General features: G+C 35.9%; 2 protein-coding genes across 2 annotated transcripts; one reads left to right on the top strand and one right to left on the bottom strand.

The window, feature by feature from the left end:
- Positions 1-6436: 6436 nt before the first annotated feature.
- LOC141343157 (uncharacterized) lies at positions 6437-32620 on the top strand. Its single transcript, XM_073847759.1, has 12 exons — positions 6437-8019; positions 8251-8407; positions 8866-9058; positions 9162-9257; positions 14219-14314; positions 15639-15764; positions 15900-16034; positions 16156-16266; positions 18758-20852; positions 21213-21254; positions 25818-25916; positions 31354-32620. The coding sequence occupies exons 1-12, from the start codon at positions 7911-7913 to the stop codon at positions 31569-31571; spliced, it is 3477 nt and encodes a 1158-aa protein (XP_073703860.1). The 5' UTR covers positions 6437-7910; the 3' UTR covers positions 31572-32620.
- An 8786-nt stretch (positions 32621-41406) lies between these two features.
- tgfbr2b (transforming growth factor beta receptor 2b) lies at positions 41407-79632 on the bottom strand. Its single transcript, XM_073846818.1, has 7 exons — positions 79388-79632; positions 73105-73261; positions 72276-72466; positions 58407-59209; positions 53559-53700; positions 44340-44467; positions 41407-42303 (listed from the first exon to the last, which is right to left on the bottom strand). The coding sequence occupies exons 1-7, from the start codon at positions 79464-79466 to the stop codon at positions 42115-42117; spliced, it is 1689 nt and encodes a 562-aa protein (XP_073702919.1). The 5' UTR covers positions 79467-79632; the 3' UTR covers positions 41407-42114.
- Positions 79633-125352: the final 45720 nt, after the last annotated feature.

Genomic DNA, 125352 nt, shown 5'->3' with positions numbered 1-125352 from the left:
ATATATATATATATATATATATATATATATATATATATATATATATATATATATATATATATGAATATTTCGTGAATATTCTCTTAAAAATAAATGTAACACTCTCAACTCACTGCTAACATTGATTGAACCACTTCAGTGGTTATTTTAGTCTTTATTATTTAATCTTTATTACAATCCTCAGAGAGTACAGGACAACAGGAAAGTAGTAACACATAGACATCGACAAGACTGGACGACAAACACTGCACTGATAAAGGGTAGATAATGAGAGAGACAGGTAGATAAGGAAAATCCATATATGGCACATGAGGGAGGAACCAACACAAACAGTCCAGGGGTGTGACAGTAACTTTGGGTGTCCAATGAACTACCCATCTTTAATGTCAGGCCAACACAAGTATTTGTTTAGTTAATGTTTATGCTAAATAAAACTGCACTTGGGTTCTCACAATGCTTGTTTCTAGTGAACTTTTCTATAATTCTGCAATTATTTATTTAAAACAGATTATACTGGGGGGTGGTCACGTGACCTAGAACGAGATGGCTGCTTGAGTTCTCGGCTCCGCTCTAATGTTCACTTATTTTCCATTTTCTCCTCCGAATATTTTACTTAATTTAATTTGACTGACTTTCAATTATGTCTGACCCAATCACGGATAAAGATTTTCCGATTTTCGGATCAACGCGCTCGCAAAAAGCAAAAGAAAAGAAGAAGACCACGCACTCATCGCCACCTGAAGAAGCTAATGCTAATACAACAGAGGCCCAATCTGATATGGCGCTGGTTCTCTCTGAAATAAAAGCGAATGGTTCTCGTCTTGACGGGATAACTAATCGGCTAGAGGGAATAGCGGGGTCCGTCCCTCTCTACAAAACTCGTTCGCAGCCCTCACGGAGAGGATCGAGGGCATTGAGACCCGTTTAACGGAGGCTGAGGGGAGGATTTCATCCGCAGAAGACTCGGCGGCAGTGTCTGAGGGCCAGCTTGCCAATTTGTTGACCAAGGTAGACCAACTTCAGTCGAAAGTGGACGATCTGGAGAATAGGGGTCGACGAAAGAATTTGAGGATCGTTGGTCTACCGGAGGGAGCCGAAGGCTCTGGTTCACTTGTGTCGTTTCTTCGTTCCTCTATCCCCAAATGGTTGGACTTGCCGGAAGATTCTCTCGCCCTGGATATCGAAAGAGCACACAGGTCTCCTTCGTTTGCGCCTAGCAATCCGAACTCACCCCCGAGGAGTGTTCTCGTGCGTTTCTTGCGGTTTACAGAAAAGGAATCTATTTTGAGGGCGGCTCTGAAGAAAACGATCACCCACGAGAGCGCGGAGCTTCGGTTTTAGTCAGACTTATCTACCAGTGTTCTGCAGAAACGTCGTGAGTTCAGTTCAGTAGTGAAGAACATGACCTCCCGTGGCTTATATCGCGGATTCGCTTACCCTGCCCGACTCAGGTGCTTACACCTGGGAAAGATTCGCTTGTTGGATGATCCGAACTCGGCTAAAGTATTTCTGGACTCTTTGGACAGATAATTTTGTTCTTCATATGTAATCTCTCGGAGGATTACTTTTTTTTGAACCCACCAGACTTGTAAGAAACTTATGTATTTGTTTATCTTTATTTATGTATTATTTTGGAAGTTATTTATGTATGATCATAGTCCTTTGTTGGGGGGAGAGGTAGGACATACATTTCTCTTGGTTTGGCCTGTTTTTTTTTTTTTTTTGCTTTAAGTGTGGGTTCAGTCATTTCAATCATGGTTTCATCTTATAGTTTATATAGGAGCCATTCTTGAAGGAGCTATTTTTTTCTCAGTGGCATTTAGTATGCTGACAAGTTTACTTACTTTCGTTATTTCACTTTGTGACTTTTTGATGTTATTTGTGCCCTGTCGTTTGGGGGATGGGGCCTGGGGGGATGGGATTTGAGGTTATTCAGTGTTTAATTTGTGGTATGGTTCTGTTAAATTTTGGTGTCTTTTATGTGTCAGATTCACTTCTGTTGGTTCATCAGCATTTTAACATTTTGCTTTTGTTTTTTACATGCAAGGTATTGTCAAGCTAGTAACTTGGAATGTGAAGGGTATTGGCCATGTTATAAAGAGAAAGAAAATCTTGACATTTCTCAAAAAAGAACATGTTTCTATTGCTCTATTGCAGGAAACTCACCTATCGGACGCTGAGCATTGTAAACTGAAAAGAGACTGGGTGGGCCAGGTATACTATTCTTCCTTTACGTCGAATAGCAGGGGTGTAGCAATTTTAATTCACAAGGACATTTCATTCAGTTTGGAACATGTAGAGCCTGACTCTGAAGGGAGATTTGTACTAGTCTCAGGTTATATTTTTGGAGTGCATCTCACTATTGGAAATGTTTACGCCCCAAACACGGACTGCCCCTGTTTTATATCTCAGACAGTCTTGCAGTTTAACCAATTTTGTAGAAACCTGGGGTTCCTAGGTGGTGACTTTAATTGTATTATGGACAATAATTGGGACAAATCCACTCCACAGACTTTGACAGGACACAAATCCTCACATACCTTACGGAGTATTTGTAAAGATTTAGGCCTAGTAGATGTTTGGAGGGAATTGCATCCAAAAGTCAGAAATTGTACATTCTATTCTCACCCTCATAAATGCTATTCCAGGTTGGATTATTTTTCATACCATCTAATTGTATTTACCAAGTGAAATCTTGCCGTATTGGCCCTATCGTTTTATCCGATGATAGTCCTGTGTACTTAGACTTGGATGTTAATGTGTCTATTCCTAAATCTAATTACTGGAAGTTTAATGTTTCACATTTGAATAATAATGATTTTCGTATCTTCCTTAAGCAGAAAATAGCTCATTATTGGCAGGACAACCAGAATTCCCCTGTTTCTTCAGCGACAAAATGGGATGCTGCTAAAGCCGTGTTACGGGGCCACATCATTTCCTATGCTTCTTTAGTAAGTAAAGCCAAGACCCAAAAGAGGAGAGAATTAGAGGCTAAAGTAACTCATCTAGAAAATCAGCATAAACAAATGCCAAATCAGACCAATTGGATTCAGCTAAACAGAGCAAGAGCTAGATTAAATTTAGACCATACTGAGCATATTAAGAAATTACTGTTTTTTAGCAAGCAAAAATATTACGAATTTGGAAATAAACCTAGCCGTTTGCTTGCATATCAGTTAAAAAAGGCACAACAAGATAGAGTTATAAAAGCAATTAGGACTCCAGAAGGCAGTGTATCCTTTGATTCACAGGTAATTAATGATACTTTTTCCAGTTTCTATAGGACTTTATATAAAGCTGAAGGTTGTGGTTTGCAAGAGGACTTATCAAGCTATTTGAGTAAGATCTCCCTTCCTAGTGTCTCTGAGACAGACAGAACTTTTTTAAATGCTCCTTTCACCAAGGAGGAAATTTGGCTAGCTATCCAATCCATGCCCATAAACAAAGCTCCAGGCCCAGATGGGTTCCCTCTTGAATTTTATAAGCAATTTTGGCAGGACATCAGTCCAATATTAATGCCTGCAATTAATAATCTTTCAGATTTAAATGTAATGCCTGATTCTTGGGCATCTGCTGTTATCAGCCTCATTTTGAAAAAAGACAAAGACCCTTTGGACTGCTCTTCTTATCGCCCAATTAGTTTATTGAATGTAGATTATAAAATTGTTGCTAAAGCATTGGCCCGACGCCTTGAATCCATTCTTCCCTCTGTCGTTTCACCGGACCAGACTGGATTTGTAAAGTTTAGGTATGGCTCCAATAACATTCGTCGATTGCTAAATATTTTAGATTATATAAATGTGACTAAAGATCCCACTTTAATTGTTTCACTTGATGCTGAAAAAGCATTCGACAGGGTAGAATGGCCCTTTCTCTTTGCTATACTAGAGAAGTTAAATTTAGGTTTCACTTTTATTAATTTGATTAAACGTTTATACTCCCTGCCTATGGCGGCGGTTAATACGAATCGATTAATATCTAGTAAATTTCCTGTCGGTAGAGGCTGCCGCCAAGGCTGTCCACTCTCACCTCTTTTATTTTCTTTGGTCATTGAGCCCTTGGCTGCAGCGGTGAGGGCCAGTACAAACATACTGGGCATCAGAATTGGCTCAGAGGAGCATCGTATTTCCCTTTATGCAGATGATGTATTATTATATTTCAAATACCCTGAGACTTCTGTTGATGCAATTCTCTCCATTATTGGAGAATATAGTACATATTCAGGATATAAGATAAATTTAAATAAATCTCAGGCCTTATATTTGTATGCACCCCCTGAAGCCGCTGTTGGCTCTCCATTTTGTTTAGCTCCTTCTGGTTTCAGTTGAACAATTGTTTTCTTCTTTTTCTCTCAAAGGGAAGATTTCTGTTTTTTATACTATGTTATCTAATGTTGGCACCTCCTCTTTTGACTCCCTGAAAGCGGTATGGGAGAAAGACTTTGATACTTCTTTCAGTGATGAAGAATGGTTGTCGATCTGTTCTGGTGTCTTTTTCAGAAGTGCTTCGATACCAAACCATGAGCAAAATTTTAAATTCATTTATAGGACTTATTTAACACCAGTCCGTCTCCACAAGATTTTTCCTTCCGTTTCCCAGTTGTGTTTCAAATGTAAATCTATTATTGGCACTGTGATGCATGTATTCTGGGACTGTGACATGATTAAGGCGTACTGGAAAGAAGTACATAAAATGGTTCAGAAGATCATCTGTAAAACTTTTGATTTATCCCCAAGTATTTACTTATTAAACTGTAAAACCGAATTACGCCTTAGTCATAATCTAGAACTTGTGTTACATCTCAGTACTTATCTGGCGAGAAAATGTATACTGTTGTTGTGGTCCACTCCTCATGTTCCCTCGATTAATATGTGGCTGAATCAAATTGCTACTTTCTTACCTCTGGAAAAACTAACCTGTGACTTGCGTCAGAGGTCTGATGATTTCTGGCGTATCTGGTGTCCGCTATGGGATTTTCTTGAGAATGTATATTGAGTGTTTTCTTTTAATTTTCTTTTTTTACAAATCTTATTTATTTATTTTTATTAATATTATTATTTATTTATTTTATTTTTATTTTTTGTGTGTATGTGCTATTGCCCTTCACTGATTCTTTGAATATAAGCTGATGGATGGTTGTATATTCTGCTGTAAGACACCCATACCACTGTTTTGTTATTTCCAAATAATAAAAAAAAAAAAAAAAGATTATACTTCAATTACAATCCAGCTGAGAATATCCGCTATAATTATTGGAATTGATAAATGGCTGCTAATCAAACTACATATGAAAACTGTAGGAATTCGGTTAAGCAAGGCACCAAACAGAAATGTTCACATTCCAGAGAATCAAAAAGGACTCTCTTCCCAGCCATAAAATTTATCCATGACCATCACATGACGATCACCAGACGCCAGCTAGTCTACAAGTCTTCCCTAGTTTTGACCTGGCCTGCCCGTTAACATTAATTCACGTCAGGAGTGCAGGAAGATGGTAATTCACAGGATACTAAAACATTGGAGTTTAATCTATGCATTATATGCCTTTAGAAAAGGAAGTTGTCAAATGTATTAGCATGCAAGCAATATACCACTATTTCCTATGCATTGAAAGATCATGATGAATGCAGCTTGTACGAATGAATGAGAAAATGATATTGTGTATACTTTATGCATTGCAATAGTTTATTGAAGTTAATAACAAATGTGCAGAGATTTTATTATCTTAAGTTATGCACCAGAAGGTACAGCCCAGGGGGCGTGGCTCCGCCCCGCAGCAATATTCGATTGGATCACAGCACCATGAGGCGTGCTCAAGTGGCCTTGTTTAAAATCTCAGGACTCTAACAGTTTGTGGCTTTTTGCTATTGGCCCGTGCCATTGCTTTTAGCCACGGCCTTCCGCCGTCGCTTTTGGTCTTTCGCCTGCCGTGGTTTGAGTGCTTTTCACCTGCGCTCGCCCGCTTGACCAAGCAGGCGATTGTGCCCTCAAAACTCTACAGAACAAACTGAAAACTTCGCGACTGCAAAACTCTTCAAAGTCTCGCAACGCAGAAGAACTCTGAGTGCGTCAAACCGTGTAACCATGCAACCCGAAGACCGGCTCCAGCAACCCACTCCTCCACGTCGAAGGATCTCCCAAAGTACGTCATCGACCAGGAACCAACCAGAACTTTCGCTCAGACGAGCCCCCGGAACCCCCATTCCTGGCACAAACGCAAGTAACAAGATCTCTCTTTACTTCGCTGAAACTGGTGCAAAATACTCCCTAAGTAGTTAAAAGCCAAGTCTCTGATTTTGTGATTTTCTAAGGTTGCAATCTAAGAAGTAGTTAAGATACTAGAACATTTGGGGTTCTCTTCAACTCAGTAATTTCTCATCCCCGGAACTGTATGAGTGTGAATGTGTGTGTGTGTTTGTATGTGTGTGTGTGTGTGTGTGTGTGTGTGTGTGTGTGTGTGTGTGTGTACTTGTATTTCTTACTTTGTTGGGCCCGGTGACAAGGAGCCCACCAACAGTGTGGGGTCCAACAGCCTTGTGGGGCCCAAAATAGTGGGCCCCACACCGATTTTCATTTAAACAGCCTCATAAGCCTCTCCTGGTGTGTCTCATGCCTTTTTTTCACTTTCCCCACAAGGTGACAAAGTATGGTTCTGTGTGTATGTGTGTTTGCGCTCTCTATCGCCCCCATATCTCAAAGTGCGGTAGTGCCGCAGATACACACTACCGGAAGTGTGTGTTATTTTAGCTCACGGAAAGGGAGGAGCTGTTTAGTTTCTGTGATTGACAGTGTTAATTCCTTATTTTACATCTATAATTTAACGTGTTTCAACTCTGTACCAAGGGAAAAAATACTTAATGTGAGCAACAGGTAGGTTTATATTATTTTACTGCATTTGAGTTTCGTGTCAATTACTACCCATATCAACAGAACGATGCTTAATGAAAAACCTTTTTAATCACACGGCTAATTGCTAATAGTTCACGGAAAGGGAGGGGTCGTTTATATTCGGTTACGCGCGTTATCAACCGGAAGTTCAATGCGGTTTAACGTCGAACAGACGAACTTCACTCTTCTTGAGAGCAGCAGGTAAGTTAGGTTTATATTATTTGACTGTACATTTGATGTAGTTTTGTGTCAATTCCTACTCATATCAGTAGAATGGTGCTTAATGAAGTAAAGTGACCATTGTACTGAGATCGCTCGTTGTTAATAGCACATGGAAAGACGGACTTTTCTGGATTTCTGCATTTTCAAGTGGATGTAAACGGAAGAATCTCTTCAGGTGAATAACAGGTAGGTTTATGTTATTTGACTTTGTACATGATGTAGTTTCGTTCAAATGCTTTCTCCGTTTCGTAACGTATGAAATTGATGGTTAATAATAATGATGTGCTAGTTTATTCAGATCGCTAGCGTTAGCTTGCTAATCTTATCTCTAGACTAATAATGGTGTTGACAGCAGAAGAAAGAAGCATGTTTTATTGCAGTTGATAATTTGACTACGTATTTTTTGGTAACACTTTACAGTAAGTTTCATTAGTTAGTTACTTTTGTTAACATGAACTAAGAAGAACAATACTACTACAGCATTTATTAATCTTAATGTAAATTTCAATATCTACTAATGCATTATTAAAATCAAAAGTTGTGCTTGTTAACATTAAATAATGTTCTGTGAATTAACTTGACCTAACAATGAACGACTGTATTTTAATATAATTAACATTAGTTAAGATTAATTAATGCTTTAATATATGTATTGTTGATTATGTTAGTTGATACATTAATGCCAGTGACAGCTCCACTTGAATATTAATGACTTGAATTTGCTTGTTTTTTGTCTCTCATGCTAAATTCATACTTTTTCTTTGTGGATGTGTCTGTATTTTATTTTATAAAAAGCTATAATGTCCAAAAGAAGAAAGAGGATACGGCCTGCTGACGAAGCAAGGACCTATATTTTGTCTTCATGTGACAAACCAGAGTTTGTGGAAAGATATATAGATAGAAACAAAGGTATGTTGATGTGAATTTATCAGTACCTCTCATTTGCATACACTTACATAATAATGTATACCATTGTAGTTGGAAATGGTAAATTAGTAGAGTTTTCTTTCTTTCTTTCTTTCTTTCTTTCCTATTTGTTTACATTCGGTTAATACTCTGAATCCCTAGTTTCACCTCCAAAAGTGTCAAGGCAACAACTTTTTCCCCAAATTAAGTGTCTTTCTAATTATGTCTTTATAGGTAGAGGAGTATTTGCTAACCAGCCTGTTGAACCGGGAGCTTTTGTCTTGGAATACAAGGGGGAACTCGTTGCTGCAGAGGAATTCCAGGCGAGACACTACACAGAGTTACAGAGTACATTTCTATTTGATTTTGAGTGGCAGCAACGTCACTGGTGGTAAGTATGTACAGATGCATGTTTTGAGACATCTGGGAAACATGTATGCCATGCAACACACTTCTGAATAGTTAATGAGCAAAAGCATAATCAGCAGTTAATTCCGATAATACAGCCCCTGTGTACTCAATTCTATGGGTGATTTTAATGTTTTTCTGTCTGTTCTGTGGTCCTCGGCAGTTTTAAGTTAATATACTCCGCAATGGTATTTGGAGCAATATGCTGTACATTATCAACATTCAAAACTTGAGTTTCACTACAGGGCGACTTTAACATTTTAGGCTGATGATAAGCACTTTTGTTGATTAGGACTTTCTGCTTTGTATGTCTTACAGTTACAGTTGATGTGTAATTTAAATGTCTCTTTCGTGTAATCTGACCATTTGTGCACATGATATTTAAATATTTAAAGGGTTTTTCTTTAAATGAACTTACAAAGTTTTTTTTATACCTTTTAGTATTGATGCATCCAAAGAAGATGGCTCTCTGGGAAGACTATGCAATGACAATCACAAATCTCCCAACTGCTCTATGAAAAAAATCATAGTAAATAACAGGCCCCATTTGTGTCTATTTGCCATGAAAAGAATTGAAATCGGAAGTGAAATTGAATATAACTATGGTGATGCACAATGGCCATGGCGTAACAAGGTGAGTTAGACTAACACAACTACTTTTTTGTGTGTGTGTATATATATATATATATACACACACACACACACAGAAATTTACTTTTTTTTTGTCTGATTTGCAGGGTCCAAAGAAGCAGTCTTCTGCTCTACAGACCGACTCGTCCCCAACAGATCACCCATCCGATGATGACCCCAAAATGGATGATGAAATCACACAGGTAAAAGAGTAATGTAGACAATCATCTCAAACTATTGAGCTCTTAGATTTCATAGTTTCTATTAAAGAAACAGGTTCACACTATGTTTATCATCATTGGGTGATATGTTAGAGTTCTGATTGAGGAAACAGTTAGTGTGCAGCAGGACAGTAAAACTAGAAAGGTTTCTGTCAGGTTAAGCGTCACACACACATTTCTAGTCTTGGCCTTATGAGGCCCTCAACCCAAAGTAATGATTTTACAGTTAAGTTCACACACACACATTTCTAGTCTTGGCCTTATGGGGTCCTTATACACACAAATTTCTAGTCTTGGCCTTATGGGGCCCTCACGTATGGATCTCATTCAAAGTGATTTTAATTAATTGGAACAGCTCCTGTCATTATTTAAACTGAACTTATTGCAGGTAGAATTCAACACTTTACAAGCTGCTACATGTTCAGGTTGAGTATTTTAGATGTAATCCATTGCACGATATTAAATCTTGCTGTGACACTAGCTGTTAGCTCTAGGAAGGATCTGTAAATGGGTTTAGATTTCAACTATATGCTAGTTGAGAGACTGTTTTTACATGAGATAACATGTGTCTCTTGTAAATGCCTGAATACATTACACTTGTCAGTTCTTCACAGGTTCTTGTTCTGTTTTTGTCTGATTTGCAGGGTCCAAAGAAGCAGTCTTCTGCTCTACAGACCGACTCGTCCCCAACAGATCACCCATCCGATGATGACCCCAAAATGGATGATGAAATCACACAGGTAAAAGAGTAATGTAGACAATCATCTCAAACTATTGAGCTCTTAGATTTCATAGTTTCTATTAAAGAAACAGGTTCACACTATGTTTATCATCATTGGGTGATATGTTAGAGTTCTGATTGAGGAAACAGTTAGTGTGCAGCAGGACAGTAAAACTAGAAAGGTTTCTGTCAGGTTAAGCGTCACACACACATTTCTAGTCTTGACCTTATGGGGTCCTTATACACACACACACATTTCTAGTCTTGGCCTTATGGGGTCCTTATACACACACACATTTCTAGTCTTGGCCTTATGGGGCCCTCACGTATGGATCTCATTCAAAGTGATTTTAATTAATTGGAACAGCACCTGTCATTATTTAAACTGAACTTATTGCAGGTAGAATTCAACACTTTACAAGCTGCTACATGTTCAGGTTGAGTATTTTAGATGTAATCCATTGCACGATATTAAATGTTGCTGTGACACTAGCTGTTAGCTCTAGGAAGGATCTGTAAATGGGTTTAGATTTCAACTATATGCTAGTTGAGAGACTATGAGATAACATGTGTCTCTTGTAAATGCCTGAATACATTACACTTGTCAGTTCTTCACAGGTTCTTGTTCTGTTTTTGTCTGATTTGCAGGGTCCAAAGAAGCAGTCTTCTGCTCTACAGACCGACTCGTCCCCAACAGATCACCCATCCAATGATGACCCCAAAATGGATGATGAAATCACACAGGTAAAAGAGTAATGTAGACAATCATCTCAAACTATTGAGCTCTTAGATTTCATAGTTTCTATTAAAGAAACAGGTTCACACTATGTTTTTCATCATTGGGTGATATGTTAGAGTTCTGATTGAGGAAACAGTTAGTGTGCAGCAGGACAGTAAAACTAGAAAGGTTTCTGTCAGGTTAAGCGTCACACACACATTTCTAGTCTTGACCTTATGAGGCCCTCAACCCAAAGTAATGATTTTACAGTTAAGTTCACACACACACATTTCTAGTCTTGGCCTTATGGGGTCCTTATACACACAAATTTCTAGTCTTGGCCTTATGGGGCCCTCACGTATGGATCTCATTCAAAGTGATTTTAATTAATTGGAACAGCACCTGTCATTATTTAAACTGAACTTATTGCAGGTAGAATTCAACACTTTACAAGCTGCTACATGTTCAGGTTGAGTATTTTAGATGTAATCCATTGCACGATATTAAATCTTGCTGTGACACTAGCTGTTAGCTCTAGGAAGGATTTGTAAATGGGTTTAGATTTCAACTATATGCTAGTTGAGAGACTGTTTTTACATGAGATAACATGTGTCTCTTGTAAATGCCTGAATACACTACACTTGTCAGTTCTTCACAGGTTCTTGTTCTGTTTTTGTCTGATTTGCAGGGTCCAAAGAAGCAGTCTTCTGCTCTACAGACCGACTCGTCCCCAACAGATCACCCATCCGATGATGACCCCAAAATGGATGATGAAATCACACAGGTAAAAGAGTAATGTAGACAATAATCTCAAACTATTGAGCTCTTAGATTTCATAGTTTCTATTAAAGAAACAGGTTTACACTATGTTTATCATCATTGGGTGATATGTTAGAGTTCTGATTGAGGAAACAGTTAGTGTGCAGCAGGACAGTAAAACTAGAAAGGTTTCTGTCAGGTTAAGCGTCACACACACATTTCTAGTCTTGGCCTTATGAGGCCCTCAACCCAAAGTAATGATTTTACAGTTAAGTTCACACACACACATTTCTAGTCTTGGCCTTATGGGGTCCTTATACACACAAATTTCTAGTCTTGGCCTTATGGGGCCCTCACGTATGGATCTCATTCAAAGTGATTTTAATTAATTGGAACAGCTCCTGTCATTATTTAAAATGAACTTATTGCAGGTAGAATTCAACACTTTACAAGCTGCTACATGTTCAGGTTGAGTATTTTAGATGTAATCCATTGCACGATATTAAATCTTGCTGTGACACTAGCTGTTAGCTCTAGGAAGGATCTGTAAATGGGTTTAGATTTCAACTATATGCTAGTTGAGAGACTGTTTTTACATGAGATAACATGTGTCTCTTGTAAATGCCTGAATACACTACACTTGTCAGTTCTTCACAGGTTCTTGTTCTGTTTTTGTCTGATTTGCAGGGTCCAAAGAAGCAGTCTTCTGCTCTACAGACCGACTCGTCCCCAACAGATCACCCATCCGATGATGACCCCAAAATGGATGATGAAATCACACAGGTAAAATAGTAATGTAGACAATCATCTCAAACTATTGAGCTCTTAGATTTCATAGTTTCTATTAAAGAAACAGGTTCACACTATGTTTATCATCATTGGGTGATATGTTAGAGTTCTGATTGAGGAAACAGTTAGTGTGCAGCAGGACAGTAAAACTAGAAAGGTTTCTGTCAGGTTAAGCGTCACACACACATTTCTAGTCTTGACCTTATGGGGTCCTTATACACACACATTTCTAGTCTTGGCCTTATGGGGCCCTCACGTATGGATCTCATTCAAAGTGATTTTAATTAATTGGAACAGCTCCTGTCATTATTTAAAATGAACTTATTGCAGGTAGAATTCAACACTTTACAAGCTGCTACATGTTCAGGTTGAGTATTTTAGATGTAATCCATTGCACGATATTAAATGTTGCTGTGACACTAGCTGTTAGCTCTAGGAAGGATCTGTAAATGGGTTTAGATTTCAACTATATGCTAGTTGAGAGACTGTTTTTACATGAGCTAACATGTGTCTCTTGTAAATGCCTGAATACATTACACTTGTCAGTTCTTCACAGGTTCTTGTTCTGTTTTTGTCTGATTTGCAGGGTCCAAAGAAGCAGTCTTCTGCTCTACAGACCGACTCGTCCCCAACAGATCACCCATCCGATGATGACCCCAAAATGGATGATGAAATCACACAGGTAAAAGAGTAATGTAGACAATCATCTCAAACTATTGAGCTCTTAGATTTCATAGTTTCTATTAAAGAAACAGGTTCACACTATGTTTATCATCATTGGGTGATATGTTAGAGTTCTGATTGAGGAAACAGTTAGTGTGCAGCAGGACAGTAAAACTAGAAAGGTTTCTGTCAGGTTAAGCGTCACACACGCATTTCTAGTCTTGACCTTATGGGGTCCTTATACACACACACATTTCTAGTCTTGGCCTTATGGGGCCCTCACGTATGGATCTCATTCAAAGTGATTTTAATTAATTGGAACAGCACCTGTCATTATTTAAACTGAACTTATTGCAGGTAGAATTCAACACTTTACAAGCTGCTACATGTTCAGGTTGAGTATTTTAGATGTAATCCATTGCACGATATTAAATCTTGCTGTGACACTAGCTGTTAGCTCTAGGAAGGATCTGTAAATGGGTTTAGATTTCAACTATATGCTAGTTGAGAGACTGTTTTTACATGAGATAACATGTGTCTCTTGTAAATGCCTGAATACACTACACTTGTCAGTTCTTCACAGGTTCTTGTTCTGTTTTTGTCTGATTTGCAGGGTCCAAAGAAGCAGTCTTCTGCTCTACAGACCGACTCGTCCCCAACAGATCACCCATCCGATGATGACCCCAAAATGGATGATGAAATCACACAGGTAAAAGAGTAATGTAGACAATCATCTCAAACTATTGAGCTCTTAGATTTCATAGTTTCTATTAAAGAAACAGGTTCACACTATGTTTATCATCATTGGGTGATATGTTAGAGTTCTGATTGAGGAAACAGTTAGTGTGCAGCAGGACAGTAAAACTAGAAAGGTTTCTGTCAGGTTAAGCGTCACACACACATTTCTAGTCTTGACCTTATGGGGTCCTTATACACACACACATTTCTAGTCTTGGCCTTATGGGGCCCTCACGTATGGATCTCATTCAAAGTGATTTTAATTAATTGGAACAGCACCTGTCATTATTTAAAATGAACTTATTGCAGGTAGAATTCAACACTTTACAAGCTGCTACATGTTCAGGTTGAGTATTTTAGATGTAATCCATTGCACGATATTAAATGTTGCTGTGACACTAGCTGTTAGCTCTAGGAAGGATCTGTAAATGGGTTTAGATTTCAACTATATGCTAGTTGAGAGACTGAGATAACATGTGTCTCTTGTAAATGCCTGAATACATTACACTTGTCAGTTCTTCACAGGTTCTTGTTCTGTTTTTGTCTGATTTGCAGGGTCCAAAGAAGCAGTCTTCTGCTCTACAGACCGACTCGTCCCCAACAGATCACCCATCCAATGATGACCCCAAAATGGATGATGAAATCACACAGGTAAAAGAGTAATGTAGACAATCATCTCAAACTATTGAGCTCTTAGATTTCATAGTTTCTATTAAAGAAACAGGTTCACACTATGTTTATCATCATTGGGTGATATGTTAGAGTTCTGATTGAGGAAACAGTTAGTGCGCAGCAGGACAGTAAAACTAGAAAGGTTTCTGTCAGGTTAAGCGTCACACACACATTTCTAGTCTTGACCTTATGGGGTCCTTATACACACACATTTCTAGTCTTGGCCTTATGGGGCCCTCAACCCAAAGTAATGATTTTACAGTTAAGTTCACACACACACATTTCTAGTCTTGGCCTTATGGGGTCCTTATACACACACACATTTCTAGTCTTGGCCTTATGGGGTCCTTATACACACACACATTTCTAGTCTTGGCCTTATGGGGCCCTCACGTATGGATCTCATTCAAAGTGATTTTAATTAATTGGAACAGCACCTGTCATTATTTAAACTGAACTTATTGCAGGTAGAATTCAACACTTTACAAGCTGCTACATGTTCAGGTTGAGTATTTTAGATGTAATCCATTGCACGATATTAAATGTTGCTGTGACACTAGCTGTTAGCTCTAGGAAAGAACATTTAGCTATTTAATTGTAATTGTTGGCATTTTTGTGGCTTATCTGATTTAACATTGAACTTCTTTAGTACTTGGATGGTGTACTGTAGCTTCCACTTTCTATTCCAGTTGTTCTCAGTGGGAAATTAAAACACTTATACATTGCCTTTTCCCTGATCTGCATTTGTGTGACTTTTTCTCTAGCTTCTGTGGAATGCTGTTTGGCTCTGTTTTCTTTCAGATTCATAAACACCCCAATGTTGAAGTCTCATTTATTCATCATGTTTAAAGTATTTTCCGTTATATTGATATTTATACCGTTTTTAGGCAGAACTGAATCAAAAACTAAACAGCTGAACAGTGACAACTGACTGACAATTGTTCAACACTAAACAATGACAGTATTTTAGAAGAATTAAAATGATTTGATTTGACAAACTAAACAAATTTAATAATTATCTTCTCAATAGACAGAACTGAGAAGGAACTGACTTCAACAGGAAATATATAATTCCATGATTCAAGCTGATCAATGAAAAGCTGCTTCAAAACTATTTTTATTGTATAAAGCGCTATAGAAATGAAGCTAAACTGACTCAACTTTAGATGGCCGTTCACTCTGTCAAACTAGATAAATGTTGTTGTTATTAGGTTCTTGCCCAAGTGTTTGTGCTAAATTAGTACACTGCTTATACATATATGGTTCCAGTTAACTCTTAATACATATGTTTAATTATATTCAGGTGTTTACTGGAGGGTTTGGCCTAGTAAATTATTCAGAAAGTGATGAGACTGATGAGGATAAAGACAACCCTACCTCTCCACCCTCTGGTGTTGTTCAACAGAAGACAAGGAATGGAAACATTCAGGTATTCCTCCGATGCAGTACTTAAAATTCTTGTGTAAAGTTTATGTAAATGGCTCAAACATCATTTGCCTGTGGCTGATTTTAATAGTGTGAGCAAAAATGTATAACCATATATTAAAATCACTCTTTTTGGCAGATGGATGCGGTTCCTGATTATTCTGAGCCTCTGTTTGACTCGAGTGAAAGTATAGTAGATGAAACTGATGAGGATTCCAGTTCGCAATCAGACAGCGAAGTTGTTTCAAAGCTGAGGATGACAAAAAGCATTTTGGTATGCCTCTTAAGCTCTGGTACCAACTATTTGACAGTTAATTTCTACCAAAATATTTTTGTTGTAAATGATTTTGATAGAATGTGAACAATCCTAGCATGACCTAACTCCCTTTTGGCAGATGGACAAGGTACCAGATTTTTCTGTTCCAAGTGATGACAGCACAGATGAGATTGCCACTCCCAAGATGGAAATGGCTCTAGAAAGACCAAAGAGAAGCTTTCTCCGTCCTGTAAGTGATTTTTTTTTTCATGCTTTGTAGGGCTGGGCGATAAAACGATAACGATATATATCGCGATAGACAAGAGATCGATATCAATAAAAAATGTGTTCGATAAAACGTTCGATATTTTGTATTCTTCGTCAGCCCGCCCCGCCCCCCTTTAACGTTCAGTTCATAGCGCCAGATCACAATAGAAGTTAAGGTTATCTTTCCTACAGAACGGGCCCTTGTTGTTGTATTAAACAAACTAAATAGCCTTATGTTATTTATCTTATTTACACGACGGCATTTGATTTCTGTCTCTACATGATCGCGCGTTTACAATGTCTCCTCACAGACGGGATCGCGGACTCCATTCATAAAAACGGACTTTACTATAGGGCGGAATGCCGCGGAATTCGTCGATTTTTGGATCAATAAATCAAAAGTCGGTCTGTTAATTAATTCAGATCGCGATATGGACTAGTGTCTGTGAAAATTGAATTGCAAAAAGACCGTTTCAATAAGAATCCTGCATGTTCCGTTTGTCTCTATATGTATGAATGGAGGTTTTATTTTCACTACTCGCATACTGAAGCACACGTGACGCTCCCGCTAATGTTTGGCCTTTGCATCTCACATGAACAAACAAACTCCAATAAATACATCTCCAAAGCTGCTGTGAGTGTCACTTTTTGTCAATTTTACCGTTTCATTAGTGAAACTAGCATCATTCATACTGTATTACACACTGAAACTTCACGGCAACCTGTCAAAATAAAAGTACGGTTTAACATGTAACAGAACAATATTAGTCTTGTATTACTTTGTACAGTATAATGTAGGTGTTTATATGTTCACATTTAAATAATTTACATAAAACAATATATGATAAAAAAATAAATAAATAAAGAGTCACCACTTAATTGTTGAAAAAATACTATTATTATTAAACCTTTTTTTTAACTGAATATAATTTTTCTTCTATGTATTAATTTTAACAGTAAAGCTCCGTTTATTTCTATTTTTAAAAATAAATCAGTGATTTTGCTTTCATTTGATTATCAGAAAAATTAAAACAAGAATTTCTGAAAAAAAAAAAAAGATTGTAAGGCCCTATTGTTCAAAATGTTGAAAGTTTTGGACTTATTTTTTCACTTAAATAAATATTTTTGTTATTACACAAAGTATAGGCTAAAGTACCGGGAAAGAAGTAATGTTGGCTACTGGCAACCAGCAATCTGTGCAGAAATAAATATTATCAGCCAAGTACTTTGCAACAACCTCTGACCTGTGGTCAAGCCGTACTTCTGGGCCATACATTAGCTTGACCATTCACTTCATCGACAATGAATGGGGTTTGAATTGAGGATTAAGAGATAATTAAGTGTATATTGTGACTTTAGACTTATATTTACATTTTAATTATTTGAGTTTTCCATGGTTGTAGACATTTCTGTCTTAATAACTGACGGGATTATGATTAGAGGCAGGTTAAGTTTAAAATAAAAATGCTTGAGTGTAATATATTTTTCTCCTGGTCCTTATTTTAAATGGGTCATAAAAATATCAATAATTATCGATATCGACCGATATGAAACACTGATATCGTGATATAGTTTTCAGCCATATCGCCCAGCCCTAATGCTTTGTCACTTAATGGTTGGTGTTCTCAATGTTTTTAGTCCCTTGGTCTAATTTTTAATTACTAGTTTATTTCTTATTTAATTTACTTGTAATAAATTTTTACCTAGCTTCCTTAAAGAATGAATGTCATGCAGTTGACAGTTTTAGTCAGTTTATCGTACTAATGTATTAAAAGAACTCTCAAATAACTTTCATATATGCATAAATTTCATTGCTCGTAAATACAACTAAGAAAATAAACTTAGATGTTAAGAGACATGATGAATGGAAATTGATGGCAACCAACAGTTTTAACGCTTGTGTGTTTGTCCGTTATAAACTTTCATTACATAAAGAAAAAAGTTATTTGAAAAAAATATTTAAATCAATTATATTCCCTGCTGACTTTGTATGTTCACCCACTGGCAAATAAATGGTTGGTCTATAAATGTATTGGTTGATTTTAACAGTGAGAGACAGAATAACATAAGAAAAATGAATTTCAAAAAGTGGAGTCCTAATTTTTATGAGTTTTTTTTCTGAATTTTGTTTTGTCTCTCACTGTTCAAATTAGCCTACCGTTAACATTATACCACTGATCATTTCTTTGTTAGTGGGCAAACATGCAGAGGATTAAATATTGTTTTTCCTCACTGTATCAAGCTCATCAGATCACTCATGTTAAAATAACACATCATTGTTAAAATATTTCTAATATGGACTTTTATTATCTTGCCTAAATGACTTAAATGCTGTCCATTTCCATTCTGTCTCTTCACATCCAAAACTATTCATTTGTGCTCTGATGAACCGTAGTCATTTGTGTTGTAGGTGAGTCTTTTTTTTCCTTCATTTTGGAGAGACTAATCCTGTTAACTTTATTTATTTTTTAAAGATTCAAAGGCATCTTGTAGAATCAGATGACTCGTGTGGCGATAGCGAGGATGAGTATATCCCAGATCCCAGGGAAGAAAGCACAGGGGATAGCAGTGACTGCAGCTTGGAGTTATCACTGAAAAATAAACAAAAGTCAGCTATTACACAGAGCAGAAGCAAGTCAAGTCAGAGCCAATTTCAGTCTTCAAGTCAGAGCAGAAGTGAGTCATCCAGTCAGAGCAGGTGTGAGTCTTCAGGTCAGAGAAGATTTGAAACAAGTCAAGACTCAGTGCAAGATTGCAGATTTTCCAATAGCAGAGATGAAAGAAGCAGAGAGAAAACAACAGCGCGAACATATAGTAACAAAGAGATGAGCATTTCAGTTCCGCTTGAAGAAGAGCCATCCGTCTATGTTAATCCAGTTTTGAAAAAGGAGGATGGTTCTAGAAGATATAACAAGAAACATCATTGCTTGTATTGTGGCCAAGTAGTTCAAAAAATGTCAAGGCACTTGTCGCGTAGACACAGTGATGTGGTCGAGGTTGCGAAGGCATTGAGTTTGCCAAAGAACTCAAAAGAAAGGAGGCTGCAATTAGATTATATACGAAACAAGGGGAACTTTGAACATAATGTTGAAGTTTTGGAGAGCCGGCAAGGCAAACTCATCCCGTGGAAGCAACCCAAAAAAAAAACTGAAGGACAAGAATTTATGCACTGTGTTTACTGCTTTGGGCTCTTCAGAAAAAGAGTCATGTGGCGACATTTTCAAGTCTGCAATTTCAAGCCTCAGGGCAAGTCTTCCAAGCGAGGTAAAACAAGAGTTCAAGCGCTGTGTGCGTTTGCTGAACCTGCTCCAACTGGACTTAGCGACACATACTGGAAGTTCTTAAATGAAATGAATCAGGATGAGGTCGCCGTTGCAATTAAGGAAGACCGCTGCATTCTTGAATATGGATTCAGACTGTTCAACAAGAATGAAAATGTAATTAGCCAACACCAATATATTCGACAAAAACTGAGAGAGCTTGCCAGGCTGGTACTGGAAGCTAAAAAGATGACACACGTGAAGTCCATCAAAGAACTCATAAAACCTGAAAAATACAGTCATGTTGTTAGGGCTGCAAGATGCCTCGCTGGATTCAGTGACAAAACTGGAAAATATCAACGTCCATCGCTTGCTCGCAAAGTTGGGCATGGCTTACATGCATTGGCCATGTTTATCAAATCTGAAGGATTAAAGACGAAAGATCAACAGACAGCCAAAGACGCTGAAGAATTTGCACTGCTATATCAAGAGAGTTGGAAATTTGACATTGCGAGCCAAGCATTAACTCAGCTTAATCAGACCAAGTGGAATTCTCCTCAAATTCTACCGTTCACACAAGATGTCCAAAAACTTCATTCCCATTTGTCTGAGAAACAGCAGACACAACTTGATGCCCTGCGAGAAAATCCTTCTCCCTTAAACTGGAAGGACCTTGCTAAAGTGACCTTGGCACAAGTTATTCTCTTCAACCGCCGTAGAGCAGGAGAGGTATCCCGAATGCCCTTGTCTGTGTACCTGTCAAAGGACACATCAGAAACTCACCAAGATGTTAACCTGGCCCTTACAGCGCTCGAGCAGAAGCTTTGCAAACATTTTGTCCGGATTGCCATAGTAGGAAAGCGAGGAAGGAAAGTCCCTGTTCTCCTTACTCCAGTCATGAGGGAATCCCTTGATGCTTTGACTGAGAAGCGAGAAGAATGTGGAGTGCTGAAAGAAAACTGCTACTTGTTTGCATTGCCGCACTCTGTCCATTATTTGAGGGGTTCTGATTGCATTAGGCAGTTTGTGAACGAATGTGATGACATCAAACATCCAAAAGCGCTAACTTCGACAAAACTAAGGAAACACATTGCTACTCTGTCGACCGTTCTCAACCTGAAAACAACAGAACTCGACCAGTTGGCAGATTTCCTTGGCCACAACATTGAGGTCCACAGAAAGCACTACCGTCTTCCAGAAGGAACCCTCCAGCTTGCTAAAATTAGCAAAGTTCTTTTAGCTTTGGAAAAGGGACGGCTAGGAGAGTTCAAAGGGAAGAATCTGGATGAAATTCAGCTTGATGTGACTGGTATTAAGCCTTTTTTATTTAAAATTTCCTTAAAGGATAGGATTGTCCATCTGTAAATCATTCTCTTTTAGAGAAGTGTATAGAATTTGAATTGAGTAGCAAAATCAAGTTTAGTATAATCGAATTGAATAAGAGTACAAGCATTTGTAATTATATTTATATGTATTTGTCTATTGTTCTGGAAGTGTGCTTCTCCTTTAACATACTGATGGGGAGAGCAGGTTTTATAGTTATAATTGACTATAACTGGACCATTTAAGACCGTCTGTTTTGCTATTTATGTATTATTTTTGACTACTTTTGCAAAGTTGACCACAGTTTCAGCTTTCTGACTCATTCATATTCTATTACTTTTTTTAGAGACTGTTGACCTGGACATGGATGGGTGCTCTCAAGAAGAAGGTATGTTTGTATGATTTATTTTTTTATTATGAATCATCTTATTTAAATATATTTTTAATATTTGTTTAATGGCTTCTTTCACTGTTAGCAATACTAATGTCTCTATAAAAAATTCTCCTTAAAGGGATAGTTCACCCAGAAATGAAAATTTGATGTTTATCTGCTTCCCCTCAGGGTATCCAAGATGTAGGTGACTTTGTTTCCTCAGCAGAACACAAACAAAGATTTTTAACTCAAACCGGTGCAGTCTGTTAGTGATTTAATGGCAGTGGATGGCACCAAACCTTTGAAAGTAACAAAAAACATGCACAGACAAATCCACATTACACCCTGCGGCTCGTGTTGATACATTGATGTCCTAAGACACGAAACAATCGGTTTTTGTGAGAAACTTAACAGTATTTATATAATTTTTTTTTACCTTTGATGCACAGCCACGTCCATCTGTCATGAGCACGAGTTCATCATCCGGCTCGTTACTCGTATAGCGCTCTGGTGTAGAATACGCAAACGCCGGAAGCCATCTGTCGCGTGTATTTATCACTCATTGTTTACACAGTGCACAGAGATTTTGGGTATCGCGGCTATTCATTGGTAATTACTTTCTATATGCTGATTGTTCAAACCGATTTAAAGGTAAAAGATTACGTTTGCTTGCATGAACTGATCCGGAATTGTTTTTTATCGCTGATTTCCCCTTTTTGCGTATTCTACACCAGAGCGCGTTCACATGTAACAAGCCGGATGACAATCTCGTGGTCACGACAGATGGACGTGGCTGTGCATCAAAGGTAAAAAAGGATATAAATATTGTTCAGTTTCTCACAAAAGCCGATCGTTTCGTGTCTTAGGACATCAATGTATCGTCACAAGCCGCAGGGTGTAATTTGGAATTGTCTGTGCATGTTTTTTTCTTACTTTCAAAGGTCTGGTGCCCATCCACTGCCATTATGAGGCTGACCGACTGCACCGGTTTTCGTCAAAAATCGTCATTTGTGTTCTGCTGAAGAAACAAAGTCACCTACATCTTGGATGCCCTGAGGGGAAGCAGATAAACATCAAATTTTCATTTTTGGGTGAACTATTGCTTTAATGTTTTACCGTTGACTATAGGCATTCAACATTACAGTATAATTGAGCGCTATCAATTTTAATATTTATTAGACTTTAAAAAAATAACTTTCAAATAAACTAGGGGTGGGCATAGATTAATTTTTTTAATCTAGATTAAATCTTGGAATTAATCTAGATTAAAATGGCTAATTTGAATTCTGCTGAAGGCATTCAGAATATGTGTGTTTCCCAAATAATGACTTAAAGTCTTTGAGAATGGATCATAAAACTCATAAAGCTGTTCTATGATAATTTGTTGATGAAAATAAATTGTTCAATTAGATGTACTTGTTTTTACTAACTAACTAACAATGAAATTATTTTTTCTACCTATTAGATTGTGTTTTTTTAACGTCAACACCTACCCAGCCCATTACATGTTACACCGTACTTTTATTTTGACAGGTTGCCGTGAAGTTTCTGTGTCATACAGTTTGATATGATGCTAGTTTTCTCAAATGAAACGGTAAAAGTGACACTCACAGCAGTTTGGGAGATTGAGTTTATCTGTTCATGTGAGATGAAAATGCCAAACATTACCGGGAGCGTCACGTGTGTTTCAGTATGCGAGTACTCCGTGTAGTAAAAGCTCGTCTCCGCAATGCAAACACACAGCAAACGAACCTATCGGATTCATATTAAAACGGTCTTTTTGCATTTCAGTTTTCACAGACACTAGTCCATATCGCGATTTGAATTAAGTGACTGACCAACATTTGATTTATGAATCCAAAAAACGACGAATTTACGTGGCATTTCGCTATAGTAGATTCGGTTTTTATGAATGGAGGACGACGCGATCCCGTCTGTGTTTTGGCGGAGGAGACTTAAACGTACGGACGTGAAGGTGAAAGTCATCATAGCTTGCGTAGTTTAGACCCAGCTCCCAACCCAAATTTGAGAATAGATTAACGGCGATATTTTTTTTATCGCGCGATAAGAGTTTCACGTTAACGCAGCACGTTAACGCCGATAACGGCCCACCACTAAAATAAACCCATTATAATAAGTTAAATATTTAGCTACCTGTGCCCTTCAGCAGATATGTACAAAAATTTTATAAAGTTATCAAATACTAATTCTAAATACATTTTTAAAGAAATCCTTAAAGCTACATAAGTTAATGTCTTTTTTTTTTTGGATTAACACATCAAAACAGCTGTTGTTATTTAAATACGGCTGCTGTACATGACCTTTTAGTTTTTTTTTTTGTTTTTTTTTTTACTTAGTCTCTATGGAAGAGCTGAGAGTGTAATGGGGTGATTTAGATGAGGGAGATGATGCTGGGGAGCCTCAGGACAGTTTTTACAATTTCATAGATGTTTTTAATGTGATGCATATAGAACTTATGTCATGCACAGTTTTAAGGCAGCTTAATCCCCTTTTTTGGAACTTAATTCCTTAACCTATGACATTGCATGCACATAGTTTCTTTTGTAGTTTGATATGAAATGATACAGGCCGAGTCGAGCCTGGCGTGGAGGCGAAGTTAGTGTGTGTTTGAAACGCCTCTCGTTTGATGTGCTCGTAAAGACGTTCTGCATCTCATAAAATAAATAAAATAGACAGAGGCAAAAGTTGTAAATGGGGATGGCTAACCCTAGCCCTGCCCCTGTTTTTATTGCATTAAATATTTTTACTGTGGTAATCTAGAAAAAATGAACCACATGTTATTTTGCTAATTTTGACACTACTAAAATATACCATTTGCATCTCATCTTGCAGCTTTTTCAATGTCTTGTGCTCCATACCCAGCTTTTACATTCATCAGGGCTGTGACTCGACAGCTGGCTTTCCAAGTACCACCATAATGACCAACAATATTTATTATTGTCAGCCACTTTAAACATTGTAAATGCAGTTTAAGCATTAACACTGCACTGTGCTTACATCCAGGTAAACAAAAAAACTAAAATAATTGTATACAATATATTTACATGTAATCTTTAAGTACTAACATCTTGGATGCTAAGGTGGTGAAATATTACGGTTTCCCTAGTAATAGCTGTACACAAAGCAGCATTAAGGCAGTTTTACCAGGGATGGTAATTAAAATGGCAAAGACTACTGATCTATATAATGATGATATAATGTTCTTCATTATAGATCAGTGCCCACGACACGTTTCTGAGGACAGTTGGTTCTCTTCAGATATATTCATATAAAGACATCCGTGCCGCGTTTTGACTTTGAAGTGTGCATCATTGCCTTTTGAAGTTTTATCCAGCCCTATCGTGATTCTAGTCTTTCCATCCCCAAATGTAAGACCTCTTTAAATTATTATTAATTATAAATTAGTATTTTCATATTCTATTAAAATTAACAAACTTTTTATGCCCTTAAATTTGATACAACTAAATTAAGCAGTTAAGCCCTCTACTTTATGATAGCCTGTCGGGCAGTCCGGTCAAACATTTTGGTAGTTGACTAAAATAGCCCAGGGATGTCGGACTGGCGGTTTTTGTGAGCCCAGAGTTCTCATTTCAAACATAATTTGTATTTGTCATGCAACAACCTCCCGGCATGTCTTATCTCTCGCTCTGTTCCATCAGAGGCATTAAAGCATAAGCATAACAAAAAATAATTGTTTAGAATGAAAGCGAATTAATATGAAACCAATGCAACTGCACTTTCAAGCACTGTATCCAAAATCCAAGCATTTTTCAAACCTTGAAAACACTACATTTAAAATTCAAGCATTTTCAAGGAATTCAAGCACCAGTACGATCCCTGTGTGATTTTGTTAGCTGACTACAAATTGACAGTGATTAGCGTTGTGTTTTACCCAAAGTTGAACATTCTTCAACTCTCTGTGCCAGGGGAAAAAAAACAAAAAACAACACCTGAGTGCTCAGCATTAAAAAAAAAGTTACTCTATAAAACGTGGCTCTCATTTAAAAAAAATTGACAAAATGTGCTAACCTATCTTATTTTTTGTAAGCTGGTAATTTTTTTACTGTTAATACCATAATGTAACGAGGTTAAAACATTTCCTACCGTAAATTGCTTGTTCCGATGATATAACTTTACTTTAAATTATAGACACACACAAAAAATTTATGACACCTCTCTACTTCCACTATAGAAAAGTAAAACCAAAAGATCCCAATATGGCTGCTGTCATCTTGGACTGATTACGTCATTTGGCTGTTTGCACAGTAGTGATTTTTTTTTTTTGGAGCCCTAGTCTAAAGTAGTCAAAAGTCCTTAGTATCAAAGTCCTGCCTAAACTCCCACAGACTAAACTGGCAAGTTCATTGTCATGATGCCACACCTGTTTTTGTAACGTATCTCATGACTAACTAAAAACTTGTAAACAAACTTTAACATCTGAACATTTAATGGGACGTACCTAAATGACTGAAACTTATGCGTGATTGATCATAATCTTGTGTTGCTTGCAGCTAATGTATATGTTTTATTTCATTAAATACTTCTTCTTGCACTCAGATGAATTCATTCCAGAAGCTGAGGACAGTGTGACATCCATTCAGGAACCTACTTCCACAGTATATTTGCAACCGCAAACAAAGTCGGCCAAAAAGAGAGGTGAGCTTAGAAAAATAAAGTGGATTGATGGTACAGCTGATCTTTAACTGCGGTCCTGATGCGGGTTCCCGATCTGTGTCCGTTCTCAAACAGTTCCGTGTATTTCCATAAAGAAAAGGTTGTTCTGGACTGTAACTGACTTTTCTTTTATATTTATTGACCAATATGCACGAAATATGTCAGTAAATCATCATAAACAGAGTTTTTTGGTCTTAAGTAGGGCTGTCAACATTAACGCGTTAATGGCGCGTTAACGCAAATTAATTTTAACGGCACTAATTTTATTAACGCGCGATTAACGCAGCGCGCATTTCTGTTTGACCCACTATAGCCCATAGTTAAATGGATGCAGTGCTGCCAACCTAGCGAAAAGTGTCTAGCAACAATACACAAACACATAATTGGACAAACCCAATTTAGTTTCTGAGGCTCTCCGGTTTTGCTGAACGTGCGTGAGGTCTCCCAATGAATGCGCGCGCACCTCCCTCTCTTCATATCTGCGTCTGCTCTGTTCAGCGAGCGGCAGTGGAGCAGCGCTTTCGGTTAAAACAGATGTTATGTTCATTCCAGTGCTTGAAGTGGGCCGGTACGCAAGTACTTCTGTTTTTTATCATTTTGCGTACACCGGCACTTCTGCCATATTTAATGAATGCAAGCGGAGTCGGGCTACGTTAGGATTGTTGCTGTGTGGTTGATGCGTAAAGCCACATACGAGCGAAAATGGCGTATTAAATGCACGTCAAACACATGCATAATTGCATTTCATATGTACTCCAAAGTTAATTTCAGCTTGTTAATAGCACGCCAAATAGATACAGAAAGTCGTGCTAGTGCGCATTTGCATGAGACCAGGCTCTCCAATCAGTACAGGCCAAACTCCTAAAAAGTCAAAGGATCCTGAAGGCATTCAAACAGGAAGTTAAAAACAACGATAATAATGCAGGGAATAGTGACTTATGTCCAGATGCCGGTAAATGATTCTTTTCAGTGATTGAATCATGATCATAATTCAGGATTTTTTTTTTCAGTTATTATTTCATATTACTTTGGTTATCTGATAACAGAAATATTACATCAAAACAATGGAAACAGTTTTGTTGAGAACGTGGCTGCATCAAATGACAGTATGTGGGCACTGAGAGGCAAACAAATGTAATAATAAATGTAGATTTTGCATGTTCAGAAGAAGTGAGCTGCCCTGTCCTGCAAATAATGTAAACAGGCTTGTGTAAGTAAATTGCTCAGTGCAAAGAAAGAGAAGTAATGGGAACCTGGTGTTTCTATGTTCTTTTTTTCATGTGTCTAATAGACATGAACAAGTTATTTGAAAAACATCTATGACATTTGAAACAAGTTAGTCTAGTCAAGTATGGTTTCACTGATAATAAACACATATTTGCTTAAAGCATCCATGCCAATGTTGATTAGAGTACTAAAAACTTTAAAAAGTGTTAATTTAAGGTACATTTAGAACAGATAAAAATGTGCGATTAATCGCGAGTTAACACAAGACAACCATGCGATTAATCGCAATTAAAAATTTTAATCGATTGACAGCCCTAGTCTTAAGTGAACGTAAACAGGTGAGAAAGAAAACGCATGTTCAGTGTTAAAGAGACAGCCATCTAATAAACGTGCCGTCTGTCGTTAATGTTAATCAAAGAACAAAAGAAAATCATTAAAATTACGAAAGATATTCAGTCAGTTAATGTTTTATTAACAAAGTTCGGGAGGAGCGCGTCAGATACTTAGCCTAATTAACACAAGTGGAACGCACTCAAGTTAATCTACATCAGATATAAATACAGTTGACTTGCCTCTACCCATTTGATGGTTTATCAGCATCCCTCCACCACCTTATCTCCTCATTCCGAGTTCTTTTTAAACCTATACGGGAGGCTACTCTAGGTTCGGGCCATTCCCGAGCTCGGAGGCCTTCCCTAGACAGCCCGCCAAACATGCTTTACGTACTTCACCTAATTATATGCAAGTGTGAACTCATGAAATGAGGGCTAATCAATATTTTATTTATGAAAGAAAACCATTGCCTGGGTTGTACCTGGCATTTGATCAGTTTTGTTTATGCTATTGCTAATTGATTTGTTTGTTTCCATTTTATTACTAGTCTTTAACATTTTAAGGTTTTACATTTATATTATTCTAGTTGTTGTTTTTCTGAAGGAAAGGAATAAATACATTAAAAAGACAGAATATACATTTGACATCTAAATGTTTGACATAACTTTTTAATGGATTTTTATCTTATTGGAATCGTCGTTAGGAATAGATCAAATTCAAACGATACATTGCAGATAATGAGCTCAGACGGTAGCAACTACCTCGCCTTGGTTCCGTACGGATTATTTTATCAGAGAATATTTGTTTTTGACATGACTGACTAAATTTCAGACTACACACTTAAAATATTCTATACGAATATTTCTCATGTCTGTGTCAAGCATGTTCTAAGAATCTATACAGAGTAGTTTTATTTTTATTTTAGGGAGATCATGAACAAGGCCACCAATTCAAACACTGCATTGTTCTTTTGTAGACCCATGAATAATGTCAAATAATGCACCTTATTAAAGGGAAGTGTCGTTGTACAATGTTAAAGGAGAACTCCGGTGTGATTTTGACCTAAAGTGTATTGAATCATGATACCGAGTGTAAACGTACCTTGCATATCTCATCTCGTCTTGTCCACTGCTGTCCGAAATCTGGGGTCAGTTAGCCGATGCTCACAACAGCTTGTCAATGATATTCAATCGGGCATCGAAGGAGCCATGTAAATAAATCACTGTTTTACGCCATTTACGAGGCACAAAGTAGCTCCAGACTTCATTGGTAGACTTCCAAGGGCCCTGACATTTAAAACGAGACATTGAGAACTTAGAAAAAGCACCGGTAGTTTATTTACAAGTAGATTTATACAGACAGTAACCGCAAGAAGTTTAGCTGCCGCCGCCATCTTAAATGTAGTCACGATAAGTCGAGTGTCGAGCACCAAGGAAACTACAACCTGGTACGTTGATAAGCTGATAAATTCCTTGGTGATCGACACTCGACTTATCGTGACTACATTTAAGATGGCGGCGGCCGCTAAACTCCTTGCCGTTACTGTCTGTATAAATCTACTTGTAAATAAACTACCGGTGCTTTTTCTAAGTTCTCAATGTCTCGTTTTAAATGTCAGGGCCCTTGGAAGTCTACCAATGAAGTCTGGAGCTACTTTGTGCCTCGTAAATGGCGTAAAACAGTGATTTATTTACATGGCTCCTTCGATGCCCGATTGAATATCATTGACAAGCTGTTGTGAGCATCGGCTAACTGACCCCAGATTTCGGACAGCAGTGGACAAGACGAGATGAGATATGCAAGGTACGTTTACACTCGGTATCATGATTCAATACACTTTAGGTCAAAATCACACCGGAGTTCTCCTTTAACTCAATGGGTAAAAAAAAAGGTCAGTTTTTTTTTTGTATTGTTTTTTTTATTTTTATTGCAGTTCCGCACTCCCCTTAAACGGCATTCCTGATTTGTAAAACGTACAATACAAAAGAACCTGCACCAAATATGTTCATCTGTATATACAGGTGCATCCCAAAAAATTTGAATATCATCGTAGTTGGGTTTTTTTTTTTTCACTTTTTTTTTATTGTAACTTAAAAAAAAAATCTTTCATATGTTCTGGATTCATTACATGTAAAGTAAAACGATTTTTCTATTTTGATAATTAGAGCGTACAACTCATGAAAGTCAAATTCAGCGTCTCAAAATGTTGGAAAATTTACATTTGAGTTTCATTAAATGACCATACCTACAGTATAAATTCCCGGTATCTCTTGTTCTTTGAAACCACACTAATGGAGAAGACTGCTGACTTGGCATTGGTCCAGGAGACACCCATTGACACCCTCCACACAGAGGGTAAGTTACAGAAGGTCATTACTAAATGGGGTGGCTGTTTAGAGAGTGCTTTATCAAAGCATATTAAATGCAAAGTTGACTGGAAGAAAGAAATTGAGTAGGCAAAGGTGCACAAGCAGCAGGCATGACTGTTAGCTTGAGAATACTGTCAAACAAAGCCGATTCAAACACTTAGGAGAGCTTCAGTAGGAGTGGGCTGAAGCCGGAGTTAGCACATCAAGAGTCTCCACACTCAGACATCTTCAGGAAAAGCACTACCAAGCCACTTCTGAAACAGAAACAACATCAGAAGCATATTACCTGAGCTTAGAAGAAAATTAACTGGAATGTTGCTCAGTGGTCCAAAGTCCTCTTTTCAGATAAAAGTAATTTTTGCATTTCATGTTGAAATCATGATCCCAGAGTCTGGAGGAAGCCTGGAGAGGCACAGAAGTCCATTGAGAAGATTCTGAAGTCAGTAATACCATGGGGTGCCTTGACGTCTGCTGGTGTTGGTCCACTGTGTTTTACAGTATCAAGTGCAAAGTCAATGTAGCGTCTACCAAGAGATTTTGGAGCATTTTATGCTTTCATCTGCTGACAAGCTTTATGAAGATGCTGCTTTCCTTTTCCAGCAGGACTTTAGCACCTGCCCACAGTGCCAAAACCACTTCCAAGTTGTTTTGCTGACCATGATATTACCGTGCTTTATTGGCCAGCCAACATGCCTGACCGGAACCCCATTGAGAATCTGTTGGCTATTTTCAAGAGAAAGATGAGAAACAGTGGATCCAACAATATACAGGCGATCTGAAGGTTCAGTAGTGCCTCAGCAGTGCCACAGGCTGATCACTTACACGCCACACCTCACTGATGCTGTCATTTGTGTGCTGCTGAGCAAGAATTGAGTACATAAATGAACATACTCTAAAGAACTTGAACTTATGTTTTGCAAATCCTTTTTTGTTGATTGATCTTTGCAAGTATTGTAATATTTTGAGATACTGGATTTTTGACTTGAGCTGTACGTTCTAATCTTCAAAATTAAAACAAAAAAACTTAAGGAATGTTTAACTTTACATGTAATTAATCAATGAATCTAGAATATATTAAAGTTTCAGTTTTTGAAATAAGTTGCAAACAAAAACCTTTTAGGATATTCCAATTTGAGATGCACCTGTATTTTAACATGCATGTTCCCATCTGTGTCATGTTGCTGTGTTTATCAGTACATGACAAAATCATTGGTAATATTTTGAGGGTCCTTTTTGAACATTATGTTGACAATTAATGTTACACTTACATGTCAACTAACTTATTAGAAATCTGTCTACTTAATATCCTCTAACTCTTTGTGATGGTCTCCCAACAAAGTTAGTAGACATGTAGAGGCAATGTTACTTAATGTTGATTTTTTTTTTTTAAGTCCATTTCTCATATAGCTGTCTGTTTGTCTTTCAGATTTTTGTTTTCTTTCAGTTCTGATGATTTAACTATTCTTTTTTTTTTTTTCCTGTATACTTAGGCAAACAAACTGCAGTCAAAAGAAGCTGGACATCAGATGAATGTGCTGCAGTCGAAAGGCACCTAAGGAAATTCATTGTGAGAAACCAAGTTCCAGGGAAAATGGACTGTCAGCATTGCGTTGATGCAGAAGCTGAAGTTTTAGTAAATCGAGACTGGAAGGCAGTGAAATATTTCATCAAAAACCGCATTTCTTCCATAAGAAAAAAAGTACATTAAAATGCGGGTATTTCAGCCTTCCTACAAGCGTTCACCTCGGGGAAACAAGTTCTAATTGTTTTCAACTAAAGGTTAGTTCCCCAAATCAGCATTTTTAGGGAATGTGGTGGGAAGAGCAAATGACAGACACAGTGGGTGTAGAGTCAGGCCTTGGAGAGGCTTTTATTAAACATAAGAAAATTAAAGTGTCCAAAGGAGGGGAAAGTGTCCAAAATAAACAGGGAATTTGGTGTCCCCTTCGTGCAGGGGATTCCTTGAAGCGACAGTGTTCGATAGGGAAGGGTCCAGTAAGGGATGAAGTCCAGAGGCCGCACACGCTGCCCTCTCAGGACACTAGCGTGCAGGCACAGGGAAGAGACCGGTCTCTCAAGGAGAGGCATGCCTGGCATTTAAGCAGCGGCAGTGATGAGGCTTCATTAACATCAGGTGTGCCTCATCACATCAAGCTGTTTTGGTGCCACTCCCCACCGCCCCCACCCCCAAGCGACATCCAGCCTCCGCCCACACGGTGCGCTACCTTCCTCAACTAGGCTCCAGCGGTTGGAGTGGGTGGGGATACCTCTCTGAAGCAATGCTCCCTCTCGAAACGCACTGAAACAGGGACAGAAAAACTGGGATTTAGTCGACAGCCTCAACCAACCGCAGGATAAGTGATACTAAATTAAACGGCCTCCCAGCTGCAAAAGGGGCAAGTGCTATCTCCTTCAAAAAATCATCAGATGTTGCCCTACTGTGCTGTCTAAGCTCCGCCTTGCCTGCATTCTCCACCAGTGTGGCTTAGACAGCACAGTAGGGCAACATCTGATGATGTCATTCCCTCTCGCTCACAAAAGTTTGAAGATAGCACTTGCCCCTTTTGCAGCTGGGAGGACTAAATCCCAGTTTTTCTGTCCCTGTTTCAGTGCGTTTCGAGAGGGAGCATTGCTTCAGAGAGGTATCCCCACCCACTCCAACCGCTGGAGCCTAGTTGAGGAAGGTAGCGCACCGTGTGGGTGGAGGCTGGATGTCGCTTGGGGGTGGGGGCGGTGGGGAGTGGCACCAAAACAGCTTGATGTGATGAGGCACACCTGATGTGAATGAAGCCTCATCACCGCCGCTGCTTAAATGCCAGGCGTGCCTCTCCTCGAGAGACCGGTCTCTTCCCTGTGCCTGCACGCTAGTGTCCTGAGAGGGCAGCGTGTGCGGCCTCTGGACTTCATCCCTTACTGGACCCTTCCCTATCGAACACTGTCGCTTCTTCAAGGAATCCCCTGCACGAAGAGGACACCAAATTCCCTGTTTTTTGTTGGACACTTTCCCCTCCTTTGGACACTTTTCTTTTGTTTAATAAAAGCCTCTCCTAGGCCTGACTCTACACCCACTGTGTCTGTCATTTGCTCTTCCCACCACAGGAAAAAAGTTATGTATTCCAAAGGCAAAGTTCAGTTGGGTCAACTAACCCTTTAATGTTTTTTAAAATACGAAAGAAAAACATTGACGACCGAGGAAAATCTCTTTTTTTATGTTCAGTTTTTTATATCAAGGAAAAAGGCTGTTGTGAATCCTTATTAGTTAAAGCATGTTCTTCGACATCAAATTGACCAAAGATTTGACCAAAGTGTTTTTAGTATTCATTTGAAATGTAAAATGCAGTCTAACCTCTTTTTGTATGGAACTGTCCATTGTGTATTGTTACCAAATACATTTTCATTGAGGACATATGTTGTACTTTTTTATCTTTTTTCTTTTTTTTTTTTTACTGTGCGTCTAAAATATTACTCATGGCGTGTACAAAAGGAAAAACATGTTTTCAAGTCATTTTCTTTACAGTGCTTACATTGCCCCAAATCAGCTTTATAGGGAAAAATTATGTATTTCACATTCTCAATTCTTTGTTCCTTGGATGAATGGTGAGGTCTATGTTAACTTAATTGTCTTTAGGCACTGTTAAATAAAACAAAGGTTACTGGCTAGGAACACAATTTCAATAGAAATGGAGAAAAATACCCAGGGAGAAACCAAGATCCCTCTATCAACACTGCATTATAGGAGTCCATTCCATGACCAGTACTATGCAGGTAAAGTTCAGTTGGATCAAAATTTGAGTACTCAGATTTTAGAAGAAACTAGGATTTGAGATCTGTTAAGCTGGAAGTAATTTCTCTAAATGCCATTTTAGATGTTTTCTGCCTCATATGTAGCTCAGCCAATCATAGGAGTGACAAAGCTAATAGGTTTGTGAGCTAATTAATTTAAAAGATATAAATTCTAATCTATAAAATATGATAATCAAAGCCAAACTAATGTAAATTTCCAGATAGTACCTTTTGTTCCCCGTTAGGATATAAAAACTAGAAATATGTGTGTATCTGTAATAGCGGACCTCACAAGTTCTAAATGTTTAAACCCGAACCCCACAAGTGACTCAGAAACAGACATGGAGAAATTTTTGTTTGAATTTTGTTACATTTAAGTGATATTTATTATTAAAAACTGGTCATAATCTTGCTTGATTTTTTATACATGCATAGATCCACTGGAAATGGTGGACCCCATAATTTGGTAAAAAACGATGGACCCCCTTATGGGAGAAAAACAAGTATGTGTGTGTGTGTGTGTGTGTAAATATGCACACATACATTTTTTAAATACATTTACTTATGATACAGACACATATGTAAACACAAACTTTTATTTTGGATGTGATTAATTATGATTAATCGATTTGACTGACTGACTGACTGACTGACTGACTGACTGACTGATTGAATAAACAAATGAATAAATAAATAGTCATTTGTGTTTGATTCTCCTTTCAACCTTGCTTATATGCATATATGTAAACAAACTTTTATTTCGGATGCGATTAATCGTGATTAATCGAGTTGACTGAATAGATAGATAGATAGATAGATAGATAGATAAATAGATAGATAGATAGATAGATAGATATAGATAGATAGTCGTTTGTGTTTGATTCTCCTTTCAACTTGGCTTATAAGTATATTCATGTAAATTATGAGTAAAAATGATGCGTTATCCTGTTAAGCATGTCAAGGTCAGATTTTACCTTCAAAAATATAATAAATAAAACAAACAAACCAAACAAACAAACAAATGAGATAATACTCATTTGTATTTAATTCTTCTTTCAAGCTGGCTTGTATAAATACATATTTATGAAAATTATGAGTTAAAATTATGAATTATCTGCCAAGCACACAATGAAAAAAATAAAACAAATAAATGAATCACTGAATAAATTATTATTATTATTAATAATAATGCAATTTCTAAATTAAATTCTATGCAAAAATAAAACAAAGTCTAGTTTTTATTTATTTATTTAGAATTTTATGCATTGTAGCAGTATTTTAATGACAGTTTAAGCACTTGTATTCATTTCATTTGTCATTTCAGATGCTGAAAGTTGGCGTATTCTATTTCTATTTTTGGTATCATCTAATGCAGATAAATTCACATCTAAATGCCACATAAAAGGTCATTTTACATGTCAGTAAGCCATTTTTGGCTAGGATATACTGCGATATGGACTAGACCTTATGCTGTTTACAATTACTATGTTAAATGTGCATTAGGCCTGAAAATTATGTCACAACACCAAAAAGTCTTTAAGGCCATAAAATAGGCCAGTTGACACTCTGCCTCTTGGCTTTATATGTTCTTTTATGACCCAAAGATCATCTAAATACAATGGAGGCGCACTAGTGCTCCAACTGGCCAGCCTGTCATTATCCCTGCTGCTTCCACGTGTGTTTGTTTTAAAGCAAGTGTGATAGTCTATGGTGCATTTGGGCCGTGTGCACTGTGTTCCCCTTGCGGTGTCTATCTCTTATCTGTTGTTTGATCTCTGTACCCTCAGGTGGCGCCAGCGATCAAAGAGCATGATGAAATGCAGCCTGATGGTGGCTGGCTACCAGACATGCCGGAAAAAAGGTGAACGTCTTCAAACAGATACTTATCAGTCAGCCAGTAAGACGTCAACCTGTACATGGGCCAGAGTAGGCCTACTCCACTTCAACTGAACTGGTGGAAGAACTGGAGAAGACCCAAAGAGACCTTCACGACTTTAGGTACAAGTGTCTGGCCCAACTTTTGTGGTGGTGTATGTGGCAATCAAGCAAAATCTGATGCTTTGTAAGTTTATAAAAGAAGCCGACAGCATTGGGAATCACTAAGAATGAATGAATCAAAATAATCAAACCAGGCATCTGAATCAGGTATTTAGAGGTATGTAGCAAATATATATATATATAGAAATTATGTAGCAAAGATTGAATGATTGATTGTATTCATTTTTTAGTTTTTGAAGAAAGAAATTAATACTTTTATTCAGCAAGCATGCATTAAATTAGTCAAAATTAATAAATCGCATCCTAACTAAAAGGTTTTGTTTACATAATATGTGTGTACTGTGTATATTTATTATGCATATATACTATATGTGTGTATTTATATATACATAATAAATACACAGAGTATACACATATATTATTTACACAAACTTTATTTTAGATGTGATTAATCACGACTAATCGTTTGACAGCACTAAAATAAACAAATAAATACAAACCAAAAAAATCTAATTCCGCACAAAATAATTTACCATAGAAATATTACGTTTTTTAATGTTAATGATTGTTATAGCAGCAGCTGTGGTCAGCTGTGGTTTCAGGCTTGTTTTAAATCACACGTTGCATGCGCTCACCAGGTTTTGTTAAGTTTTGACTTTTCCTTCAGGATTTATAGGATTTTAGGTAAGTTCGGACAGGCCCCTTTTCTAAACGACCCCGTTATAGCTTCCCAAAGAGTAAATTTAAACTTTTTTTTTTTTTTTTTGATAATTATTGACCTAGAGAGTCCAAACAATTGTACTGCAGTGTTTTTTTCCAGACTGACCGAAAATCCTAGGACTAGTTTGCAAAAGTTTTTTTTTTTTTTTTTTTTACATCATCTCAATCATTTAACAAATGGTTTGATTGACAGCAGTGGTTCTAGAGGCAAAGTTGTAGAGGCAAACGAAGAGTTCTATCATCTGATATGAATATCGCACATTTGTGTTTGAACCGTGCGTCGCCACCTTTATGTTTTTTTACTCTTATAGTGTGACCAAGTGGCCAAGCTCTGCCATTTTTGTCCTGCGACCTCAGATTGAGCTCTTACATAAGTGTTGTGTGTTTGGGGAAGATTTTTGATAATTATTGATGTTTCCAGAGAATCTTTCTGCACTGGTTTGGTTCCGATCCGTTCTAGAAGCAAAGTTGTCTGGAACGAAGAGTTCTATCGTATTGATTTTTGTCCTGTGACCTCAAATTGAGCTCTTACATAAGTGTTCTGAGTTTGGCGAAGATGTCTCATTCTTTTCAGGAGTTATAGGCATTTTAATAAAAGTGGCCCTGCCCCTTTCGAACGTTGTGGCATCCCTTTGCGACTTTTCAACTTTTTTGATATTCACTCTCCAGAGAATCTTTCTGCACTGGCTTGGTTCAGATCAGGCGAAAAACCTAGGACTAGTTTGCAAAAGTATTTTTTTCAAGAAACGTGAAACACCCCAAAATTTAAAAATTTACATCGAATCTGAGGCGTCTTCCAAGGATTCCAATGACATAAGACACTTGAGCCTGCCACTGATGGATTAGGAGTTATGAGTGGTTTCATACTTTTGTTCTCTGTAGCGCCCCCATCAGGCCAATTAGGGCGAGCCTTGGTGGCGTTGTTGGCGGTGTGAGTACTACCATCCCTCCACGTTTCAAGTCTCTATGACTTACGGTTTTGGCTTGAACCCCTAATAAAATGTTTTAATGCATTTAGGGCTTGGCTAAGATGGATTGCGTCTGGTTCGTGAGTGTCTTGCATACCGCGGCACCATTTCAGTGATTTTATTTGTTGGCCTATTACGTTACTTCAGAATGATTAGCCTAACTAAACAACATAAGATCATCTTTAAAGGTGCCATAGAATGCATTGATACAATATTTTAATTTGTTCTCTGATATCTACATAGAAGGTATATGGCATAGGAAAGGGCAAAAATTCTCCAGAAACGGTTTTACAAGTCCATTTACAACCCTTGGATTTGTCACTAGAAATGAAATGGTCTGTTTTTACCTTATTTGGAAGGTTCATGAATAATAATGATGAGCTCTGCTCTGATTGGCTGTTTCACAGAGCGGCTCATTTCAGTAGCTCGCACGTGGAGGAAAATATATATTTAATCACGGAAATCCAGTCGCTATTATTATGCGGTTTATTGAAACTGCCGTTTTGAATGCACGATCATTTTACTTTCACTTTTGTGATCACATGTGCTCTGTGTAACCTTATACTGCAGCAGCAGTACTTACCACATAAGTTGCTTGTTAGTGATGCTCAGGATCTGTAAATCATTCGCCATCATCTGCTCAGTCATCTCTCCAGCTCTTCGTTTATGTGGTAAGTGAAATCTTATGTACTGCAATGTAACAGGCTACCGCTAGCATTAAGCTAACCATGTCTCTTCAGTGGCTTGCCTTATTTTATTAGATCGCCTTGTTTGTTTTCCTTGCCTTTCTGAGTAAGTTACAGACACCAACTATCCCTGCACTTAACATCTCCTGCACAACCTGGAACATAACATTTATTCCCATTTGATGATCTGCCATTTTCACTATTGTCCTCGCTTTGTTTTTTTCACAATAGCCTAGCTGCAGAACTTCTGATGATTCGGCTATGCAAATGTTGGGGGCGTAACTATTAACGATCGCGACTATTACGTAATAGTCGCTGCTATGTTAGGATTAGCCTATTTTTCAGTGGTCTTTTGCAAACACCGGATTTATACGATGGTGTTTGAGACTCACAGTATGTCATGTCCATGTACAGAACTGTTATTATTCAACTATGCCAAGGTAAATACAGTTTTCCATTCTACGGCACCTTCAATGATGAATTTTATTTACTTACTATGCTCAGTGAAGTTGTAGGATACGAAAATTGACCGTATATGCACTTGTTATGGATTCCTCACTTATGCCTTTTTAACAGCCACATATTTGAGGTCTCGTAAATCTTTTCTTTTAGCGTATTATATTTATACATTTTAGTGCTCACACTATTTACAGCCACCTCTGAAAACGGAGACTAGAGACTAAACTGTTTACTCCATCTCTCCCCGACAGAAAAATGTGGATGCACAACGGTTTCCTCTGGTCAGCTCTTCTCTCTCTAGAACACCACAACAACAACAAATGCCAAGACGGGAGAACGGGCCCATAAATCCTATTCTGAGATCAGTGCCACAGAGAGATATTTATAGCCATTCAGCCCCGCAGATACCGGTTTATTCCCCTGTCTGGTTCTTCCCCCCCAGACGTTCCAGCGGTTTAGGGGCTAAAATAGTAAAGAAACAATAGACACTAAGCAAAAGAGGGATGGTGAGAGAGCAACAGGGGTGTGTACGAATGTCTGCCTGGGATAAAAATGACCCGTCTGAGGGACTCGCGCAGTCTTCGTACTCTCTGTCATTATGGTCACGGTTGTTCCCGGTCAGGAATTTCAAAACTCTCACTCCTAAACAAAGCCCAGATGAACCGCTACTGACTCCAGCGTGAGAGCTCAATACAAACAGCCTCACGCCACAAAAGACCGTCAAAGAGAGACATTATTTCACTCAATTTGACAGCTGTCTGCCGCATCTCACGCTCATGAACGACTGAGCATGCTCACTACAAGACTTGATTTTATTAAAATAATTTAATTTACATAAATAAAGATGCACCAATATTCAAAATCTGTGAATAATTAATTAAATAATAGTTCATATATAATTATCTTTGTTAACATGAAACAAGTTTCATGTCGATAAATGTAAAATAAGATTTAAATTATTTCATCTGAATAAATTAAAACTACAACACTAGTTTAACATGAGTTTCATGCTGATAACCAATAAATAACAGACAGTAAAATGTTATATTATTTTGTCTGAATAAATTAAAAATACAAGTTTATTGCTGATAACCCAAACCCATAAATAACAGATATTAAAACTCTAAACTATTTGTCTGAATAAATTAAAACTACACCAGCACTAGTTTAACATGAGTTTCATGCTGATTACCGATAAATAACAGATAGTAAAATTTTATACTATTTTGTTTAAATAAATTAAATATACAAGTTTAACTCTGATAACCCAAAAATAACAGATATAAAAATCTATGCTTTTTTGTCTGAATAAATTAAAACTTCAACACTAGTTTAACATGAGTTTCATGCTGATAAACAATAAATAACACAGTAAAAAACATATATATATTTTTCTGAATAAATTAAACATACAAGTTTAGCACTAATAACCCATAAATAATGAATATTAAAATTCTATACTTTTTTGTCTAAATAAATTAAAACTACAACACTAGTTTAATGTGAGTTTCATGCCGATAACCGATAAATAACATATAGTTAAAATATATATTATTTGGTCTAAATAAATTGTAGAAACATTTTAACACTGGTAACCTATAAATAACAGATATTAAAATTCTATACTTTTTTGTCTGAATAAATTAAAACTACAACACTAGTTTAATGTGAGTTTCATGCCGATAACCGATAAATAACAGATAGTAAAATTTTATATTATTTTGTCTAAATAAATTGTAGAAACATTTTACCATGGATAACCCATAAATAACAGATATTAAAATTCTATACTTTTTTGTCTGAATAAATTAAAACTACAACACTAGTTTAATGTGAGTTTCATGCAGATAACCGATAAATAACATAGTAAAATTTTAAAATATTTTGTCTAAATAAATTGTAGAAACATTTTAACACTGATAACCATACATAACAGATATTAAAATTCTATACTTTTTTGTCTGAATAAATTACAACACTAGTTTAATGTGAGTTTCATGCAGATAACCGATAAATAACAGACAGTGAAATGTTATATTATTTTGTCTAAATAAATTGTAGAAACATTTTAACACTGATAACCTATAAATAACAGATATTAAAATTCTATACATTTTTGTCTGAATTTTTTTGCCTACAACACTAGTTTAACATGAGCTTCACAACGATAACCGATAGATAAAATGCTATATTATTTAGTCTGAATATATTAAAAATACAGCACAATACAAGACAAGTTTAATGCTGATAACCCATAAATAACACATTAAAATGCAATACTATTTTGTCAGAATATATTAAAAATATTTTAAACACTATATTGTAGCAACTTTATAATGTACAGTGAGAGAGAATAGATATTCATTTTGTAATTTGCTAAAAATGACATTAACAATGTCAAAATATGAATGTTTTTAAAGACTGACAAAGGTAATCTAAATGGGAAATGCACTAAAAAAAATCAGTGTTTATTATTTACTTTATTTGAAAATAAAGCTGAAATTAGAATCTATCAATGTGGTGGCAGGGATGGGCAAGCACTATTAATATTTTCTTTTGAAAATGAAAGAAATCTAGTTCAGATTTACCACTCTGCTGTTGAGCTAAAAGATGCTTTCACACAAAAATGTCTTGATTTAGCAACAGCTGAAGGTTTTTTTGTACTAGAAACCCTGAGGCTTATGTACAGAAATGCGAGGCATATTTAACGACTGATTTTCAGTTAAGAGATTTGTTTCCCAGAACACTGAACTAGCGGGCATGCATGACAACTGGTTAATGGAATGTTTGTTAAGACTAACTGAAAACATTGTTGCAACCAGCGGCGGTATTACAGGTAATAATAATCTGGCTGTCAATCATCATTCATATGAAAGAAACCTCACAAATTTCCCAGGCTAAAAAGCTTACATATGAATCCCACTCATAATCCAAATAATAACACACATCTTTAGTGTCAATACTGTACATAAATGTATTTTAATCATCAGAGATTTACAATATATTACATAAAAAAGTAGCAAAAGAGAGGCACGATTTAATATCCAGGATATTAGGCACTTAAAAATACTGTTCGTTTAACACATTTTTTGGTATGTGCAGCATATACTCTTCCCTTTTTTGGCTCTCTCAAATAGTGTGGGTTGATTTTTTTATATGTCGAAAGGACTATTTACAATATACTTTTTTCTTTGGCTAACAAGCACAATACATTTCTCACTATAAACAACTCTAAACACACACACACGCTCATGCACACAAACACACAAACCTCTCACCTAACGCATTCGTCCATAAATCCAGAAAATCCTGAAGTGATCTGTAGAAAGTCTTACAATCTCCTATGAATCTTTAGTGTTGAAACATTTTCCTGATTACATTTGGCTCTCGGTCGGCTGTCAGAGGAGAAAACCAGCATCTGTCCAGCTCCTCTTGCTCGGTAGCCTGACCGACCTCAGTGTGAGCTATGCATAATCTGATAAAGTGCATGAAATCTTTGGTTATGAAACATAAAGCTTTATGAAAAGGCCATATTCTTCCACTCCACCTCACGGGAAGGATCCAAACATTCAGTTTCTGCTGAGAGAGGGAGAGCGAGTGAGAGCGACCTTTCTCTCTCTCTCTCTCTCTCTCTCTCTCATTTGTCATCGCTCACGCTCACGAAGCAATCTTCTGGAATCTTCTCCTCGGAGCTGCTGCAGGTGGACAGCTTGTCAAGGTCGTCGTCCATTTCGCTGAAGCGTTCGGCCACGCAATGTGCCGTGAGTCGGGCCTCGGGGTCGTGATCCCAGCACTCGTTGATGGTGGTGCAGACTGCAGCCACACCCTGGAGATCAAACACAGTGTATTTTTACAATACAGTCTATATTTTAGTAATAGTTTTTGTCTTTTGATGAAATTACGCTTTAAATTTTGTCAATATTAGCTAATCAACATCTTTGGGTTTAACTTGAAAACTAAAACTTTGTATCCCTGTTGTTTTTGTCCTCTTTTAAATTCTCTTTTTGTCAATATATACATTACCATTCAAGAGTCTGGGGTTGGTTTAACAGTCAAATGAATAAAAATAAAATTAAACTGTACCAAAATTGTTTTCTTATGCAGAATTTTATAGTATTTAAGTATCTACTTGGCCTTCAAACAAGACACATTAACATAGAAAGCAAAATGACATCAAATAAGCCTTGCTTTCAGAGAAATCTAACAAAATTTTGTTAAAAATCGATGTCTACTAGTGTTCAAAAGTTGTTTGGTGGTTAATTATTTTATCTTTTATGCTCACCAAGGCTTCATTTATTCGGTTAAAAATACAGTAAAATTGGGAAATGTTATTACAATTTAAAACTGTTTTCTATTTTAATATATTTTAAAATGTAATTTATTTTGTGATGCAAAGCTGCATTTTAATTTTTTTATTTTAATTTTAGATAAAGCTTTATTTAATTTGTATTCGTTTTTATTTAGTTTAGGTAGTGCTTTTACGTAAACAAAAATGAGAAATGTTCACAAACATATCCGTAAAGTTATTTTTTTTAAGTTTTTGAAAGAAGTCTCTTACACTTACATTTATTTGATGAAAAATACAGTGAAAACAGTAAAACTGTGAAACAGTATTACAATTTTAAATAGCTGTTTTCTATTTAATATATTTTAATGTAAATGTAAAAGCTGAATTTTCAATTCAGTCACTCTGAACCAAACACAACCAACCTTATTCCTTCGAACAAATGTTAGTGTTATTAATATACTATTATGCATTTTATTAACATTTTGATCTTTTTTTATTATTATTTTTTTTTACATTTAAGTTAAAGTTTTAGTCAAAAAAGTCTGTCATTTTTATTTATATATTTTTTACAATTTAGTTTTTTTTCCCCTTTGGTTTTTTAAATTTAATTTTAGTTTTTTTTTTACATTTCATTTTAGTTTTAAATTTTAGTTTATGTAGTTTAAGTTATTTTAGTGCTTTAGCTTAAATGAAATTGAGAAGCATTAACATTTGCAAAATATATGTATACTAATGTTTAAAAGTTATGATTTTTTTATGTTTTGGAAAGAAGTCACTTATGCGCATCAAGACTGAATTTATTTAATCAAAAATACAGTAAAAAATGTAAGATATTTTAAAATGTTAATATATTTTAAAATATATTTCCAATTCAGTCACTCTGAAGCAAACACAACCAACCTTGGCAAACACAACCTCATGCCTTCAAAGAAATATTAGTGTTATTCATATACTATTATAAGTTTTATTAACATTTTGATTTTTTTTTCTAAATTTTATTACTAATTTCAGCTTAAGTTTTAGTCAAAAAGTGTCATTTATTTATTTATTTTTATTATTTTTTTATAAATCAAGACTGCATTTTATTTGATCTAAAAATACTGTAAAATTATTAAATATTATTACAATTTTAAATAGCTGTTTTCTATGCGAACATATTGTAAAATGTAATTTATTCCTGTGATCAAAGCTGAATTTTCATCATCCCTACTGCAGTCTTCAGTGTCACATGATCCTTTAGAAATCATTTTAATATACTGATACAATGCTCAATAAACATTCCTATTAGTATCAATGTTGAAAACAGGTTAATATTTCTTTGGAAACTGTGATACATTTCCTTTTCAGGATTCTTTGATTAATAGAAAGTTCAAAAGAACAGCATTTATTTGAAATCTAAATCTTTTGCAAGATTCTAAATGCAATTCAGTGTATCCCTTGCTTTTTAATTTCTTATTAAAAAAACATCTTACCAACTATATCTGTAGCTATTTTCAAAGAAGAATAACAGTGTCTTGTCTTTGAGCTAATATGCTGTCTTTTATATTCTGAAATTGAATCAGAATGTTTTTTACCTGATGTTTCATCCAGCTGCTGGGGATCTCTGGCCTGCCCCGGTCTCTCAGCACATTGTCTTTCATGCTCTCCACACAGGGGTGCTCTCGGACTTTAGAGCCAAACGGAGGTTCGTAGTCCTTAACCTCTGCAAAGACACACACATGAGATGATCAGATCATCAGACATACGATCTATCCCCTCATGACAGCATGAAGAATCATTGTTGGACAGCATTTGGTCGTGAGAAGCACTGAGGTTGGAAACTGGAAGCTGGAAGAAAGCACTGAATGGGGAAAGGAACGCATGTTTCATATGCTCTGGTTATCCTATCCGGCAAAACAGCATCTAGAGAAAAATGGGATGAAATCAGTTGCTCCATCAGAATGCCAACAACAAACAATGCTGAGTTTGTGGGTCATTTGTTTCGTCTCCGAAAACAAATTGATGAAATATGAGGCTAATCACTGGACTGTGCCAGCGAGCTCCAAAAACAGATTTTCCAGAGCTTGTGAAACTTGCAGCTGCAGAGGCCCAATCATATATCTGTCTTCAGCCTCCACAGCCAAGTACTTGACCAGAGCCAGCTATAGATAACACACACAGGGTGCTAAAAAATCTGCAAGAAACACCAAAACCTCCCCTTCCCAAAAACGCCCGGAGATGTCATAAAACAGCTGTTATTGTCTAATATTAAATCCATTACAGCAAATGATGGTGGATGAGTACGTTTACTTTGGAGCGGCTTGCTCTTGATTGGAGAGCGTGTTTTGTGGTCTTGCCCAGCACTCTGGGCCCACAGGAAGGGGCTAGGCCAGCGTGCAGCCTGGGACAGGAAGTAGAGGACTGTGATTGGGCCCCTGCGGAGAAGCTGACTCCACAAGCGAACGCATCCTGTTTTTGACAAGTGGACTTCCCCTGTTTCAGCTCTTAAACAAAATACTCCCGCCCCTGCGTTGCTATTTCTGCTGTCCTCGGTGCCCCGTGTGAGGGTCTGACCTGATTGCGGTCAAATCTGAGCTTATGGATCCCAGAAAACGTGAAAAAGGCAACCTAGTAACTTTGTTTTGGTAAGCCTTGAGCTGGGCAGATTTTGCTTCCTCTGTGACGTAGAAAAGGGATCTTATTACAATATTACCGCCTCAATCTGCACATTTCCACCCACAGTGCCGCCATTTTGTTTTTCGCAAGCGACAACAGTGTACCAGGTCTAAAACCATGGCAAAAGTTTGCACAAAGCATGTTAACTTCTGTCATTGACACTATTTAGAGTCCCAGCCTCAGAGGGGACGAGAGCAGTGGATTTATTGATTTATTTCCTGTATATTACGCTGCTGCCACACAGCTCTAATATAAACATGCAATTTCTTTCTCAGCTGTTTACCTTCACAGACATAGCTGACTGTTTTTGCAACTCAAGTGTATTTTTAACATGTGTGTATTTGACTGTTTAGGCGCAATAAGACATGAAAGAGAATTTAGTTTAGTACTCACATGCTGTGTGACAGCTGCTTTCTTTGCGCATACTTCGGATATGTGTGCTCAGAAAACCATATTATCAGAAGCTTAAACTAAACACGATTTCTGCACAGTAGACTTGATTATTTAAAACCAAACAGATGTTTTTGGCAGTAAAGGCACAGCCCTATTCTGGAAAAGTGGGTGGTGAGCAGCAGCTCATTTGCATTTAAAGACACATGCACATAAACAGCGTGTTTTTTGCTTTTACTCATCATTTACAAAATGTGATCTGTGGGGTATTTTGAGTTGAAACTTCACAGACACATTCTGGGGACACCTAAAACTTATATTACATATTGTAAAAAGGGGCATAATAGGTCTCCTTTAAGGACATCTAGAGTCTTTCTTTTTTGGTCTCTTTTTCTATATGTCTTGATTTGCTCAAGGGGCTGGGCTACTTAAATGCACTCGCTATGTGAGGAATGCTATGGTTTTAGGAACAGATGTCCTGCCGGCTGAGGCCTCCCACCCTGGGCCCAGCTAGAAGTATCCAGGGAAGCCGTTTTTTACTACAGTTTCCCCTTCAGATTAACAGTCCGTTACCTCCACAGACCTGCCTGTCTGAGTCTCTGTCTGGGAAATAGTACAAGAAGAAAAAAAAACCAAAGGGTTTATGGGTGTTTCTTCATTCTTGAGTGCTTTTATGTCCCAGGGACTGATTTTTATGATTTTTTACAGTTTTTTTTACAATAATATGTGACCTTAAAATATATACTATTTATGATCAGGCTTTCATCATTTACTTTTGCTATGTTTTATTGTCCCACACGTTGACTTTCAATCTTAAAATGTGATCCTGGACCACAAAACCAGTCATAAGGGTTAATTCTATGAAATTGAGATTTATACATCAGCTGAATAAATAAGCTTTTAATTGATGCATGTTTGTTAGGATAGGACAATATTGGCTGAGATACAGCTACTTGAAAATCTAGAATCTGAGGGTGAAAAAAACATCGAAATATTGAGAAAGCACCATTAAAGTTGTCCAAATGAAGTTCTAAACAATGCATATTACTAATCAAAAAGTAAGTTGATATATTATGGTAGGAAATTTACAAAATAACTTCATGGAACATGATCTTTAATTAATATCCTAATGATTTTTGGCATAAAAGAAAATATTGACCCATACAATGTATTATTGATTATTGCTACAAATATACCCATGCTACTTAAGATTGCTTTTGTGGTCCAGGGTCACAAATATAAAGATCTATTATAAAAACGATTGTTTAAAACCATATTAATCTAAACAAAGAGTAAAATAATCAAACCATTCCAACATTTACTGTGTAAAAATATTATTAAAATGTTATTAAAATAAATAAATAACATTTGTCCCCAATACATTTTTTTAAGTTAGTGTACTTTACCAAGATGACAGTGTCAATGAAGAGCAGCTTGAAAAATATAAGACGTAATATTTACCGTTTTTTTAATATATATATAAATGTAAGTAAATGTAATTTTCAGTCAAGCTGTAATTTTGTGTGAAACTAATAGTTTCCCAATATTAAAAACTTTTATTAAATACTACTGTTATTTAAAAAACAATATTATTTCTTGAATAATATTATTTAAAAAACAACAACGACAGCGTCACAAAAGTTGCTAGGCAATTCACTCAAAAGTACAAAGGCAGCGCTCTGATATACAGCGTTAAATTTACATAAAATATAACGTGATGAGATTTTGCCCTCAGACAAAAATATTTGCTCTGGAACAAATAATAGATTTATGAGACCAAAGCCCATTAGAGTTACACCAAAACAAATTATATCATGTTTAACCACTATAGAGTCATTAGAGCAGCGACAAATTCCCAAAGATCTGGCCAAAGTAAGACTGCTCTTGGTGGGTTCATGACTGCTGAACACCTGCTGACGCCCTGGAGCTAACATCTCCGAAAACATTGAAGTAAATTTTCAGAAAGACATTATCTTTATTAACAAACCTCATATGTAAAGTCTAAACAAGTACATTATTGCTAGCCTGGGTTTCCCCATCCTGCCTTGCGCAGCGCGATTTTATTCACGCTTCTAGTCTAGTCTGGAAACCATGGACCTAATTTTCACCTAAGATAGGGAACCAATCACAGAACGGGGAGGGAGCAGTAAGACGATGACGCCTTCTATGCGACTCACCGAAGCAGTTTGTTACTATGGATCCAGCATGGCAGCAGCCGCGAAGTTATCTTTCGTGTCTACACCGGACGCGAGCGGCGTGACCCGACGCGACAAATGACATTAGAACCTATTATGCTGTCTACACTGGATGCGGCGAGACATGGCAAATCCCGACAGTAATCTGCTGCCGCGTTCTATTTATGACGTGCTCACACAAAAGTTTAAATGATTTGCAACGGTCGCCTTGTCGCGTCCAGTGTAGACAGACTTTAGCTGTTGCGGCGCGGCAACTGTCGCGTCCGGTGTAGACACGGTGTAGTGTTCGTCGTAGTTTAGAACGCAAGTTTATTTTGAAAAAAGAGCAACTTTTGGCGTTCGCTCTACATACGTCATCCGGTATAATTGAAACGATTGGCTATGAACTACGCACAGGCGCATTTGATAGACATTCGTATCGCCCAATAAACGGCTCTGGACATTCGTAAACCACGCCTCAAATACGAGAAAATGAACATGTGGTTCCCAGACCACGAATCATGACGAAGTCATAACGTGGTCTGGCGTTGGCCAGGCTACATTATTGCCTAAACAACTCTTAAAACTAAATTCCATGACACAAAAAGTATAATTCATCAAATTTGTGGATTTAGACGTCCACCATGACACTCGCTGTGAGAAACACCTCAAGCAGAGTGATACGAACAGTAAAAAGGTTGGAGTTCCGATATCACTAGAATATCACACTCCTCTCAGCCTAGGGCTGGGCCGATAAACGATATCATATCGAATCGCGATAAAATTTATGTTAATAACGATGATAAGCTCTAGACATTTTTTGCTCGATATGGATTAATCTAAGAGCCAATCACACAGCAGAAATATGAGACAACAGTCAATCAGCGTGCAGCGTGCATGTGCACGTCAAAGTACAAAGTTCATTTCCTACCGCACTTTGCGAAGCAAACTTAACACCAGGACGACAAAAAAAAAAAAGAGAGAGAGAGGAAGCAGCGACGAAAGTGAAACTAACCTCGAGTTATTATCCAAAGATGTTGAAACTGTCGACAAAAATAGGTAGCACGAATTCCGTTATATAAGTGGTTTGGCTATCTGAAAAGTGACTCTTAGCTCAGCTGAGAGTTTGGCGCGAATGTTAAAACTGAAACCGAAAGCAAAAAAAGCATGCGCATTCAAAAGCAATTTTAATCCCCCTTGTTTAGAGAGTGACTCCCCAATGCACACAAATTAGGCTACATGACATATCTAAGCTGTTATTAGTATGTAGGCTATGATAGGTTGTGTATTGCTATAGCTCTGTATCATTCTTGAAATATTCGTTCTCTATTTGCAATTAGAATAATGAGAGAGTAGCCTACTTTGATTATGGCATTGAATTATCTGCACTTAATACGATTAAGAAAGAACTGTGTCGTAATTTTTTGTTATTTATACTGTAGATTGTTTCAAAATGCAGTGGTTGCCTCTAATTTAAATAGCTCAACCTATAATAGAGAAAATAAACAATTATGTTAATAATAATAAATAAATAATAAATAAATAAATAATTGTTACAAATTATGTTTTTACAATAATTTTATGTTTACATTTTGTACATTTACTCTCATTTACCATACTCTGTCACAACTTTTATTTTTTAAATTTATTTTAGTAAGTTGTTTTAATTTTTAAGGCCAAATCTGTAATCTGTTTTTGTTAATAAACTATACTTTAAAATGTAATTAAATGAACCCTTTAATTTTTGTGGCTTTAGTCACTGTTGGGATACTATTTTAAAGCTGGCAACATCAACAGCTTATATCGAAATATATATCGTTATCGTTCAATATGGGAAAAAATTATCGAGAATACATTTTTGCCATATCGCCCAGCCCTATCTCAGCCAATCAGATTTGAGGACCAGAAAGATTTAAGACTTCATAAATCACAGTAAGACAGTCAGTTGGGGCAGACAGAAGGCTAGATTCCTCTTTAAACACTAGGACCTATTTAAACGTCGCCTGAAGACTAATGCAGCAGCAATGTTGCCAGACCGGAGGATTCTTCAAGCTTCAGTCAGTGAATTTTGGGGTGGATCATGCACGCACAACACCCTTGGCTCTTTTGTGTTTTTGCGAAGAGCTCGAGTCAGTGAGAGGCGTGGTGGCAGTGAATCTGAGACCTGTACTGATGGATGGCCACCCTGCATGAGGTTCTGCCACCTGCTAGCCAGCTGCTGTCCTCCATTTACTTGTTTTCCCGTCTTCTCTAAGGAAGGGAGGGAGTTCTCCTCGGCTGGCAGGGTCTCAAGTTTGCTCTACTACTCCAGACCAGGCCGCACCCCGTGCTAATTCAGGACTTACTAGCATACACAGTGAGCCGCAGCAGAACAACGCAGCCACAGCTTTCCACTTCACCATCACCCACATATGGACTTTCTACAGCTGCAGTCTGCAAGTGTTACATCCCTTAATGTTTCTTTTCCTCCTTTTTGAAAAAATTTCTTCATATTGCTTCACATTGAAAGTGGTACTGCAACAGGAGCAAAAAGAGTAGCAAGGGCTTGGAGAGACAGATCCTGGGATGTCCGTCTCTACCCCCCCTCAACTCAGACTGGAGTGAGACAGTCTGTCTGGCTGAAAACAACTCCAGCTCTGCAGATAAGCTTCAAGCAGCATGACAGGAGGACTCCTGCAACCCCTGTCAGCCACAGAGGGCATGCCGGGGCATGTGGGTAACACAACTCGACAGGCACAGGGACAGTGTGTGAAACAATATACACATGCAAATACACTGTCACTCATATTACCAAAGTTGATTAAAAAAGTAGATTGCTGCACCTTCATTCAAATGTTAGCAGAATTTTAAGGTGCAACTTCTGAACTTGACATTTTTTCTTAGTATTTTTGTCTTTTGTGTTTTTCTGTAAAATATCTAAACATCCTCACCCTCATGTCGTTCCAAAACCGTAAGACCTTTGCTCATCTTTGAAACACAAATTAAGATATTTTTGATGAAATCCGAGAGCTTTCTGACCTTGCATAGTCAGCAATGTAACTGAAATGTTCCCAGACCTCTTTGCACACATAAGTATTCTCGCAGCTTCTAAAAATCATGGTTGAACCACTGATGTCACATGGACGATTTTAACGATCTCGCTACGTTTCTTGGTCTGGGAACATTTTAGTTACATTGCTGTCTATGGAGGGTCAGAAAGCTCTCGGATTTCTTCAAAAATATCTGAACTTGTCTTTCGTAGATAAACAAAGGTCTTACTGGTTTGGAATGACATGAGTGTGAGTATATAATGACAACATTTTCATTTTCAAACTATCCCTTTAAACCAAGATATATTTACATGGGATGCAAAATGATATGTATTGTTTTCAGTGAAATCTAACAAGATTCTGCTTAATTTATGTTCAAAAGTTTGAGGTCAGTAAAATTTTTAAGTGTTTTTGAAACAAGTCTCTTATGCGCACCAAAGCTGCATTTATTTGATCAAAAACTATTATCACAATTTAAAATAATTGTTTTGTATTTCAATATATTTTAAAATGTAATTTATTCCTATGATGCAAAACTGAATTTTCAGCAGCCATAACTCCAGTCTTCAGTGTCACATGATCCTTCATATATCATTCTAATATGCTGATTTGCAGCTAGAGAGACATTTCTTCTTATTAGCAATGCTGAAAATAGTTGTTGTTGCTAAATATTTTTAATATTGTTGAAACTGCAATCCATTTTTTTTTGATGAATAGAAAGTTTTTTTTTTATATGATTTATATGAAATTATAACATTATAAATGTCTTTACTGTGACTTTTAATCAATTTAATGCACCCTTGCAATCCATTTTTTCAGTTTTTTTGATAAATATTTTTCCCCAGGGAAAATTTTCAGGGTTTTTTGATTAATAGAAAGTTCAAAAGAACAGAATTTATTTGAAATACAAATCTTTTGAAACATTATAAATGTCTTTTCTGTAACTTTTAATCAATTTAATGCAATCTTGCTTAATAGAAGTAATAAAGTATAAGTATAAAAAACACTTTGTGACTTCGTGGCTGCGTCTTACAAGGTGTTGAAAGTAAAAATAACTGCTGACTCACTCATAAAAACAGTCAATTGTCGGCATCTAATAGCGGAATAATGTAATTAAATTCACCATTCCGAACACGCAAACCATATCCCAATACTAAAAACTATCATTAAATACTAATGTTATTTATATAAAATATTGTTTATTAAATCATGATATTTAATAAACAACAACAAGAGCCATCATAAAAGTTGCTAGGCAATTCAGTCAAAAGTACAAAGGCAGCGCTCTGATATAAGCTCTGATATGCTTAAAATTAACATAAAATATAACATGATCAGCCAAATCTATTTGTTCTGAAACAAACAATAGATTAATGAGACCAAAGTCTGCCCGTTAGATTTACTCAAAACTAATTATATTTCCTGTTTAACCACTATAGAGACATTAGACCTAGTGGCGAATTACAGAAGATCTGTCCGAGGTAAGGCTGCTCTCGGCAGGTTTATGAGCTCTGAACAGCTGCTGACGCCGTGGAGCTCCTGTCTCCAAAATTTTTAACTTAATTAACAAACTGCATATTTGAAGGGTAAACCATTATTGCCTCAAAACTCTTAAAGCTACATTTCATGACACAACAACAGTATTATTTATGAAATTACAGTGGATTGAGAAAAACCGCAAGCGGAGTGATACAAACAGTGGAACAGTTGGAGTTCCGAAGTGGCTAAAAGTTGCTGTTTTTTTCTGTTTTCTGGCTCTTAATGATTAAGTCCTATTAAGACATTTTTTCCTAACACTAGAGAACCAAGGTTGGACTGAAAATCCAGTAGGCTTCATCCATTCTGTGCATTTTTGTGCACAGAATGGATGAGCACTTACCAACAGGCTGAATTTTCACTGGCCAACCACTGATTATTTTTCAAGGCAGAAAAACCCTAAACAACAACACAATCCCTCCCTCTTCCTCAACTTCTACATGCATTCCTTGGATTTATTTACATCCATAACTAATCCAGTGTCTGTTGTTGTATTTCATACATATGAGAGCATAAATGCTCCATGACAGCTATATGAATACTGTTTTTTATGCTGGTATGTGAGTGTGCCAAGAATATGCTATCATCTGTCTTCCCACCTGACCAAAGAAGGGAAAGTTCTTAGGAAGCACTTGACGTTTCACACATTCCTTACATTCCCCAAATAGAGTGAGGAGTATGCCGTACCATCTCTGCTCTTGTTGAAGAACCGCTCCTCCAATAACAGGAAGCTGCAAATCGGTCAAAACACATTGTGGACCGCACTGGGCTTTCCATGCAGTGAACTCAAAACAATAGCCCAACGATGGTAGCAAAAATAACAAAGTGCCACTAGCAGGACCAGACAAAAAGCAAGCCTATTTTCATCCCTGTTCTCCTTGAGGGACAATTACAGGCAGAATGGAAATAGAAAAGCATTGTCTCAAGTTTACTAAGCATATTGGTTTGGGAAATGCCAAAATAACAACTTTGTTTCCAAGTGAGATCTCAGTGTTGTTTATGTACTCACCTCCAATGGCATTACACCTGGATGTGATCTCCCAGAGCACCAGAGCCATGGAGTAGACGTCTGTTTGCTTGAATGACTCGATGTTCTCAAGGTTGATCCTTGATTCCAGCACTTCTGGAGCCATGTATCTGGCTGTTCCCACCTGAGAATTAGACAAACAGGACACTTATTTAACTGTATATAAACAATGGTACCAAGCTACTCTCACAATGTTTTATTCCTTTAACCTCAAAGCAAGCAAAGCTCACTTCATTACTTAAAGAGTATGAAAGGTCACACCAGTGAACCAACAAATCTAAAATGTGATTAAACGCAACATTATCACCAAAGTCTAAACTTCCTTTGAACATTTTTAGGGTCACTGTCTGAAACCGACTGAATGCTGACATACATCAAAGCACTCTGGGTATGGAGAGACATGGCAGAGTCAGGCGAGTTAGCTAGTTCATTACTGATTCACTCGCCGCCTTTGTCTTTTCATTTTCAGCCCGTGAATCATAAATCTGAGCAGACAGTTTAAACAAAGAGCACACATACGTAAAACACACACATCTGCACACGCTGAGATGCCTGAGGGGACTTTCCCTGCAAGTTATGACACGACGTACCTGCCATTGTAAATCTGCATAATTTTAGGTATAGGACACGCCAATGCTTTACTTGCCGAGCAATAAGAGCAAGTGAACCTAAGTAGTCATGTGCTGCACTGGGGTTGATAAAGTTTAAGTTAAGCTTCAGATGATGGACTCCACTATAGAAGAAAAAAAAAAGTAATATTTTGAAATTTATGTTTTTTTTTTTTGTTTTTTAGATATTTTCTATTTTTATTTTTTTTAAAGCCAAGAGTGAAAGGTCTATTCCCATGAATTTTTTCATAGGGATTTAAAATAACATATTTTCTCGTTAAAATGCCATTTTTTCTTATATTAACGAGATATTTATCTCATTAAAACTACATTTTCTCATAATAACGAGATGTTATGTCGTTTCAATTACTTCTTTTTCTTGTTAAAACGCCATCTTTTCATCATGTTTTCTTAAAATGACAGAATTACCTAATTAAAATAAAAATATTTTCTTGTAATAAAATGTCCTTAAAATTACTTTTCTTGTTAAAACGACATCTCATTAATGAGATGTTTTGTTTTTAAAATGACAATTATCTTGTTAAAACTACATTTTCTCATAAAAACGAGATGTTATGCCATTAAAATTACATAATTCTCTTGCTAAAACTACATTTTCTCATAAAAACGAGATGTTATGCCATTAAAATTACATAATTCTCTTGCTAAAACTACATTTTCTCATAAAAACGAGATGTTATGCCATTAAAATTACATAATTCTCTTGCTAAAACTACATTTTCTCATAAAAACGAGATATGTTGTTTAACTATCTTGTTAAAACTACATTTTCTCATAAAAATGAGATGTTATGCCATTAAAATTACATAATTCTCTTGCTAAAACTACATTTTCTCATAAAAACGAGATGTTATGCCATTAAAATTACATAATTCTCTTGCTAAAACTACATTTTCTCATAAAAACGAGATATGTTGTTTAACTATCTTGTTAAAACTACATTTTCTCATAATAACGACATGTTATGCCATTAAAATTACATAATTCTCTTGCTAAAACTACATTTTCCCATAATAATGAGACTTTTGATATCTTTAAAATGACTTCTTTTTCTTATTAAAGTGACATCTTTTTTTCATATTAACAAGATGTTTTGTCGTTAAAATAATATATTTATCTTGCTAAAAACAACATTTTCTCCTAATAATGAGATGTTATGTGGTTAAAAATAGTTATTTTTTCTCGTTAAATGCCACCTTTTCTCAAATAACGAGATGTTTTGTTGTTAAAATGACATTTATCTCATTAAATACATTTCCGTGTACTAATGATATGTTGTTTATAAAAAATTACATAATTATCTTGCTAAAACTACATTTTCCCATAATAATGAGATGATGTCTTTAAAATGACTTCTTTTTCTCATTAAAGCGACATCTTTTCTCATATTAACAAGATGTTTTGTCATTAAAATAATATATTTATCTTGCTAAAACTAAATTTTCTCGTAATAACAAGAAGTTATGTGGTTAAAAATACTTATTTTTCCTTGTTAAAACACCATATTGTCTCATATTACAGAGATATTTAGATGTTAACATTACAATTATCTCATTAAAACTAATAATAATGAGACAAGTTGTTCAAATCACATGATTATTTTGTTAAAGGAGTCATCGGATGCAAAACTAACTTATGTTGTTTGAACATTAATGTGTGTTGGCAGTTTGTGTGCACAACCACCCTACAATGACAAAAATCCACCCAGTGGTATTTTTTTAATCTTTAAAAGTAATATCCCCTTTTTAAAATCAGGTCATTCTCAGCTTCTTGTCAGTGTGACGGCACACAGCTGATTGACCGCCTTACCTTAGACCCGCCCTCACCGAGCTGAAACAGTCCGAATACGATCGCCATTGTGTCGACTCGGGTGCAGAGGAAAACAAGAATGTCTCTATTTGAGCGATTGATGTGTTTTGTTGTTGGATGTAATAATGAACATAGCAGTCCTCATTTACTCCCGACATCTGAGCCACTTAAGCGGCAGAGGACAACATTACTTTCCTTTTTAAAAGGAAAGCGCAGATCCCAATCTACATATGCGTCTATGTTCGTGTGAATCATTCGTGATGCAGCTTCACCCACAGCAGAAGTGAGTATAAGGGGTTTTTATGCATCTTTGCAAATGGCCTTTCTTAATAATGTGCTTGTTGGCCGATAAAAGCGGCTAAATGCAGCTAAACACAGCTAAATGCGGCTAAAGTAAACATTACAGCTCGTAATCCCTCAGCAGAGAGGGGCGGGGCGAGCAGAGCTCATTTGCATTTAAAGGGCCAATGCGATAAAATGAGCTGATATTTTGCAGAGCTGAAGGTAAAAAGGTGTTTTTTACACTACTATTGAGAATTTTTAACCGAAGTATATTAGAGACTTTTCATTAAGACCCTAAAGAATCATATGAACTTGTGGAAAATGGGCATCCGATGACCCCTTTAATACTATATTAGCATGTTATGTCGTTAAAATTACTTTTTTCCCATTAAAATTACATATTTTCTCATTTTAATGAAATGTTTTGGTGTTAAAATGACATAATTATCTTAATAAAACTACATTTTGTCATATTAGCGAGGTTGTGTTGTTAAAATGACTTTTTTCTCATTTAAACGTCACTTACTCATTAAAACATATTTTTCTCATAATAACGACACATGCCATAAATATGCCATGTGTTTACCGTTACAGAGGATATTACCTATATAATGTAAGCACATAATATCTTCTATAACAAGAAAATATGTTCTTGAAATGCCTAACATCTCTATATTATGACAGAATTGAGTGGAAAAAATGTGTGTGCCAGCAATGCGTCAATGTAAATAAATAGATAAATGCCATTTTAACTAGGGTTGTTCCGATTCCGATACTAGTATCGGAAATGCCGCCAACACCACAAAAAAATCTAGCATCGGAATCGGCGAGTACTTGAACCCACGTATCGATCCGATACCATTTTCTTAAGATATAAGTTATTCCCGCTAGCAAATCAGAAGCCAGTTCTTCTTCGCGGCTCAGAATGCAAACAGTGTTGCCACAAGCAACCACTGTTTAGAGCAGAGAAGAAGAAATACAAATGTGCTAGCAGTTTGTCCGCTAAAACGGCGGCATGTCTCATATGTAGGGCTTTATGATTTCTGCGACGCGGAAAACACGGACGGAATCGCGGAATCCAGTCAAAATGGAATTTACACGGAACGCGGAACATCACGGAATTTGTCAAAGTTTGATGCATTAATCAAAGGTAGTTCGTTACACTTAAATCAAATCGTGATATGGACTAATATTAAGCCGAAAACCGACTGTTTAAATATGAATTAATGCGTGGTTCTGTGTTAATGAATTGTACAGGCGCGTGGTTTGTTTACTCCTTGTACTGAAGCGCGCGGGACACTTGCGGTAATATTAAATGGCTCCAGACTGTGACCAATTTTTCTGCCAGTGTTACTAATTTTCGTGAGCGGTCACACTGGCGTGACCACCGCGTTGTTCAACTCATAAGCTCTGCCATTTCTGTCTCAGATGAGAAACATAAAATGGCACGCGAAACGAAAGTGAAACTAACACGACACGTTTGAGCTGCTCAGCGCTGACCGTTTATCAGCTTGGACTGCAATGCAAACAAACTTGCACAAACCCCGAACAGCTTTATTCGGGAGCCAACGTTGATTTTGCAACACTGTTACTGCTGCGAGATGCAGTGAGGAGCATTTGAAAATGCCGCACAATGAATAAGGTTGCTGGGCTGATGTACGTCAGAAAACCAGATTAGTAATACTAACTATATGAAAAAATATTACTGTCAAATGTATGTCATATAATAAAAATACTCTAGTTCACTGTATATATCACTGTATGTTTGTTTTATTAAGGAATAAGTCTGAAGCACACAATAAAATAATTTATTAGTATTATCTACAGCTGTATATACAATTACACACCCAGGTATCGGATTAGTACTCGGTATCGGCCGATACCCCGAGCCCAGGTATCGGAATCGGTATCGGGAAGGAAAAAAGGGTATCGGAACATCTCTAATTTTAACTGTATTTATCTTCAAATGAATGCAGCCTTAGTGAGTGACGTCTATCAGAAAAAATAAAAAAGGGTATTTGACCGGTAATGTATAAATTTGTCTGTTTGCTGTATACAAACAGACAGTCAAAAAGCACCTATGAAGATGAAATATTGTTACAGGACCTACCTGTCCACTGTTGGCCAAGTCATCCACTGACAGTGAGTTGTCCAAGCGGAGGCCAAGTCCAAAGTCACAGAGACAGCAAGTAAGATCATTCTTCACAAGGATGTTAGAGCTCTTCAGATCCCTGTGGACGATGGGCACCTTGGGCCGCCCGCAAGGGGTGTGGTCACTATGCAAATGAGCCACGCCCCGGGCCAGTGAGCTCCCTAGCACCCGCAGGTCCTCCCAGCTGATGAGGTGTCGCACGAGGTACTCCTGCAGGTTCCCGCGTGGATGATAGGCGGTAATCAGCCAGTACTGTTTCTCCACCTTCCTCTCTTCAGCCGTCAAGAAGTGTAGGATGTTCTCGTGCTTCAGATCGATGTCTGAGAAGATGTCCTTTTCGTTCTTCCAGGACGCATACTCTTCATAGGGGAAGATCTTCACCGCCACCGTCTCGAACTGCTCTGAGGGGCTTTGTCTCAGCTTGGCTTTGTAGACCTCAGCGAAACGGCCCTTGCCCACTTGAAGGTCCAGCTCGATGGGCAGAGGCTCTGTGTTGTGGTTGAGGTTGTTTGCATGCGTGGAGCTGCTGTCGGAGCGGTCGTCGTCCATCATGATGGCGCAGGCGTCGCTACAATCCAGCGGGCCTTTGGGACCCTTGCGTTTGGACGGTTTCTTGGTCTCCCACTCATCGAGTTTGCGGCGACGGTACATACGATACCAGTAGAAGGAGGCGATGACCAGCACAGCCAGAACTAGGAGGGGCAGCAAACTGACCAGGATCACCAACACCACCTGGTTATTTGTGGGGTCTGGACCAATAGCTGGAGAGAAAGCAGAGGGATGTTAACATTTACCTCTACTTATTTACAAACTTATGAATCAATGCATTGTAAAAAGGTCAAAATGTAACATTCTGCATACAGGAATTTTAGATGCCAAGAAATTCGAATGACAATGAATCTACATAAAACACACGTTAGACAAATAATATTCTCCAAAATGTTGTTCCAATTATCCTAATAGAGTTGTGTGAACAAACAATGCCAGATTTGCCTTTCTAAACTGTTTTCTTCAGAGTCAAAGACTACCTCATATTAACTGCGTAAGACAGAAATGAGGACAAATCAATATTTGTTGTGTTGCTAACTGATCATTTGTTAAACAAGAAATCTTTAGTTGCCCTGACTGCAATTTATTGACTGTAGGCTTTTTGCTGATATTTTGCATTTAATAAATGATCAAATTCAAATGAGCTAAACAATTCAGTATGACTAGGAAATTGCTATAAAAATAGATAAATTAATATAAATGTAAATAAATGAAATAAACAAAATGTTATGATTTTGATTTACTAATTAATGTTTTAAAATAATTGTTTAAAATAATAAGCTTTGTTTAAAATAAATATAAGACTAATTAATTTATTATTATTATTATTATTATTGTTAATCAAATTCAAACAATATAGTACTAAATATATACATTAATTCAAAACTTTATTTACTTATAAAATAATTTCATAACATTTTATTTAGAAACAAAATAACTAAAATACATTAAATAATTTACAATAAATGTATTAAAATAATAAAAAAAATATAAATGCAAGAATGAAAAATAAGTAATTAAAGGGAGCATTTATAAAAACAGATACATTAATTAAAAAAGTAAATAAATAAAATAAAATGTTATGATGTTGATTTACAATTAAATGTTATTAAATTAATTTAAAATAGTTTATTAAAATAATATTTTTATTTAAAATAATTATAAGGCTAATTAACACTTAATTTATAAAATAATTAACAAAATGTATTACTATTATTATTATTATTATTATTATTATTATTATTATTATGTTGATCAAATTCAATTTAGCTAAACAATATAGTATAAAATACATAAATTAATTTGTAATGTTATTTACTATTTACAATAATTTCATAACATTATTTAACTTAGAAACAATACAACGAAAATGATTAAATTTACAATAAATGTAATTTTTTTTAAAACAAAATAACAAATTTATTTGATTAAATAATTAGAAATAAATGTATTAAAAAATAAACATATTAAAAAATAATTAATTACTGGGAACATTTATTAAAATAGACAAATTAATAAAAAAGTAAATAAATAAAACAATAAACAACTAATTCTATTATTATTCTGACTGAATTACAAACTAAGTAATGTGGTACCAATAAGTACCAATTTATAAAAGTATAATTAAATAAATTCATAACATTTTGTTATTTGAATTACAATAAAGGTTATGAAATTAATTTTAAAATTGTTAATTAAAAAAACTAAACTTTAAAATAATAAGAATATGACAAATTAACAATTAAATTATAAAAAAATTTACAATATGCATTATTATTATTATTATTATTATTATTATGTTAAATAATACAGTATAAAATGCATAAGTGAATTCATAACATGTTATTTACTAATACGATAATTCCATTTTATTTAATTTAGAAACTAAATAACTAAAATATATTTAAATAAATAATCTACAATAAATGCATTAAAATAATACAAATTTAAATAAAGGGATTAATAATTATACAATAAAGTCTAATTATAAGATTAATTTACTACTTGCAATATTTAATATAAAACTTGGCATTTGAGAAGATTCAAAAGATCTCACTGCGTCATGTTTTTTTATTTGTTTTTTATTATTAATAATATATTAAATGTGACATGTGATCTAGTTATAGGTAGTGATGCTTTGTGTCCTTGAGCAAAGAACACTCTAAGTCACTTTGGCTAGAAGGTTTTTAAATTAACTATTAGCAGTGAAGTCCAGAATTTAGAGCACTTTGGAATATGAGCCATAACCATCTGGTTACCTAGTAGCCAGGTTGACTGAATTCCTAATCATTAACTGCTCTAGTTTGTGAGCAGAGTTTTTCCTGCCACACCAGGGAGCTTGAGCAAAGCCCGCACAGTGAGAGTCTGTTCTGTGACTTCATCTTTCAAGGGAAAGTTTACTCTGCCTCGATGTGCGCCTGCCAACCTGAGGACTGACTTGGAAGCCCTAACACTGCAGGTTCAATCCAGAAACATAGTGAGAGCTGCCAACTCCGTGGGCAGAGTGGAGTCAGTGTTTCGTCTGTCTGCATTCTTCCATCAAACACACAGACACGCCTTATCATTGAGACACAGACATAAAAAGAACAGAAATGGATACACGACACTGGGAGAGGAGAACCGTCAATAAATGCCAACGCGTTTGGCAGACAGAGCAGTCAGCAAACACATGCATAAAGCATAGATGTCCGGCGCAGAGGGAACACTCAACCCTTCCCGTACAGCGGCAGAAAGCTCTTGGAGAGCCAAACAAGTGATATAAACACGCATGAAATCACAGCGCCTTTTCCAGCCACATAAAACAGGATGCCAGCCGCACCGCTGCGGTCCATGACATTATCAGCTAATAAGAGCCACTTTTCTGCAGGCTCTACTGTTAACCCTCTAAGCGCCAAAGTCGCAGAATTGCGACAAGACGTCATACCCATTGAAATAGACTGTAGTTCCTAATACGGTGTAATTTCTCATTTGTATTCCTAACCACTAGATGGCAGACATGTAGTACTTCGATTCTAGACCAAAATTACGTCTTGTTCCTGTTCAAAGTATTGGCGGAAATCATAGAGAAAGCGAGCGATCTTCATTGATGCGGAAGCAGTACAGTTCATAGTGTAAATAGAGTAAATTGTCAGATTTGTGAGGAGAAAAGCACCAAACGGCTGATAAAAAGTTGTACCGTGAAGATGTGTTGCAAATGTTATTTGCTGATTGTGACTCTAAAGGGGAATATTTGTCTTTTGGAAATGACGATCGGCCGTCTAATAGACGCGCATCTCCCGGTACATCTTTGCCTCGCAGTGGTGCCGCCGCGCACCATGAGAAAGTGTTTACAAAGCATAACCAGCGATCATTTCGTCCCTTTGCCCAAAAGGAATGGGGGTGGCAGGGGTGAATATGGTCATAGTGTACACAGGGGTATAATAATATTCTAATAATTTAGTAATTTCTTCTGTTTTATTGTTGGTTTCCTCTATTCTCATCCATTTGATCATTTTACTACTGTATAGTAGTGTAATATGTAATATTTTTGTTTTATTGTTGGTGTTCTCATTTTTGATCATTTAGAATGAGGATAAAAAAAATAAAAACATGCAAATAAGTTCAAACATCCATTTATTATCTTTTATTTCCTGAATATTACTTGTGAAATGATCAAACAGTTGGCTACTGTTCACATGCATTTTATTACATCGAATAGTAATATAGTAATAATTTAGTACTTTTTCCTGTTTTATTGTTGGTTTCCTCTTTCTGATTATTTGAAATAAGGATAAAAGACAAAAAAATTAGCAAATAACTTCAAACATCCATTCATTATTTATTATTTCCTAAATATTATTATGAACTGATCAAACAGTTGGCTACTGTTCACATGCATTTTACTATATAGAATAGTAATAATTTAGTACTTTTTCCTGTTATATTGTTGGTATCCTCTTTTCTGATTATTTGGAATGAGGATAAAAGACAAAAAATGTGCAAATAAGTTCAAACATCCATTCAATATCTATTATTTCCTGAGTATTACTGATGAACTAATCAAACATTAGGCTACTGTTCACGTGCATTTTACTATATAGTATAGTAATATAGTAATAATTGAGTCATTTTTCCTGTTTTATTGTTGGTTTTCTCTTTTCTGATCATTTGTAATGTGGATAAAAAGACAAAAAACTAAAAAACATCAATTCAATATCTACTATTTCCTGAATATTATGAATTTCAATAATGCCGCCCCCATGATGACGTCATAATATGCAAATTAGATGAGAATATTTACACCCCACATAAACTTTTGGTGATGCCCAACATTTTTCTAATTTACAGTAGATCTCTATCTTTAAGCCCTTTGAAGCCACTAGCTTTTGAAATCTTGATGTCAAAATCCAGCATTTTTCAAAAAAAACCCTGGCGCCTAAAGGGTTAAACGCATCACTGTACATCTGTGCCAGGGTCAGGCTTAACCAGAATCAAGTGGATTACGCTTTCCAAAGCCTCTGACTCACAACTTAATCTATTCAAATTTAATTGCTTCTCACGACCAATAGACATGTTTCTCATTAGTGCATTAGCGAACACCGCTATTACTACCATTTCTCACACTTACTGGAAAAGGATTCATTAAGGATGCAGAATTTTTCTTTAGCATATTGGGTTTTTAATTTTTGAGTGTTGGTTGATATTGGATATTTAATTAGTAGGGCTGTAATCAACCAAAGAAAATCTTGGTCGACTGAAGTCCAGAAACTTTCGACTAAAAATCGACTAAAAATGACGTTGTGGAGAAAAAAAAAACGTACATTACATTAATTAGATACGTACTGTGCTCAGTACTTGGTAGCCTTGTTGTCTGCCTAAATTAATTATAAATAAACATAAAAAACGTATAGGCTTTTTTACCTAATTATTTTTCACTGAAATGAGTCTGACACACGAGTCTGTCGTCTCTGACAGCGGTGCATCACGTGCACTTGCGCAATATCATAGCCTGTGATTTCTGAAAACAGTACTATGTTGTCAACTAGTGATATCACAAGAACTTTTGAGGAATGTGCAACATAATTTAGAAAATTATTTTTGTCATATGTTATAAGTATAACTGTCAGACACTATCATATCACCCGCTCTGCGCAGCTTGCGCAGAGCGAGGCTGAACATTAGAGCTCAGCTACGCGGCTGAGACACGAATAGACTTAACAATTCCTTCCGTGATATTATTTTTCCGTTTGGATGAGGGGCCGTTCACATGTCGCGCCTAAAAACGCGTGGAAAACGCTAGGCGCGATGCTTTCTTCCTTGTCAACAAAGCGCTCGGGCGCTTGCTCTCCGGAAGCGTCTGCCGTTTCTAAGCAACCATCAGCTGCGCTCTAGCTCCAAGCCTATATGCGTATCATGCATTGTTGCTTCTATTAGCGTCAAAATAATGGAGGCTTGACAAATCATAAAGTTCAGAATATCCTTGGACCACAATGATGAGCTGTTTCTGCTGAGGTTTCAATGTAACGGAAAAACGTGAGGAAGCTGATGAAGCGGAAAAAACGAGCGCGTCGCACCGCGTGCGCGTCGCTTCCATTATGCGCGCCGCTTCCATTATGCGCGCGCAAGACGCGCATCTACATTTGAAATAACGAACTTGATCGCGCAAAAGACGCTACATGTGAACGGCCCCAAAAGCCTACGTATCTGTCTCTCTTCTCCAGTGGGTTGGGCTAATCCAAAACAGTGAAAACAATGGGGGTGTTCTGAAAACAGACTGTTCCCTGTGAAACAGGGGTGCTCTGAAAACACCCCCATTAGCAATTAGTGCTTTCCACCTGATGAAATAAGCACGGTCAAACTGATGAAATGAGCGCGGCAAAAAATCGACCAATCAGAATTTTGGTCGAACCAGACCGTATCGACCAATTAATCGACTAATCGACTGGGACGTTACAGCCCTATTAATTAGGTAATTTCTGCCTATGTTTACATGACCTTTGCCTTCCTGCAGCTCAAACAGTAAAGCATGGTGTTAGCAATGGCAAGGTCAATGCAATTTATAGTTTAAATACAGTGTAAGTCACTTTGCATCTGCCAAATGCATCAAATAAATAAATTTAAAAAAAAACAACAACAACAACAACAACAACAACAAAAAACTTTGGTCTGATGAAGAGCCATATGGTTTGAAATGTCACTGTTGGTGAGAACTTGCAATAAAAAATGTTTCTATTTACAAGCTTTGGTGTATGGAAGCCTCCTCCACTGAATAAAAAATATGAATGTAATTGCAAGTTTATATCTTACAATTCTGACTTTTTTTTCCTCAGAATTCCATGATACAAATGGACAATTTTTTTTTCTTTACAATTGCGTAAAATAAACTTGCAATTCTGACTTTTTTTCTCAAAATTGATACACAAACTCACAATTCTGACTTTTTCCCTAAGAATTCTTTGATACAAACTCACAATTCAGCCTTTTTTTCTCAGAACTGCATGAAGCAAACTCACAATTCTGCCTTTTTTCTCAGATTTGCATAATACAAACTCACGATTCTGCCTTTTTTCTCAGATTTGCATAATACAAACTCACGATTCTGCCTCTTTTTTTTTAGAATTTGCGTAATACAAACTCACAATTCTGCCTTTTTATCTCAGAATTGCATGAAACAAACTTGTGATTCTGACTTTTTTTCTCTGGATTTCATTATAGAAACTTACTGACTTTTTTTCTCAGATTTGCGTGATACAAACTCGCAATTCTGACCTTTTTTCTAAGAATTCTGTGATACAAACTCAAAATTTTGCCTTTTTTTTCTCAGAATTGCATTAAACAAACTCACAATTCTGACTTTTTCTTAGATTTGCATGATACAAACTCACAATTCTGCCTTATTTTTTTAATTGTGTAATACAAACTCGCAATTCTGACTTTTTTCTCAGAATTCTGTGATACAAACTCACAATTCTGCCTTTTTTCTCAGAATTGAGTGATACAAACTCACGATTTCAACTTTTTTTTTCCTCAGAATTGCTTGATACAAGCTTGCAATTCTGACTTTTTTCTCAAAAAATACAAACTTCTGATTGAATTCTGAATTTTCTGATTTAAACACGCAGTTAAGTTATAAAGTCAGTATTGTGCAATAAAACTTGCAATTCTGAGAAATGAAGTCACAATTCTTCAAAATCTAAAAAAAAAAAACTTCTGACTTTTTTCCACTTAGAATTGCATGATACAAACTTGCAGTTCTGACTTTTCTCAGAATTGCATAATACAAACTCACAATTTGGGCTTTTTTTTCTTAGAATTGCCAGATAACACCTCACAATTCTGTCTTTTTTCCATTTAAACACACAGTTGTGAGTTATATAGTTAGTATTTTGTGATATAAACTTGCAATTCTGAGAAATTGTGAAAGTACGAAAACTCATGACTTTTTTTTCTCAGAATTGTGTGATATAAACATGCAGTTGTGAGTTACAAAGTCAGTATTGCGTGATATAAACTTGCAATCCTGAGAAATAAAGTCAAATCTGGAAAAAACTCATAATTGTGACTTATTTTCTCAGATTTGTAAGCTTATATCTAAATTCCCTTGATGCATATGACTATTTTAGTTTTTAGTTTGTTTTTTCTACTTGGATAAAACAACATAGAATTCAATTTTTGCTTTCAACTATTCAAGCTTTTTAAGACCATTTGTTGTTGTTTGTTTGTATGTTTTTAATCATGGCACACATAAAAATCAATTTTTTCATCCAAAACTTTCCATGACTTTTCCAGTTAATAAACCCTCGGAACATGACATTTCACACATCCTGTAAGTTTACCGATGTAGACGGGCCAATTCTTTCCACCCTCTTACGTACTAATGATCAGTGGCAAACAAGCTTTGACCTGCTTTCATTTGCTGGCTGGCCACATTGTGTGTTTGCTTTTTATTCTGACATTTTTAAAAGTAAAGTGAGGATTCCTATATGTACACGTTAATGCCTTTCAGATCCCTGTCCCGATGCGAATTCAGAGTACCCAGGAGAAGTGCCAGACTCAAGATTGGTAACATGCTCTACATGAGAAAGACAGACCTGTTACTGTTTGTTTGTTATGGCTACAACTTTGTTTTATAGCATGGCTTATACCGCAAACAAGTCTGACTTTTTCTCTTTTTTTCTCTCGCGAACACCGTCTTGGTCTCTTGTTGGCTTTCTTGGTGTGACTCAGACTTTTTAACTATCTGCTCTATAACCCGGAGGCCAAGATTCCTAGCATGTGAGTGTGGGTGTGTTTGCGAGCCAGCGTATATACGTGCCGGTCAGGGTTGGGTTAGAAAATAAAGTCTGCGCAGATCCTCAGTCGGCACACTTCTGTCTTTTTTCATGTTCTTCTTTCGATCAAAATAACCTGTGATAAAAGATCAAGTGAGTAGAAACATATTGTCAGGCTGGAAATATTCCAGTGAGACACAGACACATGCTGCGGCTTATTTGTCCTGTCAGGCAAATGGCCTGGATTGTCATCCTGGAAAAGAATAATGAGTACTTTCCACAAGATCTGAGAAAGAATATTTAGGCGTCTATCATTTTTGTGTTTTGGTGCGACAGTAAGACGACGACACTGATATGTCAATACAAGCACGGCATGTGGGTAATCAAACCAGCGGTGTTGGAAACAGCTTGTTAAATCTAAAATTGTGATGGTACTGTATATAAACGGTTGCATTTCATGACAAAACCATGCTTCCAGAACCACTAAATCAAGACGCCTTCAAGGTTCCATATTCACTTCCATGTTCCTTCCGATTGAGCCAATCACGTTTACAAGTCGAAAAACAGAAAAACATGTGTGCAAACCACAATGAAAAAGTGCAACACGCTCGTTCTGACAAGCTTTATGAGTTGCTTATTAGAAACAAATGTACTTTTGCTGTAGCGGTCAGGCAATAACGGCTATCACTGTGAAGAGAGCAGCAGCAAATGTGTCTGTTTCAATCAGTGACAACAATCTGTCTTCACATCTCATCATCATTCCATTTCAGAGCCAAATTTTAACAAACTGGAGAACATCATGTTACAAAATCACTTTCGTTAAAGCGTTAACCATTTCCTTAGTTTGTGTTTTCACTCAGTGGTTGCACAAAGCCCATTTTGAAGAACAGCACTTATAGTCTGCAGGTGAACTAGACACATTTTGACAGAAACTGCATTACAACATCTCATTTTTTTGTCTTTTGGTATACTAATGACAGTAATCCTCGGTTAACCACAGTTTCTTCATTTCCCTCTTTCTAGACGAGGCTCCATTTATTTGTCTAAAGCATTGTCTAGAAGACATAATGACGTCTTCATGCAGACAGACTGTTTCTGATGCAGCATTCACTTATGTAAATGCCAAAATGCCTCTGAATGTATGAAAACTTTAGAGAAAACAATAGATTAGCCAACATTTTTATCCATTTTGATAATCCATCCATGATGACAGACAGGTTTGGAAATAAATGAGGGGGCAAATGTTGTTATAGTTATTAATTGCATTGAAAATTAAATTGGAGTATTAATAGTACTGTAATAATTTTGTTGTGCTCATCTTACCAGGATGATTGTTTTATACGCTGTAATGGATCATAAGATTATAAACAGGTAGAATTTGATAAGTTTTATCTCATCAATATCTCTTGACCCTAAAATTATTTGTGACCCTGGACCACAAAACCAGTCATAAGGGTCAATTTTTTAAAATTTAGATTTGTATTTATTTGTTATTTTTTTGTTAGAATAGGATAATATTTGGGCGAGATACAACTATTTGAAAATCTAAAATCAGAGGGTGCAAAAAAAATCTAAACATTGAGAAAATAAAATACAAATCTATAATTTTGACCCATACAATGTATTGTTGGCTATTGCTACAAATATACCCAAGCTACTTACGACAGGTTTTGTAGTCCAGAGTCACATTTGGTTAAAAGCTGTGTAATAAGTGCACTGTATCTCTTAAATGTTCGTCTAGCTAGAATTTGTTAATTTCTCTTGGCTAGCAACTGTTTTCTTCATGAAAGCTTCGGTTTTAGTAAGCTAATGACATATTTTAAAATATTTCCAGCTATTTACTTACTGTGTGAAGTAGCCATTATATTAAAATACAAATTTAAAGCAAAAAAATATATTAAATATCCGCTTAAAAAAATACAATACTTAATACAACATGCCATTATTGACACTATAAAAGTTAAAAGACAATGAAAAGACATTGTGTGGAGAGCATTAACAACCTTACAAACTCAATTCAAGGGCAGTTCTCTAAATACCTTCATCATTTACTTTTATATAAACTTTTGACAGTTCCTCCAGTAACCCATCAAAAAGAAAGGTTCTGGGGCACTTGAAAAATATCCTGCAGTGCCTTTAGTACACAAAGGCACCTTTAGTTTTCATCAACAATATTTACACCTAAAAAGTCCACCTAGGCCAAAAGCAGTGCAAGCTTGACTTTCAGTTTATTTGATTCAGCAAAAAATATGTGTGAAACTGCTATACGGCAAAGCCCTGCTGCGCAGTATATAATTATAAGCTGCTGTGTACACCCTGCAGCTGCCATAATGAAGTCCGAAGAAACAGCGGCGGCGTCTCCAGTTGAATACAGAATAGGGAGCTTATCGCTGGAACGTGCAGGCTCTCAGCCACAGTTAATGTCATAAAAATGTTATGGTCCAGGAAAACAATGCCTGGCATTTCTGGAGAAATATGCCATGGAACCGTTCCAATAAGTAAACATGGACTTCCTGCAATACTTCCCCACTCTGGCAGGGAATGAGGCCTCCTTCACCGGATGGAATTACAGCCTCCCTCGACTGCTCCTACATAGCAAACACTAGGCATCAAACACCTGCTCAAACGACATCTTTTATAACACTTATTGACAATTTAAGTCTTTATTAGCTTGTTTACGTACTGAAAGAAGGAAGAACATTCTCTTTAGGATACCCCACACCTCAGAAATCCCCGTGTACTTTTGTAGGGTTTTAAAAAAACCAATGTGGATATTCCTTTCTTAGAAAACGAAAATGAGGCTCTTTAAACCGTACGAAACATGCAATAAACGTTCCAAATAGTGGTAAATAAGGTTATTTTAGTGCATGCCTAGTGCACACAGCTGTTTTGCCATGTGGTTGTGATGTCTCTGCTTCAAGTTACACAGACAGGAAACCACATGTCTGAGATCCTCAGTCGTCCACACAACCAAAGCCAATAGAAAGTCTGCCTGAGACAGCACAGCCCAGCCAGCAACAATGCAGCTGCTTTAGAACGTTACGACAACCTGAGCTCACATACCAGAGCGGGTTACACACTACGAGCCAGTGCTAAATAGTTAGCATTGTACAGCTTGTGTGTGGGAGATAAACATGCTGCTTGGGTTTGTGATTGATTTATCAGCTCAGTTAAGTGCTGTTTATCGAGTGTGGTGAAGCGGAGTGCAGCACTATCAAAACCAAAACTAGCTGAAACACGGTTCATTATTTATACACTAGCGCAGCGTTTCCATAGTCTGTGGAAAACCTCAGAGAGATGTGATGTAGACTACAACACGAGAAGCAATGTGAGGTCGCAATGCTCTGGTTTCGCTTACCGATTTCCAGGCCCACACGGAATCTGTGACTGCAATCCGCTGCAGATTTCCACTGAGTTGGAATGGCTGTCATTAGTAAAATGCTACAGAATTCCTAACCTTTTCAACAGAGTAACTGCTCAAATGTTTACATTCCTTTTCAGAATGGGCAAAATGTTAATTATGAGGGATCATACAAAATGCAAGTTATTGTTTATTTAGTACTGACCTGAATAAGGTATTTTACATAAAAAATGTTTGCATGTAGTCCACAAGAGAAAATAATAGTTGAATTTATAAAAATTACCCTGTTCAAAAGTTTACATTTCCTTGATCCTTAATACTGTGTCATTACCTGGATGATCCACAGCTGTGTTTTTGTTTGTTTAGCGATAGTTGTTCATGAGTTCTAAACAGTTAAAATCTTTCAGGTCCCACAAATTCTTTGGTTTTTCAGTATTTTGTGTATTTGAGATCCATCTTTTCACACTGACTCGCATGCAACTATTACAGAAGGTTCAAATGCTCACAGAAAGAAAAAAACATGCATTACGAGCCGGGAAGTGAAAACATTTTGAATTTGAAATGTAAATTTAACTTATTTTGTCTTCTGGGAAACATATAACTATCTTTTGTAGTCTCTGAAGGGCAGTACTAAATAAAAAAATATGATATTTAGGCAAAATAAGAAAAATGCACTCATCTTCATCCTGTTCAAAACTTTTCACCCCCTGGAGCATCAGTGAGCATGAAAAGATGGATCTCAAAATCACAGTCACTGTTGGAAAAGGGTTCAAATACACAAAAATGCTGGAAAACCAAAGAATTTGTGGGACCTAAAGAATTTTTCTGAAGAACAGCAGACAGTCAGGACAAACAAGAGATTCGTGAAAAAATATCACTAAACAAAAACACATAGCTGTGGATTATTCAGGTAAAAACACAGTATTAAGAATCAAGTGTATGTAAACTTTTAAAATGGGGTAATTTTTTAAAATTCAACTATTATTTTCTCTTGTGGACTCTATGTAAACATCTTTTTTTGTAAACTATCTTATTCAGGTCAGTACTAAATAAACAATAACATGCATTTTGTATGATCCCTCTTATTTTGGTAAAATAATGAACATTTTGCAGATTCTGAAAGGGGATTGTAAACTTTTGACCTCAACTATAGCTTCAATTTTTATATTTTCAGAATAGTTTAGCTTTTAATAATTTTGATTGCAATTTTCAGCTTTTTTCATATTTCCATTTAGCATTTTTATTTCAGTTTTGGTTTTAGTAATCATAGTACTTTGACTTATTTCAGTTAAGTTGCCAAAATGAACCATTTTATGTTGAATAAAGTTGCTATTTTTGTTTTCTTTGTACACTAAAAGTTGTAGCTTCATAAAATTTCAGTTAAATCACTGATGTCACATGGACTATTTTAACAATGTCCTGTTTCTGGGCCTTGAACATGGTAGTTCCATTGCTGTCAATGCAGGGTCAGAAAGTTCTCGGATTTCATCAAAAATATCTTAATTTGTGTTCTAAAGATGAACAAAGGTCTTATGGGTTTGGAACAACATGAGGATGAGTAATTAAAGACAGAATTATTATTTTTGGGTGAACTCTCCCTTTAAACCTCTATGATCAACGGCACAAAATAGACAAAGCTCAAAAGAAGGAATAAAGAAGCAAACTAACGGAGCGTGAACATCAGCATGTCGTTGCACTCGTCTGCGCTGCAGGAGCAGATGTGGATGGGGCCTCTGTTTGACATCCTCTTTTTCATTTCACATTTTGTGTTGTTGTAGTTCTCCAACATGATGCCGTAGAGGGGCTCGTAGGGTTTGTGGCACAACGTCTCGATCGTGTTGTTGTCATCATTATTCCTCCTGAAGTCATCGAGAGGACACAAATACAAACACGTACACTGTGATTACAGGGATTATGATATCAAATGACAGATCTTTTGTCAATACAAAATACAGTTCTTATTATACATTCTCAGTTGACTTTGACAATAAAAAATAAACTGCATGTCTCTTGTTGCTATATCAGTAAACATAATAAGCACTTAGATACAGCAATGACTTGTTGCTATATTTAACTGCACTGTTTCCACAATTGAAGACAACATGAAATGACATGCACAGCACATTTAACCACAACATCACATATTTCAAAGCAAAACAGGACACGTTATTTATTGGTATTTAATTGGATAATGAAGTATTAGACCTTTGAATAATATTATTTTTCCCCTCACCATTTGGCCTTGGTTATGTAAGCAGAAAAGAAGCTTTTTTTTGTTCTTTAGAACAATATGTACCGAGACTGAGCATATTTATTGAGGGGCAATTTTAATTCCGTGTCATTTTTTGAAAATATGAGAACGATACTGCAAGCTGTGAACATGATTCATTGGTGATTTTGAATGTTGTGCAAAGCAGATGTTTTACACATGCATACAACAGATGTTTCACACTTCATAAAAAAGTTGTGGAGAAATATGACTTAAACAGTGACGTACCAGATAGCCACACAGATTTCATCCACATTAGCACAGATGGATGTGATGGTGCAGTTGCTTTCACAGGTGCCGGTGCCTTTACAGTCGGATGCCTCTACGTCACAGAACTTACACAGTTGAGGAAGCCGAATTGGATTCATCCCAGGAAACATCCCATCTATGATAAAACAAAAACAAGGTCACCTATTAAAACAATTTACTCTTTTATTAAACATTTCTGGCCTTGGCTAGTGTCCTAAGGGACCATAAAAGAGTGCAAGATGAAATGCTGGCTGCTTGTGTTATCAGATATACATGCTGCTTGCTCTTTTATCTGCTTTTCAATGCTCTGTTTGGACGTGCTTTCGTCTCCAGCTCCCTTGTCAGGTTCCTGAGACTCTGACCTAAATGCACTGATGCGATCAAGCAAACACCAGCACAGAGAGACCAAACGACGTCAAACTCCTGTCTCTAAAAGCACAGACTGACATCAAGACCTCAGATCAGTGGAAAAGCTATACTAACGCCACTGGTTTAGTCTGTAAATCTAGTGACGCAAAATGTGAGTTCAAGAACACACAAGGGGTTACGAGTTTGGTGTTGCATGAGTCATTTCTACGTGTGTATGGTTTTTCAATTTCAGCGAGTCTGTATTTGGCCAATCCATAAGAAGTCGTTAAACCGTATTACGTAATTTGTTATATTAGCTGCTCTTTGGAGTAGCACACACCTCCTAGACTTTCCTGTGATAAAAGGCCACCTTGGCTCTCCGGGACTGAAAGGGGCACCGGTCATTCAAACACACTGAAAGACTGAGAAGTCAACCCATACAACAAAGCCCAAATGATATTTAAACACATTAATCATACAGCAGACTCATTAGAATTACACAGCACTGTTCTAATGCTCCAAGTCAAAGATTAAACTAAAACTATAAAAAATGTTTTTGTTTAAGGATTAGTTCACTTCCAGAATGAAAATTTCCTGATAATATACTCACCTCCATGGCATACAAGATGTTAATGTTTATCTTTCTTCAGTTGAAAAGAAATGAAGGTTTTTGAGGAACACATTCCAGGATATAGTGGACTTTAATGGGAACCAATGAGTTAAAGGTCCAAAATTCAGTTTCAACGTGTCTCCGAAAGGCTCTACACCATCCTAGCTGAGGAATAAAGGTCTTATCTAGTGAAACGATCAATCATTTTCTGAATAAATAAAAAAAAATGATCTACTTTTTAACCACAAATTTTAACCTACATGATGTAGGCAGAAGTACTGACCCAGTGTTTACAAAGTGAACGTGCGAAGAAAGTCAAACGGTCTTTACAAAAACTGTTAAAGAAGAAAATGAGATGGAGTGACCTTTCCAACATGACTATGCACTGCGTACTGAAATTTTAAAAACGGCCATTTCCCGCTCACATTTAAGTGCTGTTGAGCCAATTTTTAAACATCGCTGATTGGCCATAGTGTTCAAGTGCTCAACAGATATGACTGTGATTGGCTACAATGATCAGAGCTTCATGCTCCATGCAAAATCGTTTCAACAGCCCTCAAATGTAAGCGGGAAATGGACGTTTTAAAAATGTCAGTACCGAACTACAACGCTACATAGAAGAGCATCGCAGATATAGTGCAAGACAAGCATTTGTGGTTTAAAAGTATACAAATTTAGATTTTTTTTTTTTTATAAAATGACCAAAGGTTTCACTAGATAAGAGCCTTGTTCCTCAGCTAGGATCATGTAGAGTCCTTTGAAGCTGAATTGAAACTGCAATTTGGACCTTCAACCCCTTGATCCTCATTGAAGTCCACTAAATCGATCAAAATTTTGGAATGCTTTCCTCAAATACCTTAATTTCTTTTTGACTGAAAAACATCTTGGGCAACATTGGGGTATGTATATTATCAATACATTTTTAATCTGGAAGTGAACTAATCCTTACAATTAAATCAGTAATAATTACATTTAGCCTGATAATTATCAGTATAATGTAATATTATTGCATCTGTAGTTTAAATTGCTGAAAAGCATCCAACTGAGATGTGAACTCCACTTTTTGCTCTCCCATTGAAAAATGTTTAAACAAAGTGTGACTCATCACCAACTTTCACTGAAAATTAATGGCGTATAGCCACTTACAAATCACTGTCAGTGTGAACGCCTCTTGAGATTGAAACCAGAGTCACTTCAAATTCAGTCCAGCAGCACTAATCCCTCACATTCAGGGCTCAATGACAAGAATCATTTCTGATACAGAGAAGGCAGTGCCAGAACAAGGCAGATAGACAATCACAAGACCTCCGACCCCCATTTTCCCTTCACTCAGCTTTCGCTCCTCAATCTGTCTTCACCAGTCTTCTGGAAAGGACGGAACAGGTGACCCGACCAAGGAAGGAAACACAGATAGGGCGGATGTGTGGCTTTCCTACCACAGACAGAATAACAACTAAGACACTTCTACGGAAGAAACATCCACCTTTGCAAATATTCAGCATTGGTTAAAGGTCATCAGAGTTTTGTGGCATAATAGGTTTGTTTTGACTGCATACTGCAAATTAAAACTACAAATATGATACCATCTTGTCTTAAGATCGATCCACTGTTATTTTTTAGCTCTGTGTTTTGAGCTGGGCAGATGAGCAAGACTATGTGCCCTTTTAGTCCAGGTTCACTGGAGCGAGCCAAGAGGGGATTGTGTCGGCCACGGGGATAAGAAGACAAATATGGGCAAATCAGATGCAGCCATTTTAAGGTTATGCGACCCCTCTTCTCATCCCGAGATAGCTATTTTTGAGTTCTCAGCACAGAGGCCCAGAGAGCCTTCGGTAAACATAAGCACGGATTCACAACCTTCATCCACTAGCCTGGGTCTCACATGGCTTCAAGAGCCTACAAAGGAGCTTTTTACTCCGTAAGCAAGCACTGCTTACTGACTCTTTATCTACTGCCCGGCCTGACTGGATAACATACTGCAGAGCCATTACCTCACACTATTTCCTTTGGATAGTATTCATAACATAGCCGAAATTATTAAATTTGAACCTGAAGGATATGGTTTTTAACTTAAAATATGCGATTCTTATCCAGAAGGCCAAAAGGAAATTACTTACACCAGTTTGGCGCATAGATCTTTGTTCTAACATCATTTATGGTTTGAACACTACGATAAGCAGCGTACAGCCCCAGATAAGCAGAAAGGGTTCTGGCGGTCCATTTGGAACCCAAAAGGGTGTCTAGAGAGACAGTGGTCAACTTCATTTTAATGCACAGATATTGCAAAATGAAATTCCAGGACTTTCAAGGACTTTTCAAGCAATACTTTTTGGATTTTCAAGGACTTCAATCAGAGATCTAACTTATCAAACAATGTCTTTTCTTTCAAATTAGAAAAAAGAAAAATAGATAAATAAAAATGGCAAAAATAAAGTGAAGCACATGCCAAGTATTACTACTAAAGTATTACAAAGTAGTAGATCCACAGATAATTTCTTTAAGGAATTTGTATTTGTGAATACGTTTTCTTATCTTTTTTGTTTTGTTTTTATAACTATACTGCCTTGAAGGTTCAATGTTTTCTACAGTTTAAGAAAAAAAAATCTGAAAAAAGTTGATTCTGAAGCAAATAATTCACAATACATGCCCTGAAGTCCCAAACTGAATCTAATGATTCACAATCAGCACCCCGAAGTTCAGATCTAAATCAAATGATTGGATCTAAAGTCCCGTTTTGAATAATGATTCGTGAACCATCATTTCAGATCAGGACTCGGAGCATGGAGTGCAAATCATTTGACTTAGTTCGAAACTTTGCGTATTGAGAATCATTTGATGTAGATCGGGAATTCAAATCACATATTATTAATCATTCAATTAATAATTGTTCCGATCTAAAGCAAAAGATTCACAAACCCGCTCCGAAGTTCCAAACTAGATCAAATGATTCCCAGTCCAGGCTCTGAAGTCCAGATCTGAATAATGATTTGTGAACCATCATTTCAGATCAGGACTCGGAGAGTGGAGTGCAAAATATTTGACTTAGATCGAAACTTTTCTCATTGTTAATCATTTGATTTAGATCGGGACATATTTGCACGGTTTTGTGATCATGTGATTTAAATCATTCAATTCGCGAAAAGATTCTCGAAATCTAAATGAAATCTCGATTCTGACCTAAATGAAATTATTCACAATACGTACTTCGAAGTCCCGGATGGAATCAAATTATTTGTGATCTGCGCTCCAAAGTTCTGATCTAAAGCAAAAGACTTGCGAACCCACTCTAAAGTTCTGATCTAAATCAAATGATTCATCATCCACTCTCTGCAGTCCCGATCTGAATAATGATTCGTGAACCATATTTTCAGATTAGGACTTGGAGCGTGAAGCGCAAATCATTTGACTTAGATCAGAACTTCGCGCACCGTGAATCATTTTATTTGAATCATTCAAATTGCGAAATGAATTGCGAAACCGTTCTGATCCAAATAAATAACTATTTGCTCCAAAGTCCCATTATGAATCAAATGAGTTGCGATAAGCAAAGTTCTGATCTAAAGCAAATTATTTGCTATCTGATTGGAGTGCTTCAAAACAGTGAATCATTTTGTGACGCAATGGTTTAACTGATTCAGAGTTTCGAAAATTTTGAAAAGATACATGCTTACTGAAATTAAACACTTATTTCATACATACACTGCCCAAATTCAAGTACTTTAAGCACCTTGTACAAACCCTGCAATCTGTATACATTAATTGCACTTTAAAACTTTCCCTTTTAAACTTGACAGTAACACAAGAACAACAAAAAGTGCAAGTTTAAGTGCATGATGCAAGACAGGATGAGCTCAAAATTACCAATATGGGCAGATGAGAAATAATAGTAACATTCTCAGTAAAGATGCCAACAGGAAGGCAAGTGTCATACCTGCTTACAGGGGCGTTTTGATGCTATTTGTAATGCCTAAAACAACCAGGGCAAAGCTTTTGCACGTGGCTCAAGCACAGCACACACAGCCCTAGTGTGTTTCAGCAGCGAAGTGTACAGAGCTACATGCAGCCAAGCAAGGCTGGAAACAGGAAGTGGCAAAGATGTAGCTGGACATCTGGAAAATATGATTTCTGTAAGAAATATCTATGTTGCTCCACCAAACACAGCGCTGTGCGACAAACACATCCTGCTGTATAATCACAGGCGTGAGGTGGGGAGGAGTTCAGTGAGTGTAATTAGTGTCTAAAGTAACCTGTAATCACAGAGGCTGAAATTAATGACAGGACAGAGAGAGATAAACAATTTATACCAATGGGAGGAAGGATGCGGGGCTGGTTGAAATGGAAAAATGTCCTGCGCACACTGTCAAACACTTCCACTACAACCCAAAAGACAAACTCTTAATGTTTTTCAGCTGTCAGCTCATAAGGGCGTTCCCTTGTGCGCACACACACATAACACCAAAACAAGCTGATGCATTAACATGTTGAAATGTCATGCACTCCCTTGTCTTTCAAAAGCTTAATGAAAGTTGCTATGACTAAAGTGCATAAAAGGTACTGTTGTGTGGAAGTACTTGCACGGTTTCATACACCATAATAAGGACTTGTATCATGGTACATCTGGACTTTTTCTGAACATTCATGCCCTTTTTGTGCATTCCTTCAACTGCTATCATCAAGGTCATCTTGAAGTAGTTTGTGATGATGACACAAAAACGACATCTGACATCATGCTAAAGCAATGCCAATATAATAATAGAATGTGTAGGCTAATCATTCAGCATCATGGTTTATATCAAAGCACCACAAAGTAAAACCCATCTAAAACTATCACTTTATAAGGTGCATAACTTATACTGTACTTTGCATGGTTCTATACATATACAAAACTAATGAAACAGTCACAAAGATAACGGTTTTACAAACATAATGACACCGCCAGTCACTCATATCAATAACACAGACGTTCAAAGTTTAGTCAGCACAGGACAGGACAATAAAACTGCATTTTATGCGACTTATGTCATTTTTTAACACCTGAGCAAATATACGTTGCTTCTTACGCTCTTACGTAACTCCTGAAAACTGCACAGGAAAAAATAACGCTGAAATTGGCGTTCACTGAATGCGTTCACCTGTTGCATGGCTTTAAAAGTAAGCAGTCCAGAAACAAACGCTCCACTATGAGTACACAAGCCACAGTAGATGATAAATACAAGTCTCCAGCATAAAAACACATTTACTCGTTTATATACCTGCCAACTTGAGGAGAGCGCCAGAGGTGTCAGGACATTAACGTTAACTTACCGACTCCGCTCCGATCCATGACAACTGAAGAAACCAAAAAAGTTCCCCAACAAAGCAGAGAAAGCAAATATTGCTCCATTAGAAACGTCGTCCTGTCCGTATCCGTCGCATTAATGTGAACGTGACCAAACTGGTGTTGTTTGACCAGAAAGCGCAGTGATTTTAGCGTCTGTTCCTGAGTAAAAGAGAGCGTCTCATGCTGCTCAAGTCAACAGTCACTGTGAGGGAATCTGTGGGCTTGAGTCGCTTACTTCTGCTCGCCTAGTGAAACAGGAAATCTTTCAGAAAGGGCAGGACTTTCCTCCGTCTCCCTCCCTCTCAACGCAGTCTTTACTCCAGCCTGTAATTATACATGTGCCTTCACTTCTAATTTTATTGTGTAGGACTTTAAATAATACGTTGACGGTATTATCGTGGGATTCGTGTCGTTTAAAGAAGACGGACGCCTTCATCGCGACGCTCTCACTTGTCTGATGTGGTTCCTTTATGGTAATTTTGAGGTGAAAATATGAGAGTATGTCTATAGTGCTCACGAGTGTGTTTCATGTGCTCTTGTTTTTACGTATTTAACGATATTAGGCTATTTAAATGTTTAATAGCTAATATAATAGCTCATTCTATGAACTGGTCCAAAGTCAGAGTTGAAATTAATTGTATGTATGCAAATTGTACACATTTTTAGTAACTGTGCAGTTAATTCTTATTGTTTTTTCAGAAAGTTTTGGAATATTTGTCCTCTTTCCAAATTTGTTACTACCAAAACAGATTAATAATAATTTATTTAGAAGGGTTATATTGACCTATTAGGATTACGTTGTAAATATTTATATATATATATATATTTTTAGGTAAATTAATATCAATTACATTTTTAACACTATTTCAAATGTAATTTATGAGATTTGTTGCGTTTTGAAGCCAATTTGTCTTTGTAAAAGGCAAAATCAGTTGATCCTACTGATTACAAAGTTAAGGAGTCATTAATTTGAAAATACACTGAACTAAAAACTACCATAACATCTTGATAATTCAGTTCACTTTATTTTTTACAAAACATCCCATGTTTAGGTAGCAGCAGTAGTGGTTTGGTAGCAACCACATCACATTACAGAATTTTAACGTCTATACTAAAACATACTAAAATGCTAAAAAAAAAAAACCTGCATAACTGTACTAAAATTGTGTTTATTTATTAGTTAAAATCAGTCTTAGCCAATGGACTAAAACATACACTGTTTCATAGTGGAAATGAAACGGGACACATTTTTTTCCACCAAGTTTCATAATTTACAAAGAAATTATAAAATATATATATTTTTTTGAACTTTTTAAAATAATCAAAAAGATCTTTACGAACAACGACGTGAAAAAAATACAAACATAATTTCTATATCATTTTAATTTGTTAAAATTTAGGGGTTATGGTTTAGGACAGCCATCTCCCAATAGACAGTACCCAATAAATTATGATTGTATATATATTAAGCTTACTGATATTTAATATTATTGTGGGTTTCAATAGATAGTAAAAGGATTTTAGTAAACATCTAAGATTTGAATACTTAAATGCTTTTTGAATGTGTTTTTTGGTTGTGGGACTGAGGTTTGCACCAATTCTGTAGAATGACCCATGTATTAAATTAATCAATACATCCTTTTTCTCTGAGAGACATAGACTTAAGTCTATATCTTCATTTAGCTACAAACTTTAATATACTTGTCTATTTTATTAATATTTGTTTACCTTTGTCTCATTTTATCTCCCTAAATGCCTTCACAAATATGAGATCTCTTTAAACAGTCACATAAAAATAGGGTTAACCACTGATCTCTATTATAAATCAGTGGGGTTAACCTGTAGCAATCATAATTTGCTGAAAGTACAACAGGGAGGTCCTGACATGTATATGGTATTTCTATGGCATGACTTCATTTGGACATGCATGCACATGTGTTTGTGTGCCCCCAGTGTCTTTCCCTCCACAAGAAACAGTTGCTCCCCTGTAATCATTATACCATACCACTTGTTACAGTGGACAACCTAAGTGATCATTAGCTATGTCAGGCATCAAGTTTAAACCCTACCAAGTTAGACTACAGCTGTCCCTGACTGTGATTTAGGCCTACATAAGCTGTCTCTTGCTTGATTACCACAGTGATTCTTTTGCTTTTTTAATGATTTTCTTTTCCAGAGAAGGACAGAACAATGTGGTGTCTCAGTATTTAAGTTCACAGACACAGGTCTGAGCATGCACAAACGTGCACAGCCTACCACAGCAGATACATACAGAGATAGAGAGTAAAAGAGGTCCACTTAAAATAAAAAACAATACAGCAAGCATGCATGATGCTGTCACAGGGGTTTCACAGCAACATAGCGCAGCATGCAGAACTTACAGTTGGGGCTGCCAAGATCTGAAAATGATTGAGTATTGTTGATGTTTGATCATAAAATCTTTCTCTGGATTTATATAACCACACTACAAGCACAGCCAGCGCTCTACAACAAGTTTATCCTCTTACTTTATCCTCTCTGCCGATGTCATCACACTTCTTTTACTCATCAGTAATGTTACTGCTTTATCTACGCACATACATATAGTGTTTTGAAACAACAAAAAAATTATAAATCATTAAAGAAATGATTCAGCCAAAATGAAAATTTGCTGAAAATGTACTCACCCCCAGGCCAGGCTATCCAAAATGTAGATGAGTAAGTTTCTTCATTAGAACAGATTTGGAGAAATTTAGCATTACATTTCTTGCTCACCAATGTATCCTATGGAGTAAATGGGTGCCGTCAATATGAGAGTTCAAACAGCTGATGAAAACATCACAATAATCCACAAGTAATCCACACAACTCCAGTCCATTGTTTAATGTCTTAAGAAGTGAAATCTGCATGTTTGTAATAAATCCATCAAGACGTATTTAACTTTAAAGTGTTGCTGCCAGCAAAAATACGAGTCTGCTAAAATATTGCTCTCTCTAGTGAAAAAGGTGGGCATGTTTGGCTATATTACGAAATTTCAACTCTATGCAAATGAGCATAACTGCAAATACTGCATACAACATTTTGTCAGAAATCATTTAAATATGCATTGATAATTGTTCTTCATGAATCTTTCTCCTCAAGATTCTTCATTTGTATCATCTATAAATCTGATCCCTTGTCAAATTAGTATTAATAAATTAGAAAGTCTTATTTTTAATGCCAATAAATCCTTTTTGTGACCAGATTGCAAAAGGTTCAACCAGTTGCTTAGCCTGTTCGGTTAAGAAAATATACAATTTTCAATGCTGATGCACATGTGAAAGATGAATCACATCTCTCAGAGGTCGAACATCTTCTTGGAAAGAGCATAGGGACTTATGAAATCACTGGCAAGTTTGTTGGAGATCATGTTGCTCAAGTGCTCCTTTCAAAAGGCAGATGAGGATGCCTGAGGCCAAAAAAAAAAAAAAAAAAACACGAGATGAAGAAAGTGAAAGAAATTCACTTGCACAAGGGGAAATAAATATGGAGATTAAAACAAACAGACCTGGGGTGCTTAGAATTAGAAAAAAAAAGTATCATTTTAACCTTAAAATGTTTACACCTAAATCAAATACACACCTAAAAGAAATAAATGAAAAATATTGCAGTATTTATTATAATTGACTTAACTGTACATATAATTATTATTATGTCTATCACTCCCATGAAACGATTACAGCAATTAGCACATGACAATCTCATGAATGTACAACAGACAAAATCAAGCACCACCTTTTTCTTGTTCAAGAAGGTGCTCCACTAGAATATTTGTATCAACAGGGAAGAAAATTCAGTCGCAATTTCTGCTGAATGCTGACTTTAAAAGGTTAAAGCTAGAAGGGATACAGCTATAGCCATCAATATTGCATCACTTTTGGCATACTGAACAACAATAATTACATTTGCATGATTGTAAGGCATATGTTAAGGGCAACCTAAAAGGTAGCAAATTAAATTTTTGCCCTGATTTGCAGTCTGGATGAATCTATGCTAGTTGTCGAAAGTGAGAGCCAGTTTGCAGATTTTGGGCAGTTGTGTTGTGTTGTGTTGAGATCGACTTGTTGTCTTGTAGTGTGTGATCATCAGTCGTTTGGCATATGATAGCCTACCTAATTTTATTCTGTACCCATTTGCAAAGTCAATAAGTGTATTCCTAGTGTTTTTAAATCAGTTCAGATTTTAAAGCGTTAAAGTTCCAGCCTTAAACGACATCTGTTTGAAATCAAATTAAGCGAATTTAATGTCTTACAAAATTTTAGCATGAAAACACTAGTGTGGACGGACAGCTTTTTAAAATGAAAATGCACAGTAGAGGTCAGAAGAATCTGCAAAATGTTCATTATTTTACCAAAATAAGAGGAATCATACAAAATGCATGTTGTTTTTTATTTACTACTGACCTGAATAAGATATTTCACATTTACATATAATCCACATAAGAAAATTTATGAATTTGTGATACTTTTTTTGTCCTAAACAGAAAATCCTTTGGGTCCCACAAATTTTTTCAGCGTTTTTGTGTATTTGAACCCTTTCCAACAATGACTGTATGATTTTGAGATTCATCTTTTCACACTGAGGACAACTGAGGGACTCATATACAACTATTACAGAAGGTTCAAATGCTCACTGATGCAAGGAAACATGATGCATTTAGAGCCGGGGGCTGACAACTTATTAAATATTGAAGGTCAGAATAAAGTTAACTTATTTTGTCTTCTGGGAAACATGTATCTAGCTTCTGAAGGGCAGTACTAAATTAAAAAAAATATGACATTTAGGCAAAATAAGAAAAATCATCCTTATTCAGTTCAAAAGTTTACACTCCTGACTCCTAATGCATCGTTTTCTTAGGGAGCATCAGTGAGTGTTTGAACCATCTGTAATAGTTGCATATCCCTCATAGTTGAGTCCTTCAATCGCCTCAGTGTGAAAAGATGGATCTCAAAAGTTAAAATCATACAGTCATTGTTGGAAAGGGTTCAAATACACAAAAATGCTGAAAAACCAAAGAATTTGTGGGACCCAAAGGATTTTTCTGTTCAGGACAAACAAGAAACTCATGAACAACTATCACTAAACAAAAAACACAACTGTGGATCATTCAGGTAACAACACAGTATTAAGAATCAACTATATGTAAACCTTTAAACAGGGTAATTTTTATAAATTCAACTATTATTTTCTCATGTGGACTATATTTTAGGGCTGCAACGATTAATCGAACGATGTTGTGAGGCGCGTTTAGTCAATGAAGCCGGTACTTTGATTAGTAGTAAATCTCCATCACGTGCGTTCAGCTGGAGCGGCAATTCAAACACCCCGCCGTAAATCACTGACAAGCCACGCCAAATCGCGCTCAAAATCGAATTCGATTTTCAGCGCGATTTGGCGTGGCTTGTCAGTGATTTAAGGCTGTGTGTATTAACTGCCGCTCCAGCTGAACGCACGTGATGGGGATTTACTACTAATCAAAGTACCGGCTTCATTGACTAAACGCGCCTCACAACATCGTTCGATTAATCGTTGCAGCCCTACTATATTTAAACATCTTTTATGTGAAATATATTTTTCAGGTCAGTACTTAATACTTATTTTGGTAAACAAATGAACATTTTGCAGATTATGCAAGGTGTATGTAAACTTTTGACCTCAACTGTATCTGGATTAATGTTGATGTATTCTAAGAAAAATAATAAAACAAGTAGCAGGTGAGAGCACACTTTATACACCTGTCCTGTTGGCATCATCTATCACTCTGGCAGTAATCTAACATTTCAGAGTTGACAGGTGTGTGGTCAGATCCGCTCCTCAGAAACACCTGAAACATCTGTTCTGACATCCACCGGCTCCACCGCAGGCCTGAAGCCATAAACGTACACAAAACTTTACTGCGGTTAGATTCATCTGTTATATCAAAGAGCTTAAGTGTGTCTTGACGGCTCTATTCTGAGTGCACAAAGGCTCGGGAGAGGAGAGGAGTTGGGTTTCTGTTGGCATGCTTGCTATGACAGGCGTGCCACGTGTATTTCTGCTCTCCTGTCACCTGAAGCCATTGCTGTGGAAACCAGGGGAGATGCCAGAGATGGAACAAGAGGGCCAGTGCAGTAAACTGAGGGAGTGTTTTTATGGCTGAGATATTCATAATGAGGTGGGTAAAGGTCATCTGAAGAGAAGTAGGCTGCTAAACTCACCACAGCTTTATGTGGAGCTCAATATGAGTCAGATCTTTACTATTCTACCCTATACAAAGTTTACTGTGGTTGCCAGTGTGTTTTAGATGCATGTCATGACCTAGATTTTACAGTACACATCAAGCAGGCGCTTAACATTGTGCTAAAATTGTTTAGCAGACAAAAGTAAACAAAATGACTTTATAATCAAACACTGAACATAAAACATGATGCAATATAGGGCTGGGCGATTAATCGAAAAATAATCGAAATCGACATTCAGAACCTATAATCGATCAAATGTTTCCAGGTCGATTATTTCGATTACTTTCCCTTTAAAAACAGTACCGCGTGTGGAGTCACGTGACCCCGCTCCGTTACATTACGTTATTCCGCCAACATGTCCATGGAGAGCTTAAACATTTTACAGGATATACAAGAGTAATTTTGTTTAGAAGACAGTGCTTATTTTCTACTTTGAAAGTGCATTTTCGGTTTTCGGCCGAAAGACTTTTATCACCGAAACAACACGGCCGAAACAGTATGTTGACACAAACAGAAACCGCAGCCTGCACGTGCTTGTCTGAAGCAACACGTCTGCGGTGTGGACGTATGGAAAGACCCACGGATAGCGATTTGCAAAACTTGTTTTGCCGAAATTTCCAGAGGGGTTGTGTCTGCAGTCGTGCGTGCAGTGATAAGAGCAGAGATCGAGACAAGATGTAGCTTTCAGTGAGTGAAAAACATTAGCTTTACGTTGGTGTTACGTCACAATATTTTAAAGATATGTCTTTTCATACTGTATTTTTATTAATATTTATGTTTTAAACCATGGAGGTGAGCCAATGGATATCACACAAGCAACGTGAAAACTGCGCAATGTTAAAATGAAAGTGAAAACTGATTTTCAGCATCTGACGTGCATTCTCTCTGAGACAATGAGAGACGATTATACTTCATATGCTGATGTTAATTTAGTCCCCTAAGATTTTCCTTGTGCCCTGAATATGGTGGGAAACGTATAAAAAGAAACGTATATTGTGCAAGCTTGTTTCAGAAAATCGGTTCTTGAAATAAAGCTCTTAATTTTAATTGAAAACTGCAGTGTTATTAGGGGTTAAGAAAGTATTAATTATGATTTCATGTGTTAAATGTGGGGACTGAAAGACAAGAAGAAATTATGAAACTTCAAAAGGCTATCCATTGAATAAATCTGAGCGCTGCACGTTTCAGTCATTTGTTGCGCTGCTTTGTATACCAGTCTGACAGCGCCTCCTGCTGGAAGAGAAACGCGTAGACTTGTAAATGTGAATTTTTTTACAGTCTATGATGTGATGGATCCAGAAGATAATGTTATAAAAATGTAAACGATTAAACAATTTAAACAAAGGCAGTAAAATATATGTATATGTCAAGTAATAAAATACTTGATTGATAATAATTGTTTAAATTAATATAATTGATTTATTCTTTGAAACTTTAATATAAATGTATGCAATTGCAATGCCTTGATTCTAGTAAGATTAATACACAGTCATAGCCATAAATGCAATGGTACTAATAATTGGCATAATTCTTTCGGGGTTTCGGTTTTCGGCCTTGGTTTCCTCTTTTTCGGTTTTGGCCAAGAATTTTCATTTCGGTGCATCACTACTTGTCAGTGAACTATGAGGGCAAAAAAATAAATATTATATAAATATAATTAAATATAATTTTATTAATAAATAAAATAATCGTTCATTAATCGTAATCGAGTTAAAATGTTCAACTAATCGAGATTTTGATTTTAGGCCAAATCGCCCAGCCCTAATGCAATATATTTTAAACAATGTGTGTCCAATCAAAATACCAAAGAATTTGTCTGGATGCACAACATAGGATGTCAACAACAACAAAAAATGTTTTGAACCTTTTAAGTTCATTTATTTATATAATAGACGCATGACCTATTTTGGGGCAGAAGAATTATAGCTCTTCATGTTGGAAGTTTCCTGTACAAAGTTCATCTGACAGATTTATTCTTTAAAACTCAACATTTCCGGTGTTAGTGATGCAGTATCCCACAATCCCAGAATACAATGCAACAAGCTCAGTGGAAAAAAGCATCCAAGCTGACAGATGGAGGCAAGAATAGTACCTTTTGGCTTCATATTTCATTTCATTAAATGTTAAATAGTATTATAGTCATTAGGTATTAGAAAACAAACAAAAATGTCTCTAAAAGAGCACAAAAAAGAAAAGAAAAGAAAAACTAAATGTGACCCTGGACCACAAAACCAGTCATAAGAATCAATTTTTTTTAAATTGAGATTCATACATCATCTGAAAGCTGAATAAATAAGCTTTCCATTGATGTATGGTTTGTTAAGATAGGGCAACTATTTGAAAATCTGGAATCTGAGGGTGCAAAAAAAATTCAATATTGAGAAAATCACCTTTAAAGTTGTCCAAATGAAGTTCTTAGCAATGCATATTACTAATCAAAAATTAAGATTTAATATATTTACGGTAGGAAAATTACAAAATATCTTCATGGAACATGATCTTTACTTAATAACAATGATTTTTGGCATAAAAAAAAATCGATAATTTTAACAAATATATCCAAATTAAGACTGGTTTTGAGGTTCATGGTTATTAATGAGGAGGGAAAATGAGGTGTGGTTACAGTTATAGACAAATCATATGGATGTTCATCTGACAGATTTATTCTTGGATGATTTATTATACATATGTGACACATAACACCACTTGTTTCCTTTAAAAAAAAAAAAAACCCTGACCTTCAAAAAGACTATAATGATATTAGATATACAGTAGTCAACATTTGAAGTGGATCAAAAAAGTTAATCAAAGGTGTCCTAAGACAAGAACAGGTAGTATTTTGGTTTTAGGACAACTTTTATCAAAGGTTGTGATCTTCAAATGTTAACTAGTGTATATATTTTATATACCATAGTACTGAATATTTACCAAATTCATGAACTAAGAAATTTTCATGTTGTTGTGTCCAGAAACTATTATAATTGCATGATAATTCTGACTTTTTTGTGCACTTTAGTGCTGGGTATTGACACACATTTCACGTTTCGATTCCGATTCTGATTTTAATCAATTCAATATTGATTTTTTTGGATATTTATCAGGTACAGTACATGGAAAAAAATCTCTCACCTAATGTTGTAAAATATATTTGAGAGTCAGCTGGTACTACATTATGATTTTGGGGGATAAAATTAACTGATTTGTACACAAACGCTTAAATTAGATTAAATAAAGTTCTTATAATAATGAAGTTATAATACTAACTTTATAATGACATAATTATATTTCCACTCCAATTCTTTTTTTGAAATATAAGCATTTGGTGGCTGCAATAAAAATGATAATCAATACACTACCAGTCATAAGTTTTTGAACAGTAAGATTTTGTTTTCAAAGTCTCTTCTGCCCCCCAAGCCTGCATTTATTTGATTCAAAGTACAGCAAAACAGTAAAATTTAGAAATATTTTTACTATTTAACATTTTTTTGGTTGAATATATTTTAAAACGTAATATATTCCTGTGATTTCAAAGCTGAATCTTTACTTCAGTCATGATCCTTCAGAAATGATCAGTTCATGCTGCCGCTTCTCTTGAACTGAGGCGCTATATCTGTCACTCCATGTTAAAGGATTAGTTTACTTTCAGAACTAAAATTTACTAATAATTTACTCACCCCCTTGTCATCCAAGATGCTCATGTCTTTCTTTCTTTTCAGTCGTAAAGAAATTGTTTTCAGAGAAAAACATTTCAGAAATTTTCTTCATATAGTGGATTTCTATGGTGCCCTCGAGATTGAAGTTGCAGTTTAAATGCAGCTTCAAAGGGCTCTAAACAATCCCAGCCAAGGAAGAAGGGTCTTATCTAGCAAAATGATCAGTTATAGCATTTAAACTGCATTTTGGAAGTTCAAACTCGTGGGCACCATAGAAGTCCACTATATGGAGAAAATTCCTGAAATGTTTTCCTCAAAAAAAACAATTTCTTTACGGCTGAAGAAAGCTGCACTATCATCCTCTGAATAAAAACATTCTTCTTTGCTTTTTCCTTTTGTTTTCATGGTGTTTGTAATTGTGATCTTGCATGTATAACATAAAAACCACTTTCAAGGATTCAATGTGTGTGGAATTCTCCAAACAACTGAAAATGTACTGCAAACTATACAGTTTGACTCGTTGAAAGGAACTGACTTAAAAGATTCATTCATTTTGTTAGATCTGAACACCACCTCTTTCTCCACATCAAATGAGTCAGAACCAAATCCCAGATAAGTCATACCTCACACATTTTCCCATTATTCCCAAGCTTACAGGGATGTGCAGAGTATACAAATGCGCTTAGAAATAATAACACCGTTGAAAAAGGGGGCAGCAACAAGGAGGGGCCTTTACAGTTAGTCTATACTGACTAATCTAGTGTATTTAAACAAGGCAGCATGATAGATGACTCAAAGATTTCATGGAGGACCGACTTCAAAGTTTTGGTCCAGGACGGGCCAATGTGTCCAATCAGATCACACTCACAAGAACACACAGCTAAGGCCTGTATACTAACACAAACTAAATATGAAGTACACAGTCAGAGTAAGAGATAAACACACGCACACGCTCACAGCAAGCATTCAGTGTTTGTTTAAACGTGCCCTAAGGCACAACTAGCCGTTTTAAAAACAGGATGTGAGTCACCACGGATAGGCCGAGGGTTTCTAGGCAAAGCTCACCAAATGTAAATCACTTGCACTGAGAGGTGACCCAATCACTCTCAAATGCCTGGGTGAAATCCTGAATTGCTTATGGGAAGTCCGTTTGGAGTGTATTAGACTGAGTCAGTGCATGGAGTCAGTCCCAGGCTCCAGGCCTAGATGTGTCTAAGCACTTCCTGTGGTCTTAATCCCCTCGGAAAGGACCAATCGCCCACTCTCTCATGCTCATTTGCCAGCTGCTACATGACACTTCCTACATTCAGTCACACACATGGCACTGGATGAAAGACATGTCTGTTGACTTAATCACATCCAGAGTTGCGCACATGTTTGGGCTAGTGTATGAATGTGTAGTACATACGGACAGAGAGGATCGCGAGTTGATCTGATCAGAGATCTCCTTTCTTTGCGTCAAAGCCCTGTTGGGACGGGAGTAGTTTTGGATGGAGGAATGTAATAATTACCAGAGATTCTCCATGATTTTATTCCCATCAGAATCAGGCTTGTCAGTAATCTTCCCATGCGGGGAAAAGATTATAGAGTTTTTTGCCTTCTATAAATGCACTGAGAAGACAAGACACCAGAAATGATAGATGAAACGTATTAAGAGAGAAGCTGACTGGTGCATTTTTCTCAGGTGTTTTGTGCAGTCGTTTCAAGCACTTTATTGAAAACGTGACGCTGAATTCATTTTATTAGTTGTTGAACAATGAAAAATATACAGCTGAATCATACAAAATGCATGTTAACTTTTATTTAGTATTGACCTGTTTAAGATATTTCACATAAAAGATGTATACTTATATATAAAATATTATTTTACAAAAGAAAATAATAGTTGAATTTATAAAAATGACATACACTTGATTCTTATTACTCTATTGTTACCCGAATAATCCATAGCTGTGTTTTAGTGATAGTTCATGAGTCCCAGAACAGTTCAACTGCCTGCTGTTCTTCAGAAAAGTCCTTCAGGTCCCACGAATTCTTTGGTTTTCCAGCATTTTTGTGTATTTGAACCCTTTCCAACAATGACTGTATGATTTTGAGATCCATCTTTTCACACTGAGGGACTCATATGCAACTGTTACAGAAGGTTCAAAGGCTCACTGATGCTTCAGAAGGACAAACAATGCATTAAGAGTCAGGGGGTGAAAACTTTTGAACAGAATGGAGAGATGTGTACAATTTTCTTATTTTGGCTAAATCATTTTTTTTTTTTTTGAAGTACTGCCCTTCAGAGGCTACAGAAGGTAGTTACATGTTTCCCAGAAGAAAAAATAAGTTAAAATAATCCTGATCTTCAAATTCAATAAGTTTAACCATGCTTAATGCATGGTTTTTCCTTCTGGAGCATCAGTGAGCCTTTGAACCTTCTGTAACAGTTGCATATATAGTTGCATAGTTGCATAGTCTCTCAGTTGTCCTCAGTGTGAAAAGATGAATCTCAAAATCATACAGTCATTGCTGGAAAGGGTTCAAATACACAAAATTGCTGAAAAACCAGAGAATCTGTGGGATCTGAAAGATTTTTAAGAAGAACAGCAGGCAGTTTAACTTTTCAGGACAAACAAGGGACTCATAAATAACTCCCACAGCTGTGGATCATTCAGGTAACAGCACAGTATTAAGAGTCAAGTGTATGTAAACTTTTGAACAGGGTCATTTTTATAAATTCAACTATTGTTTTTACTTGTAGACTATATGTAAACATCTTTTATGTGAAATATCTTATTCAGGTCAGCACTAAATAAACAATAACATGCATTTTGTAAGTTCCCTCTTATTTTAGTAAAATAATTAACATTTTGCAGATTCCGAAAGGGGGATGTAAACTTTTGATCTCAACTGTATATATGATTAAAAGGACAATCACACAAAAACATTTTTTTGATTAAATGTCTCTTCATAATCCAAGTTATATGCTCATATTTAATATTTCCCACATTAATTAATGTGTCTGCAATTTTAGCAGACATCCTATCAACAAACATTACACTAATCTTTTCCAAAATGTGCTTTAGTCGCCTAATTTCTCTCTCTTTTTTTTACTGCATCCGTGCAAACAATAAGATTTGCATGAAAACCAGAATTTTGATAATGCACATATTGTGTTTTTGTGTATGAGAGTAAGAGTTTGAAAGAAAAAGAGAATTAAACTGCATTAATAAATCCATTAGATTCCAGTGACTTTCCATTTTCCACCCATTTCAAAAAGCCTTGCACGCTTGTTCACACAATTCCTCAGGCTTACAGCTAATTAACGACAAAATAAGCCAGCGGTTCTTCACAATAAAAGCAGAAGCCACATGAAAAAGATGAGAAGGGAAAACAAAAGCACTTGCTGTGTGTTAAGCAGAAAACAGGAGGTCAAAAAACAAATTTGCTGAAAACACGAGGAGGACTAATTTGAGAAAAAGACTGAACTACAGTACTAGCTATTAATGAAAATATGTTACTCAAGAAAACAATATTTTTAAATATACAATATATATAATGTATATATTTAGACATACACTGCTGTTCAAAAGTTTGGGATGAAGTAAGATTTTTAATGTTGATTTTAAGAATTCTCTTATGCTCATCAAGGCTGCATTTACTTTATCAAAACTACAGAAAAACATATATTTTAAAATATAATTTATTTCTGTGATGCAAAGCTGAATTTTCAGCATCATTACTCCAGACTTCAGTGTCACATGACCCTTTAGAAATTATTCTAATATGCAGGTTTATTATTTTTATTATCAATGTTAGAAATAATAATGCATAATATTTTTTTGGAAGCTGTGATTTTTTTTTTTTTCAGAATTCTTTGATGAATAAAAAGTTAAAAAGAACAGCATTTATTCAAAATACTAATATTTTTTAACAATATAAGTCTTTGCTATCACTTTTAATTAATTTAACACATCCTTGGTGAATAAAAGTAGCTATTAATTTATTTCAAGAAAAAAAAATAAGATTATAAATGGTAGTTTATATTGTTACAAAAGATGTCTATTTTAAATAAATGCTGTTCTTTGTACCATTTTATTATAGAATACTAAAAACGTATCACAGATTGTAACCGAATATTAAGCAGCAAAATTGTTTTCAACATTGATAATATATCAGCATATTTCAGATTTCTGAAGGATCAGCTGAAAATTCAGCTTTTCATCACATTAATAAATTCTATTTTAAAGTATATTAAAATAGAAAACCACTATTTTAAATTGCAATAATATTTCACAATATTACAGTTTTGTCTGTATTTTTAATCAAATAAATGCAGACTTGATGAGCAAAAAAGACTTCTTTAAAAAAAACAAAAAATCGTATTGATCCCAAACTTTTGAACGGCAGAGTATATTTTATATTTTTGTTTTGTAACTTTGAGAACATCCCACACTGATATTCACATTGTCCCGTAGATGAATTGTGGGAGAGTTCAGGCGAGGAGGAAAAGGAAATGAAGTGTGTATCACACACAGCAGTATCACAAAGAGTTTCCCTGCCTCCTCATATCCAAGCCATTGTGTTTAGTGAACTCAAGCAGAGAGGCCAGAAGATGCTTGTGTGAAATATAAAAGAGAGCGAGTGTGTGTGTTTTTGTGTGTTAAGCCACTCTTCCTTTACTGGCTGACCTTGTTCTCTTACACTCTCGCTCCTTCTACATACAAGCCGTCACCCCTCTACGATCCCTGCTGCGGGCAGAAACTTGCTTTCCAAACAGTAAGCACTTTAGAAGGCCGGAATGCTGCTCGGAATGTCGCTGACAGGAAAGCAGGAAGAAGGGTCCCTCCACCTTCAGATGCTGCAAAGTACGCCAGCATCTCTTCCTATCTTTTACATTCAAGCACATGCACACAACCTGAACCACTTTTGGCACAATGAGGGTTTGTTTCTGAGGTATGTGGGATTTGCTTCCTCTTCCTTATCTTTAAAACAATCTCTGAGGTTGATGGATTTTCATGCCACCCAGAAGAAGCACTTACTCTATTAAAAAGTTATGGCTAGGCATTATTTTTAATGCCACTGCCTCTGTTAGCTCTCTTTAAGCTAAAGCAAAACTTCCACATGTTGTTTGCCTGACAGGAACTGACAGTTTTGTAGCAGTTCTTCCTTAGATGATCACAAAATGATGAGGCTAATAGTTAAATCCTGTTTCCAGAGCTGGGCTGGATTGATTTGGGGCGAAACCAGCCCTCGACCACCCCCGTTCCTCACACAGAAAAGCTCACGAGAACAGCCTGGTTTGGGTGGAAGATGTGGCTGCTTGGGTTTGGGGTCTGGCAGGGTTTGAAATTCCATAATGAGGAGCAGGTCTGTCATTAGAGGATGAAAGGAAAAGCATGGATTTGAGGAGAAGATACTAACCATCCTAAAAACAGAAAAGACTTGATTACAGGGCCCGCCGATGATAGAGACACACAAATCTCACGGTAGGAATCGAAACATACTCTACATGAGTATGTGAATGGAAATGCTTTTATATACAAGTGGGATTTTACATGTTATTGAACTGTGAAATATGTAAGCATCATGGTTTGCCTTATTTGATTTAAATTGGTCACATCCTGCAGGAAGTTGAAATGAATTAAAGATGGATTTGAATTAAAGAGAGGAATTTACCATTCAGAAAAATTCAACAGGTAATGGCATTCTGGCAAATGAAGTGTTCATCTACCCTGGCCTCTAAATGTATTTATAAATATATAATATATAAATTGAGTATTTATATGTATTTATTAAATATTATATAAAATATAAATACAAATTTATACGGAAGGCCATTTCCGCCACTGCATAAAAAATTACAAAATAATGTAATTACAACTTTTTATCTCACAATTTTGACTTTTTTTCTTGCAATTGTGAGTATACATCTCACAATTCTGACTTCAGGTTTTAACACGCAATTGTGAGTTAAGTCAGATATTCTGAGAACATCAAAATCAGAAGATCAAATGTTTTTCCTCAAAACTGGACTTTGTTGCTTGTAATTGCTGAGAAAAAAGTCAGAATTGCGAGAAAAAAGTCAGAATTGCGACACACAAACTCATATTTGCAAGAAAAAAGTCAGAATTATGAGTTTGTATCTTGTAATACTAACAAAATTTCTTGCAAATTGTGATTTTATATCACGCGATTCTGGGGAAAAAAGTCAGAAATACAAGAAGAGTTCTTATAGTCGGGTTATCTCATGCAATTCTGAGAAAAAAAGTTAGCAATGCGAGAAAAGTCATAATTGCAAGATACAAACTCACATTTGCAAGACAAAAGTCATCATTGCTAGTTTTTATCCTGCAATTCTGAAATTATTTCTCGAAATTGTGAGTTTATATTATGCAAAACTAAGAGAGAAAAGACAGAACTGTGAGAAAAGAGTCAGAAATGTGACAAAAAAGACGGAATTGTGAGTTTGTATCTTACAATTCTGAGAAAAAAAGTCAGAATTTTGAGAAAAAAGTCAGAATCTTGCAATTCTAAATTTATTTCTCACAAATGTGAGTTTATATCATGCAATTCTGAGAAAAAAAAAAGATAGAATTGCGAGGAAAAGTCAAAATTCCAAGTCAGAATTGCGAGACAAACTCACATTTGCAAATGAGTTTATATCATGCAATTCTAAGAAAAAAGTCTGAATTGCAAGAAAAAAAGAATTGCAAGAAAAATGTCCAGATTGCAAGTTTTTATCTCGCAATTCTATCTTTATAACTTGCAATTGCGACTTTATATCTTAAAATTCTACGAAAAAAGTAGAATTTTGAGAAAAAAGTCAGAATTGCGAGATACAAACTCACATTTGCGAGATAAAAAAGTCAGAATTGTTTTTATCTTGCAATTCTTAATTTATTTCTTGCAATTGTGAGTTTAAATCACGCAATTATGAAAAAAAGTCTGAATTTTGAGAAAAAAATCAGAATTGCTAGCTTTTATTGTGCAATTCTGACTTTATAACTTCACTCAAAAAAATGATTCTGCCGCACTGTACAGTTAATTTAAAAAAATCTTTTTCATTTAACACCATTGTGTTAGGTTTCCCATTTAAACAATTGCATTGTGTTAAACTGCTTTGAAACAGTTTCGTTTTGGTTCAACTCAATATTTTCATTTTGAAAGAACGTATTTCAATTAAGTAGAGTTGAGAGTACATAAATTATTTTACTTGTGTAACTAGGAAGTGGATTTCCCCTTCCCATCATGCTTTGCACACGACTGGATAAGGAGAGTAAATGTTGAAATAAAATTTTATTTTATGCATTTTTTTTATAAAATGATAAAATTGGGAGACTTGTTAATGTTTAATGTTCTTTTATGTTTGTATTTAAAACAGTTTCTGGTATGGTAGTGTTTTTGGGGGTTACCATTGTGGTGAATGCATAGAGCATGTGCTTGGGTTGAGGACCTGATAACATAAGTTAAAGTTGTTTTAATAATAAAATAAACAACTACTTTGGGTATGCCATGGATGTAACAAAGCTATCTTATGGCTAATGCCTAATAAGTTGGTTAATGCCTAAAGTTAAGTAAATCCAATGTATCATTTTTTGAGTGTAGAAGAATTTCTGCCTAGTCATTTGTTTTCCAGTTAAATGTTTTAGATTGAGTTCAACAAGCATAAAATAATTACTTCATAAACGTATCAATTTCATTGAAACTATATTTGATCAAATTGAGTTGGCCCAACTCAATTACATTTCATTGCATGAATTTGTTTTTTATGAGTTGGGGTCACACATATTTATTGGATGGAAATCCTGCCCTCAATTAAATTGAGTTCATCCAATGACTTATTTTTTTGAGTGTTGCAATTGTGAGTTTATATCATGCAATTCTGAGAAAAAAGTCTCACAAATATCTCACACTTACCTCACAATTTTGAAAAAAAAAAGTCAGATTTGCAGCTTTGTTTTATAATTTTCTGTATGTATATTTCAAAAATAAATGTTTATCTGTCTGTAAGGGCTTTTAAAACTTAAAAAAAAAGCTCTGTCAAGCATCAGACAAAATTTCAGTTTTTAGTTTAAAACCATAATCATAATTAATTTAATTTAGCATCTGTTTGCTACCTCAACTGAATTGAATCGAAAGTTTAATCAAATTGATATTCAAAAACAACTCAGTTCTGAAAAACACTGGTTAGAACGCAATTCATAACACATTGCCAATGCATTGTCACTCCAGCATTCGTGTGACTTGCAAGTTAAAGGGACCGTTCACGCAAAAATGAAAATTCTGTCACTGATTACTCACCCTCATGTAGTTTCAAACCCGTAAGACCTTCGTTCATCTTTGGAACACAATTTAAGAAACTCTTGATGAAATCCGAGAGCTTTATGATCCTGCATAGATAGCAATGGTACTACCACATTCAGGGCCTAGAAGGATAGTAAGGACATTGTTAAAATAGTCCATGTGACATCAGTGAAAATGCTTTTTGCAAGCAAGAAAAATAAAAATAACGACTTTATATAACAAATTCTTCTCTTCAGTGTCAGTCTTCAGTGTGTGTTCACCTACCATTTCTCAAATACTTTGAATTCGCATGCTATATAGTAGGAGCGTATTTGATTTTGGATGCAGCATTGGACTGTGTCATGCTACAATATATATTTAAAGTGTAATATTGAATACATATAATGCACAATTGCTTTAGAGACTGGAAGTAATAGCTTACATATTTAAATGTCATCAGCTAAAAAAATGTGACACCACAACAAAGATGCCTGAAAAAATGGATGTTATGTAATGCAAATAGAGTCAGCACGTCGATTGCCTCTGCATGTTGATTTCTGAAGTGGCTCGACTCTTCACAATACATGTACCAGCAGTGAGTCCACAGGCAGCCATCAGGCCGTAATGATTTACAGCAAGAGCCTTGTGTGTGGCGGTCTTATCTGTGACATGAGAGGGAGGAGGGGACGCTAATCTCACCCGAGAAGAATAACAGCTGATAAGTCTTTTGGTGGGATGATATGTGTGCATGTGTGTGGCTATTAAGACATGGATGTTTTTCAGTAGAGGTCTGAGGGAGGTTGCGCTCCCCACAAGGATGGGGAACGTCCTCATATACGCCAGTGGGTCAGCCACATAAATCACGTGTGCCACTGTCACTGTGTCAGCAGGAATGGTAAAAAGCCCATGTGGTATGGCGCTAATGTGAACAGATAATTATTCTCACCGCAGCGCAGATGAGAGAACTTGCGAACTTTAAAGCAAAAGGATTGGTTTAACCAAAACTCCATGTCATTCCTTTGTCACCACAGTATTTACTGCAAACCATGCAGCAGCGAGAGAATGTGTAAAAGGATATTAGCGCTCCGAGAGAACACTTTAGTGCAGCACACAATGCAGCTTATCACCCATTGCAGAAGTCATGATTAAGAATTTATGGGATCCGTTCAGACTCATTAAGTGCTTGATGACGGCTCAGTTGATGGAGTCGTCGCTGTGCAGGGGTTGTTAACTTTACTGCTTGTCTTTAGTGCTGCAATTTAACAGTCAAGTGAATAATATATGGATGTTTTTTTTTTTACCTGATTTTTATAATGTAATGTATGAACAATTCATTTTTAGAATTAATATTATCTTCTTCTTATACAGTCAAACCAAATATGATTCAAAAACCAGATATATATATATTTTTTTTACTAGTGGGTGCAGGACATTATAGTTCATTTATGTAAGTGAGGATAGCAAAATAAAGTAAACTGTATTATATCCAAACTTTCTTCATACAGTGGACAGTGATAATGTGAGAAATGTTGAAGGTGTCTGAATACATTTTAATAAAAAATTTAAAAATTGCGAGACACAAACTCACATTTGCAAATGAGTTTATATCTCACAATTTGCGAGAAATTTTGTATACTGAAATGTATTTGTATCAAATGTAATATATATATATATATATATATATATATATATATATACATTTATTACATTTAATACAAATACATTTTAGTTCAACAAGCAATTATGAAAATGGAAAAAACTTTTTTTGTATGATTCATAAAAATATAACTTTTTAATTAATTACAAATTATATTATACAAAATATATATTTTTTATTAATTATAAATATTAAAATATTAAAAAATCTATATATATTAATAAATTACATCGGATATAATTTTAGTGTATTTATATTTTAACATAACAAGCAAGTATGAAAAAGGGGAAGAATTGTTATTATATATTATATAAATATTTATATTATATTAAAAATATTATGAAATATATTTTATAGAAAATTTTTTTAATATTTTATAAAATATTGAAAAATAAAGTATAAAAATATAATTATATATATTATATTATATTTTATATAACTTTTGTGTATTTTTATGTGAATTTTTACATAACAGTTCAACTGGCAAGTATGAAAAAGGAATAAAACTTGTGTATGGATCTATTTTGTTGTTTTCAGTTCATGTTACTAATTCAAAAACGCCACATTTAAACCGTCATTAGAGAGAGAGAGGAAAAAAAACTAATTAATGGGAAGAGTGTATGTTAATGTACAAGACTCTGGATACAATACAACATAGGCCAGATTCAAACTTGTATCTCCTAAACAAGCACTGCAGCTCATCACACAGACAGCTCATGCTCTAACCACAAGGTCATGGTTCTGTGGTTTGGTTTGATGAGTCCAACAATGAGACAATAATAAGGCCTTATAAAGAAATGGCAGATGAACAAACAATTTGTACTTTTTCATTCAATGCAGCGCGGGCAGAAAACTCAGTAGGCTACTGAGTGAGGAAAGCTGTGCGGCTTGTGTCGTTCTCTAGAGAGGAAATATTTAAACAGAATCTTATGAATATGTTTAAAAGCTCAGTAGATGCAGGGTCAAGGACAGCCTTGCTGTCACTTCAACAGAAATAAGGAGAAGTGACTACACACTTGGGAGGCTAAACATATTCTTTAGAGTATAATATAACACACAGACCATTTAAAGTACCATAAAGTAGGATATATACTGTATTATATTCACGCGCTCACACAGCTTTAATACAACAGTTCAACTGGGTCTGAAAGTATGTAAAAGGAAAACCAAAGGATTTGTCATTTCTGGTTCAAAAGCCTAGTTACTAATTCGAAATGTCACTATAAAACAGTTTCTGAGATGTTGTTTCAGTACAATAGTGTTTTGCTTTCATATAATAATCAATAACAAGAAGTAAATATCGAGCAACTTACATTTTAGACGCGATATTTTTTTGTTTTTACTCCGCCAGCGCAAACATCTCCAAACAAAGCCAAACAGAATTTCCCAGTGAGTGAATCCGAGAAACACACCATAAGTGTTTTGTTACTGATGAATCATTGTTGCTGAACGAATCATTATAGTAAATGAGTAATCATTTGATAAATGACTCAATCGGTGATTCGTTTTGTTTCTGAATAAAGCAGCGTTTTTGAACGAATCCTTAATAAACGATAAATGACTTAATCATTAAGACAGTCACTTACCGCCACCTATTGGCGTAATGATAAACCTGCAGAACCTTGTCATTAGCGTTCTGTGGGAACTGTCCACCTATTTCTTCCCATTATAGCGGTTGTGGCTAGAAGGATACAGCTCCGCCCGGAAACTAACAATGACATATTTTTTTCTATCTATTAGATTGTGTTTTATTAACGTCTACACCCTCCCCAACCCTAAACTTAGCCCTTACTATAATACAAAAACAGTATTATTGTTGTACAGTGTGTTTAAAACAACATTAGAGTGATGTGCTCGGCCATTTGTAAATTTTGGCTTCCGGTCCAATCAGTGTCCAGCTATTTTTAGCTGTACAAAAACGCTCGTTTTGCAGATTGGGGTGTCTTACCATATTATTTTAACATTCTAATTGTGAACACACTGGTTTGTAGTGAGTGCAAACAGTTTTACTGTTTAATGCACGTTGTTATTCTTCTCATTATTTTTCTTGAACCGAAAGTCTCACCCATATGGCTTACTTCCGTGTTGAAGAAAATTTTAAATATAGCTAAATATAAAAATGTGCACAGGGTTAGTTCACCCAAAAATGAAAAATAGCCCATTGTTTACTCCATCCTAGGCGTATATAACTACCTTCTTTCAGATGAATCCATTATATTAAAAAAATATTTTTAAGCTTTATCATGGCAATTGGCAGTTGTTTCTCTTCAACAGGTCAAAACAAGTCCAATAAAGTGCATCCATCCATAATAAAAAGTGCCTCACACGGCTTCGGGGGGTTTATAAAGGCCTCCCGTAGCAAATTGATGCGTTTCTGTGAGAAAAATATCCATATTCAAAACATAATCACTTTAATCTAGCTTGTGCTCACTGTTGTACACGGAAGCAGCTTTAAACGCATGACGTAGGATGTGTGCGTTGCGCATGCACCTGTGAGTCTTGTAAAAAAAAAAAAAAACAGGAGCAAAGGAAGCAAAGTTTCCTTACTTTAGCAAAGGAAAACCAGTCTCCTCTTGGCGAAATCCACCAGCATGCTTGTTTACAAATCCTCGTTTTGTACTTCTAATTCGTGACCGTTTTTTTTTTTGTTTTTACATTTTTACATGTTTACATTACATTATTTGCTTGCCAATAGATCCTCTGCAGTGAATGGCTGCCATCAGAATGAGAGTCCAAACTGCTGATAAAACATCACAATAATCCACAAGTAATGCACACAACTCCAGTTCATTAATTCACATCTTATTTAGCAAAAAATCTAAATGTTTGTAAGAAACAAATCCATCATTTGATTTTAGGTTTAGTTAAGAATAATAATGATAAGCAGCTAAAAATCAAAACAAAACAGTCCCTATAACCATCTGTGCACAGATCAGAGAGCGGACCATAGGCTGGTAGAGATGTTTTCTCAGAATAAAGAATCACTCCACTCCGCATGTGCAACGCCAACGTTCTACGCCATCCGCCATCCGCCCAGAGCTGCTTCCGTGTACAACAGTAAGCAGAAGCTAGATTAAAGTGATTATTACATTTTAAATATGGGCATTTTTCTTACAAAAATGCAAAGATTCGCTACAGGAGGCCTTTATTCACCCCTCGGAACCATGTGAGACAGTTTTTATTATGGATGGATGCACTTTATTGGACTTCCTATTGAAGAAAAAACACCTGTCTATTGCCATGATAAAGCTTGAAAGAGCCAGGACAGTTTTTTTTTTTTAAATAACTCTGATTAGATTTGTCTGAAAGAACTTAAGGAAGTCATTAAATAATGGGATATTTGTCCTTTTTGGGTGAACTAACCCTTTCATTTGACTAGAAACACCAGAAACCAGAAATGTAAAGCATCTTTATGAGGTGAAAAAGGTGGATATGGCTAAAACAAATTATGGCTGAAGGTTGCGTATGGTCCAATTTAAAAATGAAAAGGGTTTTAAGTGGTGAGTTAAAGCCTGCACATAAGCCAAAATGTTGTGAAACACTCTCAGACCCTTGAAATGAGAGCATGGCATATATTCAACCACTCCCTAATCCAAAAACACATTTCATTCAGTAATAAATGATCCAATAATCCTTCATGTATGCTGTACACTTAACAGCAGAGTGGTAGTGGTTTAGCTGAACAATGACTCAGTGACACGAATTGACATTGCATTTGTGCAAAACACGCCATTTGGGCATGTCAAACCAAACATTTTTTGTGATTGAATCACTGTTCCTAATCACGCAGATCCAAACAAATGACACACGCCAATGGCAACGGGAGAGAGCTTAAAACACAAGTTATGTCAGAATGAATTAGGTGATTTTGTCTTTGAAATGGGGCGTCTCCTCGATGAAGCAGTGAAATAGTTGAATGCATGCCTGTTTGGCTCTTTGGAGCCCCAACAAGGGATTTTTACTGATTATGTGGTTGTTATTTGCATGGAGATTTACTGAGATTTTAAAAAGAGAGAAAGACATTGATGGGAAAATACCGCTGTCTGCTTCAGAAGAAATAAAAGCACACAGATGTCTGGTGTACAACACTAGAACTAGAACTAACAACCTTTCAAAAAAAAAAAAAAAAAAGTGCGAGAGAGGGAGAGAGACAGAGAGAGATGCTGACCCAGCCTACTATAGCAATACACTACCAGTCAAAAGTTTTTGAACAGTACGATTTATAATGTTTTTAAAAAAGTCTCTTCTGCTCACCAAGCCTGCATTTATTTAAAATTTTGAAATATTTAAAATAACTGTTTTCTATTTGAATGTATTTTATAATGTAATTTATTCCTGTGATCAAAGCTAAAATTTCAGCATCATTACTCCAGTGTCACATCATCCTTCAGAAATCATTCTAATATTCTGATTTGCTGTTCAAGAAACATAACAATATTTAAAACAGTTGAGTAATTTTTTCAGGATTCTTTTATGAATAGAAAGATCCAAAGATCAGCATTTATGTGAAATAAAAAGCTTTCGTAAAATTATACACTATGCCATTCAAAAGCTTGGATTTTTTTTTTTTTGGGGGGGGGGGGGGGGGGGGTGATAGAAATTAGTTTTATTTAACAAGGATGCTTTTAATTGATCAAAAGACAACGATTAGAATGATTTCTGAAAGATTATGTGACTGGAGTAATGATGCTAAAAATTCAGCTTTGAAATCACAGGAATAAATTGCATTTTAAAATATATTCAAATAGAAAACAGTTATTTTAAATAGTAAAACTATTTTACATTTTTTGCTGTACTTTGGATCAAATAAATGGAGGCTTAGTGAGACTTCTTTAAAAACATAAAAAATCTTACTGTTGAAAAACCGTTTGACTGGTAGTGTATATGGACACTTTTAAGAAAACTTGAGATCAAAAAAATTGTATCTGTATGAATTAAAATAAAATAATTAAATAATCTGTATGAATTAAAATAATAAAATTATTTAAAAGATATCCACATGATCTATGCTATAATGTAAAGAAAAATAACATATAAAACATTTCTGTCTGGATAGTAGTTGCCCAAACAGATCACACTATGGAGGATATTTATTTATTATTCCCATTTAAATCGGAAAATAAACAGAAAGACATAGGTTTAAATAAATAAATAAATTAATAATACAGAAAAAATATTCAAGACGAAATACTGAGGAAATACTTAAGATTCTGCATAATTCCTCTATTCAAGTCCATTTGCAACACTGATTGTGTGAACTCTATACAAAGGTCATGTATAAAAGGTTAATTATTTAACTTTTTAAAAAATTCAAATTGTCAAATTGTTGACCTTACAATCTAATTAGTTATTAGAAACATAAAAAAAGATCAAAATACAAAGTAAAGGCTTTTCCAGGTTATTTTTTTTTAATTCCACTGTGCAAGTCAGACGCTTTAGAATGAATTTTTTACTGTTCATTTATCACCACATACATTTCAAGGTTGGTGGTGAGGTGTTTGGGCCTCCCAGACTGCAGTGTAACTCTACCTCTCGTCCCAGCCACCGGTAACACGAGGGGCTCCAGGTTCAGCTGTTGAAATAATCAGAAGAAAAATAGTGAGCATAAAATGCCATCTGCTTCACTGCTCAGCGCTTACAGGCTGGTGAATAATGAAGGGAAACCGAGAAAAGCTTTGACTACAGAATTTATGTTGACTCAACAAAGCCTTGCTTAAAAGATTAAACAATCTGAAAATCTGAGCGCTCCAAAGCTTCTTTTCAGCTGCAGCTGTAACACCAACAAAATTAAGAGGTGTAAATCACCTTATGCATGAGTGAAACATCCCCTTCCTGAAAGAACGATCGAAGAGAGGAACAAGAGAGCAATACGAATAAATGATTGCTTGTTATACTCAAAATCAAAATTACTGAGCCATGTGACATGTTTGAGAATGATACCAAGGAATGGGTTTTACATGCATAATACAAAGGTGAGTGTTGATTTTGTACTCAGTGTTTCATAATTTTTTGTATCTCCACGGTTGCCAGTAATAATGAAAAATTATCAGAGGAATAGTTCATCCAAAAATTAACATTTGCTAAAAAAAATGTACTCACCCTCAGGCCATCCAAGATGTAGACAAGGTTTTTTCTTCATCAGAACAGATTTGGAGAACTGTAGCTTTACATCACTTGCTCCCCAATGGATTTTCTGCAGTAAACAGCTGATAAAAACATCACAATAATAAAGTAATGCATACATCTTATGAAGCAAAAAGCTAAATGTTTGTAAGAAACAAATCCATCATTTGATTTGAGGTTTAGTTAAGAATAATAATGATAAGCAGCTAAAAATTAAAACAAAACAGTCCCTATAACCATCTGTGCACAGATCAGAAAGGGGACCATAGGCTGGTAGAGATGTTATGACGCTAAAATCCTTTTCTCAGAAAGTGTATGAACATCTGGTCTACAGCTTTCTAACGTTATCCAATGCCACAGATAGTCTTAACAGACAGCCGAAATGGTTGTATTTACAGTAATATAACCTCTTGACATAAATACGGTTGACAAGGCTGGAAGAACCGCATTTACTACTTAAGATGTTTTCAGGTGTGAAAGCAGCAGTGAAACAGCAACATGTACCAGGGTTGGGGCCATTCATGAATTGAATTGAGAATGAATGGTAAATTCCAATTCACTTCCTGGAATGGAATTGGAATTGGAATTGCATGCAGCTGACAGGAAATGGAATTGAAATTGAATTGGAATGTCAGGAAACAGAATTGAATTCAAATAAATTCCACTAAATTCCACTTGATTTGCTAAATAAAATAATTTGACTTGATTTGCTTGATAGTTTATAGTACATTAAATATTGTAAATCACATAAACAACAAACATATAAAAGAAATACAAAGTACTGTATGTTTAGTATGTTAAGCATGATCATTTCACATGCCAAATTTCAGGAAATGATGATAATTCGATGCAATAAAAAGTTAATGAAATACATGAATGTACATGACTCATTTTTTTGTGAGTTGAGACATATATTATGTGGTAATCATATATTGAATGTATAGTACATTTAGAAACTTATCACCACTGTCATTCAATTATTAATTCATAATGTACAGTTCTCATTTTTATTTACTTGCATTTGATCAGCTCTATTTCATACATGGTATTTGTAAAGCATCATAAATAAAGTTCATATGTATGTCTCTAAATGCAATCACAAATAAATGCTCAGAAACAGCAATAAACGGAATTCAGTGGAATTTCCCTGAATTGAATTCCACTTCCTGTGATTCCAATTCAATTCCAACACTGTTTCCTGTAATTGTTGTTGAATTCCAATTCCAATTCCATTTCCTTCTTTGAATTGGAATTGTTGAGCTCATTCCTGAATTGACCCCAACCCTGACATGTACAACACAAAGGTTACAGTATCTGCATCACGGGAATAAGTACACAGCTGGAAGTCAACATTAAGCTGGTAGTTATGTTTTTGAACATGGTAGCTGGTTTTTAATTGGTTCAGGGTGGTCACTAGCTCGTCTAAGTTTTTGAAAGCTGTGGTCTGGTCGTTAGATGATAGGTAAAACATCTTTGTGAACTATATAAAATCTGATTGGCTGACAGGAGTGCTATATTCAAGTAAAAAAGTTTGTTTCACTCCACTTGAGGAATTTCTCAATAGCGAGGGTTATGGCAGATGCCCAAATCCACTATAATTGTATAAATAATACTGTTTTTGTGTAATGGAATGTAGTTTTAAGAGTTTTTTAGTTGAGAATATACTTATTATTATTTAGACTTAAAATATGCGGTTTGTTAATAAAGATAACGTCTATTTAAAAATTTGCGTTTTCGGAGATGTGAGCTCTAGGGCGTCAGCAGCCATTCAGCCTCATGAACCCGCCGAGATTTACCCAATCCGTTTTGGGTAAATCTAACGAGCAGTCTTTGGTCTCATTAATATATTATTTGTTCCAGAGCAAATAGTTTTGGCGGAGGGAAAAATCGCATAATTTAATGTAAATGTAATGCTTTATATCAGAGCGCTGCCTTTGTACTTTTGACTGAATTGCCTAGCAACTTTTATGATGGCTGTTGTTGTTTATTAAATATTATTATTTAATAAATAACATTTTATATAAACAATTGTAGTACTTATTAGTATTTAGTACTGGGAAACGATGTGTGTGTTTGTGATGGTGATTAGTTTCAGTGTTTAACTATTAGATGGTGACAAGAGACTGTAAGTGAAGACTTTTATATTGAAAGAGACTGAAGCAGGGTTGTAAACAAGGAAGTTATTTTTACTTTCAATAATTAATTTAAGATGCAGCCAACAAATGCACTGAGAAGTGCTGTCATTGGAAATCACCCTTAACAAATGAAAGTATAGTACGACAAAGATATATTCCTCAGCAGACATTCAAACTATTGTGAATATGAGACTGAGCTGAAGAATGAATGCTGTATCAGATCCAGGTAATCACACCCACTGAGTCCATCCATCTCTCATAATACTCTACATAATACAGTGCGATTTCAATAAAGTAGAACAATAAGCATTCAATAAAGCAACTCCACTTTCCTTCGCTTCTAGTTCTAAAGTGAAGTTTTCAAATTAGTAATGGAGGCTTAGGCTTAGCTGTTAAACTGTTAATTTGAGATTTGAATCCACGGCGGAAGGAAGTAGCTCACACAAAACAGGGTTTTTAAAGACACTCTGTTGTTGGTTATGTATTTACACATTCACGCCGCCAAACTGTTGTATAAACGCAAAATATCACACTCGTAGCAGTGCAATATGGCTGTATATCTCACGCTGTGATTGCCGTACTGATTTACAGCCATATCACACTGCTACTTGTGTGATATTGCTCATATATATCTATCTTTGGCAGCACAAAAATAATAAAAATACACTAAAAGTCAACAAACAGATACAATACAAATAGCAAATGCAACAAACACACACACAGTTACAGAGTAAAAACAGACTAAAATTCAAATAAATTTAGGTACATCTGAAGATAAACTAAACTCAAAACTATAATAACCCATGAAAGACGGCTCATGGTGGTCTACCTCCTTGCACCAGCTAATGACCAGCTATAAACCATGTTCCAAAACACACCATCAGCTTAAAAGGTATTTCCCAGCAGGATATAAATCTGTACCCATGTAAGAACCCCGCGCAGCGACATTAAAACATTATAAAGTTCTACAATACAGGAGCACGCACATTGCATGTGTTTTCCAAGCAAGAGTGGTATGTGTTTCTAAATTATCCTTGTCCTCTCTACACGCTCGATCTCACCGCTCTGGTATGTAACACACACTGCCTCCTCTTCCCCTCCCTCCCTACTCTTCCTTCACTTCACACGTTCATACTTTCACCAGACAATTGGCCTTTTAAAATCAGTTTATTCCACTTGTGTTTTTATTGCCCTGTTGAGAGTGCTTGCCGTCTGCTGCAGACAGGCGGTTATGCTGACGGAAGTGGCAGAAAGTGACATGCGCTTGAGTGTTTTAATGCATCAGTCATGCATGGCCAATTCTCTGCGGTGTTGTGTCTGTTTGAGAATGTACAGGTCACAATGTAGAAAAGAAAAATAACAAATGGGATCTATTTACATTTTCAGTTTGTATGGAATTGGTTAGCCGTTTTGTTTTCTCAGATTTATAAGATTCTCATTGGAATGACCTAATCTTTTATTATAAAGTACATTAAAGTAATATCACACAAGCACTAGTGCTGTCATTTTAAATTTCGAAATATTCACACCAGTAGCATGATGGCAGGTGTGATATTGCTTTTATATTCCACCCAAAAAATGAAAATTCTGTCATTATTTACTCACCCTTAGGTCGTTTCAAGCCTGTAAGACTTTCGTTTATCTTCAGAACACAAATTAAGAGATTTTTGATGAAATCTGAGAGCTTTCTGATCCTGCAGCAATGCAACTTACATGTTCAAGGCCCAGAAAGGTAGTAAGGGCATTGTTAAAACAGTCCATGTGACATCAGTGGTTCGACTTTAATGTTATGAAGCTACGAGAATACTATTTGTGCACAAAGAAAACAAAAATAGCGACTTTATTCAATCATGTCTTTTACGATGCTTAATAAAATTAAGGTTGAACCACTGATGTCATATAGACTATTTTAATCATTTCTTTACTACCTTTACCACCTCCACCTTTCCTATGTTGCTGTCTATAGAGTGTTTTCACAACGCGTCATCAGTCGGCTAAATTGGCGGCACTGAACGTAAACAATGCCACTGAAATAAATGAAACTTGCATATTTTGCTGATTATTGCTGCTGAAAATGATCAATTATTGTCATGTGTTGGAGTGTACTAATCGGTCTGGCCAGGAAAAACATTTGGAGTACTACAGACTGCCAAAAGTTATAACAAATCAAAATTCAAATCAAAATGCGTTGGCCAAACTGAACCAGGATTTCCAGGGCAGGAATCTTGACAACATTCATGTTTGTTCTTATCATTTCATTTTATGTTAGGTAGGTGAAATATTAGACTAGTATCTTAAGTATTACTCCTTGTACGTATCTTCACCAACTATTAATTTTAGTTTGTCAAAATACTGCACCCTTTTCTGCTTACTAAGTCCTTCTCTATATGATTTAGCAGCTTCCGCACATTTTCTACCCATGGTTTAGACAGCATAAATTAGCAGAACAACGTATTCAGTAGAACATTAACCATGCAATTCATGTTGTTGTTTACATCCGAGTATCTCCAATATGGCCGCACATACGGGTAAATGACCAAATCATGACGTAAGTGTAGGGTAAGTAATTAATTAACTTGTTGCCACCTACTGGTGCATGTTTGTAACTTGCAGAAAGAGTCTGTAAAACAATCCCCACTACTAATGCACAAACTGACTGTCGCTGAAAAAACAAATGGAGTGAAACAAACAATGAAAATTCCCAGTGCTATTGGACTACTAGCAACTGCATAGCAACACCCTGGCAACCATCCAAAGTCTCTGAACTACCTAAGCAACCACTAAGCAAAACAAACACCAAAAAAAGTGTTTTGTGATGAACTTGCAAGGCCAGCACATGGGAATTGTCTAAAATATAAACCAGAACTCTCCAAACCTGTTTTTACGAGTCTTTCTTGAACAGGCGCAACCACCGCAGTCTAGACTGTACGCATGTTTAGAGCGTAACATAACAGCTACACAGGCAGATGTGAATTCCTTTACACCGGAAAGGTAGTAAAATAAAGAAGAAAATTGAGGGCGAGAGAGAGAGAGAGAGAGAGAGTGTGCAAAACCAAGAAATGGGAAGTCTGAAATCCTATTTCTAACCACAGAGCTGACCTCTGACCTTTAAATTTCAGCTCACAAAGCTGAGGTGAGACCAAATCTCCAGCTTAATTTAGGAAGACAAATCTGCTTTAATTAGTGTCAGTTCTTAATGATCAGGTGACTCCTGTGGTTGTCTGGGAGACTCAGCCTGCTAATTGAGTTTTTTTTTCCTGTTGGAAAACATCACTCTCCGCGGGGGCAGAGAGATAGTGACAAAATGAGGTTTGGCAGGCCGGGACCAGTGAGAGTGTTATGTGTACACAGCTAAGTCAATACATGCTGGTGAGACCCTGAGGCCTGAAACAACCTCCGCATGCACAGTTGGTTCTATGCGAGCAAGATTATAGATTTTGATTTTACACTTTTATATACATTAACGCTGTATATAATACAAGGGCACCTGATTCTAAATTTGCAGTCTCAGTGCAAGATACACAATGCATTCATGCCCTCATATCTATAAATAAAAATGTCTGTGAAAGCAAAAAGATTAAGTGAAGATGTAATTTGTTGTGTCTGCTAGCTACATGACTACCTACATACTAACTAACTACAGTGATTCATACACAAGATGCCATTTAGACAAATTCATAACAGGACAGGCTTTGGAAAACATTTTTCACTGCTTCCTTAAACAGCGCAATCAGCTTGTGTAAGAGAAGTTAGGAGTCAGACTTTTCATGTTGTTTTTCTCCAGCCATAACATTTTGAGGACTCAACCTAAGGCATGATCTCACAGAGTACAACATGTCTGCGATTATGTGTAATTAACACAAATAACTGCTTAAATGTTGGAGGTGGGGACGTTGGAGTCGGTGGAGCTCAGAGCTGAATGAGGTAGAGACAATGATCTGATGGTCCATGTGACATTTCAGGCCTAATCGGGTCCAGATGTGCCTGGCTTCCACTACAACTAAAACACAGCCAGAGAGAAGGGCCTCTCAGACGTCCCAGGACACCGCAATCCTAAAGGAGTAAAAGCCGTGTTAATCTAACATATGGAACCTAGGGTCAAGACGTACAATGAGAGAATGTTTCAAGATAACAATATTATTGTTTATTATTAAATATAATATTTTATTTTAGTCCATGTTGCTGATGGACTATCCATCCACTCCTTTTTTTAATCACCCAAAAAACATTCTCAATTTTCAAGCCGTTTTGATTTTCTAAGAAGTATGATGTCATATTGTTCAAACCCCGCCCATGAGTGCTTACAGACTGCCCCGATTAGCATATTCCCGCCCTCAGCCAGTTGTACACTGTCCACCATTTTCGCTACGCTCCAGCAGCTGTACCGACAACAATGTCTTGTAAGCAATGCAGGTGTTTTGTATTTGGATGTTAATGTGAACTTAAGCGTCTTCATTTTCTCCCGACATCAGAGCCAATGGTAAAGTGCCCCAGATACAGAGAAAAAAAAAAACAGAAAAAAGGGGCGGAGTAAGCAGTAGCTCATTATCATTTAAAGAGACATGTACCGAAACGGCTCGTGAACAGAGCTGTTTTTAACAAGGTAAAAAGGGTGTTGTTTTACACAATAGTTGAGAAATTTTAATAAAAGTATTGCAGCCATTTAATGAAGCCCCTAAAGATCATTTTGATTTTAGGCTATGTTAACTAGCTTAGCATCTATATGCAGGTATACTAAAAAGTTTAACTTTTAGCAGATAAACACTTTTTAAAATTCACACTCGCTTTCTCACACTTAATTGGGTACTGTTCTGTGCCTGACATTTCACTTTATTTTCCATTTTCAGTCGACTTAAAGTTAGCAACCTAATAGCTTAGCACATGCTCACTGGTTGACCTGCTAACCCGAAATCCTACCTGACCTCATGATGAAAACGTACCTGTGGGAACTTTTTCTCAATATGCAAAATTCGTAAAAATACGTTTCCAACAGAAATTAACACTAGAGGCGGTAAAACAGCAAGCACTTGTAATCGTTTTTGTACACAGTTATGATTACAGCTCCATATGCTTCACTTTCCGGACATAGCAAACTTGCTCGGTAGCTCAGCCGGCATGGATTTGGAATCCCTGGGTACAAATCCTGTGAAAAACATGACTGAAAGAGCTGAAAGATGAGAGATTAAAAAAAAAAAAAACTAAAACGACATGCTTTAATTGTGTTTTTTAAGTCACATTCACTTTTGTTCATACTATTAGGTAGGTTTAGGTGTAGTGCAGATGGTACATTATTTTAAAACATCACAGAGCATTAGTTATAGCACCACTCAGAGATTTCAAGTCAGAACAGCAGTGACAAGTACAAAACCAGTGTCACATAAAATGTACCATATGTGCGTTCATCTGTTCTGAGGGGGAAAAAAAATGAACACTCTTTTTGCGCCACTCAGTGGACAAAGTACATGGCGCTTCGTATTTCTCATCTTGCGAAAAAGTTCCCAGAGGTACGTTTTTGTCATTATATGAGGTTGCAAAATTATTACCTTGCATAAAATATTACAACAGGCATTTGAGAAAAGAAAAAGGCATTTGAATAATTAAATCAAAATACTGTGATAAGATTCCGCAGGAAATATGTCAAAACAGTAATTATGCTTTATCAAATCATTTCATACTGATAAACTTGACTGAACTCTGTAATACTCTTGTATCATGTGTGTGAGACACATGGCCCTGATCTAACAAGCCACTGTCCATAATAAGTCTGGATTATTACATACCACAGAAGATGGAAGCGGTCAGCAGGCTTTAGCCAATATTCAACATGTCAGTGGACTCAATTTAACATTCCACTCATCAGCTAGCTTATTAGCAGGCTTCCCAAACTCTTTTCCCATTGGACCATTACATCTTTGCAGAGATAATCCGTAATATGTTGAAAGCCGATGGAATGCCCTAACAGCACACATGTGCTCACACCAGCACGCGCACACACACACACACACACACACACAGAGCGGCAGTGACCCGTGTGCAGTTAAAACATGAGGATGAGGTAATGCCCCATCCTGCTCCATAGGAAAACAAACAGGGCTTTGAAAGAAGCTATAATTCACCTATTCTTTACCACCACCCATATGTCTCTGATTCACTATCCACCCACCAGCGGCCTAACCTGCCTGAAAAAATAGACATTCCTCTCACAGGAGGGCCTCAGTGGTATCAACGGTAGCTATTACTGATCCCAGATCAGCAGGAAAACTTCTTTGTCTAAAGATAGGTACAGTGCAGTCTTTGGCAACATTTCATCTGATTTTTTTCATCAAAGGGCAAAACTGTCTTCACATACTTTGTCTTTTTTGAGTTGTTTGCAAGTAAATATCTACTAATTCATTTGCTTAATTCTTTTGTACTTCTGCACTGGCATTCAGTTGTTTATACTTAAGACAAATGTGACCCTGGTCCAGAAATAGCCAACAGTACATTGTATGGATCAAAGATTTTTTTTAATGCCAAAAATCTTAAGGATATTAAGTAAAGATCATGTTCCATGAAGATTTTTTCCTACTGTAAATATATCAAAACTTAATTTTTGATTAGTAATATGCATTGCTAAGAACTTGGACAACTTAAAGGCGATTTTTGCAATATTTCAATTTTTTTTGACCCTCAGATTCCAGATTTTCAAAATAGTTGGATCTCGGCCAAATATTGTCCTATCCTAACATACCATACATCGATGGAAAGCTTATTCAGCTTTCAGATGTATAAATCTTGATTACAAAAAATTGACCCTTATGACTGCTTTTGTGGTCCCAAATGAAATAAATTTGTCAGTTCAGACAAATCCTATGCAGTATTGCTTCTCAAGTGAACCAGTCTTGTTTGAAAGATTTTATTTTCATATTTTAAAAATAAAATAAGACAAAAATAGAATTTAGTGAAGAATAAGATTGTTGCTAATATATATAATACAACATGTCCAGTGTTATTTTGTAATGTACTATTATAAAAAGTATTCTTATTTTGAATTAGCTTTTATGTTTGATATTTAAATTTTAGTTTAAGTTTTAGTAATTTTATTGTTTTTTTTAATTTCTGTTTTGCTTTTTGTACTTCAACTTGATTAATTTCAACCATTTTCAAGGCGACATTTCTAATTTTCTATTAAATTTTAGTTTTTTTTTTCTACTAAAATTTAGTTTTTATTTCAGCTTTATTTTAAATAACAAGCCATTGTGCTCTTGTGCCACAAATCATTTTCTCGTGCAGTTAAAAATACACTGCGGAGGAAAGAGGAAACTGACAAACACGCCAACAGACAAGACAGAACAGATTACTTTTGCTATGAAACAAAATCTTAACTTTCAAATTTCGTCTTTTTTGGAAGAAACTCAATGAATGAATACCATTTTGTGGTTCTTTAATGTGTCACGACAGATCGCTGTGATGTCTCATTTAAGTTGTTTCAACTGCGAAAAGGCATCAATACACACCATTATTCAAGTTCAAGTTTACCCCGGGTATTAGGATGTACGGCTTAAAATAACATAAATGATGTCTCTTACTGAAATATGTAATACAAAACCCATGAAAGATTTACGTTATTTAAAAAATCGACATTGTTTTAAACATATTTTGGACTATAGGGGCGTCATTATTTCGATGACGTCCAATGGTTGCACTACTGGCGCTACCTGTTGCTATTTTTACCGCAACACAACTTGGAAAATAAAATACTGATACAATGGCACATTGTGTGGCTTTTGGTTTTAATTTTCAATTGAAGGGCAACAAGAGAGAAAATGCAAGTATTTACTACTTTCCTAGCAATAAAAACAGGAGAAATGAATGGAAAGATGCCTGTGGATAAATAAACCTTCCTAAAGACCAGCGTCTTTGTTCTCTCCACTTTAACGCTGATGTTTTTAAGGCTTTTAGTAGACCACAGCTACTGAAAGAGCTTATAAATGGCAAAGACAAGAAACGCTAGATGCCATCCTGACAGGATGTAAACATGTCATGACGCCGCAGCCACTGATGGAGTTTCTCAACATGGATTTCACTCGATATCCGAGGAGTTTAGACTCCTTGTGGAGAAAAATTGATGGTGCGACATTTGGTTTTAGCTGTGGTCATTGTATCAATATTTTATTTTCTGAGTCGTGTTGCTGTAAAAATAGCAACAGGTTAGTACCAGTAGCTCTACAAGTGCAACTGAAATAATGATGCCCCCCATAGTCCAAAATATGTATAAAAAGATGTGGATTTTTCAAATAACAAATCTTTCATAGGTTTTCTGCTACATATTTTCTGCAACATCATTTATGTTAAGCTATACAGGTCTTAATACCCAGGGTTCCCTTTAACAGCATTTAGCATTATTCAGAGGCGAACTCTCTTGCATGCTTACTTCCTGTCGTGTGCACATGCTCTCAAGTGGCCAAGACCGCAAGTGTGGTTACTGGGACAGCCCCAGAGTCTTGCTATTTCATATTTCAGTTTCAAGATCAGATATGGCCTGTTGACCTAAAATGCTCTGACGACAATGTCAATCTTGAATAAGGTCTTAGCTAAGAGCTACAGCATGTGGTCTGATGTAAATGGCAGTTAAACGGTCTCACATTCTGCCTCGGCTTTAACCCAAGATCTCATTGGGGTCACAACGTACAATCTTAAGAGCAGCAATCGTAAGGAACAAAAAAAACTTGCACACAGTGTGCACTTAGTGTAGTTTCTCCACCTGGATTCAGTCAGCAGCAGTCGTTGCAGTGCCCAGCTGAGCTGCCCTGGGATCTTCAGCACATTACACACTGCCACTGTTTGTGCCTGTTGTCGACGCTGACGCCATGGCAACCTCTCTGCTGTGGAGTTCGTCATATCTTGAAAGGGGGAATGGAAACAAGAAAGAAAACTGTCTGTGTGATATTCCCACTAAAGCTCCTGGAAAACTTTGGTGGAAAAAGACAGAAAGAACAGCGAAGAGGATATCAGCTTGGATCGTAAAAGACAAAAAATAAATGGGAAATATTGTGAACTTACGTAACTCTTAAGATAGTTTACAGACTTTGGGTAATGTCTGGACTTAAGTAAATGAATAAATTGAATTGCAAGCCTTTACATACCAATTTAAAAAAAACAAATAAATTGAACAAATAACAAAATAAATAATAGCAGCAATAATAATAATAATAATAAACTATAACACTTTCCTCTGGGTCTGGAACAGATAAATAAATAAATAATAATATGTATAATATTAATTAAATATTTATTGAGTTACAATTTAAAACAAATAATGAACGCTCTCTCTATAAAATTATAGTATATTATAATAATAATAACAAATAAAATAATAATAATAATAGTAGAAGTAGTAGTATTAATAATAATATTGTGTATTTCAATTTTCAAATATTTATTGAGTTGCAATTTAAGCACTCTCTACAAAATTATTATGTATAATTTAATAATAAATAATAATAATAATAATAATAATAGTAATAATAATAATAATAATGTGTATTTTATTCTATATAATAATAATAAATAAATAAATAATATTTGTGACATTATTTAAATATTTATTGAGTTACAATTTTAAACAAATAATGCTCTCTCTCTTTCACTCAACATAATAAACAACAACAACAATAATAATAATAATGTTTATTTTTCTCTATTTTTTTCAAACTCAAAGGAGAATATTATTTTCCAGCAGTGACTATATGGTGCTTTTTAATCATATATTTTTTAATAATAATAATGATAATAATAATAAACTTTTTTTTTATCTGGGTCTGGGATAAATAAATAAAAATTAATAATATTTGTGATATTATTTAAATATTTATTGAGTTACAATTTTAAACAGATAATGCTCTCTCTATCTATATATATAGACAATTATTATATATAATATAAAACTAATAATAAATAACAATAATAATACTAGTAGTAGTAGTAGTATTAATAATAATAATAATAATAATAATATAATGTACTTGTTAATTAAACAATTTGTTAATTAAATATTTTCAATGCTTTTGAATGAAAGTGTAATTGTTTTATTATTAGATATTCTTGAATTCAGCTTCAAGAATGATCCAAGTCATACAGGACACATTTGGAATAACATGAGGATGAGTTAAGGACAGAATGTTCATTTTGGGGTGAACTATCCCTTGAATAAAAGGTAAGAAAACCTGTCAGACGTTGGATGATGTCCTGTCCTCCTTTCCGCCAGACACCTAGCGGCTGTCATCGTGATGAATGTGTCAACCTTCCAGGGCCTGGTCAATCACTCAGCTTTTGGTTTCCCCTCCTTTATGAAGGTCGTTACTCCGCTTCGCCTCTTGAGAGGCCTGGCTCTCAGGCCTGTGCTTTCTAATGAGGGATGAGATCCTTCGTAACGGTTTCCATAGCGCTGAGGTAATCGATCTGGTGCTCAGGAATTGAGATGGAGGCTTGGCTTTTACTGCAAAGGCTGAGAGGCCTGTTGTGTCATCCGTTGTCTTTGAGAGGTATGTGATTGTCAGTTTGCATTAGAGGGACAGAGAGGCAGAGGTTGTTATAATAAAATGAAACTTGACACCATCCCATCTGTCTCCGTTACTAACAAAAACACGGAGACCCTTGAATATCGTCTCTCAGCACGAAACACCATAGCTCTTTTTAAGAGGCAGAGCAGAGCTACCAAAGCATGAGACATTGGAAAAACAATTTGAAAATGGAGCACTACAAAAACAACATGCTTTTCATTATGAAATACTGTTACGTCAAGACACAAAACCAATAACACTAACAAAAATCTAAAACAATAACAAACTTATTGGTCCCACCCTTTAGTTAAAACAACCAATCACCTTTCAGCATCATCAGTTTTTGTACTGCACTATGCAAAACACAGTTTTTGTTGTTAAAATGTTGAAAAGAACACTATTTTAAAATTTCATTTAATGCATCCTAGCTAAATAAAGCTTTATCTTCTTGCAGAGAGAGAGAGAGAGAATAAAAATACTTTCTTTTGAATATTATATGAATGACATCAATTATATAATTTCAAATAAATGTTCTTTCTATTTATTGAAGAATCCTGAGTGGATATTTCTATAACTATATATGATAAATATTATATATATAGAGAGATAATGATATATAATAATGAATTAATTTATTGAAAAATCCTGAGGGGAAAATATTAAATAAATAAATAAATACAATTAAATAAAATTTAATTATTATTATTATATAAATAAATACATATTATATAAATATAATTAGAATATTATAAATAAATATTTTTTTATTAAGTTATTATACTATTTTATCAAATGACATTTCTTTTTTAGAATGTATAGTAGTATAATTATGGTTTTCACAAAAAAAAAATATAAATATATAAATTACATACATTTCAAATAATTTATTCATTCATTGAAGAATACTGAGAAGAAAATATATTAAAAAATAATAAATTTAATTATATATTATAAATGAATAAATATTAGATAAATATTAGATAATAAATATTATAATATTATAAATAAATATATTTTTTATTTTATTATTATTTTTTTAATTCAAATTAGATTTCTTTTTTAGAATGTATAGTATTATAAGTATGGTTTCACCAAAAAAAAAAAAAAATCAATATAATTAGATATATAATAAATACTATAATATTATAAATAAATATATTTATTATTAAATTATTATATGTTTTTTTTATTCTAATTAGATTTATTTTTAGAATGTATAGTATTATAGTTACAAAAATATATATAATAATAATAATATATATTTATATTTCAAATAAATGATCATTTGAACATTTTATTCATTGAAGAATCCTGAGGGGGAAATAATAAATAAATATAAATATATAAATAATAATATAAATATATAGAATCATATAAATAATTATAATTTATACATGATTTGATATAATTGTTCTGCGGGTATAGAAACAGCACAACCAGCTGGATAAAGCTCAGGTCATCGTATAACACTCCAGACATGATGCTTGACTGATCCAGGACATCACAGGCCTTCAGAAGTATTTGTGACTTCCCGAAGCATCTCCTCAGAACTTAAACAGCCTCAGTTTCCAGCTACCATCTGAGGCACATACACATTAAGTGTGAAGAAAAATCAAAGTACATCCATAAATAGCTTTTAGACTAAATTGCAGGTGCAAAGTGCTGATGAATATGAAGCAGAATGATGTGTACCCTCACCAGAATGAAGTCCTTTTCACAATTTTCTTCTCTGTTTGTGTGACAATCTATGTAATAGACTCAAATATGCTGAAATGTGCTGAGAAAGCTCAATTTAAACTCAGAACGCTAGATTTATCAAACTAGATTTTCCAAGAAAAATAGGAGTGGTGCTTGCCAGTACAAAAAAATTGCTAGGGTGTGCTGGGTGGTTTCTAGGTGGCTTACTGACCAAAGTCAAAAGAGCCCAAAAGTGATATTCTTGTCTCTACTTCAAAGTCTACATACTTTTTCCCTTCATTATTTAAGGTATCATTCATGTCCGTAGCACAAACGGTGCAGGATGAGTCACATACACCAGTTTAATACTCAGGTTAAGGGTTAGAATAAACTGTTTAGTTAGGAATGAACAATAATAATAGCCTAAGCAAGCACAATCAAAGCAATAGTTCACCCCAAAATGACTCATATTATTCCAAACCATAAAACTTTCTTTCATCTTCGGAACAAAAATGAAGATATCCAATCCATATTAAGTCATCCATATTAATTTAGCAGTTTAGTCCAAATTTTCTAAAGAGACTTGATTAGTTTACATGACGAAGATTCAGATTTAATTTAGGCTCGATTCGGTTTGATTTTGTGAAAAATAAACATATTTTATGACATTGTGTCATGTAAGGTCTTTTCATAATCCAGAGAAATGTGTAAGTGTGTCACTGTCACAATAGGGCACCAATCCGGGTATAGTTGATACACTGTGTCCAGTGTTGGGAGTAACGCATTACAAAAGTAATATATTACAGTAGTTTATTACTTTTTGCTCTAACGCGGTAATATAACGCATTACTAATACAATTTGGGTAATAATATTACTCGTTACGATCTCAGTAATGCAAGTTACATCAATGTATTTTAACTCAAAATTAATTTGTGAATTAAAAAAAGTCCACGAGTAAAATATTTTGTCTTCCCGTTGCTGGAATTCGATGGTTGAGATGAATGCAGAGACGGATTCTACATTTGTGAGATGGACACACTCCCGTTATTGAGAAATAGCAGGATAACTCCTGGAAACACCTGGACTGGTGCCACTAACACTAAACTAAAGAAGAGAGCTGCGGAGTCGGAGAAGAGAAAAGATGACGGACGAGCGCAGACAAGCAACAAAAATTAAGCTAAAAATGACAAAATCTGTTTTTATTAAATCATAGTCTTTATATAAAATGAATAGCCCAATTAACAGATTTTCAAAACGAACGGAAAAGACTGAGTGACATATGCTGCTGAGTTTGGTTCATTTTTGTGTGCAGCGGCGCTCTATGAAAGTTCACGGAAAGAGAACCGAGCTGACAGAAATAAAAACACTCTGCAGTTTTAAATTATCTGTATGACCAAAAATGACGGAGTTGTTCCGTTATTCGCACACATAGCATTGCAAAAGTTGCAGTCTGTTAATTATAAGAATACAATACAGTCAATCAAATATAGAAACACTGGTAAAATTAAATAGTGCGTACTGCGTAGTACAAGCCTGAGCTTTGGCCAAACACATATTTGCTCATGTGAGGAGGATGTTTTATAAGCGCGTTACGTACAAATCCTGGTTTACATAATAGTTTGGCATTCAAATGCATCACGAATATGGACACATTTAATTGGACTCATGCCGAATGAGAGAGGGATGCTGCGTCAGAACACGTTTGCTTTAGTTTCGCTTTTAACCTAATCCGTTTTGGCTTGTTTAGCAGCAGCTTATATTCTTCATTCTTTTTTTGTTCTGAAAACCATTTAAAAAGGCCTATATGGTGTTTAATGATTGTACATTATAACACTTCGCTGTATTTATCAATTATTTATGAATGTATTAATGCGGTTTGTGCTTATCTGTGTTTAACCTAAACTACAACATAACATTAAACCGGTAGGCCTACCTAAATATGTTTTTATAATTTTATGCTAGCTATCCTAAACTTAATGTATAATGAGCAGCTATAAACTTATATTTTGGCATTTTAAAATCTGTGGATATTGTGATGAAAGTAACTCAAAAGTAACTTAAAAGTAGTGTAACGCATTACAATTTAGAGACAGTAATATTGTAATGTAACTAATTACTTTTAAAAGACAGTAATAGAAATATATAATGTATTACATTTTGGAAGTAACTTGCACAACACTGACTGTGTCTCAACGGTACCCGGATTGGTGCCCTATTGTGTCACATGCTGTTTAGTTTGTTATGATAATAGGTTAAAAGACACATTTACACACATGCTACGCAAATTATTTCAAAAATAATAATTTTTGTGATATTTCAACTGTCTATTATTAATAGAAATATTTTCTAACATGAATGTTAAAAGGATACCATAGCATTTTAAGAAATATACAAGATGGTAAAGTGGGTACACCCTTTATAGGTCGCTATGTATACAGTAACAGTTCAATCATAGAAAATAAAATTCATATACAGAGGCTGTGTGTGTTTGTGTACTGGCATTATCTATGTTATGGGGACCAAATGTCCTCACAAGTATAGTAATACCAGTAAATTCTAACCTAAACGAACATTTTAGGTCCCTATAAAGGAAACAAGCTTATAATTCATACAGAATGACTGAAAATGTAAGAATGCATAGGTTTAGGGGTAGGGTTATAGAATATACAGGTATTGTTCATTTTAATGTTATGTTTACATTTGTACTGTTTGCCATATCTTTTCTAGTGTTAAATATTTGTTCCTATTTTAACTGAATCTGGATTACATAAAGCAAATAAATAAATCTGAATTTAAAAAAATGTTGCACAACTGTAATTTTGTAATTTTTTACATTTGCAATAAATAGTTAGCCAACTTTAGGGCATTAAGAAGTTGATTACAGTTGAGACAAAAATGCACCTTATGTTTCTGAGCCAATTATAGAAAATATGAACTACTTATGGCTATTGTCAATTTATGATACTGTAGTACTATAAAAGCAAAATAAATATGTGAAAGTAAGCGAGTAGGCTAAATGATGACAGAAATGTCATTTCTAGATGAACTATCCTGTTAATTAAATAAAATATTCCATAAACAAACATAAGGCAAGCAGGATGTGTGAAACATGATTTGTAGCAGATTCTGTGCAACAACAGTTATAAGGATATCTCTAGTTTTTGTCCGTTAGTAGAGAAGCTTAGATACATTCGGCAAACTTCGACAGTTCGTTGACTCATTCGGTTCGTTTTGACGTCGGCTGTGCGTCTTGCGTCATCAACCCAGAACTAAAGTTCGATTCGGTTCGATTTTGTGAACCGGCTCAAAAGAACGATTCGTTCAAGAATCACATTTCATTCAAAATATTATTCATTTGTTTTCAGAAGATGAACAAAAGTCTTACGAGTTTGTAACGACATGAGGGTAAGTAATTGATGACAGAATTAGCATTCCTAGGTAAACTCTCAGATTTTGTGCAACAACAGTTATAAGCATACTGTAAATCCTCTAATACAGGCCCGGGCCTTTATTTTACTCAAGCGCATCGCGGTCCAGGCCTTTATTAGAAGGAGGCCAGAATTAGAGGCAGGCCTCAATTTCTATTTGAGCAAAACGAACTACCAGTAGAATAAAAAAAAAAAGAGAGATTTTGTGTCTATTTGAACCTATAAATTACTAGGTGCATTTAATAATCACTCCGCTCCGGGTTCATAATTTCCCGCTTCACTCCTCACTCACTGATATCAGAAACACCGCTTCGCCTTCGCTCCGCGTCAAAAAAAAAAGAAATAATGTTTTAAATATAACGGTCCTGTTAATAACACATATTAAAATAAAGAATACTAAAATAAAATAACAGGAGAGTTTGGAACACTAGTGTGCAAACTTTGTTCCTACCACATACCAAGCTAATAACATTGTCAGCATTAAAAGAGTATAACTGCTGCTTTATGCCGTGCAAAGTTTGTAATGAAAATAAAAAAAATCATTTTCGTCAGTTATTTTACCTACGGATCGCTGCATTTCTTACAGATGTCTGTTTATTCGAAATCAGATACCATTACATTTGTTTTAATGCATTATTGACAGAGCGATTGCGTGTGAATTAGTGTTGTACCCGCTTCATTATCTAGAAGGAACAAACTAATTCCTTGTAAACTATAATTTACCGCTCATGTCCATTGCCGTCATCGTAGCCTTTACATTCTTTCTGATTTGAGTGATCCATCTCTATCAAGCTAGCTATACACGTTTAACACATGAATTCCTGCTTAATATGCAGTTATATTACGGACCGTTGCATGAATTGGAGCGGTGGTGGAGCGCTCTTGGAGGGAGTGAAAACCACGACGCTCTGTCTTTTCAAAAATCCGCTCCTCCCTCCAATCAAAATTACACCGCTCCACTCCGCGCTCCGCTCACATACACTGCTGCTCAGACAAACGTTGTTTCTAATAATAGCCCCGGCCGCTATTAGAGACCGGCCATTATTTACCTCAGCTGACAGCAAGACCGGAGACCCGGCCGCTAATGGAATACAGGCCAATATTAGAGGATTTATGGTATTTCCAGCTTAAATTGCACATTAGGCTTGTTGTACAGTGTTGGCAATTCACCCATCATCTTCGGTAATCATCGGCAAACTTCGACAGTTCGTTGAACCGGCTCATTTGGTTTGTTTTTTTCGTCGCACATGCTACGTCGGCTGTGTTCCCATTCAGTCGGTCCACTCGGTACAACACATTACTACGGGATATCGCGCTCCTGCGCCGTCTGCTGAAGACACTTATAAACACGCCTGAAAGGCAATTGACACATGACGACGTGGGCGGGGCCGCCTGCCCACAGCATATAAATGCAGTCGTATGTGTCATTACCTTTGTTCTTCAGCTCTTCACCGTGCTGCTAGGACACATCACGCCACATTCACGAGAGAAAACCCACTGTGGTGATCCTTGTTGAGGCTAAGTAAGAAAGTAAAGAAGTAAAGAAAGACAAACGAAGAAGAGAGTTATTAAGCTCGCGTTTAGCTACGCTAACACGAGCTAGATAGCTCTTTATCGAGTAGTTATGTCACAACGCAATAAAGATTCTCGCACCTGTCCCATGAAATGTGGGTACTCACTGTCCGGAAAGGATACCCACGAGCACTGCCCGGTATGTCTGGGGATTGTCCACGCCAGGATGGCTCTCTCCAACCCTGTGGCATGTGCACACTGCCGACGGCTCCAGCGTTCCACGCTGAATCGGCGTGTGGCGTTGGTGGAGAGTGTGCTTGGTGGGACAGTGGCCAGTCACGGTCTGCTTCTATCCTTAGAGGCTGATCCAAAGGCGGCGCTGGCCGTTTTTGGGGAGGCCGAGGAGATCGGAGGTATCCCTCTGATGGCTCATGAGTTTGGTCAGGAAATTGGCGGTCGGGATGATGACTCTGTCTTGCTGGATGCGGGCGAAGAGTTCACCGATGACGCGTTTCAGGCAGGACAAATAACAGCTTCCTCCTCGCTCTCCGAGGCGGCGGGGGGTAGCGAATCCGGTGAGGATCTCTTCATGAGTCTCTACCGAAGAGCGGCTGAGAAATTGTCTGTGGATTGGCCGGCCCCGCCTCTGGTACAGAAGAGCTCGCGCTTCGGGGGTTTTTACCTTTCTCCTGTGCAGACAGTAGTGAGGACC

Source organism: Garra rufa, chromosome 9 (genome assembly GCF_049309525.1).
Source record: "Garra rufa chromosome 9, GarRuf1.0, whole genome shotgun sequence".
In the NCBI taxonomy this organism is placed as follows: Eukaryota; Metazoa; Chordata; class Actinopteri; order Cypriniformes; family Cyprinidae; genus Garra; species Garra rufa.
Note: the sequence above shows the minus strand (reverse complement) of the source record. Positions and strands in the feature narration are given on the sequence as shown.

Bases quoted from the DNA above. Each gene is read 5' to 3' on its own strand.
- tgfbr2b (XM_073846818.1), bottom strand. From the start codon at position 79,466: ATGGAGCAATATTTGCTTTCTCTGCTTTGTTGGGGAACTTTTTTGGTT. The intron at 73,262-79,387 runs GTAAGTTAACGT...GTTTTATCATAG, and splicing joins CATGGATCGGAGCGGAGTCG to ATGGGATGTTTCCTGGGATG. The intron at 42,304-44,339 runs GTAAAAAACATT...TTTGATCTCCAG, and splicing joins GCAGCTGGATGAAACATCAG to GGTGTGGCTGCAGTCTGCAC.
- LOC141343157 (XM_073847759.1), top strand. From the start codon at position 7,911: ATGTCCAAAAGAAGAAAGAGGATACGGCCTGCTGACGAAGCAAGGACC. The intron at 8,020-8,250 runs GTATGTTGATGT...ATGTCTTTATAG, and splicing joins ATATATAGATAGAAACAAAG to GTAGAGGAGTATTTGCTAAC. The intron at 8,408-8,865 runs GTAAGTATGTAC...TATACCTTTTAG, and splicing joins TGGCAGCAACGTCACTGGTG to TATTGATGCATCCAAAGAAG.